Source organism: Pteronotus mesoamericanus, unplaced genomic scaffold (assembly GCF_021234165.1).
Source record: "Pteronotus mesoamericanus isolate MK-2021 breed Mesoamerican mustached bat unplaced genomic scaffold, CSHL_Meso_final contig_116, whole genome shotgun sequence".
Taxonomy (NCBI): Eukaryota; Metazoa; Chordata; class Mammalia; order Chiroptera; family Mormoopidae; genus Pteronotus; species Pteronotus mesoamericanus.
The window spans coordinates 28,354,105-28,498,283 of NW_026555027.1; positions in this window are offsets into that span (position 1 = coordinate 28,354,105).

Genomic DNA, 144,179 nt, shown 5'->3' on the forward strand with positions numbered 1-144,179 from the left:
TCTATGGAGTTAATAAAGAAAAAGATGTGGACTAAATACCCCAAACAAAGAGAGTGGCATGAGTAATTTAATTTGTACAATTAAAGGTAGGCCAGTTTAGTCTTAACTTGAGAGAGATGGTTAAGCTGTCTCCTAGCTCTCCTTCTCCCTTCCCTCTTCTTTACATTTCAATGTAAATCCTCTTCTTACCATTTTACTCTAAGCACTAATCCCAAAGTTACAATGACAGAGTTTCTGACTTGCATGGACAATTTTTATTTCTTATCACTTAGGTGACCACTATTAACTCTCATTACATTTACCATTTTTATTTGTGTCTTCTGTGACACGAACCTTCTGGAGTTTTCTATCTCCCTGGCTGCCTCTCTTCCGCCTCCTTCCCAGCTCTCTTTCTGTGTCCCACAAGAGCTGGTATTCTTTATGGGTGTTTCACAAACATATTTTTGTTGCCCTTTTATTCATTTTTCCAGGGCAAGTTCATCAATTCCTATATGTTAAACAACTGTTTATATGTTACTGTCTTTGAGATTTAGATTTACAGCCCTAATCATTATCAAGTTCCAAACACGCAATTAACTGCCTAGGAAAACTCTCCGACTGGATGCTTGACAGGCAGTTCCAATTCAACAAGTTCAAACTGAGCTTTTTCCTTCTACTCTTTGCCCTGTTGAATGGCTTCACCAGTGTGGATATTTCTGACTTTCTCTTATTTCTCTCCAGTCCCTACTACCATCTCTACCTGCACCTGTACTGACTCCACCATTAGGGCCTATGATTTTCCTTCTCTGCTTCTTCTCAAGTCTGTTTCTTGTTATTGTTGTTGTTTCCATCTCAGTGCAATTCTCTTTGTCGTGTCTGAAGTTCTCTCTCACTTGATTTATGGTGAGAATCTCATAACTGATAATCCTCCTTCAAGTATCTCTTTCCAAATTTATTGATAATACACTCACAGTATCTTTTCTTAAAATTATTTAATGGGCTCTCAAGACAAACTGCTATCTCGAACTTCTTTCTGTGACCTTTTCTTCTTCCTTACCTTTCTAGATTTAGCTTATAGTGTTTCCCTTTAACCTCTCACTTCATCATTATCTCAGGAATATTTTATATTACTGCATAAAATTTATATAAATGCATTTATCTTAATTTTCACATTTCTCTCATTTCTCTACCTCTTACCAACTACTCCTTCTGCATATGCCCTGCTTTCCCACCAAATATATCTTAAACTTGACACCTAATCATGACTCTGAAATAATTTTAAGTCTTACCTCTTTTCTGAAGCCTTATGTAATACCTTGAGTTTGAGAAGGGCTTTGCCAGGTGATAATACCTTGAACTTACCCATATTAATGCATTAGATATTACCAAAAAATTCATAACTTATTTCTATACCAAATACTAGACTCTACACTTTCTAATGTCAGTATCACACTATTTTTCTCTACCGCATGTAGATCATCAAAAATTCTGGGATTATTTGAATTTGCTGACTTGACTGAAACATAGAAAATAAGTTTGAAGATCAATATGGACATTACCTGTTAGAAGTTAAAAAAAAACTAATTATGTAAATACACAACATGGAATCTACTGTGAATGGCAAAGTAAAACCAAGAAAAATCTGTAACTTAAGGCACAAGTATAAAAAGATAATAATAAAGGAATCAAGAGTGGGGAAAAATGAGACCTAGATGATCTTCCTAGTCTAGGAATTCAGACAGAGACCTACTAAAAGAACCAGGAAATAAACACCAAAGAGTGAGTCAAACTAAAGTACACCATTGACCATCTTGTTATATACTCTGGAAATTAAACTTTCATACAGAAAGAGTTTTATTTATTTTTGAATTGTTATTTATGTTCTGAATTTGTTCCCTGTGGCATTAATATTACATTTTTCTTTCTTTCATTTTGTTTCCTTCATATATCTTTTGACCCTAAAGTTCTCTTAATATTTTATAACAAAGGAGTACATTGATTTTCCTTGGTTGCTCTTGATGGTTTCATTGGTTATTATGGACACTGGTATCTTTTTCAGGCATCTTCACTGAGGGTGATTACTACTTGGGAGATCCAGGCACTCAGATGACTCATTTAAAAAAGTAGGAAGTACATTCTAGCATCTAGGAGGTAAGGCAGCTAACAGACCGAAAGTCTCTTGCTTAAACATTAATTTTACTACAATGTATCCTATTATATATATATATAAACTTAAGAGACAAATGAATTGCTTTTAATTGATTCCTCTGCTTCACTGATTAAGGTGTGACTTAGAATAATTTTTTAAAAAACTTTTATTTTTCAGTTACAGTTTACTAACTATTTTTGTTAGTTTCAGGTGTATACATAGTAGTCAGACAATCACATATTTTACAAAGTGGACCTAGACATTCCTTTTATGATAGGTTCCTGTGTCAGCAAAGATTTTTCCATGATGTCAAGACACAAGAAATACTGTATATTTTGGAAGATATAATTTTGATGTAAAAGTTATTGTCAAAAACTGTTAATGTATACAATATTTATAAAGCAACTATATTCCAAGAAGTTTTCATACACTTGGGTTATATCGGTAAACAAAATATCTCTATAATGGGAATAGATATGAAAAAATGGCAAAGATAACATGGGGAGGCAGAAAATTGGGTAGAGTCTGTAAGAGTAGTGATATATTTTGTTCTCTGCTATGGGTAGTGAAAATGGAGCCAAAAATTGCCTAGAGTAGTTTAGCAGTTTTACATCTATAGCAATATGTCCAAAACTCCTTCAGAATAACTTCACAAGCCTGTTATGCTACAATGTTTTCTTTCCCCGGGTGCTTAGAAAATGTCCTTCCAAGAAAATTCAGCCTTTTTCATATTCCTTAGTTATTAATATAAGAGGAAGGTGTACATCAAGAGTTCTCTCATCTGCCAACTCAGCATGGATGCAGAATCATGGGGTAGCCGGCATAGGGCCAGGACAATAAAGTTGTAATACATGATTATTTGTGTGCCACTTGTACTGTGTACTTTCTTCCCTGATTATAGTCTAGCCACTTTTTACTTCCTGCCATTATACAAAGTAATCCAGGCCTTGATCTGTTCCTCCTCAAACAGACAAATTCTCTTTCTCAGTCCCTCTCCAAATCAGTGTTAGTAAAAGGAGTTCCCAAGTTATTTTTTTTTTTGCTAAATACTGTGTTAATGTCTCTTTCCTTTGGCTCCTCTCTATACACAAATCAAATCAAAATAATTTTTCATCTTATCTTGTGCAGCTCACTCTACCATGGCAGTGCTCCTGCACATAGACATCTTTTCCCTGATATTTTTACTTTTGTTCATGAAGTTTTATTCTTCCATACTGTAATGTTTATCTGTAGGAATACCACTATATCTGCAATGTTAAAACTCACACTGACTCGTACTAGAAAAGAGAATTTCCTATCTCAGGAAGCTCAACTTAAGTAGAATTTGGATTTTTATCACGAGAAAAGCAGCATAAGATGGAAGAACTGAATATGAGTTTTGTCTTGAAACAATCCTAGGAAAAGCAAAGAAAATTATTAAAGATTTAAGATAATAAAAAGGGATAAGATCAGGTATACCCAACATGTATTTGTAACTTAGTAAAAGCCCCAACAATTTGCAATTAGAGAAAATTAAATCATTTCATGAAGAATTATCGTGTTTCCATGGAGGATAGCCACCATGGAGACAGTCGTGTCTGGACCATTCTACAGGTTGCCAGCGAGAACCCACACTCCACTCATACACCCATGACTGGGAAAAAGAATGCTCTTATTGTATGTGATCTTTAGCTCACAAAAGAATGTCACCTTTGGCAAAAGAAGAAAGAAATGTGACATAAATATTAAAGAAGCATTCTAGATGTTGAGCATTTCTGTCGTTTTAAAAAATATTTTTTTTGTCAATTACAGTTGACATACAGTATTATATTAGTTTCAGGTGTATAACCCAGTGATTACACAACTTTCTAAGTGATCACCCCAATAAATCTAGTTCCCACCTGACACCATACATAATTATTACAATATTATTGACTACATTCCCTTTTTTGTGACTATTCTGTAACTATCAATTTGTACTTCTTAATCCCCTCACCTTTTTCACCCATTCCCCTCAACACTCCCCGCCAATCTTTTACCTATTTACCCAAAGCCCCTCCCCTCTGGCAACTATCAGTTCTTTATCTGTGTCTGAGTCTGACAAACTTTTGATTCTTTAAACACTGGATATCCTTCTACAAATCTTTGACTACATTTTTGGCTGAGACTTTTAAATACAATTTCATCACTTTCACAACTAAATCCTAAGAAAGGCGTATTCAAAACAAATTAGCCCTGACCAAGTGAATTTAGATGGTGGGGGTGTCATTCCGTACACCGAAGGGCTGTGGGATCTATTCCTGCTCAGGGCACATACCTAGGTTGTGGGTTTGATTCCCTGGTCAGGGAGTGTATGGGAGGCAATCAATTGATGTTTCTCTCTCTCTTTCATTCTCTTTCTCTTTCTCTCTCTATAAAATCAACAGATATGTCTTAGGGTGAGGATTTTTTTTTTAATTCAAATTATGATGACATATGGAACAGACCGATAGCTGTCAGAAGGGATGGGGGGATACTAGATGAAAGAAAATGAAGGGATTAGCTAAAAAATATATATGCATAACTCATATACACAGACAACGGTGTGGTGATGGCCAAAGAGAAGGGAGGGCAGGAGTGGTGGAGGTAGGCAAGGGGAAAGGAAATGGGGACATCTGTAATAGCATCAACAATAAATAAAGAAAAGAAAAAAATAATTTATGATGAAAACAATTTATAAATTTTATTTCAATTGTATTTTATTTCAAATTCTACTGTAAATGAGTTTTTTCAAAAAACAAACTTTTGTCTCCCAGGTATGCATCTTGGACTATTTTATGAAATGAACTTCAGGATATAATTATCCACCAAATAATATATTTTTAATTAACTTAATACTCAATTCAGTGATATGCCAGAGATTTGCCTGAAAAAAATAAAATATAGCATTCTTTAATTAAAACTTCAGCACAGAACCCTTGCTGGTGTGGCTCAGTGGATTGAGTGTTGGCCTGTGAACCAAAGGGTCTCTGGTTCGATTCCCAGGCAGGGCACATGCCTGAGTTGCAGGCCAGGTTTCCCCAGTAGGGGGTGCACGAGAGGCAATCACAAATGAATGTTTCCCTCTCTTTCTCCCTCCCTTCACCTCTTTCTAAAATTAAATAAGTAAAATTAAAAACAGAGACAAAAAAAAAAAACTTTACTATAGATACCAAAATGTTTTCAATCTGAAGTTATTGAAGATGGGAGAGTCTAAAATAGGAACATAATTAGGTACCTAAGTTGTCTCTGTATTTATTTAATCACACTCAATTTAATTGTTTTTACAATTGTAACATTACTTAAACTTGTTTTGGTACACTTATATTAAATACTTTATGCATTTTATATCTACATTTACTTAATTCCTTTTATATGAACTAATGGAGCCAGACAATGAACCTTCTGGGTTAGCAGCATAAGGCCATGGAGATAGAAATATGACTCATACAATGTTTCTGATGTTGGAACTCAAAGAGTAATGAGAAAAATTTATATGCTCTCGTTTGAAGATGTCAAATTAAAATCTAAATAGAAATATGTAGAATAAGTTATAACACATGCAAAAATACTTTCAACTAACTGATTTCAAGGGAGAGAGGAGTGGTAGAGTCAAGATAAATTTCATTGAATACTAATATTTGAGTTTGATCATGAAAGAAAAATTCATTAGAAAGCAGATAAAAGAGCTTTGTGTAGCGAAGTACTGTGAACATGAACATTCATCTTTTTTGTTTTTGAACATTATTTTTAGGTATAATGCCATGAAAATAGATTGCTGATCAGTCTAGGGTTCTTCTTTAAATTGGAAACCATTAATTTGTTATGCTACCAATTTTATTACATTGCAATTTTCTCTAGTAAGACTCAGCTACTGAAAGCAGGAGTCTAGGATGAAAATGTTTAAGTTTTTCAACATTATTTTCTGTAATGAACAGTATTTATACAGGTAAAACTTTTTAATGACTTAGAATTCAGACTCAAAATAATTGCACTCCCAAGTAGCTAAATGGTTGTTGGACTATCTCATAAACTAAAGGCCATGACATCTCACAGTACCATGTCCTTTAATGATCACAAGATCTGTACAGATTTCGTAACAGTGCAGAACCCACCCCACCATTCTTTTGACATTGTTTCTGTAGATTCTGGCTCTGGGTGATGTGTGACCACAGAGAAGCAGCCTGTTTGCTTGATAATTCTAGGAGCTGACTTTAGGGGAGACACTCTGATCTTTGGATATTTCAGCTCCAGATTTGCTGATCTTCAATCAGTCATCCGAATAGATGTGTTTACTTGCACATAGTCCCCTCAGTGGAGAGCTCTCAACCCTTTCTCCCACTACTCTTTGTTCTGCTTTCCTTCTCTCTCCTTATACAGGCCTCTGTCTGCACTAAAATGTAGGGATGGGCTTTGGGTCAAGAATCCCCCATTTCCTCAAGTAGCTAGCACTTGAATAAAAGTCTTTCTTGCTCACCAGCCTGTCTTACGAGTTTGGCTTTTGTTGCGGTAGGCAGTAGGATCTATGTTCAGTAACAGTTTCCCTAACAAGCCATAAGAAGCCAAAAGGTTCCTATGGAACCTTTCTTAAGCTAGACTGACTTAACGAGAAGAAGCAGTTAGCATTAATTTATATGGTAAAATTTTCTACTATTCCCAAGTCCCCAAAAAGCTACTGAATCTTATAAAATACACTTAATAACATTCAGTTTTACTAAACATACCCTCACAAGCTCTCTTGCGCTTTTCTGACAGAGAACACACCTGGATACCTGATGCACCAAACACATTGAGATAAAGCGCAGATGCTCACAGCCACAGTTCAAAGCTACCTCAGCTCAGTGCTGAGTGCAGCGTCCTGGGGAGGAGCTTGGCAGGGCCACGCCCACTGCTCGGGGTGTGCTGCTGCCTCCATAGCATCTCGTTGCCAAACAAATGCTGAAGCTATTTTTACTTTTTGGCTTTTATCACAAAAATGAAAACTCTTCTTCAGATTTCTTTCAGTTAGCAAAAACATGTACTGGTGTAAGTCTTCTGTAATAGCTAAATGGCCTCTCTGAACTTTCAAAAAGAGAAGGCGCCTGCATTTACCATCATGTTGCTAAAGTGTGCTTTTATTGCTCTCTAAAAAAATATAATTATGAAAGGAAAAATAAAGCTGTCTCTTATCTCTCTGAAACTGAAATAACTATAATTCTGATACAGTAAAAAGAAGAGGCATTGTAGTGGATAATTTCTCATTAATGTGGTTAGTATTGTGGCTCTTTTCCATGACAGGGAGACAGGGAGTCCATGCCTTTCAGATAATTTGTTTTTACCTTCCTCTGCCACCTCTGGCCAGTAATCCATCAATATCGTGTAATCTCTTTTCTACCGAGAATACCATCTTGCCATAAGTGGGAATATAGTCCCTTTTCCCAGTGCCAGCAAGATAACATTCTAAAGGAGCTTCAGTAACCATCTTTTTCCAAAACCAGTGCATATCATTTCTATTCTTTTGTGGGATAATTAGTGAGGAGTTTGGGTATTCAATTTTTCATTAACTAATAGTTATTTATAATGTGTTAGCTACATAGACATTTCCTAATTGGTCAGTTCTCAACAACTAGGAACAATTGCTCTTTTCTCAAGCATTGCCAACATAACAATCATCAGCGATACATCCTATTAAATGTGTTTGCTCCTCTCTACTTGACAGTCCTATGAAGTACGTTTATGGTGGTACACATATATCTGTATGTTATCAAGCACTGCAGGTGATCCTGATTCAGGTAATACAAGGACCACAATTTAAGAAATGCAGTTATAAAATATAATATGTTGCATATTATTTTGTTATTTAAATTTTTCTTTCAGGAATACTCATTGCTTAACAGAGTATAGGTTGTGGTGTATCAAATTGTTCTATAGTTAGTTTGGGGAGGTTTGCTGTGTAGAAAAGGATTCCAGCATTTCATATCTATTTCTCTCTTTGCTTGTAGCCAGAAAAACAAGCTTGGACCTCGACTTCTCTCCTCTGCCACTTATCACCATTATTTTAAAATGCAGTTCTAAGCAAGACAATAATATACCTATTCAAAGTTAGCTAAGTGGGAGACATCAGTGAAAATTTGTTGGAAAGAATGGTAAACATACAATGTCAGTGCCCTTATACAGTTTACAATCTTGTGTGGGAAATGGCTTAAACAGATAGTCATGCACTTGAGTTAAAATAATTATAAGAAGCATACATGGTACTTTGACATTATATAAAAGGTTATAATTTAGTAAGACAAGTAGTCCTTTCTAAGAAAACTAACTATTCTGAGGATGTAAAAGTAATACAATTGAAGGAAGAGTAATAAAGAGCATTCCAAATCTAGAAAACAATGTAATTGAAAGCCTGGGAGAAATTAGATAAAACTAATGTAGCTTAAATATAATGAGCACAAGTGAGATAGACAGAATGGAATCAAAGTCACTAAAGTGAAAATCACATAAGCTTACCTTTCTCCCTTTCTCCCTCCCCCGCTTCTTTCCTTCCTTGTTTCTGTCCTTCCTTCCTTTCTTTTTTTTTTTTTTATTTCTTTCATGTTTAGTTAAGGATTTGGACCTTAATATAAGAGCAATAGAAACTAAAAGAATAATAGGAATTTTAAGAATCTTCTTTTAATAATAATTAAAAGACCCTAGTATATATGTGGCACAATGAGTTTAGATTTTGAAAATACCAATATGAAAAAATAGATTGGGGATGTGATCATCTGGTGACAAAATACAAATTACAGGTAGATAATAGCAAGAAAGACTTGTACAGGCCACATGAAAATTATGGTTTTTAAAGGAGAGAACAAAGGAAATAGAGAAGGATCAAATAACAGAGATATATATTTAGATAAAATTGACAAAATTTAATGATTGATTGGTATTCATTTCTGGTCATTCCTTTTCCTCGTCCATCTGCAACATCTAGGCATTGGACTTTAAAAACAGTATGCACAGAGAAGTCATCTGCTGGAATGACAAGCAGGAGTAAAGGGGCAGATATGATGTTGGCTTTAGAGACCAGAGCTCAGTTTTGGGCAAATTAAATTTTGGGTTTTTATAAAACATGCAAATATGGAGATCATGTGTATGTGTCTGGATTTCTAATAGCCTGGCATTAAGAAATTATTTTTGGAAGTTATCAGTATATTTCATACGTCCAAATGCGTAGAAAAGAACATAGCGCTTACTGAGGCACTGTTTGAGGAATGGCCTTTGACTTTCAATATCAAATCCAAAACATGTTCTCTTCAGGATCCACTACTCACATCTCTAAACTGATGTCGTACAAGAACTGAGTGGTCAAATAGCAGACTACCTAGTAGGCACTGGGGTGGTGACCAAAAGAAAAGGAGTTCTTTAATGTCAAAGTAAGTATCTGCCTCTCCCTCAGCAGGACCACGAAACGAAGGGCTTTGGGCCCTATGGAACTGTCACTGTCACTACCACCACATCAGTTGAAACTGAGTCACAGAGTACTTTGGGTACGTAAAGATTTATAGTCTAAATGTATTTCCATGCCGTGGATTCAAATTTAGTCCCTGCTGTGAATTTTGAATAAGCCTCTTAGAAAAGGAATTGAGATCAGTGTGTGCTCTTTTGATATCTGTTTTGTTGATCTGCCAGAGAAATACAGATTAACTGGGAAAGTGTGATCTGCAGCCAAGGGTCAACTAAATAACACAGAGCAGGAAAGACCATCCTGCACCTGAGTAATCAAACCTGAGCTTCTACAGCCTGACCAGCTGGTGATAGCCTTCTGTCCGAACTAGGCCACACCTTTCTTCTTTGAACATAGATGACATCTCATGCGGTAGATAAATAAAAAGAACTTCTTGTCCACCTTAGTGCCAGAATAGAGTACGTGAGTGCGCGCGCACACACACACACACACACACACTGAGTTTTAAAATACTCAAGAACCAAGTTTTATTTGAATGTAATAGACATTTAGAACAAACTCAGAACCTTACATGTTCATACTTGTTTTCATATATCATTTACCATCTTAGTGTTACTTGATATTATAGTCACTTAAAAAATGAATAAAAAGGATAATGAATGTAAATCAAAGTTAACCATTCCTACCTTTAAGTTTATTTTTCTCTCCTACTCTTGATTTATCTATTCCTATTAAGTCTAATCATTCAGAGCAGAAATATTATTACATTCATGTGATCATTCATTTATTTAAGAAAATTTTACTGAGCATCAAATATGTCAAATGTTAAAGATTCAAAGGCAAATAATATGTACTCTACCTTATGAACCTTCAGAATTTTAAAGTTACTGAATTACATATCAGATATAAGGAATACAAATTTTATGAAAAGTAACATTCATACTACAATAATTTTTTTTTCTCTACTATCATAAATGTTTGTATTGCTGGATCCTATTAAAATAAGATACCACATATTATATATTAATATATGTATTTAGGCTGAAATGAATACATTAATGATTCTGTGGAAAACCTGAAGGTGTAAGATAAAATTTAGGATATTATAATGACAAAACTTAACAGAATACCTAAGTCCCAGGAGAGATAACTCATCATCAAGGAATTTTGTTTATATGCTTGGCCCTGAACAAGGAATTTGAAATATTACTAATTTAATCACAATGTAATTTTAATGGACAACATAGTTCTGTTTTACTGAGGGAACTGTGAGTCAATGAATTGACCATCTGACATTTTGAAAATATCTTTAGTGGTGGAAGGAATGTTTGAATTCAGATTGTTTACTAGAGACTCTATTTCTTTACTACCTTCCCATTCTTGTCCATGGAATAGGGCTGGGGAAGGTGTGCAGCACAGAAGTAATAATCACAGAACCTTGGACAAGTGACTTCATGTTTGCAGTCTCCGCTTTCAGTTTTACCCCTGCATGAAACAATCAACTCCACTTCCTTTCAGAGCCTCTATATGTTCCCTTCCCTACCACATACAACATTTTATTTCAAAATTTACAATCTTACATTACACATATCTTTGTATTATCACTAAACTTCAACATAAACCATTTGTTGATTTATAAAATAGACCATGGTTCCCCGATCTGATCATATTGATTGCTGTTTAAGTTTCTCCCATCACAGTATGCTTTTTGTTTGGTATATATCCCTCAACTATTCCATTTATGTTTCCAATTTGAGCCACTTTAGACATTTTTTAAGGTGAATACTCAATTTAATTTTTGTATATACTTCCTTAACTAATTTCATTCATTAGCAAGTGACAAATCAGAAAACAAAGATGGGAGGTCAGAAAGAAGTGTCCCAAGACAATCGCTGTGAGGGTCTTCAGGATCAGTGGCATTATATATTCTTAAAATGAACCAAAGTGTAGAAAAAAAATAAGTTTAATAGTTTTCACACAAGAAGATACATATATTAGTTATAAATTACTGAGTGTTCCTTGTTTTAAGGAGGGGGGCTCATGGTGTGCTCCTAGATGAGGTTGATCATAAGACAGATCAAGCTATGATCAGAAGCTTGGGATTTTCAACCCACCCCAAAATCTCTAGAGAAGAAAGGATTGGCTTGAAGTTGATGATCAATTATACCTATATGATGAAACCTCCATAAAAAGCCTAAAAAACAGAGTTCAGAAAGCTTCTGTGTTGCTGAACAGAGGAAGGTACTGGAAGAGCCCTATGCCAGGGAGAGCATGGAAGCCCTCCCCACATAACTTACCCTATGGATCTCTTTCATCTGGATGTTTATTTGTATTCTGTATAATATTATTTTCATGATGAATCCACAAACAGTAAGCAAACTGTTTTCCTGAGTTCCATTAGCTGTTCTAGCAAATTAATTGAACCTAAGGAAGAGGTCTTGGAAACTGTAGCCTCTCAGTTAGAAGTACAGGTCACAATCTGAACTTTCTTTTGACATCTGAATGGGAAGTGGGGCAATTGTGTGGGAATGAACACTTAACCTGTGGGATCTTATGCTATCTCCAGGCTGATGATGTCTGAATTAAGTTAAATTATAAGACACCCAGCTGGTATCACAGAATTGCTTGGTACAGGAAATCTCCCACACATTTGGTATCAGAAGTGCTGTGAGTATGGCTGTAGTGTCAAAGTAAGAGAGACATACAGGAGGAAGAGTGAGGCTTTTTCTCTATAACCTAAATGCTATTTTCTCTGTCTGTAGGCAGCTTACTATCTGGGGCAGTGGTTCTCAATTTTGAGTGTACATAAGGATTACTTGGATATTATTTATAATTTAGTTACTATACACATCATCTTTTGATTAGGTCAACTGGAGTGGGCCTTGTAAGTCTGTATTTTTAACATAAGTTTTCAGATGCGGTGGTATAGTGTCACATTTTCCAGATACTGTTGTAAATGAATAGAAAAATGCATGTGTAAAAAATTATAATATGATTAATGCTATCTATACAGAGAGAGTAAATAATTTTAGAGATAAGAAACAGAGAAAAACAATAAAAAAGTGAATTTTCAGCTTCATTTTTAAAAAAGTAAAAGCTTGACTTCTGGAAAAGAGGGAGAATCCATTCCATGAAGGGAGGATAACACAGAGAAAGAAGTAGAAGAATGAGAAGATATTGTTTTGGAGAACACTGAGAAGATGTACGGAAATGGGAAATAGGGTATGGACTCTTTGTAAAAATGGATTAAAAAATTAAGTAAAAAAATTAAATGATGCTAAGATACCTTTATCTCATACCAAGGGCAAGCTGGATTTAAACAAACAGAAATGTCTAATTTGATTTGCAGTTTTCCAAAAAAGGTAAATAAATCTTGCAAAAATGTAAAAAATTTAAAAAGGAAGAGATTTTTAGACTAAGCGTTTTTTATTATTTGATATTTGTGAAAAGTTCTGGAGGTAATATATCTTATTGTCACCAAACCAAAGTGGGGTTCAGCTGCCCACTGCCACCAATAGGTAAATTCCAGAGACAGAGGTTGGTGAGGAAGGAAAGAGACCTTTATTCAAATGCTGCATAATTTGGGAGGATGAGGTACTTCCCACACCCTGGCTCATCCTGCTCATCCCTTCCACAAAACATAGGCAAAACCCAGGCATTCCCAGCAAGACCAAAACCCAAGGCAGTAATCAGAATTTCAGAGACATCCTTATCTGTCCTGAGATGGCTAAGCCAGTGGCTGTTTGGCTTCAGGCCCCCTCCTAGAGCCTGAATGTGTTGCCAGTGCAACTAATGGTCAAATGGCTTCCAGGGCCATAAAATTCTGCAAATGCACTGGCCAGCACTTTCATTCACAAGGTGAGCCAAAAGCCCATCTCTTCCTTCCCCTGTGTTTACATAAGTGGCCTGTGTTGGGTGGGTCAGGTGCTTTTACTCAATCCAAGTTTCTATGCACTCCAGGAAGATCTGGCTCCCCAACAAATTCCTTCTTTTCTACAAGCTAGACTGACAGGTTTTTCCAGTATAATACCTCCCTCTGCTGCCATTTTGACATCTATGGCACATGTGCATGCCTTCCATTCATACCAACCCCAAATCATGGATCAGAAGGGGGTACAAGGTCTTTTCCCTTATCTAATTATTTTTGTTAACCTTGCACATGCTCGGTGTAATGCTTCTTCCTGTCATCATCTTGTTCGGGGACAGGGAATCTGCCACCAGGCTACTGGTATCATTATCTTTAAATTTTATATTAAAAAAAATAACAGTTTACCATTAAGCCAAAAATAATATGAGTTTGCAAGTATCTTTCAATCTAATTTAACCAAATGTGAAACTGAACTTTTAACTACTCAACAGATAGATTGGATTATTTATTGTATTTATTATTTCACCATAAGGCTCCTTAGTCCTTTAGGAATTTGAATATAATTTAATTAATAAAACAGAACAAATGTGTCTTGTAAATCAGCTCGTCTATAAAGCAGTGCTAAAGGAAACAGTACAAATTTCCCCACAGGCTTTTGGACCTACTCTTTAATTAAATACCAGCTTTGCTTCCAGAAAGGCCATGATCAAAAAGCCTTTGGTCATATGTATATGTGCTTCAGAGTTCAGGAATCATAAAAGCTGAGCAGTAAATTGTAGTTTTTCATTAATTTAAAATTAATCACCCTGAGACTGGGTGGAAACAGATAAAAACAAAGGGTTTTCCTGTTTAGAGAGTACCAAATATTTGATTCTATGAGTCTAAGTGATTTGTGATGTCTAAGTAATACGGGAAACGCATACATTCATACATGCATATATCCTAAACTAGCTAACCCCATTGAAGCCTCTATGGAAAAATTTAGGCTGTAAATACGATATGCCCGAGAATGACATGTAGCCATCTTCAATTAGGTCATTTATTATATTCTGACTTAACACTTTTTAGGTCAGCTCTTGCTCCTGTTTTAAAGAAATATTGTCTTCAAGTGATTTTATAAAGGAGATGAAAAACATCCTATGGCCTCCACATGAGTGCTACATGGAAGCAAGAGTGATTTCAGCTGAACCTGCAGAAATGGGGATCCCTGGGGCCTGCAAAATGAGCATAAGGGAGTATGGATGGGTGGAGGGTGGGAAAAGCAAACCAATACAGGATCTAGTGAAGCACATGGATGGCCTCAACTCTGTTAGGACAAGTCTAGGCTAGAAATTAACCGGTCCATGGAAAATATCAGCAGAAGGGTAATTAACCCAAGTACCTTGTTTAGATTATAATGTAAGGTTGAAAAGCAGTGGGCTCAGAGCTTGTCCAAATAAAATGTAGAACTTTTCTCTCATAGAACACTGAGTTAATGTGTGTCAGTGTCTGGGGCAAAGTATCATATAATTAGTTTTTCTTGTTTGCTTGTGTTCTTTAAGAATTTCTTCCTTGCTTGTGTTCTTTAAAGAAGAGGTTTAGGAGGAAAATGAAAATTAATGTCATTTCATTATATACCAAAGACCAATATTTAAACTTGGATCAAATAATTCTATTGTTCTAAATACAGATGATAGTGAGACACGAGTGGGGGTCACCTCAAAATAGGCCAAAATAGCATATTGATTTTGAATTAATGTTACTTGATAAACAGATAGTGAAAGAAGAACACTGGACTTCCTCTCTGTCCCCCTGAGAGCAGGAAGTACATCTCCCATATGAAAGGTACCCTTCCTGCTCCAGCAGGTGAATGTCCTTATCACCAGAAGTAGAAATTCAGGGCCTTAGGAAGCTATGTAAACAAACTCTGCTTAGTTCCTTCACTAATTGGTATCAAAGCCTAAGTTTCTTTTTGTCAGTTCTTCACAAACACAGATTTATGTTTTTGTTTTGTTTTGTTTTGCCTTTTTCTTTTTCTGGAAGGTATTTATAGTCTTCTTTGGTTAATTCTTAGGTGCCATATTTTTGGGACCTCTGTATATACAAAATTAAATTTGATTTTCTTATGTTAATCTGTTTCCTTTTAATTTAATTCTTAGATCAGCCAGAAGAACCTAGAAAGGTAAATTTTTTTTTCCTCCATCAGTGACATAGATGGCAGCCTCATGTTTATAGATATCTGTAGGATAACTTGTTCCTTAACTCTCTTTCTTTATTAGATGGCCTGAGGTTCTGAGGCCTTGACTGGAACTAGATTGTCAACTTGTGGTATGCTACATACTTAATCAGTCTAAATCCCAGTTTCCAATAAATTAGTAAATCAGTAAATCTGGAAAATGATTCATAACTCTAAGGGTGGTTATGAGATGTAAATTAGGTATGAAACTCTATAGGCCTTAAACAGTGACTAATAATACATGTCCTTAGTATATATTAAATATCAATAATTTATTAATTAAATATATTACTAAAAATATGGCATACCCACTAAACATTAATTATATAATTATGCAATTAATAATAAAGTTATACAATTTTGATTTGGATCCTAGAAAAGAAACCAATGGCTTCTTGTCATGATACATTGGTTTAATATCAACACACAGAAAATGTATAAATATATTTACACATACATACAGAGTTAAAAAATTTAAAGAGTTAGTCTTTTACTGAGATATAATCTCAATATAGATATATTTCCTCTTTTAAATAAAACTGACATTTTGTATAAATAAAGTGCTTCATTGAACTAAATTCTTAAAAGTATGTGATAAAAATTCCTTTCCAAATTCCTAAAAGTGTCATTTGTCATTATTTTATTTACATGAATATAACAAAGTTAAAAATATTTTTCTTTAAATGTTAAGTTTTACTCTCACCTTCTAAGTTCTTATACGTGATGATATTTTCATATAGAATGTATTAGCATAAGTATTCAACAGTTGTTTTTTAAAACTAGTACATTTACTTGCCTTGTATTATAGTTTTTATACATACTTACATTTTGCTTTCTATTTTCTGTACATATAAATTTTGTTATGGTCTAATGACAAGGAATATGTTTAGATAAGAAAACAGCAAAACAATTGTTGTTATTATAATTATATTACATTTTATGATGCAGAGGCATTTTATACTAAAAGCATAATGAGCCTCTCAGGCTAATTAAATCACAATTCTTGGTATAGGTGAGTTTCACGTTATCCACAGGCACAGAATAGACATACATTGAAGGAAAGCTAAAGCTGCCTACTTTACTATACACTTTAAAGTTTATATAAGAAACGTGGAGGGTTTTTAAGACTAATATCATCATAATTATGTGTATAGCTAACTGTAAAACTGAAACAAGTTTAAGGTAGTTTTGTAATGCTCTTGACATTTCAGTTTCCATCAAGCATTATGGTGTAAGAAAAGGAATAAGGAACAATAATTTTCCTTAAAAAGTATGATGACTTACTTTCCAAGCAAAAAATGGCCATTAGAAGTAAAAATTGGGTCCTATGTTCAAGACAAATACTCTTTCAAAATGTGATGAAATCACTCAACAGCATAAAACTTTATGGTTACCTTAGACTTCCAGGTATCATAAACGATTCTCTCACAGAAAAAGAAATTATGTTTAAAACACTTTCTTTTATTAAACAATGGCCATGAGTCCCTCAGGGATTCACCTGATATAAAATAGGTGCCCTGTGAATATTACTGGATGCTTTTTGTCTGTAAAGATGAGTGTTATTTTGATTATTTCAAATATTAGATTGCACTCTACTTCTATGTGCTCTATTTATAATGCCATGTATTTTAGCATGTACCATCAACATTATATAAGACTGGGTGCAGGGCAGATGAAACATTTACCTAAATATAAATCATTTTTTCTTAACTTTCCAAGAATACAATAAAAGGACATTCTAGTATAAGAACCAAAGTTCTTTTCTAGCAAATGACAAGAGTGACTAAGCAGCCCACATAGAAGCCTTGCTGGATTGAAGTTTATTAGGAGGAAAGCATAGAAAGTAGCAGAAGTAGGTGCAGTGCTTCAATATTTTAAGCAGTGCACAATGACCTGTCAGGACCAGACATCAGAATCTGGAAAGATATCCTGACCCTTCAGTTGCAGGGATTTTATGGGAGGAAGCATTTACTCCTCTACTGGTATTATCTACAGTGGCTAACTGCTATTCAAATGACCAACAGTTCATGAAAATGTGTTCAACATCAGCAAGTATTAGAGAAATGCAAATCAAAACGATAGTGAAATTTCTCGTAATGGTTATTGCCAAAAAGACTAGAAAACAAATGTTGGTGGGAATGTAGAGAAATAGAAACCATGTCCTTTGTTAGTGGGAATATAAATTGAGGCAGCCATTATGGAAAACAGTATGAAGGTTCCTCAAAAATTAAAAATAACCTACCATATGGGTCAGCAACTCTACTTCTGTGTGTATTTCTAAAGCAAATAAATTTTCCCAAGGAGATACCCACATCCCCATGTTTATTGCAGCATTATTTGCTATAGTCAAGACAGGAAAACAGCCTATATGTCTATCCATGGATGAATGGATATTGAAAATGTAGTGTATATATATGATGGAATCCTATTTAGCCATAACAAAGAAGGAAATCCTGCCATTTGTAAGAATGTAGACAGACATTGGCAGCATATGCTAAGTGAAATAAGTGAGAAAGAGAAAGGGAAATATTGTGTGATCTCACTTATATGTGGAATGTGAACAAACAAACAAATAAACAAACAAACCTGTAGAAACAGAGATTAGATTTGTGATTGCCAGAGGCAGGGAGAGAAGGTTGAATAATTGGGTGAAGTTGGTTAGAGGTACAAATATTGTAGTAATCATTTTACAATATATACATATATCAAACTATTATGTTGTACCATTTAAACTTATACAATGTTGTATGTCAATTATATCTTTATAAAACTGCAAAATTTTCCTAAAAATCTATTGTAGTTTTACATATAATCATGAAATAATTCAGAAATGAATTTAGAAAAAATACCATTCATTACAATGTAAAAATATAGTGTTCTTAGGATTAAATCCAGGAAAAGAAGTGTAAAATTTCTCCACAATAAATTCCAAAACAATGTCAAAGGAAATTAAAGAAGAACTTAATGAATGGATAGATTGAACATATACATTGTCTTATGTACCATGGACATGTCTAGGTAACCATGTCTACCATGTCTATGTAACCATGGACAGATATAGTCATAGATTCAGAATTAATATTGCTTAGATGTCAGTTTTCCATGAATTGATCAATATACTCCAAAAGAATTCCAATCAAAATCTCAACAGAACTTTTTTTTGGTAGAAATATTGAAGTTGACTAAAAATCTTTCATAGAAATCTCAAAGATCTATGCAAAACTTACACCAGTATTAAAAAAAAACCAAAAACCTAAAACCAAACAAATAACAAACCAAACAAACAAAAACAAGGAAAAATATGGAAGACTTATGTTATTGAATTTCTTTGTATAAAATTTTATTAATAAAGATTGCATTGTTTTAGCCTATGAAAAGGCAGTAAGATTAATGGAAGAGGTTAGACACTAAAGAAAAAAGAGCCATTTTTAGTTGGTCAATTAACTTAATAAGTTCTCATAGATAGACTCTGCAGAAAAGAAATTTTAAAACAAATTATTTAAGTATGTGTTAAAAAAGGAATTTTGTATACCTTTCTCAAACCATATACAAAAGTTAGTTAAAGAAGGGTAAAAGTCCTGAATATCAAAACTTTTATTTAAAACAGAAACTAAAAATTCCAGAAGAAGGCATAAAAAAAGCTTCTTGGGGTAGATAAGGGTGTTTCATATAAAGATATGTATATTTGTCAAAAGTATCCGAATTATACTTAGAATCTGTGTGTTTCATTGTACGTGAATTTCATTCAAACACAATTTAATGAGGCAAAGATGATGTGTATGGCTCTCACTTGATAAACCACGGACAAGCAGCTGGGTAGCTGGTGCCAAAGTCAGTTTCCATCTATTCTACTTTCCAGCACGAGATGCAGTCTAGGCTTCCCAGCTGCTTGAGGGATGTTCGTGTGTGTAAAAGAAGAGAAGAAAAGAGAAAATCAGTTGTACGAATCTTCGTCTATGCAATGTAGTTGTGTAACTCCTGATATTGCTCCTATTTTCTGATTCCTGGATACCTACAGACAGCTAAGACCGAAATGAGTCTTCCACTAGCTGGTGACATTAATGACACTGAGAGGATTAATGAAGTATTCTAGAGTATCCAAAACCAAGCAACAAAAGGGCTGGGCTATTGTGATCTGTCCCTGAATGAGCTGTTCTACCAATATTTTGCTCTTGAACTCCAAACATGAATGGTTAAGGAAAGGCTATAAATCCTATGTCTGGTAGTCCAGGATGTGGTTCTTAGGCCATAAGGGGCATTGCTGCAGTTATTTCCATGGTACTCCACAAAGGTTGTAAGAAAGCTTGCTAAGAGAGATGAAGCCAGGATTGATAGGAACTTGAAAGAGATTTAGCAGTAAATAATGCAAAGGAATTGAGGAAGGGGGTGCACAAGAAGTTATTCTAAGTTATTTTAAAATGTATAGAAAAATCTAGTTCTTCCAGAGAAGATATTTAAAAATAATAATAATAATTTCATCTATTTCAAAATAAAATTGTTCCCTATATCTATGTATGAGATTACAACAATTAGATGACCTGTATAACCTTAGCAGAAACTCCTAAATCTATATTTTCTAAATATCTGTTGCTCATCTATGTATGTCTCTAAAGCCTTTTGTTGAGATTTTTATTATATTAGTGACTATCATCCTTTTCTATTATACATAGTTGATAATTTATTTTCTATTTTCTTCAAGCTGTGAGTTCCTTTCCATAGGAATGTTTATTTATAGTATACCAAAAATCGAATGATGTTTAGATAAGTCTGTAGTTTATAAAAATGTTCTGCCTCTTTATTTCTCTGCTTTATTAATATTACCAACTTGATTATCTCCTTAAATATGAAATAATAATCAGCTTAATTCAATCCTAGTATCAGCCTTTTTTTCTCTGTGGAAACTCATATCACAGATAAACTAATTAACCAGTCTGGTCATAACTCACATTTAATATGATTACTATATATTTAATAGTTCTTTGGTTTATATCTGAAGCAACTATGGAAAATATATATTTTAATTATTTCAATCTGACACCTACAGTTTAAGGAGGTAGAGAAGTATATAATGATTAATGAATGAATTTGTTTTCTCAGTTAAAGATAATGATATAAGAAATTTACCTTCAGTAATTTATTTTAAGAAAATAAAGGACTCATTTTGACTTCCTGAAGATATTGCATTTGGGGTAAAATGCTATATTCTATGGCTGCTGTGGAAGATTACCACACAAACTTACTAGCATAAAACAATATGAATCCTGAGGTTAAAAATAAGAAATGTGTCTCATTGGCTAAAATAAAGATGTCCATGAGAGAATGGACAAGGTAGAGCAAAATTAGGTTTTCAAATAAATCAGACAATAATTAATAATACAAGAATAAATTGTGTTTTGTGTACTTACAACTGTAAACCCGATAAAGAGATATCTGATCACGTCACTGAGGAGGAGTAGGGAGAGGCTGTAGGAGGAGGTGGCCCGAGGCAATGGTAAACAGCCTAGGACAGGATTGGCTGAGAAGCTGAACTCCTGAGCACATGGAATTATGGGCGAGAAGATTTAAAATAAAAAGAGGGCAGAGCTTGGCTCTCTGACTGCCCCTTCCTTGAGAACATCTGGATGATCGTGCTGCAGCTGCAGTTCCCAAAGGACAGTAGAAGGAACTCCGGGCACAGCCTAGGATCAGATTGGCCTGGCAGGGGGTCTCAGGGTTATTCTTGTTTGATTGTTCTAGAGGGGATGGGCTCTGAGGCAGGGGCCTGCCGGTCTTCCAAAATTGTGTAGCTTTTTGTATCTTATGTTGTTTTAGTTTGTAAAATAATCCTATTGAAATAAGATAATTAAAAACTAACGGGGAATGCTAGAACTCAGGTGTTAAAGATTTTAGCTTTAATTGGCTTAAGTGATTAAAGCTGTAACTAAAGAGTTAAAGAGTTTAGCCTTAATTGATAGGCTTAAGTGACTAATGCCTGTGGAAATGTGTTATTCCAAAAGTGTGTAGGTTTTGAATAAAGACTCTGTTCCTTTATCAGCAAGCCTTTGCCTCTGGAATTTTGCCTAGAGGATGGCAGCAAGTGGCAGGACCTCACTTGCTGTTTGGTAACAAACCTACTTTTTCCCTGCACTATATTTCCCGATTTTTATCGGGATTCTTGGGTCAAAACAATTTCTCTCTCTTAATGTCAGCTGATCACTAATCTTAATTTCACATACAGCCTAGCTTTCCTCTGCCATGTAAAATAATATATCACAGATTCTGAGCAGTAGAGTGTGGACATTTTTGTGAGGGAATTATTCTGTCTACCACAGTTTGTCCTCTTTCCTCCAAAGAGGCAGATCTTTCCCACATGTAAAATACATTCACCTCATTCCAATATCCCTCAAATTTCATCCATGATAGTAGCAACTAGGAGTCCAAAATTGCCTAAATTTCATCATCTTAAAGATTCCAAATTTCATCATATAAATCAGAGACTATGGATATGTACCCTTTAGGGGCAAAATTTATCTCTGTCTGTGAATTGTAAAATTCAAGAAACATGATACTTACATCTAAAATAAAATGGTGGAACAATCATAAGAACAGATCATAAACATTTCTATCCCCAAAATGAGAATATGAAAAGCAAAAAGGTGTCAACTGTCCCATGCAATGTTAACATTCAGCTGGGGGAAACTCCATTCAGTTTCAAGGCCAGAGAATGACTGCTGGTGTCCTATGACTCCATCATCTAGGCTAAAGTCTACATTCTTTAAGTCATCCTACCTTTTTCATAAAAGATAGCATATGTTTGCAAATGGGTGATTTTATCAACATGTTCTTAACTATGGCATTTGGAGTTTGACAGCCTTCTTTCATTGTGTCCTCTCTATATTTTTCAGTCAAAATTGGCAGTATTTTTGTCTATATGACATTCTCAAGAACTTCATAAATCTCCTATGTTGTCATAAGAATTCACTCCTTTAGACATGATGCTCTTAGGTTATCTCACCTGTATTTTGGCCTCTGTGTAGGTGATAGAAAGGATCTGAGACATATGATTAATCTTTCCAAAGAACTTTTTATGTAACTGAATCCTCTGATCTTTAATCTTTCTTAGGTGTTAGCAAAAGATATTCCAGCCACATGCATAGTCATTTTTTTTTAATAAAAAATGATCTTCAGAGAGTGAATAGTCACCAACCACTTAAAAGCTGGGATACATTCTGAGAATTGCGTTAGGCAATTTTGTCATTGTGTGAACGTCATAGTATGTACTTATACAAACTTTGATGATATAGCTTATAATTTAATTATATGTGCTATACTTCTTTAGAACTGGCACAGTGCCACATTTCTTTACATCACCATCACCACAACACATGGGTTAATGTTGCACTACAACATTACAATGGCTGTGATGTCACTAAGTGATAGGAATTTTTCAACTCAATTATAATCCATGGGGCCACTAGGCTAGATGTGGTTCCTTGTTCACCAAAATGTCATTATGTGGTGCATGACTATATCTTAACATTAGTATTGTTTACAGTCTATATAAGATGAGAATTTTCAAGTCATCAATTCCTGTTTTATCTTCATTTCATTTTCCTTTCCTCAGTTTATGTCTTTCCACTGGATTTTATGATGAGGAGAAAGAAGTAACTAGGCCTATCTTCAACACTAAGTTTGGAAGCCTCCTTGGCTAAATGTCTAGTTTCATCATTTATGAGTTCTTTCCACATCACTGCAGGACACAATTCTGATGTGTTCTGCCACCATGTAACAAGGCTTTCCTGTCCTCTAATCTCCTCCTAATCTCTCACCAGCAGCCCCTTTAATTCACGTCTCTACCAACAGTATGCTTACAATGATTTAAGTATTTTCTAAGGCAATGTGTGTTTTCTCTGCCATGCTCCTAACTTTCTTCTGTGTCCTCACTAGAAAAGTCCTTGACATTTATATCTGTACAGCCTGTTTAAGGACACACTAGGCATTTTCTTTCACAAACTTTGAAATCTGTCCAACATCTGCCCATCACCCAATTCCAAAGCCATTTGACCATTTGTATGTATCTTTTATATCAGCATTCAAATAACAAGATATGTATCGGTTTTCTGTAGGTATTGTAACAAATTACCCAAAACTGTCTGGTAAAGTGAATGATAAACTTTATTAACTTACAGTTCTGGAGGCCAGGAATCTAAAATGTTTTCCTGAACAAAAGTCAGGGAATCAGTAGACTTTGTTCCCTCAAGAGGCTCTAAAGGAGAATCCATTCCTTGCAGTTTACAGTCCTAGAAGCTGTCTGCAATCTTTGGTCCATGGCCCCTTCCATTTTCAGAACCAGCAATGGTTGGCCAAGTTATTTACCACACTGCATTCCTCTGATTCTGACTCATTCTGCCTCCTTATCATTCTGCCTTCTGATTCTGCATGTAAGAACTCTTCTGACTATGTCAGGTACACTCAGGAAATCCAGGTTAATCTCACTATTTTAGTGTTACCTGATTAGCAACCTAAATTTTATCTGCAACATGAATTCATATTTGCCTTGTGACATAATATAATCACAGGTTTCAGGAAGAAAGGTGTAAACATCCTCTTGAAATGATATTAAGCCATACCTGAAAGCAGTTTAGCTCATATATTGCTGTCTAACTCTAATTTACTACTGTCCAAGAGAGATATTGTGAACATATTTTCCCCTTTCTTTCTCTTACTTCTTTCCTTCTTTCCTTCCCTCCTTCCTTCCTTCTTTCTCCTCATGTTTTTTACTTTGAATATATTTGCCTACTCTTTCCTCTTTTATTTTCAGAGTAAGCACAATGAGTGGCAAATAATAAGAACTAAGTTAATGTTTCCTGGAAGAAAAAATTAATGACTAAATGAGGGAGGGAAGCTGTATTAATTTGACCTAGTGTCACAATTTTGCTTATGTATACACTCCTAAAGAGCACGCAAAATATGCTTGATGAATCATAGCTGCCATTTGAAATAAAATATTTTGTTAGATTTCATTTGTTTTATTTCATTTGTTCAGAAGTTTTATTAACATTTTTAAAAATTAATTATTCAACAAATATGGTCGATATGTTTAGGTCTTTAGGAAAGTAGCCTTAGAAGTCATATATAAAGCTCTGTAAAATGTATACTTTGGCAATTAAATTATGGAATTTAAATCTCAAAATGAACTTGGATATTATGTGCCTTAATAAACTAAATTTACGGATTAGGGACATTAGGTCCAGAGAAGTCAGATAACTTAAGTCTATCAAATTCTTGTTAGCATAAGAAAAGAACTAGAATCTTAACTTCTTACCAACATTTTTTTTTTTTTTTACTTTTTACATACCATTTGCAACTAACAAAAAAATGTTAAACTAAATGAAGATGGAAACAAAATGTTTTAACCTAAATTTAGTTAGGTATTTTTGTAGCTAATAATACTATCTCATTACTATTGTGTCAGGTGTTTTTTCTCTTTTATTTAAGAAGTAGCAAGAGCTATTATTTCATTTATTAAGTCTCTTGGTATCTTAGAAATATTTTCTAAATTGAAAGACTATTCTATGGAATCTACTATGGGCCAAATGTCTTAAGTAAATCTTAAAATTTTTATATACTAAATTAATAAATATGATTGAAGGTCATCATTTTCTCTTATAAATACTTGTTTTAATCTACTTAAAGATTTTAGTGTCAATGTAAATGAATATATATCCCAGTTTCTTTATATAAAGTAATTCTTCTGCTTCTTAGCAGAAACTATTGTTTGGCAAACATTTTACCTTTAGATATATTTATATTATTAAACCAGCAAATAAATTACTTCAGGGGATCTATGCAAACTCATATTTTATTATTACTTTGCAATCTTATCCACATAATACTTGCCCAAATTATGGCTAATTATGAGTTTAGCAAATAAAATAAAGCCTCAATATGCAAATGATAAAAAATATGTAGGCCTTTGTTTATCAGTTTTCAGAATAATGTCAGGAATCCAGTTCTGACAGAATAAAAATATCTATTTTTTGGCACATAAATGCTGTTCTCCTTATGCTATAGGATCATTTTATGTATTTTCACATTCTATCTAAAATAGTATTTCTGAAGAGTTTATAACAGTTAATTTAATATTTTTATATAAATCTAGTTCATTAGTATAATACAAATAAAAAATAATAACTATATATTACATGGTCTCCTTTGTTTAAAATGTTAAATATAATTTGAAGTCTAAAAAACATATTAAGGTATATGTTGATAAAGTTAAATCAATTCCATTATATTTGATGCATTTTTTAGGCATAAAAAGCTGAGCTCAAATCATGATCTATACAAAAAAGATAATAAATACTTGTAGTCTTGTAATACTTGAAATTCTTAAATACAAAATAATTTAATCAATATTTGTTATATGAGGAAATAGAAAGCATATTGTTTAGAATTCATACCATTGATTGACTCCAAAGTAGAGGTTGTTTTCATCTTTGTCACATTTAAATAACAATCATATATGTTGTTAAGCAGTGACAAAAATGCTTTCTCAGTCTTTATAAATGGTTTAGCTGTTTATATTTCCTTCTTCATTATAATGTCTTATAAGGCAATTTACAAACTTGGTAAAAATTGTGCATGATAGTGTGAAATTACTTTAGTAACTGTTCCTAGAATCCTATCAAGATGATAGATTCTGTTGGGCAATTTATAAATTCAGATATCCCTTTCATGAAGTTTCATTATTATTAGTTTATGTCTTAGCCACTATAACATTTTAAACAATTTTAGAAGAATAATTTGGACAACTTATGTGTTGTGATTTTTTTCCATAAAATAAAAGAACATTTAATTGTAAATAAGATATCTTTAGTTTTTTTATTTGATGTATTTTACTTTAGATTAAATCTCTTACATAGAATGCAAAAAGATGAATCATGATATAAAACCTCTTCTGCTGGAAGACAAAAAATGAAACACTCTTAAAAAAGAATGTGACACATATTAAATATTTGAAAAATATCCATCTTTAAAAGAACTGATAATGCTGTTGAAAGTTTGCAATATGTGTGCATTGTTCTTCCTGGTGGTGATGAGGCCTGTTTCTAACTCAATGGTTTAAATGTAAATTTCCTTTCATCTCAACCCAAGAATCATTATTATTCTTACTGTTACCCAGTTAATAATTATTGTCTTATTCAAACATGAATGCACATAGAGTTGTTACCTTTTGGTTCTCTTTATTAACCTTGATATTATTTTTACTATTTTGGTCAAAAAAAATTTTTTTTCTGGATTATAGTTTTGCGGCATGCGGCATTTTTACGAGAAAAAGCAGTACGTATGTAACAAAGACAAGGTTAGAAGCTTTGCAATCTGAGAGATCATTTTGCTGTTTCTTCACCTGGACAACAATTACACTGACATAGTCTGTCCCTATTTTGCAGCTCTGAAGTTTATTGAAGGATTGCAACTTTCAGGCTTTCCTCGAACAGTAAATTGTGGTTAATTTCCATTAGTTCAGCTCTTAGCAGCTACCCAGCCCCCGTGACCCAGATCCTTAGCAGGTACCTTGCATACACTCCTAGTGCTTAAGTCTAGGATCTAGGCCTGGATTTAGTAAGTCCACTCTCAACTGACCAAGCTAAAGTTCATTTCACAGCAGGCTTACTGGATCCATGGACCTATCGATTGTGGAAACAACTGCATGTGTTCATGGATCCAGTAAATTTTTCATGTCTCTTCAAAACTGGCTCTCATACATCTCTCCAAAATTCCCTACTTTCTATTCCCAGGTCCAATTCACATCACTTCCTTTTTGATAAATTTTTCTAACATGCCTTCTAACACTTCTTATTTTCCTTAACTCTAAATTCAGCTCAGTTAGCACATGTCTTCCTATAGCTAACATTAAATGAACATTTATCATCTAGTATGTTAACTGGTTGTTTACATTTTCATTTCTTTCTCTAGATTATAATATCCCTTGAAGGCAGAAACAATGATTTAATCACTTTATATTCCCTGCATTTCTTGTGGTGCTTGTTACCTGAGAGAAACAATATTACTTATTAAATGAATGGATAATTTAATGAATCATAAATGATACCTTAACATTTTCTAACATTTCTGTTGAAATTCTCCCTCTAGCAGCAAATTTCTTTCACATTAGTCTCTTTTCAGAACCTTCGATTTCCCCCATCTTAACTGATATTGCACTCTAAATCAGCAATACAGTTCCTGGAGGTAAGAGTATGAAGAAACTGGAAGGATAAGAGATTAATAAGTGTTAAATATTAAAGAGACACTGATCTTTAATATTTAACATTTATTAATCTCTTATTCTTCCAGATCTTTCATATTCCTACCTTCAAGAACTGTGTTTCTTGATCTCGTTGTGTTGTTGACTCCTTGTCTTTTTTTTATTTGAACCTGGCTGATCAAAGTTACTCTTCAATTAATTTCTTCTGATAACAAGCTTGAATTCATTATGAATAACTGTATTAGTCAGAAGTCATTAAATATTAGACATGACAGATGAATTAAACTAAAAAAAAGGAATTTATTGAATTATCTATAGTTAGCACAATAAACTTCAGAGTTACAAAAGAGTTACAGATTGTGCCAGTGCAATTGTTTAGGTGGAGAGACAAATTGCTGGTGCTTCCTACACAGCCATCTTCTCAGAATCTTCTTGCTTGATCTACTCTTTGGCTTCTACAACACTATACCTTATTTAGCAGCTTCACAACTCACTGTGAATCAATCCCTCTTGACTGACTGTTCAACTGGTTGCAGTAATGATGATTTTTTTTTAAATTCTGATGGTTGAATTCTGATTCTAATTAGCTCCTACTAATTAATATGGAGCTTCACCAACCCCATCAATATGCATGACCTTACCTACCATGAGCTATGATACGCAGAGAAAAACCACCGACCTTCATAATAATCATATTGCCCTACTTTCTACCACAGTTCTGGTGGGCTTTGTGACTATTTTCTCTTGGTCTTCTTCTGGAACACAAATTTTAATGCATCACAACTCACTACCAAGTCAGAGTAGTATTTGTTGCTTTGGAAGAAGGCAGATACCATCCAAAAGAAAGCAGACAATTTAATATTGGGTTTCTTTTTAAGCTCATAACAGTTTATAAGTTAAAATCAAAAGTAATTTATTTTTAGATCCCTGCTGTCTTTCCTCCTTTTAAGAAACAAACCAAAGAGTTAATACAAACCTCTAGATAATTCTAAAATCATGATGGCAGAGGAGATTTGTACCTTATTATTGATTTGAGTTTCTGGCAAAAGTCAATTTCAGATTAGCCATCCCAAACAGGGCTGCCAGGATATTATCATAGGTAGAGAGAGAATCATATATTCAACCTTACCCCATGCCTACAAATGCTCCCTCAGCTCCTGCAGGGTAGGACGAAGATAAGCAATAAAAACACATGCCCAAATGGGGCATAAAAGACTGTTCAGAATTGAGAACTGGATGCTTCTCTGGGAGATGTAGCAGCAAAAGACAAAGAAACCCTAGGACTAATTGTAAAATTGTAAAATAGATGGGCTTAGTGGAACCAACTAATTATAAGCCTGTCAGAGGGACAAAAGACCAGTCGTGATCCCGTAAGTTGGGCCTGGATGCTCAGTCATCAGGGTGGAACTCTAAACTCCCCAGATTTATTACCAAGTATTGCCTATGCTAAAAATAGAGATGTCATCCTCACTAGCATGTTATACCCATGTAGTGAACACCATGCTAGGTTATATCTACAGTACAAATGAATGCTGAGCGAACACAAAGAGTATACTTAATGGGGGGAAAAAAACCCTGAATTTGACTAAGCTTTGAGTCATTCCTAAATTCAAGTCTTTTAATTGAAATGACTGATTGACAATGGCTTGGCAAGATCACATTTTTATAATCATCAAAAATGGTGTTTATTAGCTGAGTTAAGTTTTATCAGGTTTTATATTTATACTATTTAAGTCTATAAAATATTGAATTTGCTCTACATGTTTAAGAAATAAGCATTATGTAGTGGAAAACAGTCTGTTAATATTAAATTCTGCCAATACTCTTGACAGCAAATTAGCTCTTCAGAAGCACATTGACTAAGGTATCTCAGATACGCATTTCATATGGTCTTTAGATACAACATATATAAGATGTACCAATGCTATATTACTGGCAAACTGTCTGGGCTAGAGTGTTTTGTGGTAGAACAACACTCCTGGTGGTATAACTGAGTGCAGGTTTGGCTACTTGTAGTCCTAAAGTCAACACCCAAACACAGATGCTGATGTAAAGGAAAGCGGCTTTATTTCAGGTGACAGCAACCTGGAAAATGGGGTCTCATGTTTCAAAGCCCAAGTCCTGGAAAGATAGGGGACTCATGTCTCAAAGCCCATCTCCCCAGTTCAGTGCAGACAGAGGTTTTTATAAGGAGGGAGAGGGAAAGCAGAACAAAGACATCAAGAAGAGGGGTTGAAAAGTTCTCTATATGTAGATAAGCACAGTCCATTCTGATAAGGCAAGTCATGGTCTGGTCTACATATTCTGGTCTAGTCATCCTGGCTTTACATCTTTTTGGCTCCACGGTTGAAGGTTAACAAATCTCCTAGAGCTAGGACGTCTGAAGGTTGAAGTCTGTATCTTTTGGAGTTAGTTTCTAGGATTCTTATACAAACATGTTATTCATCTACAAGCTACATATTAGTCAGTCAGTAGTCAATGTTAACATAATGGTGGGGTGGGCTACGCATTGCTACAGTGGAACTGTTACTGGACAGCAGCCAGGCCTGAAGCTAGTCTGCCATGGGCTGGCCTATAGAATGTGGGTTTTTTGACTTGGTGCCAGATTTTATAAGATAAATCCATGTGATTTTGAGAGTATGTTTATTAAAACTGAGGACAGTGAAACAATGAAAGAGCTTAATACAGAAGAAGCAATAGGAGAGGGATTAGGTAGGGTTGTTTTGGCTCTCTATAGATGTTATAGGAAACAAGTGAACCAAGGCAGGGCTGCTATTGTCTCACTGGGATACAAAAGTCATAGTTACAATAGTGAGCCAAGGCAGGGCTCTGTTCGCTTACCGAGAAGCCAGAGAAAAGGGGGCCATAGAGAAAGGTTCAAGAGGTTAGCCTGGGACAAGTTGCCACTGCGCATTATCCCCCTGGTTGCAAGTCTCCTGGAGACCCTTAGGGTTTAGGGGGAAAAAATAATTACTCAAAAAGGAGATTTGAGTAGGTGTGTTCCATGGAGGGCATGGGCTGGCTTCTTTGTTTTGAGGGCTTTTATCTGCTTTCCAAAGGTAAGGATTTAAAGTGAGATCTTAGGGGAAGAGCTCAATAGAATAGAATATCAACTTTACGCTGATGCACCAACTTGAGATTTGAGATTTATTCCTTTAACTTCATCTGTCCTTGGGTGTGGTTGGCACAAATGACACTAATTGGATTTTTGTTCTGTAGCTCCCCAAGTAAGGTGATTTAAGCTATTTACTGTCTCAGTTTGGGAAGAGGAATATAAACTAGTTACTCCTAAGTGTCTTTTGTTATGGAAAATAGGATTTTGTGATTTGCTAGGTGGCTATGAACTGGTTGTTTGTTTTAACTCTCTGTCTCAGTTTCCTTATTCTGCTTGTCCTGGCTTACTGGCATATCTCAAAACGAGAAAAGCAATAAGATAGAGAGGAATAATAAAAGGATGTGTGGAAGAAGAGAGAAAAAAAGAAGAAAAATTTTAAAAAACATAAAAAAACTTGCTTAGAAGGTACCTCATAGTTACAGAAGACATGAGCCTAGAGCTTGGAGAGAACAAAGCACACAGATGTGAACCAACATTCTGTGAGTGGCTTTTTTTCTCAGAGATAGTGCTTCATTTTGTGAGAAGTACTGAAACCAGAAAAGTCAGCAATCATGCTACCTGTCACTACGTGAACCAGTAAGTAGAGACCTTATGGGCAATTTATCCAGATGCTGGTGATCTGAGAAGATGGTGGGTTATGTATCCTCAACAACTGTCTTAACATTTCATTTCAAGCCCACATTTTTATAAAGAGAAGAAAGGGTGGTTAAGGGTTTGGAAAAAGGTTAATGGGGTTAGAGTTGCAGTCCTGTGGGGCGATTTTCTAAGTTATTTGTTGATGAATAATTCTTTATCTGCATTCCCTCCCTGGAACAAAGGCTCAGATACCATCCCCTTCCTTGGTAGACCCCCTGGGGCACAAAGATTGAATTGCTTGTCGACCTCCTGCAGGCATACATCCCCGTTCCTGGAATAACAATTTTCCACATGCATTAATCACATAAGCCTATCAACTACAGCAAAGGCTAAACTCTTTAACACTTGAGTTCCTCTATGAGTACAAGTCGGAGAACCCAGACAGAAGATTACATTTAAAAGATAAAGAAGCCAAGAGAGCTTAGAGAAAGTTTATAGTGATGGAATAAAAATTAGATTTCAGAGATTTTCATGTAACAGGACTTGAGGGGACAAAACCCAGAGAGAACAGAGGAACTCTTCCTCAGCAGGATTTTCCCCTCAAAACATTAGCTGACTTCTTAAGATGCTCAGGGCCAGAGGTTAAGAAGCTAATCAGAAAGTCAATGAAAAGCAGGACAAAATTTTCTGCAGCCTCACATCTTTAAGAAGATTAAAAGTAAAGTTCAGGAGGTGGGGCTGTACTACAATTGCCAAGTTCCCACTTGGGACCTATGAAGACTAATCTGAAGAATGTCAAGGAAAGTAAGGGGTCTGAAATTTTACCTCATACGTTAGCCTGCTCCAGTTTCACAGATGCTGGCAGAACACATGAGACTCCTGAGTCAGAGGCGAAGGTCTTTATTACTAAAAGCACAGCGGGCAGCACATTTGCACTGGTTCTCATTGCCCCTCGAGTACCATAGGGGAGATGGGAAATCAGGTCAGGGGATGCTGTACACATGGTGAGTTCGGGTCAGGATGGAGAGACTTTGAGTAGAGAACCCTACCAGTCTTATAGTGGGCCTGTTACCGATTCTGGGAAACTTCTGTCCTTGGTGGAAACATTATCAATATTATCTTGGACAGCAAAAAGCTCTGCTTTTTACTGGTGGAGAAATAGTATCTTTATCTGCTACGGCTGTTAGTTATACAAACATCCTTAAGGAGGTAGTTTGGATAGTAAGTAAACAAGATGTTATCATAATTAAAATGCCAATGGTTAAAGATAAAGAGAGAATCTTAAATGTGATAGGAGGAAAAAAGTTAGTTACCTACAGGGGAATTCCCATTAGACTGTCAGCTGATTTCTCAAAACACTTTGCAGGCTAGAAGGGATTGACCAAAAATATTCAAAGTCATGAAAAGCAGGGACATATGGTTAAGATCGCTCTACCCAGCAAAGCTATCACTTAGACTTGAAGGTCAGACAAGGAAAAACTAAAGGAGTTCATCATCACCAGACCATTATTATATGAAATGTTAAAGGGACTTATTTAAGAAAAAGATCAAAACTATGAACAATGAAATGACAAAAAATACATATCTATCAATTAAATGTAAAAAAAACAAATAAGCAAACAAAAACAGAGACAGAATCATGGATATGGAGAACGTTTTGATGGTTGCCAGATGGGAAGGGGGTGTGGGAGAATGGGTGAAAGGGGGAGGGGATTAAAAAGTACAAATAGGCAGTTACAGAAGAGTCATGGGGATATAAAGTACAGTATAGGAATGGAGTAGCCAAAGAAATTATACATATAACCCATGGACGTGAACAACGGTGGGGGGAATTGCCTGAAGGAGTGGAGTTGGGAGTGCTGGGTAGAAATGGGCAAAGAGGGAAAAATCAGGACAACTGTAATAGCATAATCAATAAAATATAATTAAAAGAATAATTGGTGGTACAATGTTGAATTTGTAAAAATATAAAAAAGGCAGTAAATAAACTGAGTACACTTGCCCTTGGAAAACATTAAGCATAAATAACAACATGGAAGTTTCATTTTAAAGGTAGCTGACATTTCCTATAGCCCAAAATTATTTCTAGTTTGTTTAACAGAGACCTGCTGAATGAGTGACAGCTGATGATAATAGGGATCAATGATGAAAAGCAACATGATAGTAAAAACATGTTAGTAATCTGATGGTAAATTATGTTAGAAATCTGGAATTTTGTATACTTTATATTGAATTATGACTAAAGTCTCCATGAAGAACACAAAAATATTAGTGGAAATACATTTTAAATGCCAGTAGAGTGTATTAAGAAGTGGAAGACACATGCAAGCAGAATTCATAGGGCATAGCATAACAGAGATGTGTTAAGACAGTAGGAAAGCATATTAGTTCAGAGAGATAAACAGATTCATTGAAAGCAATATTTGTGATGTCGTATCGATACTGAATAGTCAGCCCATGAATTCCAATAGTCTGGTTTCCAAGAAAAATTCTTGTTGTCCAGGTAATACTAACAATAAGCCAGTGTCAGCCAAGGTTACCTATAATACCTTTTGTTTATTATAAACTGAAGGTTCCTCATATATAAGCACAATATGAACCCATGGACTGCGGAAATGTATTACATTTTGAAAAACATATTAAATTTTTTGACATATCCCCTTTTATTAAATAATTTTCATCCAAAAAGTTTTATTTGTTTTGGGTCAAATTACTGATTACCAGTAAGTACATTTTTCTTTTCATATTACAGGCTTACAGTGGTGGTATATTAATCACTGTGGATGAATTGTTATTTTGGAAAACTTTAAACATAATATCTGTTACCTTAGGAATATTAGCTTCTCAGAAATATTTAAACATTTAATATTTTAAAATTAATTACTATATAACTAAAGAGTTATTGTTACTTAGTGACTAATGATGTCAATTTCTATTTTGATATTATGGGTTTGGAAGTATTTTTTACCCTAAAACTCACAGGTAACTAATAGATAACATGCTAACAATTTGAGTTTTATGAGTGTTTCATATATATGCATACATGCATGTAATTTAATAAATATAAAAACCACTAAAATGTAGTTTAGATTTGAAAATCGAAATGACCAATTCCCTGTTATCCCAAGAGTAAAAATACTACCCTCAGTCTTCTTAATATGTAACAGAAATTAAAATTAGATCTTTCTTTATTATTGAATTCTGTTCCATCAATTTACCAATGCCCTTTGTTAACATTTGTGACATTTAGGCTATGGCAATCTGATTTATTTGTGTGAAACTTGAGAAATCTTGGCAAGAAATTTATCATAGGAAAACTAGGGCATACAAAAATATAAAAATTACTATTTTTATTTATTACCTATAAAACCATAGTTGCCCCCTTAAAATATTAGAACAATGGTACTGACTGGATTATTCCTCCTGTCTTGACAATATGGAACCTAACATTGCTGGTTAAGTTTATTAGAATGTTATTTAGTTAGTTAGTTAGTTTTTAAATTAATTTTATTGGGGTGATATTATTTAATAAGATTACATAGGTTTTGATTGTACAATTTGATGTGATACATTATCTGTATACTGCATTGTATACCCACCACCCATAGTCAAATCTTCTTCCATCACCATATAATGAGGTCTGTCCAGAAAAAGTTCAACCATTGTTAATATAACGAGAATGGTTTGCATGAAATCGATGTAACCTGGCAGCCAAGGGAGTGGACTGGAATGTGCATATGTGAACAATGACCACTTCAGTGAGGTATGAATGCCTTTGAGTGAGCATGTGTACTGTGTGGCCATTGCATTCAAAATCAGTGATTGAGTAGAGCAATGAATCTGCATCAAATTTTGTGTTAAGCTTGAACATTCCTCTGCAGAAACTATTCAGATGATTTAGAAGGACACAGCTATTGCCAACTGGTGATCGGCAGTTTCATCCTGACCACGGGCCCTCTTGTGCATAACTTTTGCGCAGTTTTTTGGGGAAACACCAAGTCACCCAGGTGACTCAGCCCCCCTACAGAACAGATTTGGCACCCTGAGACTTCTGGCTTTTCCAAAACTTAAATTACCTTTGAAAGGAAAGAACTTTGATGAGATTCAGGAAAATATGATGGGGTAGCTGATGGTGATTGATAGAACTGTGTGAGGTCCCAAGTTGTCTACTTCGAAGAGGACTGAGGCATCATTGACCTATGTACAATGTTTCTTGTATCTTCTTCAATAAATGTCTCTATATTTTGTATTGTGTGGATGGATACTTCCTGAACAGACCTCGTATGTGACCCTTTTTACCCTTTACTACCTCCTACTCTCTTTTCCTCAGGTACCTACCATACTATTATCTGTGTCTATGAATGTTTTTTTTGCTTTTCTTATTTGTTGCTTTAGTTTTATATCTCACATAGCATGATATTCTCAAGGTTTGCCCATGTCACAAATGGCAGTATTTCATCTTTTCTTATGGTTTAGTAGTATTCTATCATATATATGTACCATATCTTCTTTATTTAATCTAGCAAAGGACACTTTGGTTGTTTATGTGTCTTGGTCACTATGAATAATGCTGTAATAAACATATAAGGGTGTATATGTCATTGCAAATAAATGTTTGCAAATTTTGGGAGTAGATACCTAGAAGAGGGGTTTTAGGGTCATATGGTAACTCAAATCTTAATGTTTTGAGAAGATTCCATACTATTTTTTTTATAGTGGCTCTTTCAGTTTACTCAAGTCATTATCTTCCTTGACTAAACATGTTAAATATTTCCTTATGTACTGAAGGAAAAAAAACACAAGTTTCTTCACATGGACCTTTATGCTCAAAAACGATTTACTTTTCTTGTTTCTTATCTTGCCATTTTTCCAAGAAACCCTTTGTTTCACACCATACACAAATGATTGCAATTTCCAGGAAAGATCCATCCTTTATTACTTTTTTAAACTTTTGCATGTAAAATCTTTGCATGTAAACTTTTGCTTTGCTCTTTTTTATGTACCTTATCTATCAAATGTAAGAGGCTAACTTCTCCTCGGCCTTAATATGTTACACACACACACACACACACACACACACACACACACACACTTTCCTCTTTAGAAAGTCAGCCAGGCCACTGTTGGACAGTTAGAAGTGTTCTCTAATGGTCTCATGAATAACCCATGTTCAAAGGTTATTTTTAAAAATTCTCCTAATTGCCTTACATAGTACTTGATATTTTGTTGTAATGTTTCTAATAAATTTTGTGGAAAACAAAAAAGGTATAGATGGAAAAGTTTTGGTTGCTATGTTAATCTCTACTTTTCTATTGCATTTAAACTGGAGAAAAAGCATAAAAGCTAAAACTATAGTCAAATGTAAAATTGGTAAGTTTGGGAAACACAGAAGGAAAATTTTGGAAGTTGATTATTAAAAATATCTTTTAAATAACACATAGAATGAACAAATTAAAAATAAATATGAAGAAAGAAAAAGCATTGTACATATATTTATAAATATTGGTTCCATTTATATAATAACTCAAAGTTATAATGTTATATACTCATGCCAAATCATAATGTAAACTAACTTTATTGTAAGGTCAATCTGTAAAATATAGATTAACATTTAGAAATTTTCTTGTGAGAGCGATGATCAAATAACTTAAAGCTAGTATTTTTCTAGACATTTGAAGAAAAAATACAAATGTACTTGACAAAATTTACAGTCTGTTTGCGATAGTGTTTAGTATTTGGTGGTGTTTGAGGCAGGTTTCCTTATCTGTCAGTGCAGCACCATAACCCTAAGTCATTTTTTAATTGCAAATTTCTGAGCTGTACCTCAAAAGAACTACCACAAAATTTAGAACCTCTGGTAAAAAAGTAATATGGCGCATATATATAAATATATATATATATATATATATATATATATATATATATATATAACGTTTATTAGGGTAACATTGGTTAAAAAAATATTTATGTTTCAAGTGTACAACCCTATGACCCCTCATCTGTTCACCATATCATTTACGCACCACCCCAAATCAGGTACCCTTTCCTTACCGTTTATTACCCCTTCACCCTCTTCAGCCTCCCAACACTCCCCTTTCCATCTGGTAGTCACCATACTGTTGTCTGTATATGAGTTGCTTTTGCTTTATCCCTTCACCTTTTTTTAACCAGTCTCTCCACCCCCAAACCCTTCCCCTTTGACAGTTGTTACTCTGTTCTCTGTATCTATGAGTCAGTCTCTATTTTTGTTAAGTTTATTTTGTTCATTAGATTTCACAAGTAAGTGAAATCATATGGTATTTGTATTTCTTTGAATGACTTATTTCACTTAGCATGATTATCTCCAGATCCATCCCTGCTGTTGCAAAAGTTAAGATTTCCTTCTTTCTTATAACCAAGTAGTACTTCAGTGTGTAAATGTACCACATCTTTTTTACCTACTTATCTACTGATGGGTATTTGGGCTGCTTCCAAATCTTAGCATCTATAAATAATGCTGCAATGAACATAGAGTGTATATATTCTTTCAAATTTGTGTTTCGGGTTTCTTCTGGGATACACCCAGAAGTGAAATTGCTTGGTCATAAAAAAGTTCCATTTTCAATGTTTGAAGTAACTCCACAGTGCTTTCCACAGTGGCTGCACCAGTCAGTATTCCCGCCAACAATGCACGAGGGTTCCCTTTTCTTTACATCCTTTCCAACACTTGCTGTTTGCTGATTTATTGATGATAGCCATTCTGAGAGGTATGAGATAATATCTCATTGTGGTTTTAATTTGTATTTCTCAGGGGATTAGTGATGTGGAGCATCCTTTTATTTATATGTCCATTGACTATCTGTGTGTCCTCTTTGGAATGGTGTCTATTTAGGTCCTTTGCCCATTTTTAAATTAGATTGTTTGTTTTCTTGGTATTAAGTTGTATAGGTTCTTTATAAATTTTGGCTATTAACCCCTTATCAAATGTATCATTGGCAAATATGTTCTCCCATTCAGTGAGTGTCCTCATGGTTTCCTTTACTGTGCAAAAACTATTTTGATGTAGTCTCATCTGTTTATTTTTTCCTCTGTTTTACATGCTTGAGGAAAAATATCAGAAAAAAATATTGCTATTACATATTGATATATTTAGATATACGACATGCAATTGTAGGTTTGGGCTTTATTTTGCAAATGCATCTCTAAAGGACAGTTTCTGTCTCATTCAACATCACTCCTGTTATATTAATTCGCAATCTCAACAGTAATGTAAATAATTATTTTTATTCTTTGTCATTTTAGGTCTTTAATAATCTGCCTTCAGATGGCCCTATCCTTGTTCCCACCTTAGCCACCTGATCATATCACCATATCTTTTGTACTAAATTTTTGCTTACAAAGCTTCCCTCATCTCAATTTCAAGCATCCCAACCCTGATTATAACTTTCATTGTTCCGGTGCTCTCCCTTTTATATCCCCAAGCCAACAAACCTGGCTCCAGAAGACTAAACACTTTAGTTGATTTTCGCACACTACCTTTAATTGTAACTTATCCCACTCAGCCTTCGTTTCCCTTCTAACACAATTTAAAGTCCATTAACTTACTTCTCCTTCCAACACTACCTACACTTGGCACTATATGAAGTCTTTTCTTCTTCATCTCTGGTCATTCCCACTGCAGTTTAAATTTCTCTTTTGATTCTTCCTGTCTTCCAGAATGTAAGCATGACACAGGATACATATTTGATGTTTTTTCCATTTTCACTCAATGTTTAGGTGAGTTTCTCAAGTCCATATCTTTCATTCCCATTTATATGCTAATGACTTCCAGATTTGTTTCCTAAACCCCAAGAACTCTTTTGAACTCCAGAAGGTTAACCCAACTCCTTACTTAGATATCTCTTCTGGGATCTTTAATAGGCATCTCAAATTTAACACATCAAAAACAAGAACCTGATGTTCCCCTTTGTCTGTATCATGCTGCCTTCTTTATCTTCTTTTTCTAGTAGAGTAGAAACTCTATTCTCCTTCTTCATAAGTCCAACATCTAGATTTGTTCTTGATTCTTTTTTTCTCTTACACACCGCTTTTAATCTGTGAACAAGTCTTAACATTTAAAATACCTGAAATTTTACAATTCTATAACTTCTGTTTGGTCTGTTTGTTTTTTTTTTATACTAGATTTGTGCCTTGCTTCTAGTTTATTCTTAGTCTATAGCAACTATAGTCATTCTGTTAAAAATTCTTATATAATCATTTTATTCTTTTAAAAAAGCTGTCCCATTTCTGTCCATCTCACTCATAGTAAAAGCCAATGTCCTTATTATGTTTTAAGTGCCCTAAATTAGAGAGAACTTCTCAAACTATTAATTGTGAGAGTTATTTTATTTGTTTATTTTTGCCTATTGGTACTATACAGTGGGGTAATAATTTTGTAAAATAAATAAAAATGAATTATTAGAAAGATAAAAAATAGGATGTATTAAGCCTCAACATTTTAATATTAATAGATACAGAGTTTCTATATTACTCTAATAATTTATTATAGAAGTTTTGTAATATTCATTCTTAATTTCTTGCATCTGCTTCCTTGTGACAGTTACAAATTGTTCATGGACTATTATAGGCTGGAGATCTACATACCAAGTAGCACTGCTCTAGAAGTTTGGCATTCCCCTTTCCTTGTAGGTCTCTTCTTCTGCCACTTATTCTCCTTTTCTCCATTTTAGCCACAGGGTATATGATCAGTTCCCTGGACATTTCAGGAACATTCTGCCTCAGGAAGTTTGAACTCCTTTCCCTCTTTGTGACTTATGCCTTAGTGGGGTTTTTTTAGGATTTTATTCAAATGTTTACCTCTAATAAGGTCTCTCTTGACCATTTTATCTAGAGGTTATACTCATTTCCAATATTTCTAATTTTATTTTTCAATGTTTCCTCTTAGTGTTTATTATTCTCTAACACAGTAGTTCTGTATCCTTTACTTGAATGTAAGCTCTATGTGCAAGAATTTCTACCTGTCAATTTACTGCTGTATTTTCTGAACCTATAGTAGTGCCTGGCATATAATAGGAGCTTAAAAACAATATTTTTAAGTTAATATTTTTGAGTAGCAGCTATTGAGCTGCACAAGGCCTTATGAGTAGAATGAAGCATTAAGCATTAATAAAGAAGTTTAAATAGTTTTACCAACATATGAAATATAATAAACTATTTGTTTTAAATTTAAATAAAAAGAAAAACTGGTATCAACATTATAGTACTTTACAGAACGTTATAGAGAATTTGCAAACATTGATTTTAGACTGATGGAAAAAAATATAGCTTACTTGTTTATGTGATGTTACTTTCAATGTATGTAATTCTTATGGTGGGGTCATAAAATCTAATATCACCTAGAATTGTTAATAAATTGACAGAATACTTGTTTTGTGTATTGTCTTACATATTGGCTATTAAAACCATAATCCTTTATTCAAATGTTAACATCTAATCCTAGGGTACTTGTGTTTCTTTAAATTTCAAATAGGTCTTCATATTTGCAAATACTATTTATTACAGAAACAGATGAATGTTTGAAATTAATTATAGCAAAATGTAGAGAAAGTTGTTAACATTTATTTTGCTTCCATCTTTTAAAGATATATATTGGTCATGATTATGGTCACTGGTTTTGGGTCTTAACTTTGATCTTTAAAAATTCAGTAATATTTCTCTAGTTTATCTAAATATGAATTTCAAGTTTTACAGAAAGTTTCATTTTTTTAAAATAATTTGAGATGCTGTTTTCTTTGAGGCACCAAATATTCCCACTTAAAAATTCCTGGAAGTAGTCAGATTAGCAAGAAAATACTCTTTTGCTATATTCTCTGCTACTTATCCCCTGATTATTAGTTATTACACTAAGTGCTATTATCATTTATTGATATTAAGTTTATAGACATTATTTTCCCTGGCTGGTGTGGCTCACTGGATTGAGCACTGGCCTGTGAACCAGAAGGTCGAAGATTTGATTCCCTATCAGGGCACGTGCCTGGGTTGTGGGCTAAGTCCCCAGTTGGGGGCGTGTGAGAAGCAACCAGTCAACGTATCTCTCACAGACAAATATATCTCTCCTTTTTTCTCTCCCCTCCCCTCTCTCTAAAAGTGATTAAATAAAATCCTTTAAAAACTAAATAAATTTTACATATTATTTAATTAAGACTATGGAAAAACAATAGTGTTTCTTTACTTTTATCTATTTTTTAATATTTGATTTTAAAAGAAATCCAAATCATTTTTATTTCAAATTTTGAATACTGTCTTCATTTTCTGAAAATAGAAAAGAAAGAAGGAAAATAGCTTATTATTTCTTATTTATATATTTACACAATATTCATTCAGTCACCTGTTTTAATTATTTCAGATAACTGAAGGGGATGAAAAACTCTTAAAAAAGGAATTTGACAGGAAGTTATGTACTTAATAAATATTCAAATGTGACTTCCAGTATTAGTTTCAACTTGAAATTGTCACTTTTGTCTTTACAACAACAAAAAATGCTGAATAAACTGAAAAGCAATGACTATTTTTTTGGACTCATCAGAGAACTGAGAGTAAACAGCAAGCCATCAACTGAAAATATGAAGAAACAAGGAAATATACATGGTTACAGCCAGGACAGAAACTTCTGCAGCCATAAACTGATAGGAAAATTAAAGGGTAAATTTAATGACTTGGGGGAGGCTGAGTATGTACTCATATGAAAGTCAAAAACTGCTGGGTTCACAGTCTTAAAGGACTCCTACAATTCCATGTGTTTAATTGACAAGAACCCACCATGTTCTCATAGTGAAGAGCCAAAGAGAGATCTGGTGTCTCTGCAGGGGGAGGGGTAAGCGAACCTTTATTAAATACCTCCACAGAGGTTTCTATAACAAAAGCTTGCTTTCCAGAGTAAAAGACTCTCTTAGAACTTATTCCACCTGGGTAAAAAAAAAAAAAAATTCTTACATTTCAAACTGCTAGATTTCCTATTTTACCTAAGGAGCATGGGGAGCCAGAGAGTTAAGGAATACTTGGGAAGGTCAAAGCTCAGGGACATTGACTCAAAAGAAGAGTAAATGCCTCCCCTCCCCAACATACTTTACTGCCACATCAATAGGGCTGCACTTGAAAAAGTTATAAAATAGAGATTCTCACAGTAGCAGTACTTAGCCCAAAATCAACAGAGAAAGAATTTAAAATATCCCTACACATGAGAGGAATTTGAAGACTGGTACCTGTAGCTAGAACAAATATTAAACATAGCCCAACTACTAGACAGATTTACATAAATCTCATACAAAACCCTTATTTACTTCAGTTTCTATTACCTGATGCATCACACAAAGATTTCAACATCAAAAAAAAAAAATGCAAAACATGCCAAAAGCATTCAAAAACATAGTCGAAAGAAAAAGTAAGAATCAGACTCAGACGTGATACAAATTTTGAAAATAATAGAAAGAGAATTTAAAAGTACTATATAAATATGTAAGATATAAGTGGAAAAAATAGACAACATGCAAAAACAGATATAGTGTATGTGAAGAGATGGATTTCCTGAGAAAGAGAAGAAAATGCTTGAAATAAAAATCAGTGTTACAGAAATAATTTTACCTTTTTCTTTTAAATGTGGCATTGTTGTTGGCAGAAATCAGGCTCTTCCACGGGAATCACAAGAAAAGGATTTCAAGGAAGGACCCATGCATGGGAGTTTGTGGTGTGGCAAACTTATTCATGTGGAAGTAAGCTTCCAGGTTTCCAATGTCCCATCTCCCTCCATCCCGCTATGGAAAAAGTCTGACTGTGTGTTCAGCAAGGCCAAAACAAAAGCCAAGGTCCAGAGTTTCTGCCTCATATTTAAGCTTAGACATATGGGAACACAAGCACCAGTATTTGCTAAACTTGCATGGCTGCATGCTGTAGAGCAAGAGACAATGTCCAAATGCATGAGGTGAGCACCAGTCACCAAGTGAGAGAGAGAAAGAGAGCGAAATTCTATATTCCCCTGGGATTAATAACTTGGGTTTAGGATGGACCAGGTGCTTTTCCAAAATAACCAATTAACTTCCCAAGATTTTGCAGGCTTTTTGATGAGTTCCCCGCACCCCTCTGGCCAATACATTGACAGGTCTTTATGGCACAGCACCAACCCCTGTACCTCCTCAAAACCTGGTACTGGAGGGAGTAAGGGTGAAGTGTTAATCCTCTTGGTGGAGAAAGCTTTAGTCTCTTGGGGTGTGAGGCTGTAGCTTCCTGGTGAAGCAAACAGGCTTATGCTCCCCAGTTTGTTAAACAACGTCCAAATTCCTTTGTTCCCCTCTCTTATTAATAATTAGCTAACTATCAATGATAACAGTATTAAGGTGAAAAGAGTGAGATATCTCATTATGAAGATACTAATGCATCTCAGTAAAAATGTGTTACATAGGACTTATAAGATTTGGGCATATGTTAGGTGAATTTGAAGAAGGTGTAAGTGGATTGTGTCTTTACTCTGGATTGTGTGCTGTAAAGAAGAAGGAATAATACTATGATTGGGTATTATACCAGATTTTATCTATAAGATATTAAGAATAAAGTGAAGCTGAAGCTATAGTAGGAAAGCAAAACAATACAAAATAAAATATAGTCGTCACTTATTTTAACAAGGGAAGGAATTAGATCAGCAATTTTATGGTTTCCACACTGTCCACATATGGTTATAATACAATCTTCCTTTTGTCTTAACCCACCATAGTCACAGACTGGCCTGTTTGACATTGGTAGTCTGTTAAATTGTTTATTTTCAAGAAAACACCATCATCAAGCTCTGAGTGAAAAGCTAATTCCTAAAAACATCAAGACTAGGCTTCTGGGTATCAGGGGCTGCTGTTTTCTTTTTCATGCAGGTATATTTTATTTTATATAGTGAATTACTTTTTTCAACAGTGCACAGTTTGTTTCATTGTTATCTTTATTGTATATTAACTTATCATATACACATGTGTGGTAGAGGAAGAGACTTTCATTTACCCTCAAGTTTTGTTTTGACCTTTCTAATATCAAATAAACACTAGACAGATCAACAAGAGAAAAGTACCAGATTATGAGAACCTCACACACATGCGAGAATCCTCATATTCATGAAAGATTCAGAGACAGAAAGGAAAGTTGAGGTATATTAGACATTCTGAGCTGGGTATGAGTAATGCACTTTGGGGATTAAAAAAAAAATAGTAGGCATAGCACATGTTTAACAATTATTGGTTTGCTCTTCCATATAGATAGGTAACATGTCATTTCTGGTTTTTAACTCTTACCATGGGCCAGTTTCCTAATTTAAGTTCCTCTAGACACATCTTGAGGTGGCTCATTCTGAACAATTACCTATGGAATTAATGATATCTCTGTGATATAATATCTTTTAAATTAGGAGAGAAAATCAGAGCAACGTTATTCAAAATCCTTTTGTTAAAGAGAAAACTGCAGGTCCAGAACAGCATTGATTGTACTAAAGCCCATATTTCCAAACCTGGATTTAATATCTGAACTAATTGCTATTTCAACCTCTTCCAGAAATAACCTTAATGAAACAGCCAGGGACTTTCGGGTCAACTTTGGCCACTTGGGCCTTCTATGCCACCCATAGAAAGAAGAGGCAGTCTAAATGATAAAAAGACTTTCCCATCACACCGACGCCCAACCTAAAGAAGAGATTCTAGTCTAAAAACAAAACTTTGTCTCTGTTGTTTGTTGTTGTTGTTAATAGCTCTCTTGTTGCACCCTTCTTCCTATAAAAACCTTATATTTCCTCCAACCTCTTAGCACTTAGAGTTTTGAAATGTGATACTCCCTGATTCATAAATCTTAATAAAGTCAATTAGATCATCAAATTTACACAGTTGAATTTTTTAATACTGTTACTGTCAGTGGCAGGCCAACATATTACTCAGTTTTAAGAATTTAAGTTAAGTGTCTATAGTGAAACTTACAGCATAAAATTGAAGGAAAAAAACCTCAAACCAGAAAAAAATGATCTGATGCAAAAAAGAAGTTAAACAGACAAGTAAATAACTACAGTTGGTACAGTGCTGAAGAAAAGAGGGGGGAGAAATCAACATTGATGGGTTAGTTCTTGAGGTAGACATGAAGTTGAAGGGGAAAGTACAGTGGGAAGTCAGAAACAAACTCTGAGTCAATGCATGAGATGCTGTAAGGAAATGAGGAAGTTAAAATGGCACCAGCGATATGTGTATGAGCCAGCTACCACTGTGGAACTCAAAATTATTTTCCCAAAGCTGGAGCAGAAGCTAAACATAGGAAGAGTTGGGGAGAATTTATAGAATAATCTGGCTTTATCCACAAACAACTGAAAAACAAGCAAACATTTTGAGCAGGAAAGTAACTGAATAGATTTATGAATGCCATGTGGTACATGGACATGGGCAGAAGAGTCTATAAAAGACGAGGCATTAAGAAAAAACTGGAGACTCTCTCAAACAGATCTAACTTGACTTCAAGGCATTGAAAAAACTCAGGGAATTTTCACTCCCAGATCTTTTTCTGAAATGTATTTCTGTAGTGGCACATATATAGACTATATCTGTACATTGTCAAATTATGTGATATGTCTTTATATTCCCAAACCAATTTTTAAAATCCACTCTTTACTAAGGAACGTATCTCTTGTAGGTTTAGTCTTGTAGGACTGAGCCTTTAACCTCTGATATCTGATGCTATTTCAGGTAGTGTCAGAATTAATTGTTTGGCAGTGTGGAAAAAACATAAACATTGGAATTGGTGTCAGAATTAGACCTGGGTTTACTTATTTTTCATGAAATTTTATGATCACAGGTTGATAAGAATTCACTCCTGGCAATGACTAAAATTAAGATATTAAACAGAGAAATTTAGCAGATAATTAAAAAGCTGTATAAAGACATTTGGTCCCAAGATGGCCTGAGTTGAAGAGAATTATATCAGCCCAGCAATAATATGATTCAGGGTCACTTGAAAAAATAATTTAAATAATAATTTGAAGATAAAATTAGGTTTAACATGTAATAGTTAAAGGAGAATGAGAGAGGTGAAAATCTATTAGTACTTGTAATTTTATTATGGTTATTTTGAAATAGTTCCACACATTTTAATATATATTAATTATAAATAATTGTATTAATAGCAATAAATCAAAGATAAAACTCACTCTGCATTTAAGATTATATGATCTAGTCATCTATTTCTCTTTTATCAGTCAAAATGCCAATATATTTATACCTTCTTATGCTGTAGATCAAAATTTATGAAGGAATAATAAAGGTTGCATGAAGTATCTCTAGCTACAGTTAGTTTCCACAATTAGACCAAAAACCCACAGGTGATATTTTCTAAACTAGAGATTTAGTTTCTGAGTGGTACTCGTGATTAGTGAACTGTGTATGATAATTTTAAAAAAATGTTCTTTAAGAGTAATGCAGCTGTGTGTATAAATATACACATATATTTACATATATAAACACTGTGTAAGTACTAAATATATAAATATATGCATATATAGTGTTTAGTAGAATAGTAGACTCTGAGTTAAGAAAAACAGAGTATTGGTTTTGACTCTATAAATCATAAAATAAATATTCTACGAAACAGGAATTAAGATATATTCTATATACAGCAGTAAAAATTGAATTTTGTCTTTTCACTGGCCATGACAGTATCAATTTCACAAGGAAAGGTGGGAACCATTATTATGCAAACCTGTTTTCATACCCCAAAGCATATATTTTTAGAAAGAAAAAAAAACATTTTATTATAGGTCCATTAAATGGTACATTGTGTTCTTCAAGTACAAAATAAAATTGGGAATATTCCATCCCATCTTGCAGAGGATGAGATGATTCATTCTGAATATGCTTCCTGTCGAGGCTGAGCAGTTTAATGAAAGAAGGAAATCAATGAGTAGCCATTGGAATATAATGGATCTATAATGCTATATTTTAATGAGGAAGCAATGAAAGGCCATTAGATGAAATGGATTACCATCAACAGCACATAAAATAATTTATTAAACAAGCTGATGTTCAGATAATAGGGTCACCAAAATTATGTTGTAGGGGTTAAAAAGAAAAGTATTAGGGTATAGTTTCTTGATAAATTTCTAAACTAATGATTATTATCATTGTTATCAAAGAGAAAATAATTTGCTAATTAGTGATGTACATCAGGACCTTCTTACTACTTTTACACCCCATGTTTTGTGTAATTTATAATAAAGTGACAATCCCTAGTACTTTGAACAAAATCTGTAAACAATGTACAGTCTTTGAAATATAGTTAATATTAACCAAGAAAAAATAATTAATAGGATGTATATATAGGTTATTTGTTATTTCTTGTCATGTAATCTATTTTCAGTCTCTCACTATTAACTTAATGCATATCTTATGTAGTCATTATCTAATCAATATAATTTTATAAGATCAGAAATATTTTAGCAACCTCAGAAATATAATTCATTTTGAGAAATGAGAAATTTCTCATAGCTTTCTTAAGAAAGCTATATATCCTGTTTGTAGAGCTAGTCATATTCAAGATATTAAGCAAGAACTCCATTTATGACAGAGAAACAGAATAAAACAGCGTTGTTCTTTCAATTTTTCCAGATAGTCTTCATACTCCAGAATCTAGGTTAAGATATTCAACCTACCAAAGGCAACAACTCTCTTAATAAGATGAATTAAATTATGATTAAAATTAATTCAAACTATAACTAAAATTGCTTTGAAATTAATTATTAAAGCTTTATAGTGATATATTAAAAGCTTATTGCTGTCAGTCTTTAATGAATTAATTTTAATTATTATGCTAGGTACTTATCATCAAGTGGAATTGGAGACATTAATTTTTAGTCTTCTTGGTTACAAATGTTATTTTCATTTCTTTTGTTCACTCATCTCTATCTTGGCACAAGTTGTGCAAAAGTTAAATACTCTTCATTTGTATAAAATCCTATTTGCATTTTCCTCTTTCTTACACTATAATAACACCAGCAGGTTGCACATTCCTCTTAAGTCTTTGTTTTTGACTTGACATTTTTTGCCTTTTGGAGTTAAGATGAATATACTTACTGTATACCTCCACACATGTTCTTTCCTTAAGTAAAGATAAATTGCAAACAAGGGCTTATGTTTCTTAAATAATAAAGAAGCCACCAACTATTAAAACTTGCTTCCAAGAAAGCTTAATTAAAAATATAGTTCATATTTCTTTTATATGTAACCCTTTCATGGAGAGAAAAAAAGAATTTTAATTAAAATTTCCAACAAAGCCAACATAAATCTATATTATACATATATTTTTAAATAACCTTAAAGGTTTTAAAAATATTTGTATTTTCAATGATTAAACCCTAATTCAATAGTCTCTTAAAAACTAATAGACTGACGGGTGATGAGGCTTCGAAGACAGTGCTAAAATATATTGTGGAAGAAAGTTATTTAATATATACAAAATGAGATATATGAACGGAGACCCAAGAAACCTGGAATTTATTTATAAAACAGTATGTATTTATTCTTACATGTTTAAACTTCAGTCACCTTCAATGTACTCTTCATTTGATACAATACACATATCCAGACATTTTTCCCACTGCTCAGAACAGTTTTTGAACCCATCGATTTTGATGCCTTTTAGTGCTTCTGCCACTTTTTGTTACACATCAGCAAAATGTTTCCCTTTGAGGACTTTTCTCCTCTAGGAAAACAAAACAAAAAGTTTCTTGAGCTGAAATTGGGTGAATTGGAAGGGTGGAGCAAGGGGATCATAATGTTTTGGGTCAAAAACTGCTGAACACTCAGTGTGGTGTGGGCAAGTGCACTCGTAAATCACCCATTTGAAATGGGCAAATGCATTGAATGAGTCTTCAAAAAAAATTCACTGAAGCCAAATGCACTGTCTCACAGCAATAGCAGCTGGTACACTGACACAGACTCACCGAGCAGGGATGCCTGTACTACAAATGGCTCACGCTCCAGAAGGTAATTCTCTTTTTTGGGGGGGTTCCCATATATGTATTTCAATGCAGTATAATAACCACTCCACCACAGAAGAATATGTAGGACCTCTTGAAACGCAGAGAGACACCTGACAGAGAATAAGAGAAGGAACTTCAGTAAACCTGAAGATGAACAAAACATAATTCATATAACTTATAACTGAAAAGTAAAAGCACTTTTATTTTTATGTGTATTTACAACAATAAACGATGTTTTTAGTAACGTCATCTGGTTTGTTTCAACCCAGAGTTAAATCTAGCAAGCATGCTTTTAATTATGTAGGTAATGAACTGAATAAAAAAAAATTCCATTTAAGACACTGAAAAATAAGGATTGATTCAAATTATTATTTAAATATATATAATAGATAACTATATTACATGGCCTTACCTGTGAGTAATCAAAAAGTGTGATATCCTACATAAAACTAAAACCCTAATGCAAATTAAGAGGTGGGTACTAACACAGGGGGACAAAATATCATCTTTCCAGGTGTATTAGTTTTCAGGAAATTAACTCAGTTAGTGGCATTTTATCAAATCTAGGATTGCAAGGAATTTAACTTTTATTTTAGTTGTCATTTTACCTCGTATTTTTTATATATTTTTCCTAAAATGGAGATACATTACATACACAATTAAAAAGTAATACATATACTAAGAAAAAATAGCAGAATTATTATAAAAAGTATATTTTAGTTATAAATATTAAAATGTTTCTAAGAATAATGACTTTCTTCCAGGCAAGTATTTCTACTTCTTGGCTTATAATATGACTTTTTCAAAGACAGTGAAAACAGAAAGTCTTGTTTATGACATTTATAAAATAAAAAGTTTATGATTATTTTAGTTACAAAATATAATCTCCATCCTGTAATTAGTTTTATAGGTTCTATATAATAGAAACAGCTTCTAAATTCATTTTAAGTTCACATTTATTTCCTCTTAATATATACTTTTTATTACCTTTTAAAGTCTAGTTAAAATTATTTAAATTATTTAAATAAAATTTAATTTTCATTCACATTTTATTGTATATATTTTTATTATCTTAAAAAACATGGAACTTATACTAATGAAAGAATCTATTCATGAATGAGGAAATAATAATAATCTACGGCAGTTGTCCACTCATAAAAAGATAAACTCTAATTTTTTCTGTGCAGACACACATACAGCGAAAAACAAGTTGCAAAAGAAAATGCACTATGTAGTGCAAAGTTGGTTAAATCAGGGGTTGGAAATAGAGATGGAGGGATATAGGGAAACAATGAGGAGCTTTGTTTTACACATCTTTCTTATGCTTTAGTTCGCATCCTAAACATGCATGTTTTACTGTATTTAATTGAAAACCAACGTATATGATGAAAATATATTGTTAAAATTCATTAACAATTGAATATTTGGGATTTTTGGATGTTTTTATTCTAATGATATGAAAGGTTATATAAAAATTTTATTTTAGCCCACTTTTAATAGCCTTCTATTTTTATAGTTCTTTATATAAAAATTTAACTGGTAACAAAATTAATAAGCCATATAACTCATTCTGTTTTCATATTTAGAATTATAATAAAATTATAATTTTTCTTATTTATTTACATCAACCAATGCACTTAAGTCTCAACATCTGCCAGAAATCATATGCACTGAAGGAGAAAAGGTACTCAGATATTCAAATCAATCCCAGTGAAATGAATCATAAAATCTCTTTACTAATGCCAAATTTTCCATTACATCCCAAATCAGATGTATGACTTCTATTTTTGACACCTCTCTAACATTTTAACTCCTTACTTTTTGTATTATAAGAATTGTTTGAATATGCTGCATAGAATTTAGTAGTTATTCCAGAACATGATTGAAGGTAAGGAACATGACAGGTTGAATTACTGTGAATCAACATAAATTTTATTCCCTTAGGCCATACAGAAAGGCAAGGTAAAATTCTGTGCATTCTCACCATTTGACAAACCTGTTATCAGATCATTAGGTAAACATAGAACTTCTCCAAATGACCATTGAGCTACACAAGATGTTGTTCCAGAGACATTACTGTAGGTTATTGATATCTCTAAATTTGAGCAAGTCATATGGCTTATTGACACAGGGAAATCTAAATTTGACTGAAATCTACATTTGACTGTTTTTAAGATTGTATTACTTGTTCATTTTGTTATTAGCTACTTTTCTGTTATGAAAGTTTTGGTTCCTCTGCTATAATGCTGAATAAAGCTGTTTCCTTCAGACTAATGATCATTTTGGCGAAGTCTTGTCTGTTGCACAACAGTTGATATATAAAAACAAACAATTTTTGGCCCTAGCTGGGTGGCTCATTTAGTTTGAGTATTATCCTGATATGCCAAGGCTGTGGGTTTGATCCTCAGTCAGCACGTATAACAAGAATCAACCAATGAATGTATAAAAAAGTGAAACAACAAATAGATGTCTCTCTTTCTCTCCTTTGTTTCTTCCATCCCTTCTTTTCTCTTTGAAATCAATAAATACATTTTAAAAAGAAGCTTTTGAAAGGAAAAATAGAGCACTGGAGAAATTAAAAAGTCACATTTTAGCTGGTAGTATCAATGTAAAAGTTGCCATCTCCATTGCTTGTTGAAAATTATAAGTGACTTCGATTTCAAAAGGCATAAAAATCAGGTTTTAAATACATAAACCAAAACCTCAATTCTTTTAGCAATATACTTACTATGGAATAAGTATATTTACTTCTTACAACATTATACTTGAATAATGAGCATCTGTTTAAGAGTCAAATGAGGAAGGATTAAACTATGATTACTTTCAGGGCTTAAGCTTTGTCTTCAATAATAGCTAAAGTGTTCACTGCTCAGGCTTAGGCTAGAATAAAATTCTTCAACAATACAAATGACCACCAACTGATTTTCTGTACTCTAAAATTTGTTTATAAGTAAAATATTATATGTGGAAACCTTTATTTTCCATTAATACATATTTAAAAATTAGCGATGCATTACCATTGATTCAGGGACATAATTTAATTGCTGTCTTCATCTAAGGGGTGGACAGAATGCGATCAGGACAACTATAATTCCAAATCAATTCCTCCATCCAAAGCATTAGATTTCAAGTTATTAAAGTCCTTGAGCCTGTTTCACAATTTTTGAAATATTAACATTTAGCCTAAGTGTTCTATAATGTCTTGAACTCTTAAATTCTCTAAAATTCTTCAAATCAAAATTATGGTCTGTGGCATTTTAGGGAATTGCAGTGTATGGTGACACTGCAATGAGCGAGATGCATGTCTAATTCCACCCCTTCGAAGGAATTTGAAATCTATGACCTGTTTTAACCAGTAGGAAATGGCAAGATGATAGGATAACACTTCCATGATTGTATTACATTGTATGACTTCATATTAGCAGGTTGGAGTGTGAGCCTTGCAGAACCAAACAGCCATGTTGTGAAATTGCTAAGAAAAGGGTCATTTCGCTGGAAATGGCAGGGGACCTATAGGACCTGACAGCCATTCAGAGGCTGGGCCCTCAGTTGCAGAGCTACAAGGAAATGCATTTTGCCAACAGCCTCAATGAGCTTTGAAGACCATTCTTCATTAATGAAGCTCAAAGTGAGAATGGAGCCTGGTTGACATCTTAATTAGAGCCTTGTCAGACTCCGAGCAGAGAACCCTACTAAACCATGCTCAGAGTCCTGACTCACAAAGTGATAATGTGTGTTGTTTTAAGTCACTAAATTTGAGGCAATTTGTTACCTAGTGATAGAAAATGAATACAGGTGGATAATCTGAGATTTCATGTCTCTTTGGACAGTTGTTGACTGTTAAAACAATCCTCCCCCCACCACAAAAGAACCCATAAAAAAGAAAGCAAACAAAAACTCACCAGAGTGTAGGGGAGTCGTATGTTTAACATATTTCAAAGTGGTATTTTTACACCTTCTCTCATTTTTTGTCTAATAGTTCACTACAGGGACAAGTAATAAGGAAACATGGGGAAATGTTATTCCTTTCTAATAACAGTTAAGTATTTTCTTTTTATAAGCATAATCTGTGGTATGTCTATTTTTTACTTTTATTTTGGTTTGGTAAAATTAAGAATGATAGAAATGCATAACTTTCTTTGCATAGCCAACCACTCCATGACCAAGTGTTGGAGTCATGGTACCTGAAATTATAACTCCATTACTTTCCAATAATTTCTTACAAATGGTCAAAAATGCTCACTGAGTAAATTCCCAATAAGTTAGAGTAATTATCTGAAGAGATCAATCTCATTTACTAACACTCATGTTAATACTTCAATTATTTGCTTTAATTTACATTTTCATTTTTGTGCTCTAGCAAGATCCTAAACTTGGAGCTCAGATCTAGAGGAGACAAGAAAGCACCAATCTAACCACTGCATTTTACAGGTGAAGAAAAGTTTCCCCTGAAAGTTGAAATTACTGCTTAAAATTACTGTGTGTGTACATATATTGTCAATCACAGAATTAGGACAAGAACACAAGTCTTGGCGTTAACAAGCTGTATTTGAGCATTTATATAATCACACAAAATTTTGCAATTACATATTTTAAATAATACTGAAAAGTATGAAATAAAATAGTAGTCATCTGTGTTCCTTCCACCTAAAATTAAGCATTGTTAATACCTTGACATTTTGATACCATTTTTACAGAAAAGTACTATATTGTTTTGCACAAATATTAACTATCAAATGGAAGCATAGAGCAGTTATCACAAACACACCATCAAGAAATTATCATCAAATGCAGTTTAAAAAATAATTGACTTGTTAATTATCACATAGCTTTTGAGGTGGCATAGAAGAGATATGAATAGAACTCAGCCATGTTATCTTAAAGCTTATTCCTTATTCTGTATTTCCTTATGAAGTTTGCTTGCAAATGTAAATGAATCTAGTCCTCGTTAAAGAGGTGGCCTTTGAAAGAATTGCAGAGATAATAGAATCATCTCCTTGGGAAGAGCACTGTAAAACGTGGGAAACTTGTTTAAAGACTCCAAGATGGAAGAAATAGCTCATGCATTTTAAAATCAGAAAGGAGACAACATTGAGCAAAAGTTCTTGTAGTTTACAATACATTTACAGTTTAACCTTCTATTATATTTCTCACCTCACCTTCTACTGTTCTCTTCTGTGCTCATGCTATTCCACCTTCTTTTGCATCTAAGTGAAAGCAATTTGATGTTTTAAAGCAGATGAGTACTCAATCCAGCTTACTATGTTGCTTTATGTGTCGTTTTGTTAATAGACAGTATGATTTTGTGCTTACTGTAAGTGCAATGTAACTAGATAGTTAGATTTAACTAGTGTGTTTTTTACTGAGGGTAAGAAAATGAAGTGAAAGAGGAGAGTTCAGGGTATATGCAATGGGTTGGTTATAATGATTGACTATTGAGTTTAAGTATAGTGGGGAGAAAACATGTTAATGGTCACACTTGAAATGGCTAACATAAGTAGAAAAAGTAGTAGAATCAAAAAATTAGTATCTTAGCATTGGGAAAAAGAGTGTAGGAAGTCAATGTAATAAATGACTTGTAGAAAGCAGAACACGATGAAGTCAGATGTCACAGATCTTGTTACTAATGCGAAATGTGTTAACAACAAGGAATGAGAGCCTGGGCTGTCGTGGAGATCATTGGACTAAGGTGCTTCTCTGGGACAAAAACAACTAGCACTTTAAAGAGCTACAAAGGATTTGGTGCTCTCAGGAGGGAGTGGATTTCCATGAAAGTAAGAACATTCAAGAAGGTAACTTCCTGATAAGAGACTGTATATGTAGAGCATTTTGCTAATGATGGTTTGGAAATTTCAAAGAGGACAGTGAAAATATTTTAAAAAGTGAAAAGGTGTGTGAGATGGGAACAGGTAAGGTATATAGAGAAACTTATGACATTAGAATGCAAGGCATAAAGTACATGACTTTGGAGTCCTGCAGCTTTCATATGGTGACTAGATCTATAGGGTTAAAAAAAGTGTAATTCACATTTGATGACTCAAGGAAGATAGTGCTAACAACGTTTCAAGTAATATTAAGAAATAGGAGAAATGAGTAGCTGAAGTTTTCTCTTTATCCCTGGAAATTAAAGCAAAGAGATTGTCTTTTGGGAAAGTGAGTGTTGCTTTGGGGGTGTGAGCCCCCTTTGACTAGATGAAGTGGAATCAATTTTGAATAAAAGAACTAGGTAGCTATCATAAACATGTATATAGGATTTGATTTTTTTTAATTTAGTTTTTGTTCATGCAATTATGGTCGTTCCCATTTTTTCTCTTTCCCTACCTCTAACTCAGCCACACCCTCTCTCCTCCTTAACCATTCTCCACATTTTTGGCTCTGCCCATGGGTTGTGCATAAATGTTCTTTGGTTATTCCCTTCCCCACCTTTCATCCTGTCTCACCCCTCTTTATAGCAGCTGCCAGTCTGTCTCATGTATTTAAGCTTCTGTTACTATTTTGTTCATTAATTTATTGTGTTTATTAGATCCCACACATATAAGTGAGATCATGTGGAGTTTGTGGAATTTGACTTTGAACCTTGTTGGAGGACTGGCAAAGTTGTTTACAGTTCTACAAGTCTAACGGAGTTGACAATAACCAGGGAAATATGGTATAATTTGGGAACATAAGACCCAACTGATTCTTACAGAACACTATTTAAAGCATCATGTAAAGCAGTATACAGATAAAATACTTTTATAAACAATGTAAAGATGAAATTGCAAGTGTATTTTTGCAAAACCTAGCACACAGAATGAGTCAAAAGGGCTAATTAATGAGGTTTTAATGCTTTATTTTATTCTAGCATATTATCTTTTAACAAACAGTCTCTTCCATTATAGTAAATATCAATAATTTTAGATCTTAAACTATGTTCTCTACTAAAAATCTTCAGTCTCTACATACTGGTTAAAAGTTATACTTATAAAATTTAAAGACTTTAGCTTAAATGAAGTCTCCACCCTAGCATTAGCTTTGTCACACTAAACAAATCACATAACTTTTATTGATCGAGATTTTTTTCATCTATTAAATAAAGATCATGGTGCCTTTTAGAAAGCTTCTCTTGATCCAGTTTGGTTTTACTGTTATTCTTTATAATTTTGAAGCACCTGGGATACCTTTGCTTTAGTGAAGGTAACCATAAAGTTTACCTTCTGAATTGTACTTGGAAGAGTGAAAGCAGATGCTAGTTATGAATACCGAGAATAAAGTTTTTTTTTTTAATTAACTACATTTAATTGATGATAATATCAAGTTAATCTCTATTTTTGAAAAATGATAATACTTCATTTACTTTAAAAAAAATTAATGAACATCACTATAGGGTAGCCAAGTCTTGGGTACTCAGGGTTCTACTCTAACTTTAGGAAGCCAGAAGTTTAGTACTGAATACTAGTAAACCCTTGGGTAAAGAAAACTTACAAGGGTTTTCAGAGAGGTAATTTAATAAAAGCTATATTTTAACATAAATGATTTTTTATTAATGATTTAGTTGTTTGAAATAATTATTTAAAATTTCCGTAAAACACTAGGCAGTCAGATATTATAGGAAAAAAAGCTTTGAAATCATGAAATCATGTCTTGATATTCCCGTATGATCTTGGGAAATCTTCCCATTTTCATTCTAGATTTCCTTACTATACAATTTGTACTTAAATCCCATTGCACTGAGTTATGGAAGGGATTGTGAAAATTCTTAGCACAGTGTCTTACACAGAGTGAGCTTTCAGTTACCAACAATTAATGTTGGTAACCCTTTTCTTTCTTGTTGTCCTAATACCACATAAAACTTGAGAAAATGTTTAAAGGTTACTTTTTTGTTTTCTGGACAAACAGAAAACAAATAAATCTTTCCTGTATTTTGGCAACTCTAAATTAGGGATAGATGCAAGGAGTTAGCTATAAATGAACCTTTATAGAAAAGAGCAATGGTTGCAATTAACAAGGGGTGATAACCAACATTACTTTTATCGCTTGAGGAGATGGCCATTCTTTAATATGTGTCTTAAAAAACAAAGGAAAGAAAAGCCTTTAAACTTTATCTATATCATTAAATTGTAGGACCATTTTGGGAAGCACATTAGAAACTATTTTCTGTCCTCATTACTTAACCAACATAATACAAATGACTTCCACATTAACTGCTTTTTGTTTGTTTGTGGGGCTTGTGCGTGTGTGTGTGTGTGTGTGTGTGTGTGTGTGTGTGTTAAGAAGGGAAGGGAGGGAAAAAGTGAGGGAAAGAAAAAATTGATGTGTGAGAGAAACATAGATCAGTTGCCTCTCATGCCCCCAACCGCAGGCCTGGTCAGCAAACCAGGCATGTGCCCTAACAGGGAATCAAACTGGTGACCTTTCCATTTGCAGGACAACACCCTGCCCACTGAGCCACAATAGTCAGGGCTGCAATCAAAGATATTAAGATTAGAAACTTTGTGCCATGCATTTTATGGCATAATATATCTAACTATGAATAAATAAATAAAATATACACAATTATGAATAAAGTAAAGGTGACTGTAATATTTCTGAGGGAAGAGAATGAGGAAGCTGAAGGTTTTTGATAAACCAAACATCAGTGACTTGCTATAAACATGGTGAAGATATAGTACAAATTTTCTAGGACAAGTTCTATTGATATTTTATGTAATATAACATTTTTAAGCGTTAAAAATATGTAATTCAGTGACATTTCAATTTCTGCATTTATAAAACTTTTAGGTAAATAGATTTTGTTCACACATTTATATAACTTTTTGGTTTGCATAGTACCATTATTAAAAACGTAGTTTTCCCTATGCTACTGGTTTTCTTTCTAATACAAGTTAAATCTTTTCCACTTGAATGTATAGTTTATGCTGAGCTAATTGTTTTTTGTATTTTTTTAATGATGCTTGGGGAAAAAAATCTGAAAAGAAGTTAATTAATGACCTTTTCATTAAAACTTGAAGAGAACTTATGTACTGGGTCCTATGGAATGTTGACTTTACTCTCTTTTGAAGAAAATATTTTAATTTAGTAGGTATAAATTAAAAAGTCAGCTTGCAACAACCAGTGACTCAAATGGTACACGCACTTGAATATATTCTATATGGCCTATTATATCTGCATATGTTTGGATAAACCTATAATGTTCTACACACACTTGTGTAAGTATGCATATGTTGTTACAAGATGACTTAGATTTCACCCAAGTTATGTAAGTGTGTATATATTTTTCTTTTAAATTTTAAATAGGAAAATTAAGATTTAAAACTGTATTCACTGGTAAGACTTTATTTATGAGTAATTATGTTCCTTGGTTAGAGTCTGAAATGGATCCAATATTTATAAAATAAGTTTGTTTAGTGCATACGATAGATACACACACGTGCGTGCACACACACACACACATAAACATTCGTGGGCCAATAGACACACACAAAGAGTATAATGAAAAATTAGAAATCACTGCAGATCTGATTACTATAAATTCAGTATCAGTGGTATATAATGGTTAATAGCATAGATTTTAGAATTAAATTGATCAGAAAGATAATCTTGTCCCTACAATTTAGATGACATTAGACAAATTACCTAACCTTTCTAAGCCTTCTTTTTGGAATTAAATTATATTAAGAAACTCACTATTTGTTGTGTGTGTTTGTTTGTTTTTTGTTAGTCTCAGATATATTCACTTTATATCAAATTTTTCATTATGAATACTTAGTATTCTACTAATGTACTAATCACATGGTTTATGCAATTGTATATACTATAATTATATAGTACATTGTCTGTGGGGTAGGTGGATAGATTGATGTATAGGTAGTAGAAAGACAGGCAAACATATAGTATCATATATTCAGGATATGGGAGTAAGAAGATAAGTTAATTACAATACATTTAGTACAAGAACCTCAATTCAGGGATCTAAAAATGTTATAGATAAAATAACATTTAAGTCATAAGCAAATTTAGAAACAGATATAGGTATGAAGCAAAAGTTTCATGAATCCCATTATATTGTTTAAAACTCAATATAAAACGTTTAAATAAATAATATACCCCAAAATATTATAAGCATTCTCTTAAGAGATCCCATCTTTTCTCATACATAATTTCTTTGAAATCTAATAAAAATGTTAGGAATGCATTTGCTAGTAAATTAGGAATAATTCATAAACGTGGTAGTCACTACACAATTTATGTTTAAGGGAAAATATTTAACTATTTATTTGAAATCTGTTTGGAATGAGTTGTTTAACAACACCTAGCTTTAGCAATTGAAATGCACCCTCTACTCCATCCCAGGGTGTTTCCCATCTCAGTGAATGAGGTGAATGATACTGTTATCCATGTAGATTGTCCATGGTAGAAATGTTGGAATCACCTTGTCTTTCTTTCTTTACCCTATTCTCTTTTGCTAATTCATAAATAAGTACCACTTACTCTATCTCCACTGCTAACATCCTGGTCTAGGCCACTATCATTTTTTAGTTGGACTAGTGAAACGGTATTCTAACTTCTCTTTTCTGTCTCCCTTCACTGCATTATCTATCGGCAAGGAAACCTTCAAATATAAAACAGATTAGGTCATTTTCTTACTTGAAGCCCTTCACTGGCATACCATGGCTCTTGAAGTAAAATCTAGAAATCTTTCTATAATATACAAGTCCCAGAACATGTCCTTCCTAGTCCTTCAATTTTGTGTCTTTAATCCTTTTTGGCACATTAAACCACAACTCACTGACACTTTCAGTTCCTTAAAGATGTCAAATTCTAAATTTTTTTTCAAAGCTTCTTCATGTGGTATTCTTTTTGCCTGCAATGCTCTTTTTCCCATTCTTTGCATCATTAGCTCTTCTCCATTTCAAACACAGTTTCTGACTATGAATTTCTATGAAGCCTATCTAACCATAATATGGCACATTCTTTTATTTCCACAGTTTGTGTTCTCTCTGCTTCATTTCATAGCTCATCACAACTTGAGTGTAACTTATTTATTTTTCATTTTTTCACTTGTCTTTAATATGTTCATCCTACTTAAAGATCCATGAAGCACAACAAAATGTATCTTTCTTCTTAATCACATTTTTTCACCTAACATGGTACCTGATACTTGATAGGTTTTTAATAAATATCTAATAAATTTGTGCATGGATTATGTTTCAATCAGATTAGGCATTTGATTTTTTTTCAACAAAATATCACTTAAAACAAAATAGAGAATATTCAGGCTTTATACAAAATATATTACAATTCTAGAAGTTTTGCAGAAATTAACTTAATTCTCCAAATGTCAAAGGTTTCATAATCTATGCTTTATAAATTTTCAAGCAAGGAGTAGAACACAGAGCTGACTGATGGAAGAAGCTTCTGTTGAGACTTCACAGTCTCTCCATGTTTGATGGTTCATTTAAATCTACTGCAACTCATTTTCACTGTAATGTGGATGTTACTATCCATATTTGGAGATAGAGAAAGTAAAATTAAGTAGTTTATAAAAATTCCCCAAATCATTATTACTCATGAGCTTGGAAAAAATAGAATTTGACAATAAGTCTACCTGACATTGTGGTTCATCAATTTTCCTGATATAATATATTTTCCTGATATAATATATATATATATATTATTTCCCAGAGCCACAAGAATTAGTAAGGGAATTGACAGAATTTAGGCCCAAGCCCTGTAGCTTCAGACCATGTACTCTTTCCATTACAATGCAACTGCCTTATTTACACCGAATCTATAATTTGAATAAGTAACAGTAATGATTCATATATAAATATATCACATATTTATATTTGATTTAGATGGAAAAATTAGGTAGTTACAAAATCATTACCATTTTAAAAGATGTAATAGTTTTAAAGGTTCAGGACTGAGGGATGACAAATGATAAAAAGAGTAATTAAAATAAGTATAAAATAAATGTTCTCACTAAATATTTATTCTATGGATGTGGTTTTACTAGAGATGAAAGTAAAAAGGACATGGTCCCTTCCCATAGGTTTATTAAATAAAGATTTCATCGAATAAGCTAAAACTAAAGGATGTGGATTTAATTCCTAGCATGCTTATGTTCACTCTTTTCTACAATATATAAAGGTTTCATCAAGATAAGTTACATTTATGAATCTTAGAGAAGAAATTTTTCTCCAAATGGAAGTACAATAATAGTCTGTAAAGGAAATACTTAAACTAATTTTAGAGTATTAAAATCCCTGTACTGGTACCATTAAGGAAAATAATTTGTACACATTTGCCAAAAGCACATTAGCAATTGAAGAAATACCACATGTAAAAGTAAAAGCTGATAAAGCAACAACAAAATATTTGATTCAGGCACTTTTAAAAAACTCTATGGTCATTGCTATTCTGAGAATCTCAAATGGCCTAATAAAGTTTGCAAATGTTACCTTTTTAAATGTCTGCACTTTTGATAATTATAAATATAAGAATGTTAATTATTTATTAAAATAAAAGAAATTATGCTCTTTTAAAGAAATATTTTACTATCTCTGAAAAAGTACAAGTCCTTGAACTTTATGATATTGGTATTTTTCTGAAATATCAATTATTAAAATTTTATTTCTATTTTGTTTCTGTATGAAACAGTCACATAAAACATTTTATCCCTGACCTTGTTTGATAATATTCTGCATTGAAATAACTATGTGTATGTCCGTTGATGAAATTATTTTATTGTAAGCTATTTTTAAGAGGTGTATAATGTATATTATGGTCAGAGAATTTTTATTGATAGAAATTAAAGAAAATGTAGTGCTTTATTGACATTATGCATATCCATTATTTGTTGAATCAGTCCCTGGTCTAAAAACTAAAATGCAAAAATAGAAAACATGATAAAGGTTCTTACACTTTCATTTTATTTTTAACATTGACATTAATAGAACACGTAAGGCCCAGACGTTCTGATGTGGAAGAATTCTTACTAAAATAAGCAGAAAAAAAAATCACCTGATGCTTATATCAAAACTCCATCAGCAGTAAAAGTACATCATCAACACATGACTTATCTTTGAACTATTACAAATTAAAAATAATCTTTCATTTGTCACCAACATAAAAGCATTGAACAGGATGGTCTTAAAAATTGCTTTCTATATTGCCAAGTAAAAGAAAACATTAATTGACTTAACTTGAAGTAAAGAAATTTTGGATATCATGGATATGTTTTGTAAAAAAAATAGAAATCATAGCATCAACGACTCTATTGATGCCATTGTTAACCACAATATAGATAACATTTATTTTAATATTTTGGAGTTGTTCCTGGCAGCTACTATTTGCAATGGCAGATTTGCAATTAATGTACAACTAGATGAAAGAATTTATATCTGACATTGCAGCTACACTTGGGTTTTGGCATGTCATTGGTCCACTGAATCATGTGAAGTAAGAAATCCGACTGTGTACAGCTATTTATAAAAATGTTGAAAAAATATCTGTCTTCAAAACTGCAAAATATGCCTTTGCCTGGAAAAATGCCAGTTGGAGTTGTCTACATAGTTTGAGTGTCTCTATTATTGGAAATAACCTGAATTCTGCTTTTTGGATTAGAAAGAATCTTTGCACCTACCTGTGACTTATTGTTTTCTATGTAGGAACTTATTTCAGTCGAACACTGTTCCAAAAATCTGAACAGATTCTTCTCTGATTCTTCTTAACTAATCCTTTGAACCAGTCACTCTATCAAGATGCTTTGTTAAGCAATGTGAGCAGAACAGGTAGTTACCGGGTTTCAATGTTTTAGGTAGAGCTCTCTTGCTTCAACTTTTGCAGATATTTTATCTTTTGTGAAGGAAGGAAATTTCAGCTCAGGAAATTTAACATTCAGTACTAGAATGTCAAATGGATATTTGACATTCAAAATTAATTGGAAGGCTTTTTATTGGTAGAATGAGATTCTTTCAGTTCAAGGCCTTGGAGTCACCATTGTGAGTGCCACCATTTGGGAAGAAGGGTCTGACACTCTTCAAATAGTTTCCAATGTTGAGGGAAATACTTCTGCTAGCTGTATTTGGAAAAGATAAATACTTGCCCATTTCTGTGAAAGCAGAAATTAGAAGACATGTGGAAACACTGTAGACTCCTTGTGTAGTACCTATCTGACAAACTTAAAAAAATATATATGGTTCTGTAATTTTTAAGATATTGTTGGTAGATACAGAGAAAAAAATTCAATCCTTGCTAGGGATAACTTTATTAATTTTACAAAATGAGCAAATAATAAAATTGAGGGCTTTATATATTAATATATATACATTTTACTAATGTTGATATGTATTCATTTGCATACATTTTATTTTTGGAAATGGAGATCATAAGTTTCATTTGTTTTTGAAAGCATCCTTGCAAAACTACTGCATGCCTCATGTATTATAAAATAAACATTATTTAGTGTGAGAAGGCTAGGTACCTTATAGAAAACTCCAGGAATAATTATTCTTTAGAAATTATATAACCAAAATATCCTGAGAAGTGATGTATTATATAAAAGAGAATAAGCTATTTTAGAGACTATCTATATTTTAGCAATGTAAAAAGTGTACTATACTGAATATGGTCATTATTTAATAATACCTAACATCTGTTTGTGCTTCATGGTTTGTGAAGAACTCTAAGACATGTTATAATTTTTAATTTTCAGAACTATGTAAATGTTACACTGCGAAAATTACTTCCAATATAAAAAAATGTCAGACTCAAGTAATGGATATCAAAATTGTCTTTCTTTGTAAAACCTGGTGGGTTTCTATTGAATTTTAATCTCTTTTTGATCGTGGGAACACAATTAGATGTCATCTCACAAGTTTTCTTATAACGTAACTTGACTGAGTTCTAAGCAAAAGAATATGAGTGTAAATGATGTGTGAAAATTTCAAAACTTCCCATACTTGCTTCTCCCTATTTTTATTCAGTCACCCTTCTGGCTGAAATTGTTACCAAACACCAACTGAGATCCTACTGCCCACTGCCACCTTCTAGGCAGAATTCCGGGGACAGAGGTTTGGTGAAAAAAAAGTAGTCTTGATTTAAAAGCTATCCAATTTTGGAATATCAGTTTTCCACAGGCTTTGGTCACTTAAGCCTATCAACTAAAGCTGAAATCTTTTTAACTTTTGAGTTTCAGCTTTAATCACTTAAGCTTATCAAGTAAGGCTAAAATCTTTAATCTTGAGTTTCCCTATCATTTCCCATGCTAGTTTTTAATTACCTTACTTCTGTAAGATTAGTTTACAAACTAAAATAATGGAAGATACAAAAGCTACACAATTTTGAAAGAATGGCAGGCCTCTGCCTCAGAGCCCATCTCCTCTACAACACCCAAAGAAAAATACCCCTGCCGCTGTTGGCCAGGCCAAACCAGTCCTAGGCTGTGCCCAGAGTTCCTTCTTCCATTTAAAATGCCTTTGGGAAATGCAGGCAGCTACAGCATGATCATCCAGGCATCCTTGAAGAAGTACAAGAGAGCCAGTCTCTGCCTCCTTCTGTTTAAATCTTCTGGCCCATAATTACATGTGCATTGGAGACTTTCAGCTTCTCAGTCAGTCCCATCCTAGACTGTTTTCCACTGCTTCCGGCAACCTCCTTTTGTAGGGCTCTCCCTACTCCTCCCCAGTGATCTGATTGGATCTCTCTGTATCAGAATTGCAATGCTCAAGTGGCTTTCCTCAACCAACAGTCCTTATGATTTTGATTAATTTTAACTTTAAATCCTGGATCTAGAAATTTTCTCTGTCTTTCTTTACCCTCCTTGCAGATGTAGCACTTCCTCCAGATAATCAGGAACCCCAGAGGAAGTAGAAGACAATAGGCTGGACCTGACTATTGTCACAAGGTCTCCACCTTTGCTATTGACCTAAGTTATTTTTAGTACCTGAGCCCTAAGTTAGAACAACCCCTTGGCTAGTGTCCCATAAAGACATACAGAGGATGCCAGAAAAGACCTCAGAGATGTCCCCGAGACCTGAGGAAATAACTTATTACCCATACTTCACCTCTGACCAATCAAGTCTTGTGATTTTGGCCTATATAATCTGTAATCTACATGCCAACAGGAAGTCAAATCTTTACAATATTAGTTCCCTCCACCACGAGTTAGCCAATTCAATATTAATTTGTTTTAATACAGCAAACTCTTGTTTGTGCATTTCTTTCTGCCTATGCATGCAGGTAGATAAACTCAAATATGGGGCCCACTAACATAGTGGAGATAATATAGTTTCTATTATTTTGGATCACTGTGGTGCCAAGTCTCCTACTCCAACCTTCACCTTGTACTCCGCCCAACCAATATGACACCTCCTTGTCCACTTTTGTGAGCAAAGGATAAACATATTATATCAAGCCATCTCTTGAGCTAATTATTAAGAATAATTCAGTGTGTTCTATTATTGGGTTGGCCAAAAACTTCATTTTTTACCCCTGTAGGACGGCTCTAGTAGTGCTTAGTTGTCTTTAACGTCATTTGAAACAAGTTTGTGAGATTGTATTGTGACAGCTGTCATATCAGCATGCATTTAAAAAAAGTCAAAATTGGTGAATTTTTGTGTAGACATTTTAATATTGAAGACGAAATAAAATATATGACATTTTTGTCATATTATGCTTTGTTATTTCAAGAAAAGTAAAAACACAGCAGAAATGTAAAACCGGTTTTGTGCAGTGAATGGAGAAGGTACTGGACTGATCTAATGTGTCAAAAGTGGTTTGTGACATTTCACCCTGGAGATTTTTTACTGGATGATGTTCCAAGGTCAAGTAGATCAGTTGAAGTTGATAGTGATCAAATTGAGACATTAATTGCGAGCAATGTTTTACCACACAGGAGATAGACAGGATACTCAAAATATCCAAATCAGTAACATTATTGGTAAAAATGAAAAATATGCCTTTTATTTTATGGAAAAAACGAAATGGACTTTTTGACCAACACATCTAGTTGTACCTTTTAGTGGAGTAATGCTCTAACAAGAAACTAAAATATCTAATGAACAAACTGAACCAACCAGCAGAATAGAAACAGACTCATAGTAGATAGAGAGCAGGATAAAAGCTAAGGGGGGTAAAGGAAGGACGTGGATGGATTGAGCAAAAAGAAAAAGGATCCATGGCCATGGACAACAGTGTAATGATCATGGGGGTAAAGGGACATAATGGAACTAAATGGTAATGAAAAAATACAATAAAAATAAATTAATGAATAAAAAGAAACTAAATATATATATGGCATTGTAATAACAGTTTTGCAGTAGGAATCAGGAAGAATATTGCCAAATTAAAAATTTGAGAGTTATGTTATGCTGTGGCAAAACATTTGGTAAAATTGTCTCCTGTTTTAATTTGGAGAACAGATTGTGAATTTACTACTCCTTTATCTGTAGGATAAGGATTTGGAAAATGCTAGAGTATCAATTTGTGTTTATAGGTACTTTCTGCTTTTAGCAAGTTATTACAGAAAAATAAATGAGCTCAGAAAAAAATGCTTTATTTCTAAACAGACATTAACAGATTCAGTGTATTGGAGAAGTCAAGTGCTTCTGGATCATAAACAGTAGGAAGTAGGATTAAAATGTGTTTAGAAAGACACGGGAGCAAGACCTCTTAATGAATAAAACTCAATCTTGTTGCATAAACAAATAATGAGAATAAGCATGTTGCTTTTCAACAAAACTGTTTTTTTCAGATGACTTTGGCATAGACACCATTAAATTGGGAAGGTGGGGAAAAAAAGCAGAAAGCAGATTTAAGAATTATGTAGTGGAAGACTTGGGTTGTGGTTATTGACACAAGAAATATCCTGGAATCATATACCATATTTCTTAATTCTAAGATTTCTTTTTTTTATCTTATTTTAACATCTCTGAAATCGAAATTTATCATGAAATTAAGGGAGTTTTACGATTACTAAAGTAATCTGGAAATGAAGGGTAGAATACTCTTTTAGACTGCAGGAATTTTTTTTTTAATTTTTATTTTGTTTGACTGTAAAGGGAGGATAAGATGGTGAACATACGCTCTTGAAGTGGGAGAAGTATACTAACTGTGCTTAAATGCAAAATCAGTTGAAGAATCTAGTACCAATGGCTTCAAATTGTTTTATAGATTTCTGCTTCAGTGTCCTGAAGATGGCATAGAGGATGTCATCAAGTTGAAAAATTTTACCACCTATGACTCTGAATTGTGAAGTAGTTATACAGGTTGGTCTCTTGTATGTGAAAGCAGAAAAAGGAATATTTCAACCTATTTGTTTAATTACATTTTAATTTTCCACATATGCACAGAAATGGCAATGATAATGTTTTTCAAAGTGTGGCTCCTGTAGTAGATGCATATGTATCACTGCCTTTCTTAATTTAATTAGTATGAATTATAGCTCTTTATATATTTCTATAGACATTTATCTACTTCCTTTTACATTTTGGCAAGAAGTTGTATTAATAATATGTTGCACTTATTTTCCCTATCCAGTTTAGTTCCTTGAGGATCCTGAGAAGTTCAGCAAAGGCTACATTGACAGATCTTATCAAGTTATGCATCCAATACCTTTCTCTTAATGTATCTATGCTGGACTCCATTCAAATGGAAATTTTACTCTTAAGAGAGTTCTTTCATATATTCTTGCTCAGCAATCTTGAGAACTGTGGACAAAAAAAGGGCCACAGATTAAATCTGACAAGCTCAGGCGTGGCCAGCATGGTAGCCTCACAAACTCGGAGACCTAAAGTAACCACATGGGAAGGCCTGAAATTAAAATTCCTAACTAAAAACAGGTTATGGCAGATAGTCATGTCTTGGGCGGGCATCTTCCTAGCGAAGGTCAATCTTTACCTTAACTGAGCCTGTTCATTGTCTTTTTGCATCTAAAATAACATACCTTTGGAATGTCAGGGTAATTTCCTTTTCTCAGACCCTTTGTGGCACAATCTCATGCCAGAGCAGGAAACAACAGAGCCCCTCATTGTTATTGTTATATTGTTAATTGCTGTTAAGTATCCTATACCGACCTATGTAAAAGAAGTAAGTGCCTATTCTTTCATTTTACTTTTTATCCAGTCCCAGAGGTTCCCCTGATTTCCCATTTGCTTCTTCTGGCCTACTTAATCTATTACCAAATAATTTCATGTAATGCACTTAAGCCTCCTCCTCTGATTGCAATATATAAACTTGGGTGCAAAACTGTTATTCACTGGAGCAAAATCCAGGCAATTTTGTCAGTTTGGCTCAAATAAATTCATAAAAATTCTTAACGTTTAGATGTATCTTATGTTGACAGAACAATGATGTTTTGTGCCGATCCAGTAGAGATTATGTGGAAAGTGGATTTAAATCAATCGCTCAGATTTTCAGTTCATGTGGCATTCAAAGGACTGATATATAAGGATCAGTATTTTGAGTAAGGAGGATACATTGGATTGGAAACTAGTTTAGAATCCAAGGTGTAACAGAGCACAGCCAGGGCCTCCCAAAAGGGTATTTGTAACAGGGTTCAGAAAATGGAGTGTCCAAGAAAAAATATATTCTCCCCACCTCAGGGCGGGCAGCCATGGGGGATGGGAGCCTTGAGCTGGGCCATTGAGAGTCATTTTGCATGTCAATAACAGGATAGCTTCATTCTTCATATGCAAGGAGGATTATTTTGCATATTACCAAGGCTAATCAGGAAGGTTTAAAAGACTTAATGCAGAATGTAACAGGGAGAGGAAGGAGGAGAGATAGGGGCCTTTGGCAGAGACAATGGGACACAGACTTGGGAACAGTGTGAAGACTACACAGGAAGAAAGAGGGGAGAATGAACTCTTGCTAGTGTGCCAGGAGAAGGTGCCACATGGTTATGGATTGAGAGCTGGAGATCGCGGCAACGCTGCAGATGGCGCTGAGAACCGCGAGAGGCCTGCCTAGCAGAGCCCCGAACTTCTGTTCTTTCTCTTCTGTAGGATGATACCTCTGACTGGCCTGGCAGGCCTAACTGGGCAAAGGGAGGGAAGGCAGGACTGTGTGTGAGCTGGTTGTTTTAAGGGGATTTTGAGGTTTAAGGGCGATATTTAGCCATTAATCAAACCTGTATAACTTTTGAATAAATAGTTCCTTTCCTTTTCACCAAACTCTGCCATTCAGAGCCCTAATTCCTAGGGCGGCAGGCAAAGGGACCCTGGGGAAGGGGAGAGGGCCAATAGCATCTGGGCACCGCCTCCCCTCCACGGGTCCATTTGTTCGGTAACAAAGGGAAATCGTTTGGCTTTTGATTTTTTCTTTTTTCCTAAGAGATTCACTGAACTGTAGTGTTTCTTAATCACATCAATTACACTTGTCATTTTCATCCACAATGGAGTGGCTAACACCAGGAAAGGAAATTTTATTTACACAAATAAACTATATTATAAATTTTAATGTGGAACATACTTATATTTTAGTAATTTGATAATTATTTAATAGAACGTTTATTCAATTGAATTTCTTTGTACTATATTGGAGCCTATTGTACTGTACTATTCCTTTTTCATTTAGTAAAATTATATATATGCCAAAAGCAACTAAAACGTATTTGGTGAATATTATCATGTATAAAGTATTCTGAGAATGAACATGTACTATTTTAAATCTATATATATTAACCTTTTCTTGATTAATTAACCATTGTTTACTCAAAAAATAGGGAAAAGCTTTAGAGGTTATTGGAGAGAAATCAAAAGCAGTCTCTACACTTTAAGGACCCTATGTTCTAGCCAAATAGTATCATAGTATGTAGTTTAAGGAAATAAATAGAGGAATGTGACTACCTGGGTAACAAGAATTTATATAAGGAAGTTACATTAGCTTGTTCAAAGTATATAGGAGATACGACAGGTAACTTTGTTACTTTAGTAGATCATTAAAAAGAAATTCAGTGGTATACCAATAGGGAGTTTAGTACTATAAGCAGGAATAGCAGCAGGATAATAGTGAAATATTCTAGATTCAATCCTTTTCTGCTGGAAATGCTGGTCCTGTTTCTACAAGCTTTGTTGTATAGCTTCCAAGCAGTGTGAAATGCTCCTGTTTAAATCATGGACATTCCTGATAACTGATAAGAAGGTAAACCAAACAGGAATAAAAGATGGTTCATAACATGTATAGAATAAAAGTAGAGTTTAGGTTTCAAATACCTGGGGCTTGAGATGAACACCTAGGTAATAAAGACAGATAAGAAAAAATGGTTTTGATGAATACAAAGCAATGAAAAGATACCCATATTTAATGATTGTTTAATTTACTATATGATGATACTTTTAAAAAAGTGACAATGCTAGGATAAGGATATAGATCTAGATTTATTTTTCAGAGTATACCATAGAAAAATATTTTCTAAAAATATATTAATATTTGAAATTGTAGATGATTACCTTTCACAGTAAGTCATTCTAAGTGGTCAATGCAAGGGGAAGAGAAATGTAATAGGGCCTAAATTAATTTTAATTGAAATTTTAGTCTCTCCCCTTACTAATAGTAGATTGTTATATATCTGTAAATTTAGATTTAGAGTAACAATAACCAATATATTTTTGTGTCATTTTATTTTAAGTGACATATTTTTAACACTACTTTTATAATGTTTGTAATTGCTCAAAAAAGTCACAATTTGCCCCTCCTGAATATTGGTGTCTGGAAAGACCTGTAGATTCTCATCCTTTTGTCTCCCTCCCTTGACTCCATTTCAAGATGAGAGCTGATATGTATTGTGGGTTCAAAGTGCTGGGTGTTGGTACTTTTTACGCAATAAACAAAACTACCTCAACTTTGATCCAGCGGTATCATGAGAGGCCTGAAACAAATGAAATCCATTAAATTTGGTTTACTATAGTGTTTCCTGTTTTGCCGGTCGAAGTTGATGGGAATAGGCCAGCTTAAAACTTTATCCTCCTTGGAAGGCAGGTCTTCTGAGGTTCCACTGAGGTTCCTCTGAGTTTGTTTTTCTGTTCTATGTCTGCCATTTTGAGAAGCATCCTCTATATAAATACATTATGTGAGAGATGTTGTTTTGTTACCATCAGTATTTAGCTTGGTATCAAAAAGGGGTTACCAAAGGGATCTTAGACATTGAGTTTAACAAAATGGGAATCATGAGCCTGCTTGCTTTACCAGGAAGCCATAGCTTATCACTCCACGAGACCAGAGCATTGTGTTTCACCAAAAGGATTAACACTCCTCCTTCCCCACCTCTGTTACTAAAGAGTTGTGTGGCTCAGGGGAAGTGATGGGCCATACAGTCCTCTCAGTCTAACTAACGAGCGTACACTCACTCAAAACCTGTGAAAGTTTCAGAAGCGGATTGGTCATTTTGAAAAAGCACCAGGTCTGTCCCAAATATAAGCTCCTGGTGAGATCCCCAGAGGAACAAAGAAGCGTGCGCACGCTCTCTCGTGCTCTCTCTCTCTTTCTCTCTCTCTCTCATGACCGGCTCTCTCATATGCACTCCTCTGTTCTCTCCATGACCGCGTGGCCCTGGCAGCCTTGTGGCCACGGTCATGCAACCTCATGTACTAGATCCAGGAGAAAGCCTGAAATGGACTACGTCTGGAAACACATGCTAAGTTAGCTGGATACTGGACTGGATTGTACTTTAATATGGAGCATAAACTCTGGGCAGTGGCCTCCATCCTGGCCCTACGGAAGTCAAAATTGGATTTTTTCTATACTAAGACAGACGGAGGTGGAACAATGGAAAGTCAGGAGGGGAACCCCCTTATTTGCATATCATTAACAAATGGTACCACAGAGCCACATCCTCCTGTGTGGGTCTCAGGAAATTATTTTCCTTTAGATATTGTGAGAACCCTGCTTCAACTGATAACAGATTGACCTATCCCCTCAGTGTCTGTAGCAGTAAATAGTAGCTACCCTATTTTGCTATGGGTAATGCACTCCCCCATGTGTTTGGCCCAAACTTTCAGGAAAAAAATATTTTGCTTATTTATTTTTATTTATTTATATTTAGATACTTGTTTTTTTTGTATTATATAGGAATTTTAGCATGTATTTTTTAACATATTATGGTACAAGGAATTTTATGTAACAAATAACTATAATACACAAGAACAGATACAAAGTATTTCAGATGCTACCCATGTATAATGCACATCCTTATTTTTCCCTCAAAAATTTGGACATAACAGTGATACACAGTACTTTATAAATTGGTTGAATTCATGATAAGCAATTATAGATTTGATGCTACATTGTGATTTCAAGAAGGGAGAGGTGGGCTATTGATTTGGGTTTTAAACTAGGTCAAAGTTGTCTTAATTAAAAAAAAAAAAAGACCTTTGAATCATGGTAGAATATGTCACCCCAAAATATGCCATTTTGACATAAGGATTATTTTTTCTAAAGGCATTTAAAAAATAGCAGGTGTGAGAGGAACATTCTAATCTCCCCTTTTTCTGAAAACAGGAGATAAAAACTCTCATAAAGAAAATGCCCTTCCTGTATCAGGGGAAAAGAAACTTCTTCAATGGTGAATAAAAACCAAGAGAATTCTGTACAAACAGACCTTGTTCAAATGATTCTTATCTTCCTTTAGCCTCTTGACATATTTAACTTTTCCACATTTGCCTCTCTTTGTTCAACCTAATATAAAAATAAGTAGATTTCATTATTGCTTTGGGCCTTCATTTCTTTATAAGGGTTCACAGGTCATGTAAAGCTTATGTAAATTTCTACACTTTTTTCCTGTTAATCTTTTTTTATGGTAGTTTAATTCTCAGGCTCAGCCAAAGAACCTTGAGAGGATAGAGGTAATTTTTTTTTCTCCCCTGTACTTTATATCTCAAATTTTCTCTAGCCTAGATAACTTAAAGAATACATTGAGTTTAAGACAAAAGCTGTCTTAAACTAACAATGCATTAATAGTTCTCCCAATCCATTGGGCTCCTCTCACATATGAAGCCCTAAGTGATACCAAGCCTTTTGTGGCAATTTGAGAGTGCCAGGCTAGTTATATCTTTCTGCATGCTTCCATCAGATGTAGCAATGTTCTTGATCACAATATTGAATATTTGATATTTAACAACTGATCAACTGGCAGTGCAATGCAATTATATTCTCTTTAAGAGAAACAACTTAGATTCAAGGAACTACATTAGCTAGTGCTTGTGAATGTAAGTTTTACAAATAAAGATTCTAATTAGAGTGTGACATTTTTAGAAAAGAAACAAAGATGAAATTAAGTGATTTCTATGTCTTCATTCTGTGTCATATACTTTCTCTCTGTAGTATTTGTATTTTCAGATACCACATTTTGTGTTGCAATGAAAGTTAATGAGACTCAAGTGTAACTTAAAAACTCATGAAAATCATTTTAAAGAGTAATGCAAAGTTTATATTTGTAATTTATTTAGTATATAACTTTCTTTTAAGAAGAAAGTTCATACTTCCTTATGTATCTCATATTACCGTCCAGGGTATATAACACATCATTCTGTTTATAATAAGTAATAGCATTTATTTTTGTCTATTTCTAGGGCCTCACCTATATCTAACACAGAAAATATTTAATGATTATGTGGTAAATAAATAAATGCATAAAAGAATATTTGAAAGAAAGGATGAATGATTGTGTAAATGATAGAAAAATATGTAACAGTCTTTGAAGTTCTGGTTCATATCTCAAAAAAAATCCGATTATTCTATGTCCCTTAATATTATCAACCAAAACAACCTAATTGCGTAAATGTGTGAATACATGTATGTATGTATTACATTTGGAGGTAACTAATGTTATAAAATTATTGTGGCTCTAATATTTGATTTCTTCAGTAAAATTATTGAGAATTTAATAAATGTTTATTCTTAATATCTTACGTAACTCAATTTACTGGTATAGTTTAAGTACTTAAACTCTCTAAAAAGATTTATTTTCAAGTTTGGCTTTGGAAATTGATAATATTTGAAGTTCTACTCCAGCCTGCTAAACATTTATCCATATAAAATTAAGCTACTATTGATGCTAATTTTAAGCCATGTATAAAATGAAATGCGGGACATGGTATATGATATCTTTGGTATTTGTTTTTTATGATAAGCTATCTTCAGGTTTTTATTTCTATTTTTATTTATTTTTAAATTTTTTCAATTGCAGTTTACATTCAATATTATTTTGTATTAGTTTCAGGTATACAACACAGTGGTCAGGCAATCATGTACTTCACAAAGTGGTCCCCCTGATATTTCCAGTACCCAAATGGCACCATACATAATTATTACAATATTATTGGCTAGATTTCTTATGCTGTACTTTACAACCCCATCACTATTTTGTTCATGTTTTTAAATTGTTATATTAAGTATGGTTTATATCTATACCTCGTCTTAGTTTGTAATATACTTCAATAATAAAAAAAGCCTTTCAGAGCAATGTGGATCCATGGTAGTCCTAAACTCATGTGACAAATTTGTGTATTTCAATAAATAGCACTAATTTTTATATTTCATGACTTGAGGAACCATAATAAAGTTCCTTTGCAGTATTATTTCTTCTGACTTTGCCAAGTTCAAAGTGTTATGCTGATTCAGCATTAATATACTTATGTGCCTTAGGGCTTTTTCCATGACAAATGAATACCTTTGGCCCTTTTTTTTCTTGATTCTCCAAAATCTCTGTTCTGATTTTGAGGGTCATGTGGTGAGGCCTATCTGTTTAATCAAGTTTCTGTTTGATGGTACAGGTAGACCAGAAAGTTGAAACTTAACCATACATTTCTTTAAGTATTGTAATTAGCCTCCTATAACTTCCCAGAAGCTAAATAATGAGCACTTTTTAAAATGCAGATAATAGCAGAATGTAACTTTTGCTTGCTTAAGCTACTTCAAAATCCCCATGGTTGAGTGTCTTCCTTCAGCCAAATTGGATCAGGTTAGTTTAAGAGTGCCTTAATATATCACTAAAGGATGTAAGCCAAATTCTTGGCTTCGATGCCTGGAGCTATACTTGAGTAGAATTAGAGTCATTGTTCAAAGTCAGTCTAAAAAAATATATTTTTTAACTTAATTGTTTAGAGTGAATTAGAGTGGATATACTCTCCCTTTCAAGAAAAGACTCAGGTAGCTTTGTTCATTAATTTTTTTTTTCTTCTCATGAATATATGTGGCATAGGGGTACAGCTACTTTTTTTTTTTTTAACCATAGACATGCCTTTGAGACAATAATTGGGTAATATAAATACAAAAAAAAATCAGAGGTTTGTATTTGGGCTTATGGAAGGAAGAAATAAGAAAGATACTTATACAACAATCCTTTTGTGGTAACAGTAAAGATTTCTAAAGTATTTTGGAGTAGGACATCAAGTCAGGTCCAAGGCTAATTTCAAAATCTGGGTGGTTGAAATGGGTTGATTAAAGGAGGAATTTATGTATTCCTCCACACCTGTCTTTTTTCAAGTTTAATATTCAAGTTGCTAAGTACAAGTAGCTATTTAAATTAAACTGAATTAAAATACAGTTTCTCATTCACCCTCGCTAATATTTCAAGTGCTCAATAATCATATGTACCTAGTGGCTAAAATTCTGGGCAGCCCAGATATAGAAAAAAATTATCAATACAGAAAGTTCTATTGGAATAAGCTTCTCTAGAGTAATGACACTAAAGGAAATTATTCCTCAGTGTTTGGTCCCAGTGGGTCACAAATCCAAGATTTAGCTACCATCATTAAGCTAAAAATTCCTGCCCAGTTGGCTTAAAGCTTCACTTAAAAGAAGTGCTATTTTTAAATCACCTTGATTCATTTTCAGTACTCTTCAATATTGGCTAATTTTTTCCTATATATTCTCTATATCAGCATCTAGTTTTATTTGTTTTACCTGTCTCCTGTAATAAATATTGTTTTTAAGAATAAAGTTAACTGCAAGTCTACTTTTAAGTGATCTTCCTATGGAAAACCTTGGAATAAATTACATGTATGTGACAAATTTTATTTTTACATTTGTATTTTCAGGATTATCAATTAAACTTATTTAATGTATTTTACTTGCTTTCCATACATATTGAATTTTATAAACATGTCATTAATTTTCATCTGCTTTTAAAAATAACTACTTGAAGTTAATCATTATGCCCTTTATTATTTCTGTCATACCTATTTAATTTCTCTGATTATTTCCTATCTGACTTCTGACACTTGAAATTATTTTTTTCTCTAATGTATTTCCTAGATCTGATAGCATATTTCTTTCTTTCTTCTGTTCTGAATACCCATGGCTTTAAACATTTTTATCCCACTTTTGATAGCTTTTATTTTTTAATTATTATTAAGGTAAATATCAAAAGTATTTCAAAACACAGAATGTAGTATAACGAATCCTTGTGCATATTGTACCCAGCTTGGACAATGACCAACCCACAGTAAAAATTTTCATTTATCCTTCCATCCACTTCCACCTACTTTCAAGATTTTTTCTAAGTAATTAAAAGACATGGTTTTATATAGGATTCCATTTCTTCCTCAAAAGGACAAAACTGCAGCAATGCAAATGAGATTAAAGGCTGTCATGTGACAGGGATAACAGTACCTTTGTTGTCATAAAATAGTTGATATTTGTGGTAGTTGCACAAATCATTACATGGAATAAAAGTGCCTAGAATATATGTGTTGCACACAAATGCAGATTAAAAATGGTGAAAACTGAGTAAGGTCTATAGTCTAGTTAACAGTGATATACCAACATCATTTTCTAGGTTTTGATATATTGCACTACAGCTATAGAATATGTCACCATTAGAGGAAGCTGGATACTTTGTACTATTTATGAAATTTCCTGTGAGTGTATAATTATTTCAAAATAGAAAATATTAACAAAAATAATTTTAGCTCTGGCTGGTGTGGCTCAGTGGATTGAGCACTGGCTTGCAAACTAAAAGGTAGCTGGTTTGATTCCCAGTCAGGGCCACATGCCTGGGTCTTGGAGCAGGTCCCCTGTTGGGGATGCTAGAGAGGCGACCACACGTTGATTTTTCTCTCTCTCTTTCTCTCTCCCTTTCTGTAAAAATAAAGACATACATAAATAAAATCTTTAAATAATAATAATGATTTTCATAAGATTAAACAACTAAAAAATTTATGGATACATTGAATAAAGTGAATGATCTCTACATGCAAAACTGTAAAATTTTTCTGAAAAAGAAAGATCTAAAGAATTAGAGATATATCATGCTTAAAGATTTGAAGAGCCCATATGATGAAAATATAAATTCTCCCCAAATTAATCTACAGTTCCAAAGTAATCACAATCTAATTCCAGCATAATTTCTTCTAAAAGTTAAATCTCAAGGAAATTTACATGACACTACAAAGACCTAAAAAAGAAAAATCAATAAGAAAACAAACAAACAAACAAACAAAAAATCTACTTCACTTTAAGAACTATTATAAAACTATAATAATAATAAAATAGCCATATTGGCATGCTAATAGAAAAAAAAAATCAAAATGAGAGAATAGACAGTCTAGGAATAGACCTGCACCAATTTGGTTAATTATTTTTGACAAAGTTGCTCTGACAATTCAATAAACATTTTTCAACATATTAAAATAGTATATATCCATAAATGAAAAAATATTAATCCCTACCTTATATCATACATAAAAGTTAATTTGGGATAGATCACATACTGTACCTATGCAAAATGCAGAAGTATAAATCTTATAAAACACAGCATAGGCAAATATTTCTTAGACAAGATGCAAACAGTACTTCAAAAATTTAAAGGAGTAAGTTAAACACCAGAAATCATTAAGTTTTTTAAAATGCTGCTCTTTAGATAATACTGTTAAAAAATTAATACCCAAGCCACAACCTGGAAGAAATTATTAACAAAACATATATCTTACAAAAAATATCAGAAATATGACTCATGTGGCAATAAAATGACAAATAAGTCAATACATAAAAGGAGGAAAAGACTCGGACACTTTACAAAGAAAGAAATAAAAATTGGCAAAAAATAAAAAAAGTGAACATTTGTCATCAAGGAAATTTAAGTTAAAACCAAAATAAAATACTACCTCAAAATTAGAAGTTTGGCTGAAATTTTAAAGTCTAAAAACACCAATTACTGTCAACTAGGGCAAGTGACTGGAACTCTTGTACAGCTGTGGTGTGTAAGATGATACAAGCAAAATGGAAAATGCTTGGGCAATGTATTATAAAGGTAAACATATAATTATCCCAGGACATAAGGGTTACACTCTTAGATATTTATCCATGAGAAATAAAAATATATGCTCACAAAAATGCCCATAAGCATGTTTATAACACCTCTATTCACACTAGCTAAACACCAGGTTCAACCCAAATATGCATCGATAAGGGAATTGATTAACAGCAATATATGTATCCTTAACAATAAAAAGAGAAAAAAAACAAAAAACCTGAAGCATTCAACAACATACATGAATATAACAAACATACTGAAAGAAAGAATCCAGATTTAAAAAAACTACATACTGAAAACTGTCATTTGTCTGAAGTTTTAGAAGAGGCAAAACTAATATATGGTAATTTTTTAATTAAAAAAATGGTTGCCTTAGGTATATGAATGCTGATTGGGGTAAAATGAGGGAACTTTCTGGGATTATGGTTATATTCTATATCTTAATAGGATCTGGTTACATAGGTATACACATTTGTCAAAACTCATCAAATTATACACATAAGATTTTTACTGTTCACAGGTGTTTATAAACTAGAATCATAAAAATATTAAATTCCACTTAGTTGGCTTTTATTCAACTGTTTGTCTGTTAGTAATTCTGTAATTACTTTATATATTCTATATATGCATACACACACAGTTTCCATATATGTATGTACGAGAGAGAGTGAGAATGAGTTATAGTTAAATTACTCACCAGCAATGACCCACCAGATAAAACAAGTCTAATTTTGTATGGAGCATTCTGGAAAGTCTTTTCCATATATGCCATTTGTATAAAGACCTGGCAGAGGTTTAGGGATGGGTCTAGAAAATCCAGAGGAAGGATGTTCTACATATAAAGGAAAAAACACTGAAATAGGTGGTGGAAAATGTGGTGTGATAAAAGATGAGGAAGGTCAGTGTGGACGGATATAGTCAGTGATAATTTTAGAATATTAGCAGAGTGAAAAATACTGTAAGGCCTTTTCAGTCTTTGTAAAGATTATTTGTTTTACTCTGAGAGGAACAGGGAGCTATTACATAGTTTAAAGCAAAGAAGCAACATGTCTTGTGGATGGACTGCAAAAAGTCCATAGTGGAATTGATAATCCATGTCAGAGATGATAACTTGGTACAGGATAATAACTAGACAGAGGTGGTGAAAGTAGCAGATTTTAGATTTCAGAAACTTAGAGTCATAGATTTCAAATATATACACTACATAAATAATTTAGTTCAGATATTTAGTTTTAGGGAGATCTCTCACAGGATTTGCTCATTTAAGAGATGTCAAATAAACAGTTGGAAATGTGTCTGGATTTCAGGAGAGTGATCCAAACTGGAGAAATATATTTAGAAGGTATGAATACGAGTTTATATGTAAAGCTATGAGTTTGAATGCAGCCATCAGGAAAGTTGGAGGAGACCAAGATAATGAAGAGACAAAGTCTGAGAACTAGGGGCACTCCATGGCAGAGTTTGTGAAATAGGAGGAATTTAAAAAGGAGAATGAAGAACACCAGAGAGAGAGATACGGTAGTAGAAATGAGTAAAGCGATGTCTTAAAGCAAAAAGATAGCATTTAAAGCCAGAGGGAGTGGTCATTCTGTCAAATATTGCTAGTAGCAAAGAAATGTGAAGACTACAGTTTTGTCATTGGTGATTAATGCTGACATTAACAAAGCAAGTTTGTTTAGTGGTGCTGTCAAAAGACTAATTAGAGTGTTTACCAAAAATGACACACTAGGAGAAGGATGTCTATTTTTGAAAGGTGAAAATTCATTCAAAAGATAGAAAAAGGGATCATTGTTGGAGGAGCTGTAAGGTCAAGGAGAAAGAAATCATAGCTAATGACAAAAATCAATTAAGTAACAAAATATTTTAAAAAGCATGAAAGAGAGGGAAGACTTTCTGGCCTAATATCTTTAAATTAGATGAAGTCACCTTCAAACAATACCATTAAAAACAAAATCTTCAGCTAACCCAGAAAAAGTATCTAAAAATGTGTAAGGGAAAGAAAACACTTTTACTATTGAATAAGTTAAACCAGACAGAAATCTTACCCTTTTATATAGCCAAACAGGCACAACCTGTCAGTCAATTTTGATCAAGAACTGCAAGGCAAACCAAAGCTTTATTTAGAGGGTTTTTGTTTGTTAGTTTTCTGTTTTGAATTGCAACCCAGGAGACACACACTTGGGTAGAAGCCCCAGCTGTGTCCTGAGGGAGAAAGAATGGGACTGAGTTTAAAAAGACAGAAAAGGGACTACATAAGTTGCTTTGAAAGAGCTGCAGTTTGTGTTGGCAGTGGACTTATTCTATGTTATATATGATTAATTGCTTTTGTTTATCATTAAGTGAAAATTTCATTGTTTAACAGAGAGCTCAGTAATGTAGAGCCAGTTCCAGGAACTGTTATCAGGATGTAGTCATTTGGTTTAGCCCAGTTCAAAAGTTCAGTTTCACATGGAGGGGGTTGAGTTATGCCAATTTCCCAAAGGCCTTTCAGTTCCATATTAGATTGCTCCCTTGACAATATAAACTCCATTTTGCTACTTTCTTTCACGAACCCATTGACATAGGTGTTCTCAAAATAAACGATAACTAGTCCTCAAGTAAGAGGACTTGACAGCACCATTTGTCACACACAGTTCATCCTAGATTCACCTGAAAATTGTGGTGGCCATCTATGCTTGCTAATTGGCTTTTTCCAAAGGAAAGACAAACTTTTCCCATCTTTATGACAGGAGGAACTCAGGCAACTTAGAGTGAAATGCCCACTGCAGTTAGGCTCCTACCCCCAAAACATATCTTCCTTAATGATTACAGTTCAAAAACATGGCTTCCAGGTCCTTGAGAAAGACATTACTGGGTCTTAAAAGCTGGCAGCAGATTTATTTCACTTTTAAAAGATATACACACACATTGTAAAAGATATACACATACATTTTAAAAGATATGCATACTCCTTGTAAAGAGACAGAGAGAAAAGTTACATGTGTACCAAAGTAAATCCCCTAAAAATAAAAAAGGGATAAGTGTTTTTTCCTTAATTTCAAAAGGGAGAATTAAACCTCTTAATTTTAATTTGTATTGTCCCTTAGAGTTCAAGGACAAGGTACAGATATTATATAGGAACATGATATCTTTCATAGAGATAGAATGTAATATGGAAGGAAATATGCATCCACAATTTCTTATCAAAGACCTTTGTAGGCAGATATGTTATAAAATATGAACTTTTTTTGGATTATGGACAAGTAATGCTGTGATACTTTGTGTATTAGGAAAGACTCTAGTTAAGTCTTAAATAACACCCTGTAATCAAAATTTTAAGAGGTCTGCAGGGCAATATATGAATATTCACACTAATTAGAATAAGACTCTAAGTAGGTATGCAATCATTTAAGTTTTGCTGGCTGAATATAGGTCGTCAGGTCAAGTTTTGTAACCACATGAGATATAAAAATCTTTTAGTTTTCACAGCTTTTGAATTTTCGTGTGGGTAAAAGATTTGGGAGTTCCATGGGAAGTGAGATAGTGAGTGAAAAAAGAATATACAGTAAGATTCTTAAAAGGTATTAAGAGGTCTCCTAGGAAGCCCTTTAAATTTCAAGTGACAGTAGTCACCGTGACTATTCTTCTCTCTCCAACCACATATCTGTGCATTGACATCTCAAAAAGGGCAGAAAGACTGAAGCAGGCCTAGTTATTTCTAGAAAAATTGTGAAAAAGGGCATAAAAGTTGATCTATCAACTGTAAAGGAAATGATTATAATGATGGGATCTGGACTCTAAGGTAAGAAGGGAAATGAATTTCTGAGGGACGGTATACCATTTGAGTAGGTGGGAGGACTTGGTCTGAAATTCTTCAACAGGCATAACACTAGGTGTAGTACAGGCAATGAGATGCAAAAATAAGAGATGGTGTACACAGAGGGATTCAAAACTGACAAAAGTTGTTGGTAGCAATGACATGGTTATTAGAATAATCACGGGATTTAGTGGCCCAGTCAAGATGGAAGATTAGTTCATTGCAGGAGAGAAGCCTCAGGTTTTTTGGAAAGAAGATCTGCAAGGACATTGGCCTTACAAGAATTATAATAGAAGTAGGGCTGCAGAGAGGAACAATAACTCAGGAGCCAAAATATTCAGGGAATGAGGGGAAGGACCCTCAAAAAACAAGTACAACCAACAACTTTCTATTATTCATGTTTAAGTTGAATACTTTTCCCCTCCATTTCTATTTGGAAAGTTGATATTTCTGTATTTTTAATTGGTAGATTAGTTATTTCATTTTTATTGAAAATGCTTCCATTTTCCTGGTAAGTTATTGCTTCATTAATATTACTAAACTAGGATGAAATGTTTTGAAAGTACTAAAATTCATAAATCAAAGAAAATATTTAAGGAATTTTAGAATTTAAATTTATTTTCATACATAAATTTAAATTTAATTTTTCATAATATTCAAAGTGATGTTAGTTATGCACTGTCATAATTTAGCAGGGCACCATATGCCAAGCTCTTTAAAAATGGATACCAAATGTACATGTTCCTCTCAAAGTTTTAAACCAGCAACATGGAGACTGACCAAAGTAAATTCAGTCGTATTTTGATTTAGAAATCTGTATAAATTGTCAAGATAGGTGGTAAACTTTCCGTCATGGATATTGGTATAGAAAGAAATGGTCATTGTTAATTTCTCGTCTGAATGGGCTTGATGAATGTAAACAAATCAGATAATAAATTATTAGATTTGCGATCTTTTTGTCAAATGCTTGAGAAACTACTCTTATTTCTTAAGGCAAAGGTTCTCTACATGCAATATTTCATGCATTCTATTTTCTGAAATTGTGGAATTACGAGGTTGCATTTTCGATCACAATACCAATATCATCACGTGTGTGTTTGCATAAATGATGGCACCAACCAATTTTATGACTCTTTAATAATGCATTCTTAAATTTGGTTTAAAGTTTAGAATGCATTTGCTTATTGATCATGATGTATTATCCACACCATGGAAAGAACTTAAGCAGTTTGCATCATCTCATTAATTCTGAATAATTTGGGAATTTATGAGTTGTTTATTTCATTAATTTTTTCCATATATACCTGACAGATAATGATGTATAATTAGCTACATACCTCATTATGAGCATGGTACTGTTTATAAATTTACAAAGTTATAATGGCTTTCAGGTACACCTAAAATATATATGTACATATTCATAAATACATATATACATGTTTATATAATATATATATTTTAATACATGTTTAGAATTCTCCTATGGTATTGATATTTATAGTGTACTTTTTATTATGTTTACTATAAAACTTTTATGGGAATCTTTTTATTTTTTTTATATAATGTAAAAATGTACTGTTATAAAAATGTACTATTTGGTATAAACGCTTTATGAAATAATTTGTTACAATTGGAAAAAGATACATTTCTTTAGACATCTTAATCTTCCCCCAATATATCTTGTTGTTGTTATTGATATTTTTAAATTATTTAATAAGATTTGAAAAATTATTTTGGCTGGGCTTTCAATAAAAAATAGTTTCAAAATAAACCAAACTGGGAAGTATTTAAGCATAATTTTATGAAAATAGTAAAGAAATGGTATTGTGCTTTTTAAAGTAACACACCAAGCCTCAGGTTATTGCCTTGGAATTAAGTAGGTAAGTGAGGCCAACAGCCCCAAAGGAAAGCACTGCTGATTGACATATACAGTCAGTAGATTCATACACAGGGTAAGAGAGGTGATTTAATTCTGTGACAGTTGAGTAGTTCTTAATTTCTAAAATTAAATGAGCATTTCATTCAAGGTGCCAAAAATACAGGTTATGTAATTTGTACAAGGTGAAATTTAGTCCTCTCCAGATAATTATTATCATATTGGAACCAATAAAAATTATTTTGATGAATTAAAAAATAAAAATAAAAATTTAAAAAACACACTTTTAGCCATGGTTTAAAATAAGTATATCTATATGTAAACATAAAATACAGCATTAGGACTGAATTTAAGTTGTAAACTTATAAAAGGGAACTTTAATTAAGAGCTATATTTTTTTCAACTTGTATGTCTTTTTTATTTTTGGAACTCCTTGCAAATATAAAAACAAAAGTGCTGAAAAATGTTGGAAATAAATTTGCATTTGCATTATGATAATAATTCATAGTTTCCTTTTTTACTTATAGAGTTACCTTGAAAGATATTTTACTCACTGCTAAATTGCATAAAGTTGGGACTCTTTTTTTATTTCTATTCAGCTAAAAGATCAATGACCATGTTATATTATTATAGTGCACTCTAATCATTGCTCTCTTTCATGAAGGGTTTCAAGTTATTTTAGTTAAAATCAATTTGTTTTGAATATATTCTATGAAAAACATAGCAAAGCAAACAAGAGTAACATCTTTGATAAAATAAAATTGCTATAAGTTAGAATAATTCTTAAATTTCTGCAAAAGAGAAAATACACCTATATCTGTGGACCTTTCCTATCACTGTTTCTTATCTATTTATTAACCTCTCACTATAGTATAGTGTTTGTCCAAAGTAATGTAAGAACAAATATTGAAATAAATGATCTTTTTTATTAAAGACCTTGAAACTAATACCTTTCACATTTTGTCTGCTGACATATTAGACTTATTGCCTATGATTCCTAACAGACCTAGCTGGTTTGTACTTGCTTACTTTTTCTGGATTAGTATAGCCTGAAACCCTTGAAACAAAATGTGAAGAAAATTTAAAACAATGCAAATGCATTAAAATGAACTGATTATTAGTCTTAATATAAAGATATCAGATGATACACCTTTTAGTTTTAGACATGTTATTTAAATAACTTTTAAGAAACATACCTATTCATCTTTTAAAGGAGACCCATTACAAAGTAAAAATAAAGATCAACCAAATTATCTCATCACTATTAAAAACACTGCTTTTTTGCTCAGCTTTATTTGCATTCATAATTTGACCATAAAAATAGAGGTTTTGTTTCTGCTTTTAATTTTGGAAACTGACATATGGGTAACGTTATTTTCTCAATACATTATTAAGAACAATGGGAAAAACAGCAAGAAATAAAATTTCAATTAATGACATAAATCTTGAGGGCTTCAAATTTGAGCCTTAAGCATGATCAGGTTCAATCAGACAAAAACATGGAGAAATATAGTGATATGCCTTAGCTAAAAAATTGCTTGAAGGTGGTTAAATCAAGCTGAAATTGTTGACCTCAGTTTTCTAGTGCTTTTTAAAATTATAATTTTAATTTAACAATGGATGTGTTTTGGTTTTAGTGATGCTATAGAGTTATATATTTTTTAATGGTGTTTTTTTCTGTTGCCATTTAGTCTTTTTATACCCCTCCTCCCAGCAATCACCATGCTGTTGTCCGTGTCCAGTGAGTCATTTTTCCTTTTTGCTCAATTCCTCCAACCCCTAACCATGCCCCCCTCCCTTTAGCTATCATCCTGCTTTCTATCCATGAGTCTGTCTCTGTTTTCCTTGTTAATTCAGTTTGTTCATTAGACTCCACATATGAGAGAAATCATATAATATTTGTCTTTCTCTGACTGGCTTATTTCACTTAACATAATTTGACAAATGTAGTAAGTGTCTAGCTATATAACTTCTAAATGTTGATAAAAATTTAACTTGCAAATTATTTTCTGAATGATAATTAGAAATATTTCCAGCTAATAAGAAAAAGTTTGCAGAAAATATGAGAAGGCTTTGATCACATATATAAAAAGGTATATGTATACATATATATTCATTTATAAAGATTTAAGTAAAAATATAATAGTAGGAAGATAAAAGAGTCTCTTAAGTTATACATGTGCATTGTCATCAAATCAATGTTGATTATATTATTAAAATTAACCAAAAATTTCTTGTTATATAACACTAACAAATCCTGTAAAATCTTGTTCCTATCTGGCTGTTCATTATGTCATTTATGATATAAGGAGTATTTCATAAGAAGATTTCAAAGTTAGTGATGGCATTAATATGTATATATTTATATGTCTTGTTTAGGCTATGAGTAATATGTATAACCAGCATATGGAAGAAATAAAAAGTAATGATTATTTCTTGTCTTTTCTTGTGGAAGTATATTATTGTTGTTATATTACCACATAGCCATTTACCACATGTGTTGAAATATCACAATATACAATTATTAATTTTACCCCCTCAACTATCCAAGTTGAGTGTCTTAGCATGCTGATTTAAAATATATTGGGTATTTTAAAACAATTTAAATTTTTGAAAATAAAAGAAATATCTCAAAGTGGTGCCTACTAAGGTATTATTTCAAGCAAACTTTACAAAATATAATAGGGTAGTCATTTGGAAGTTCAGCATGGAACTTACTTCCTATTGAGGGACCTAATTAGCAAACATTTTTGCTCACATTCTTTGAAGGTTATGATTAGAACACATTAAAAAATGCAGCAGATTCAGATCTAAGCAAACAACAAGGAACATAAGGTGACTAAAGGTCTCCCATGAAAGCACAAGGCCATAGCCATTAAGTATCTTCTTTGAGAATAAAATAATTTAAAAATCAATGCAAAATCTTTTAGAGAGTCTGTGTTCAGTAAAACACAAATAAAACTGCCCAGAAGAGTGAGAGCTGATTTTGTTTGAAGTAAAATAGAAATTACATGGAAAATTATATGCTTGAGTATCTCAAAACAAATACTGTACAGTCATTTCAATGCTTTAAAAGTTGTTCTTACTAAGCAGTGCTACAAACACTATTATTTTTAATATTAAATTTTCAATTTTGTTTTAATAATGCTAATGGACACATATTGTTAAAGTGGTAGGAGTTATATAATGACTATTTACATATTTAAGATAGCATATTTTAATATTCTAGGTGACACAGATAGACATATCTAGATGAACAGACCAATGGAACAAAGTCCAGAAATAAATTCACAATATAAAGACAAATGATTTTGATAAAGTTGTGAAGACAATTTAGTAGAAAAAATACAGTCTTTCCAACAAAGAGTATTGTAATATTTGGACATCCATACATGAATAAACTTTGATACATTTCTATCACTACATGTAAGTATTAATTTTAAGTGGATCATAGTCCCAAATGGAAAGTGTAAAGCTATACAGCTTCCAGAAGAAAGCAGAGAAGACAACATTTTTAGCTTTGTCTTGGCCAAAACCTTCTTAGCTATGTCATCAATAGCATGATCCATAAAGAAAATTGGTAACTTGACTTCAAGGTAGTTAAAAATATTGGCTTTCAAAATAAAAATTGGGAAACAATTTTATAAATCATATATCTTGTCAGAACTTGTATATAGACAAAAAATGTACTCCTAAAATTCAATAAGAAAACTCAAATAAAAGTGGGCAAAATATTTGAACAATTGATGAAAAGAATTTACAGATGGTGACTAATAAAATATATTCAACATCACTAGTCATAAAGAAAATATAAATTAAATCACAATTAGTTTTTGTTTTCCTTTGACTGACTTATTTCACTTAGCATAATAATCTCCAGGTCCATCAATGATGTTGCAAAAGGGAGGAAGTTTCTTCTTTTCTACAGCTGCGTAGTAAACCATTGTGTAAATGTATCACAGATTTTTCTTTTTTTTTATCCATTCATCTACTTTGGGCACTTGGGCTGTTTCCAGATCTTAGCTATCGTAAATAACACTGATATGAATATAGGAGTGCTGAACAAAATAAACTGATGAACAAAATAAGAACAGAGGCATGGAACAAACTGACCGCTGTCAGAAGAGAGGCGGTGGGGGGCGATACTGGACAAAAGAAGGGGAAGGGATTAGCCACAGAACATATATGCATAACTCATAGACACAGACAGTGTGGTGATGGCCAGGCCAAAGGGGAGCAAGGGCTTGGTGAAGGTGGGCAAATGGGGAATACGGGAACATCTGTAATAGTTTCAACAATAAAAGTGTTTAAAAAATCACAATGCATTAATACTAAACATGCGTTAGATTGTCTTAAGCTGAAAAGAGTGATTATCATAGATGGTACCAAGCCTGTGGAACAACAGTGGTTCTCATATGTTGGAGTGAAAGTGTAAAATGATACAACCATTTGAAAAATTGGAAGTTTCTTAAAAATTTAAACATATATGTATCACATAATCCATATAATATCACACTTAGGTATTTCTCCAAGAAAAATCACAACATATATTCACACGGATTTACACATGAATTTTTCATTGCAATTTTATTTGTAATAGCCTCAAAGTGAAATCAACCAAATGTCCACCTAAAGGTGAATGGGTAAGCAAAATATAGTATGTATATACAATAGTATAGTGCACAGAAGAAAAAAAAGATTTTATTTGTATGTAAAACAACATGGATAAATCTCAATATAATTACAACCAGAACAACAACAAACAAAAAACAAATGTAAGAAACCAGAACAACAACAACAAAAAAGGTAGAAGTGTATGCCATGTGATTTTATATGTATGAAATTCTAGAAAAATCAAACTAATGTTTAGTGACAGAAAGCAGATAGTCACCTAGTGCTGGCAAGTGGGGAAGACAATGGGGCAGCGTGAGAAGGATGGCAAAGGGACCTGAGGACACTTTTTGGGTTAATGGGAGTGTTTATTATCTTGAATGTAGTGATGGTTTCATGGTACATACATATTTCAAAACTTGTTAAATGTTTTAATTAAAATATGTGCAGGGAATTGTATATTAAATACAGCCCAGTAAGGCTGTTAAACATAAAGTTACGATCCATGTTGGCTTTTTGAAAAAAAATAATAAAAAAATTTAAAAATATTAAAAATATAATAACAACAATAAATTAATGAAGAAGGAAGGGAGGGCCTACTACAACTACCTTTAGACTGTTTCCAACAAACAAAACAAACAAATCACCAATGTCTTGGCATAAAAAGGTTTTCCCATTCATAAAATGATTTTCTTGTATTTTCTTTCTCTCTTCCACCAGAAATTGTTATTTTGGCCTGTGGGATCAAAAACTGTTGGTAAAGGTGGCACATGGGACAATCTGAAGGAGCAAGTCATTCCCAAGAGTTATTTGAGGATGGCTTTTAACTACATAAAATGTCTAAAAATACCACCCCAGAAGCCAGTGAAATAAACTGCTTTTGCAGACCCAACTTCCTAGTTTCTCATGCTCTGTGACCCCTGGGCAAGTAAACCTTGATTGAACAAAATAGAAATAGGTAAACATGCTCTGGCTGGTGTGGCTCAGTGGATTGAGTGCCAGCCTGTGAACCAAAAGTTCCCCCTTTGATTCCAGGTCAGGGCATGTGCCTAGTTTGTGGGCCAGGTTCTCAGTAGGGGGCGTGTGAGAGGCAACCACACATTGATGCTTCTCTCCTCTTTATCCTTCCCATCCCCTCTGTCTAAAAAATAAATAAAATAAAAATATTTAAAATAAAGTTTAAAAGAATAGATTAACTGTGGTTGCACTTTTGTTTTGGAAGATCAGTATTTTGAATAAAATCATATAGAATTCAATTAATACCCTAATAATGTACAAACTTAGACCACTTTCTTTAAAGGTTAGAAAATATAAAAATATCAGTAGAGATGTGAAAAAAAGTTCAAGAGAAGTGCACTATGCTAATAAAACAAAGCAAGACATTCTCACATGAAACAGATGGAAACGTAAAGAAACAGATAATATTAACTGCAAGATTTGTGATACATTTTTCCTGTGTCTTGGATCAGAAATGATCAGTTTATGATGAATGACATATTGTATAAAAAGCAATTGGTGGTAAGTGACACACTGGATGTTATTTGACAAACAAGTCTGTTAAATATTCATTTAACATTTAGAGGAAAACCAGAAAAATAATATACTTAGCAAAAATAAAGCAGAGATGGAGCATATGATTCCATATTCATGAAGCAGCAATCCTGAGTGAGATGAGAATAGCTGGAAATCAAAAATCAAAGCAACAGAACAAAAGATTTCTATACAGAGTAAGACAAGACTTTAAATAAAGGGACTCAGTAATACCACTTATGTTAACTAAAATAACCACACTTAACATTATGTTGTTAAAATTTTTACTTTCTAAATCTTAGGTAAATGGCAAGCATTCAGATGGGGGAAAAATGCAATATACCAATGAACAGAAAATAAATGTATTTAAAAATCAGGTTAGAATTACAATAGACAAAAGGATTCTGATTTGCATAGGAAGATGTGAAATTGAGTGAATGCCAAGGGAAAGATTCTAGGATGTTCCTCTTATTCTGTGATGAACTAGTACAATTTCACTGAGATAGGGGTATAGCCAGGGGGGCAAATTGGTGGGTATGGTTATATTAAGTGTTCCATGTTGATTTTGTGAGGCTCCTAGACTGAGATTTTTAGGTGTCAGATTATGAATTGAACAATATGTATGACATCATAAAATTATCCAAAGAGTATCTGTAAAGTAAAAACATTTAAAATTAAAATGTAAGTTTTAATTTTATTGAATTCCATAATTCATATTAATTTCTTCCATTTATTCAGCACCTATTCTATACCAGACAAATTTGAATTCTTTAAAAATATTATCTCATGTAATGATTATAACAAAAGTTTATGGTAGATGTTATTATCCTTATTTTAGATGAGGACACTGAGACTCCAATGTGTTAATTTGTGTAATAAGACATTTATAATGCTAAACCCTGAGTTCTGATGGCTTTCAAACTGGTCATCCTGCCATTTCTCAAAGCCAATAGCCATTGCTCCTTAATGCCACTTTCACATTGAAACCTAAGTGTTGTCCTCATTGCCTTTCAGATAAACTACAATCTCCATCGTCTGGCATGCTATACCTTTCATAAGTGGACCTTCCTCATGCTTACAGCTTCCTTTTCACAGTGTTCTATACCTTTCTCTCCCACAGGAGTCCCAATATCAGATTTGACAGATTGTGTGGCTTTGGCTGCACCTGCTCGTGGTTCCATCTTCCTTGAATGACTACCTTTTCTCCTCTCCCAGGCTAATTTCTACTTAGAATTCAGGATTTGCAAGATCATTTCTTGTAACAAGTGCTCTCTTACTTTCCCCAATTTCAACTAGAAATCCTGTGTGTTTTATATCCACTCTTTCACACATGCCATTATACTTTTCACACTATTTCTACCACTACTACAATAATTTTCACTATGATTCTATAGTTTTCTCTTTGATAATAGGTCACAAAAGCCTTAAAGTTATGTACTACTTCCAGTGTCTACCACATTGTATAATAAATTCTCAAATAGCATTTCTCTGAATAAACAGATAAATACATAAATGAAAATATAAAGAGAAAATTTAGATATATTAATTATGCTAGAAAGAAAATTCTAAAAGAGATCGGAAATTGTACAACTTAGCAAATGTACATCTAAAAATATTAAGTTAAACAGGAAATATAAAAACATTTTCACAGATGGATAAATTAAAAAAAATTTGTTATTAGAAAGTCATGTGAATTGAAATTCTAAGATAAAAAATAGCAATTTATATGAAAATAACCTTTCACAATTAGGTAAATTAAATGTTTAATAAACAATATGTAAAACAGTGTCCCCCAACCGTGTTAGCACTAGGGACTGGTTTCGTGGAAGGCTATTCTTCCACCGAACCAGGCTAGGGTTGTGACAAGGGAGGGCAGGGAAAGACAGGAGGTGGAGCTCGAGCAGTAAATGCAAGCTGTGTCCAAGGACGGGGAGGAGGGAGGTTGGGGACCCATGATATAAAGTATTCAGTACCATTGGGAATCAAAGATTTAATTTCCATCATTTTAGCAACTATTAAAGCAAATTTTACTTGTTAGAATGGTGCAGAATGGCACAATGGCAAGCAAGGCTTTCCATGAAGTTACAGAGGGACTACCAATAGGAATGGACTTGGTACAAATAGTATTATTTTATAAGACCATTACAATGCCAATTAAAACAATCTTGAGCCGTCAGTTTTATATTAGCAATGAATTGTTTGTTTGTTTTAAGATTTCACTTGTTTATTTTTAGAAAGAAGGAAGGGAGAAAAACATCCTAGTGTGAGGGTATACCAATCAGTTGCCTCTCGCGTACCCCCAGCTGGGATCCTGGCCAGCAAACCAGACATGTGCCCTGACTGGGAATTGAAATGGTTCACAGGTCGGTGCTCAGTCCACTGAGCCACACCAGCCAGGGCAGTAATGAATTGTTTTTTAAAAGGCAAACATGCATACCAAGATATATAGACAAAGATGATCATCACATGGTAACTTATAATAAGAAAGTTAGAAACAACTTACATGTTCAATAGTAGCAGAGTTGCTAGTAATTTATGTGAAGAAATACTATAATTAATAATGTTATATATGAAAAATTTTAATGACTTAAAAAATTCTTATGTGTAAAAATTGCATATGATATAAATTAAACAAAAATACAAATGAAAATCAAAGAAAATTGTATCTACAAGATAGTAAAAGGGAGTATGAATTTTAATTTTTTATTTCAGTTTTCAGGTTTTTCTCCATTAAGCATATTTAGTGAATCACAAAGCAGTAAGTGCAACACCTAATTAATAAAAGAAGAATACAGTTACAGAAATATGTAAAAGTTAAATAGCATGGCTATGAAACGTCTCCACATTTTAAATCCTAACTCAAATTCTGTGCTTGTAAATCAGAGAAATATTGCAATTTTAAAATAAAACTATTCAGAGCCCCTAGTGTCCATACTTTTAAAGCATTTAGTTAATTATACATGTTTAAGAAGGAGGCATTATAAGACATTGAAATCATTTAACCTTATAATTCTTTCAAATGGGCTAATGGGTCCATGTCTGTTTTGAAAAATAATAACTATAGTTATATCATTTAAATCACAAACATACATACAGGAAGCTTTACTAATGATCATATGATCATTAAGAAAACAAGGATGCCCTGTCTGTGTAACTCAGTTGGTTAAAGCATCGTCTCAATACACCAAGGTTGTGGGTTTGACCCCCAGTCAGGGCATATATGGGAAGCAATCAATGAATGCATCAATAAGTGGAATAACAAATCAATCTCTCTCACTGTTTCCCCCCTCCGTCTCTCTCTCTCTCTCTCTCCCTCCCTCTCTCTCTCTCCTTTCTGTCTCTAAAATCAGTAAATAAAAATTTTAATGAAAGAAACAAAACAAGGAAATTATAGGTATGCTCTGCCAATAAGGACAAAAAATGTTCTTCTAGGTTATGTAAGGGTATCCTACTGTTTGCTCCCACAGAAAAGTATTTTGCATGGAATACGGTATTATTCTGACAACTGATCAGCATTTTGATGTGTTCAAAACTTGTTCATATGGAAATTAAATATTAAGGCAGACAGCAATTCAAAGTTATAGACTATGACCCAAAAATATTTTTCTAAATATACATAATCGGTTGCCAAGGAATGTACTCAAGATTATTTCTATCTTCTCTAATTACCACAGAGGTAAGTATATAACAAGAAATAGATTAATCTATTGGGCTAAAAATGTTCCTTCTTTTGAAATAGTCTGTGAAAAATTAGTGTAAAACCAGGAGCTATCTGCCTTTTTAGTAAATGATGATAAAATATTATGTCTTGAGATTACTGGAGAGTGTTGAGATTCAATTTTCTCTTTTATATGGTGGAGATGAAAAACTGAAAATATCATTAAATATATTTTCAAAGAGAACTTATTCATTAGTATTCATTATTCAAAGAGAGCTTATTCTAAAATTTATAAATTAGACTTCTACAAAACTTTTCTCACTTGTAACATTTCATACTCTGTTGTTAGATTATTACTTTAAATCTATATTATATGAAAACGATTATTTTCTATTAAGCTTAAAATGTAATTGTTCTTCTTTTTTTAAACATACCTACTGAAATAAATAAATGTTACATGAAGGTGATGAAGACAAATGTTCTTAAAGAAAAAAAGAAACATAACGTTAAAAGTAAATTACAAGTAGTTGATATATGTTTAAACTGTGCTTGATCCTAATTGTGAGAAGGGAATACCAGCTTATGTTTAGGATGTGTATTTGCTCTTTCAGTTCACAGTCTATTTAGCAAATGACCTCTTTCAGCATAGGAAACGCTACCACCGTGGCTCATAAGTACTAATGTACAGCCCCAAATTGCAAGCCCCCACTCCTAATGTCATTTTGCTTCTATTGTATCATGGCTAGAACACCACTATTCATTCACTTTTCAGAATGTAAAAGTAACTAAATATATCCTCAGCATCTTTTAATGTAAACGCAAAAGAGTTTGGTTTTCCCTTCATCATGCAAAAGGATATATTTGGGGATCTCTTGGTTGGCAAATAGTAAAAAATTTGTAGGCATAGAATTTTTTATTATTTTATAATATTCTATGTAACAAACATCTTTGGCTCTTAAATATACATTACAAAATGAATTAGAATAGGTTAGTGTTATTGGCTTCCCTTTTCTTTTGACCTTCTTTATTTGATCTATTGACATTTCTTCATTTTTCAGAATATCTCACAGCGTCTAAAATATAGCAGACTGATGTCATCCCTATATTTTCCGAGCCTCTGGCTATCCACAATTTGGAAAGGAAACCACAAGAACATAGTGCAATCTATTCTCTTTTTAAAAATGTATATTTTATGAGCTTGTAAGATATTCTGTTGATGAAGGTAAAGTGAATAATGCTTACTAAGACCAACAATATAAAAACTCACATAGATAGCTGTCTGATGGAAATACTGCCAAAAATAAGGAAGCCTAATTTGCTGTGTAATGAACTCTCAAACAACGGCCCACCACATACACTTATTTCGTTTATTAAAACAAGTGCTTTATTTCACTAAATTGAGTTTTACATTCTAATTAATTAATTATAGCTTGCTTGGTCTTCTGAAAGAGAATTTTAGTGTCTTCAAACTATAAGGTCTTTGAAATTATCTTCAGCAAATCACAGATTTAAAAAAGGGAAATTGAAAAACAAAAACAGACACTGGTATGTTTTATGCCTTAGTCAAAATTGACTGGCTTGGGGTTTTAAAGTTTTTAAGCTGAAGCAGAGCAAAGCCTGACAAACACCTAAGTAAAATAAAATGTTGCCAAAAAATTTTAAAAAATAGCCTTTAGCTGCCAGAAAAATGCAGTCTTATAAAGTAAATGCAACCCAAATAAAGCCTCAATTTTAAAGATTGTGTTTCATAATACTTAAATAATATGTCTTCTATAATTTCTAAAGGACTGATGATCACAAAGCATTCAAAATACACCCTATAATAAAATGCAATGCATTCATTGTTTTAGAAATTCACTTTAAATAAAATGGACAACTTTTCAAATATGACCTAGTTTGAAATTCATACCATGACTTTTTCAGAAATATTCATGGTGGTTTCTTATATTTAATTAAAAATTGCCATATTTGTGGCTTTACATTTTACATATCTTTATTTTTATTTATTTATTTATTTAGGTTCTGTTGAACATTTATTTATTTATTTTTTAAAGTAATATATTTACTTTTTCAAATACATTTGTCTCTGCCTACCCCCCACCACTTTCCCTTGCCCCCTCCCTCCCTCCCTCCCTCAAGTCTTCCCCTTTGGTTTTGTCCATGAGTCCTTGCTATATGTTCCTTGACTTTCCCCTTCCTTTTCCCCCCGTCCCCACTCCCTCCTTCCCTCTTGTCTCTTTTGGTTTCTTTTCCTTTCAGTGTTGCTGGTCTTATTTTCCTTGCATCTTTGTATTGTTGGTTAGGTTCCACTTATAGGTGAGATCATATGGTATTTGCCTTTCGCCCCCTGGCTTATTTCGCTTAGCATAATGTTCTCTAGGTCCATCCATGCTGTCGCGAAGTTTAGTACTTCTTTTATTCTTTTTGCTGCGTAGAATTCCATTGTGTAAATGTGCCATAATTTTTTGATCCAATCACCTACTGATGGGCATTTAGGTTGCTTCCAACACTTGGCTATTGTAAATTGTGCTGCTATGAATATTGGGGTGCATAGGTTCTTTTGAATTGGCGTTTTGGGATTCTTAGGGTATAGTCCCAGCAGAGGAATCACTGGATCAAAAAGAATTTCCATTTTCAGCTTTTTGAGGAAATTCCAAACTGCTTTCCACATTGGCAGGAAACTCTCAGATATCCCACGCAGCAATTTTTTCACTGATATGTCTCCTAAAGCAAGGGACATAAAGGAAAGAATAAACAAGTGGGGCCTCATCAAAATAAGAAGCTTCTGCACGGCTAAAGAAAACATCAGCAAAATGAAAAGGGAGCCAACCATATGGGAAAATATATTTGGTAATGATACATCAGATAGAGGTTTGATCTCCAAGATATATAAAGAACTCACTCGACTCCATTCCAAGAACACAAATGATCCAATCAAAAAATGGGCAAAGGATCTGGGCAGACACTTTTCCAAAAAGGAGATGCAGAGGGCGCAGAGACATTTGAAAGGATGCTCAGCATCACTAGCCATCAGAGAAATGCAGATCAAAACCACCATGGTACCACCTCATACCGGTCAGAATGGCCATCATAAACAGATCAACAAACAGCATTTTACATATTTTTAAACCACTTAGCAATATTGTTGGTGTTCCAAAAAGGAGAATGTGGTATATGGGGAAACCACAAATTTATATATTATTTGACATTTGAGGTAGACTACTTAAAATACTACTAAGTTGATTAAAAATACTGGTTTTTAAGACCTGCATGCAATTGCATTGAATGTATACATCATATATACTCACTTGGCACAATTATGATGATCTAGGCATGATTTATCATAAGGAAAACAGTTTATGGTTTGATTATAAATGATTTCCCAGCCATTAATATGATTTTACATATATTATTAAAACATTTAATATTATGGTCAACAATGGCTAATAAAATTTAAAAATATTTTATCAAATAACATGTTGTTTTACAGATTTATTTAGTATAGATTTATAAATTTAAATAAGGGATCTAGCAATCAAGGTAACTGTCTTTGTGAAAATATAGTATACTTCAGTATATCTGAGTAAATTTATTTTTAATTTATTTGTATTTTTGCCCTTTTAGAATACATATTATTAAAGTAGATCATGTAATATAGATAACATGTTGATATCCATCTACTTATGTAAATAAATCACAACGACGTGTGTTACCACGCTAGTTTGCATATACTACTAATAAACTCTTTTTAAAGTTAATTTTATTTCACAAATTTAATTTGTACCCTTCCTCCCTCTCCCATGAAAACAAATAAACAAAGGACTAATTTTGGGGACAGACAGTATATTTTTAAAAAGCACAATTATTGTTATCATTTGTTTTTGTAAAAAACTCATGCTGATTCTACGGATGAAATTATCATTTATATATAAACACTTGTTTTACTTAAATGCGTGAATTTTGAAAACAGATTTAGCTATTATATGTTTCTTGTGATTCAATCAATCATGAGCTGACATTCTCCATACAATATCATTAAAATACGTATACTTATTAATGATCTCAATTAAGTCTCAAAGATGATATGTATTTTTTTCTTTTCTTGAATTTTTATAAATATTTAGAGTGTCCACTTAAAAAAATAAACCTTAAACGTTCGTTGTCTGGCATTCAAACAATGAGATTTACTTGTTTGTAATCAACAGGTAGCGCAACAAGGACGCAGACTACCTGTGACTGAGAAAACATGGACATGGGCAACAGTGTGGGGATTGCTGGGGAAGGAGGTATAAGCAGTGTAAATGGTAAGGGAGAAAAATACAATAAAAATGAATTAAAAGAGAAAGAGAAAACATGTCAGATAGTAATGTATTGTATCTTAGGTTATATGCTACTTACAAGGCAAGATTTTCCTTAATTACATGGGAAACTTCTCACTTGATGACTTGTATAATTTATACAATGCACTGATATGAATGAAAATTCCTGTTCTTTTTAGTAATATAGGGAAATTTGTTTTTTTATTGAGTATAGTGAACAACAATTAAGAAGTTGAACTTGCTGACCTTAAAGGGTAGGAAAGGTAACAACCATTTTCCTGTGAGCATTTAGGTGGGGATCTAGAGAACTGTGTTTACTGAAATGCTAGTAGGATGTTCTCACACACAGCAAAGGCTTTTTATAGGCATGAAACCCAAAATCGGAAATTGGAAATTTAAAAAAAAACAACAGAGGACATACAAAGAGTTCTATGGACTTCTTAAAATAAACTTTTATGAATAATAACTGAGATTAATAAAGAGTATGGGAAATTATAAGATAATTATAAATCTTGTATTATTAAAATATTATTACTCATAGAAAATGCTTACGTAAGAAATAAATAGATAACATTAAAGACAAATGTTAGAGTAAAATGTAATCACAGAATTTTGAAAAAGAGAAAACCATCGAGTGTTGTTTTATAAACTGAAAAGTGGACGTGTTTTAAGTTTCTTGAGGTTCATGTCCTGATTTCTTCAGCTACTATTTGTTGACTTAGAGGAGGTTTTTAACTCTACAAAGATTTGTTATTGAAATGCCAATTAAGGTAATAATGCCTATAACTTATGGGCTTTTTATCAGGGTTAAATGAATATATATTTCTTACTTTTAAACACTTTGAAATATGTTATTGAGAGATTTTTTTGAAAACTATTGGAATGTGAAAAGGTTGATTTACATAGATTAGAATTCTAGTACTAAAAAAAGAAATATTTATATAGTTAAATTTTATCTTACACAAACAAAAAACATTTAAATGTACAGTGACAAAATATGTTAAGAATTCAGGTTTCCTTTACTAACAATGAGTAGATGCAATAACATTCTCTTAAGACAACAAAATAAGAGACGATACATGTTGATTGGATTTGAAACAAATTGAGTTACTTAATAAAAAATAAAGTAATTCAGCGCTGGCTGGTGTGGCTCATGGATTGAGTGCTGGCCTGCAAAACAAAAAGGTCACTGGTTCAATATCCAGTCAGGGGACATGCCTGGATTGCAAACCCAGGTCCCCAGTTGGGGGTATGTGAAAGACAACTGATCGATGGATCTCTGACACATTGATGTTTCTACCCTTTTCTTTCTCCCTCTCTTCCTCTCTCTAAAAATAAATAAATAAAATCTTTTAAAAAATAAATAAAGTAATTTATCATGCCATGAAAAGAGAACAGTTTGGTTTAAAAGTTTACACTACTTCATATGCAATATTTAAGTACAAGTTTATATATAGAATTATGTGAAAGCTGAATTATACATATAAAAAGAATGAAGCCATTATTTAATCTATTCATTTCCTTTTGAAATTGAACTGAAAATTCTATTTTGAAGATTGTTTTCTAAAATGCTAATACATATTTTTATATGGTAATATGTCTTGATATAGCTATAATACTGATTGATAAACAATTGCTTTCTTATGATGATCTCAAATTCTCTGTGCTATAAATTAATTTTTTCTACCACTTAGTGGAAAATGGAACACAGTTACTTACCATTATCTTCCTGATATTGATTTCTTTATGTGATGGCTTTGATTAATTTCTTCTGTTGGAGCCTTTTCTAAGGCTTCTCTACCACAGACTGGAAGTAAAAGAGTACTTCTTTGATTAAACACTAATTTATTGGGTCCACACTAAGCTATCTGCTCTAAACTCTCTCAATGTTTCCATTAGATAGTTGGAACTAAAAGTAAATAAAACAAATATTACTGTAAACAAAGTCAAGATTTTTCCCAGGAAGTATTTCTAGACTGCCTAAGACTAAGTTTGATAAAGTTACTCATTTTCTATTCCTAAAAGTAAACCAAACAAAGAGTAACAACACCATGACAACAGAAAGAATCTGAATAATGAGTTCATGAAATGTATTATTTTGACTAAAGCAACTTTACAATGAACTTTGCAAAATATTTTGGTGCAAATTATATACATATTGTTTTATCTAAAATGAATCTATCTTAATGTAATAATGACTATAGCTTTAAGATATTTTGGAGGGCACTTGATAAGATAATAAGTTAAAAACAAAACCACTACTATTCAATTTTTTGGTAATGGTTTAAAAAGCTCTTAGTATTAAGATATTTTTGATTAGTGAAAATAAGAAAATATTCGTTGATCTCTTTGTTCAAACACAAAAATAATTGCTTTTATTCTCTGCTAAGTACAATTTTAGGTAATAGGGACACCAAATTAAATAATATATGATAAATACATAGTTTTTTAAAAAAATAACATTACTTTGTGTATAATCTAATGAACAAACTGAACTAACGAGGGAAATACAGAGACTCAGATAGGGAACAAGATGACAGCTAAGGGTGAGGGAGGTTAGCGGGTGGAAGGATTGAGCAAAGAGGAAAAAAGACTCTGGATGTGGACGACAGTGTGGTGATGGTGAGGGGGCAGGGGTGTAAAGGGACTAAATAGTAATGGGAAAAACACAATAAAAATTTGAAAAACAATTTAAAAATTTAAAAAATGAAGTTACTTTTGGAGAAGTACTTTTGTGCCATTATTTTTTCTTTGCTCTACTTTAAAAGCACCACTGAGCTCTCAAATTTATTTTTTTTAATGAAATAATACAATGGACCAATACGTGAGGTTTCTCCAGTAAAAGGCCAGTGACTGTTAATATAGCAAGAACGATGCAACTGGGCAGCCAAGGAGATTAGGCTGGAATGCACATGCATGAACAGTGACAATCACTGTGCTAGTCAGAGGGGGCAGTGTAGGCTATTGAGTGAACATGTGTACTCTGTGGCCATTGCTTTCAAAATAAGCAAGTAGAGCAATGACTCTGCATAATATTTTGTAATTAAGCTTGAACATTCTTCTGTGGAAACTATTCAGATGATTCAGAAAGCTTTCGAGGATGATGTAATGAGTGCAGCACAATTAAAAGTGTAACACAAATGCTTCAAAGATAGTTGAGAAACTGTTGAAAGTGATCCACAGTCTGGAAGGCCTGAAACAAAGATTGGCAACGGAGAGTGAGAGAACGGGAAGCTGATCCACGGGTTCCTAAAACTATTGTGTCTGAGATTTTCACACAAAATCTCGGTATGAAATGGTCATGGCAAAATTTGTTCCATGGCTTTTGCTGCCAGAGCAGAAGGAAAATCGTTCTGCAGTTGCTAATGATGCTGGGAGAACTGTGTGAGGTCCCGAGGTGCCTACTTTGAAGGGGACTGAGGCGTCATTGTCCTGTGTACAATGTTTCTTGTATCTTATATCTTTTTCAATAAATGTCTTTATTTTTCATGCTGTATGGCTGGATATTTTTTGGATAGACCTTGGTATATTATGTATTATAATTTTCATTTGTGTGCATTTTTTTTTTCAGGAAGGTAGACCTATCTATTATCTAACACTCATTCAATCAATCGATCTATCTACTTTATATATACAGGGTGGGACAAAAGTAAGTTCACCATTATTTGTATGGAAAATAATAAAATAATAAATAATAACAAGAATAAACAATGTTTTGCAAACTCACACTGTAAACTCGCCCCATACAGTATGTATACACTTCAATGACTACAGAATAAAGATGTTTGTTTGATTTACTTTGAACCTGCCTGTGAAAATATTAATCACAGAATTACTTAGATAATAGGTTCTCCTTTGTTTTCTCAAAACACTGATAGAAAATATGATTTCTGTCATGTAATGCAGTGGACTTGCAGTTCTGTGGGCTTGTAACATATGCAAAGCAATTGAAAAAAATTAGAGATTTGGAAAAATGTAAATGATATATTTTCTTCATCATTTAGAAGAGATGTTGATTGCAAATACAGAATTTTTAACATTCTTATATAGCTGAGTTTCTATAATCTATTCCAGAACCTTAATTCTAGCTAAGTGTGTACAGGTACTTATCAAGTTAGGCAACCCATTTAATTGCAGGAATTATTATTGTTTCTCCTGCAATCAGTGTGCACTTGAGATCATCCTGGAGAGCTAAATAAAACTCTACTGCCCTTGGTCTTTTAAGTTCCTCATTTCGAGTTTTCTTAGGTATGATACAGAATCAGAAAATAATACCTTTTCTAACAAGACAAATTTACATTGACAATTTTTAAATGCTGATATTTTAAATACTGATATTCTTTAGCATTTTGAAACACAAATCCATCATTTCTTGATCTATGTTTTCACATAATTACTTATACAAAGAACTTGTTTTATTTTAATCATATAGACAAAAGTACTTTAATCAAAAGCAAAATAATACTTACCTTTTGAGTGCCTATAATGAAGAGGCTTTGCATTTATTATCTCATTCACACACCAGCCATGAAAGCTGGTGCAATTATTCTAACTCTGTGGGTGACCAGCGATACAAAAAATGCTAATGATGTCCAAGGTTGCATAAATGGCATGAGTTATTCTAGATTTAAATGTCAGGTTTATCTAGATCTGAAGCTATAGTTAAAAAGCAAAATGCATTTGTCATATATGATTCTTTAATGTAGCTGGAATATAATAAGCTGTAATTGTGGAGAATATTGGTGAAACAGTTTCTTATATGCAATAAATATATTTAAGAACTTTAGAAATGGGTCAACAAAAATTTGGACTTTTAAAAGGCAAAAAATGTATACGATCTGAAGAGAAACCAGAGTATTAAAATTAGCACTTAAAAAATGACCTTTCTGCATTTGTGCTCACAGATCATAGTAGGGTGGCTACATATAGGTAACTAGCTGGTTGAATGTCCCAATATTAGGGGCTCTGGAAGATAAAAACACAAGGGAGCACAGTATTAGAAGGTAAAAGCACAAAGGAGTGCATCCTCTTTCTGGCATGTTTTTGTGACAAAGCCTTCTTGTACTCTCTAATAGAAATAAAATGAAACCTTGAACTAATTCTGGCACATGGTGGTGTTATTGAAATCATCCAACCACTCAAATAAAGTAATAGTTTAACTAAGAAATAATCATAGTAAAATGGGAATTAAAGTCAAAGAGTAATTTTATTTTATTTTTAAATATATAATCTTTATTATATTTTTCCATTACCATTTAGCCCCCTCATACACCCTCCCCGCCAGCCATCAACACCCTGTTGCCCATGTCCATGAGTCCTTTTTCATTTTTGCTCAATCTCTCCATCCCCCCATCTAGCTGTCATCTGTTCTCCATCTATAAGTCTGTCGTTGTTGTGTTTGTTAGTCCAGTTTGATTCTGCATATGAATGAAATCATATGGTATTTGTCTTTCTCTGACTGGCTTATTTCACTTAGCATAATCCTCTCCAGATTCATCCATACTGTTGCAAAGGGTAAAATTTTCTTCTTTTTTATGGCCAAGTAGAATTCCATTGTGTAAATGTCCCGCAGTTGTTTTATGTACAGATAGACACTTGGGCTGCTTCCATATTTTAGCAATTGCAAATAGCACTGCAATGAACATAAGAGTGCTTATGTTTTTTCAAATTAGGGTTTTGGGTTCCTTCAGATATATTCCCAGAAGTGTGAAGGAGGGTAGTTTTAAATGAACAAGATTCCTCAAATGTAAACAGACCATTATAATGCAAAAGAAATAACTCAGAGGATGGAGCCACAATACCAGTGGTGTGAACATGAAAGGCATGTAGAATCACTTGCAGGGAACAGAAATGGAGCCTTAGTCCAGATATTGGAGATATATGCCAGGCTATAGTCAAGAACTTGAATGGACTAGTGACCAATATGTCAACCAATTTTTATCCTTTTTAAATGGATATTTCTAGTCCTTGCCTAAAAATTGCAGGTTGGATGTAAGAAAATACAGAGCAGATAACTTGTGTCTTTAATTCACAAGACTTTTAATAAAGAAGAACTGTAACTGAGGATCCTCATCTGTACCTGGTTATGCATGATTCAGATGGCAAGACCCAGCTGGTTAAGTCTGAATCTTATGTCGTATTGTCCTGAGGACTTTGGGGATCTTGGAAAGGGTAACTATATTTTGCATATGGAAAGAGTGTAAATAATCTGTTACCAGTGGTTGAACTGTGTTTGAATGAAAAAAGAAAAGAAAAAAAAAGACCACACTATCTTTATCATGTCCTTCACATAGACATAATATTTATTTGTTCATACTCCTGATTCTACTGTGGCTTTAAGAATGGCTTTGACTACCCAGCCATAAATATTTATGAAATCTCAGGAAATCAAAGGAACATTTATTTCTATTATTGATAATTTAAAATTTTATTCATGTTGACAAAGTACATTTAAAATAAACACAAAAATTAAAAAAAACTGAATGAAAATATTCATAAAATGTAAAATCCTACATAAAATAATTTGTTTTCAGAATAGTTTGCATTAATTTATTTGAAAATAAAGAATCTTGTGAGAATAAACTATGTCAGTTTAAATAATTTATTTTTAGAAAGGTATTTTATGGAAAGGAAAAATATTCAGTTTGTTACCAGCTTGTCTAATTGTATAGGATGGGCAAAAGTAATTTTACAGTTGCTCATATGGAAAATAATACAATAATTAATAAACATACAAGAATAACCCATGTTTCGTGTACTCACAACTGTAAGCCTAGATTTGCCACACCCTGTATATGCTATTTATTTTGCATAATTAATATTTATTGAACACCAGACAAGAAAAAGATGAGCTTCTGTGGGAGAATATAGAGTACTTCAATATTTTATATGGTAGTAGATGTATTAGGACATGTTGAAAATGAGTGCAATAATCAATAAGTATGTAACATAATAGGGCTTTGTAATGTGGGTTTAAAGAGATAAGAAATTGAGAAACAGTTTACAAAAGAAGACATAGAATAATTAGAATTTTAATGCTGAAAATAGGACAATGGAGTTCATTTTTACAGTACAAAATGAACAATAAATTTTTTTGTGTTGAAGAATTTTTGTGTTCTAATGTGTGTTGAATATTTATAGCTGCAATAAAATATGTAAACCTAAAGACAAGGAGGTCAAAAACTTAGGTAAAACAATAAATATGATCATTTGGGGACAGAGAAAGAAGATATTGTCTCTTACACAATTTCACTTGTCATCATTATCATTCTTCCAATTAGAAAACTGATTCTTAGAAAGTTTCATTACCTTACCTAAGGGCCATTGCTTGTAAATATTAGGTCCCATGTTTGAAATCAGGCATTTTAACAATAAAGGCCAAGCTTTTATTTATTTATTTACTTACTTTATTTAAAATAATTTAGACTATATTAATATATATTTTTGTAATATATTTTGAAATAAAGAATAAGACGCTTTTGTTCTTCCTTCTCGATATTGTACTGGCTATTCATGGATCTTTGTGATTACATATGAATTTTAGACTTGTCCAAGCTTTTAATCATTAAGTTACATTTTCTTTAAGTTCAAGACATGAATCTGTGTGGTTGCACTAAGTGTAGTATGATTGAGCTAAGTCTCCGATGTTATAGTTTTCTGTTAAACTTGCTCAAGAATATCTAGTTTGGAAATACAATATAAAGTTTGGTGCTCATTTTACAGTGATGTATATTTTGCTAATTTTACCTTAATGTTTTTTGCTTGTTTTCTTCTGTGACTATACTCCTATCTTTATACAGTACTTTTTCCTGATGAATGTATATGACATTTTATAGAAGTTTAACATTTTCTTTTATATTTGACAAATGTAACATATAATTATATCTATATGTCAATGATTTAAAAAATATTAGAAGTAACAGAATATGCAGATTGAGATTTCATATCTATTCATATTATTCTTACTAGTCTCTCTCCCTTCTTCCTCCTCTTCCACACCCTCCTCCTCCTTCTCTCTTCAAATGGATTGATTTAAAGAAAGCATTCAGTAGTGCTGATCTATTCTGAAACATTCATTTTCTAAGTGTGTGCATCTAAAGATGTCTCTATTTTATTTTTAGAACCTGCATATCAAATGCCTTCTTGAAAAATTAAAGTTCTTTAAGTAAAGCAATTATTTTCCTTCATCATAGAGAAAACAAAGAGGCCTACAAATATCTTCTCTTTCTTTCTTTTTAAAAAATTTTCTGGTAGCCTGCTACAGATGAAGTTTACACTAATTAGAAATTGTCTGGAGGCATGAGAGCAGATTGAGCCTTCGGCTGGAAGTACTTCCTGACAGGTGGTTCACCACAAAGTAACATTACAATTACCTAACACACTGTTTGATTTGTGTAAATCTCATTACTACTCACATTATTTAATGAACTATGAGCATTCCTTCACTTCCCTACAGATTTCAGTGCCCCATTTCCATTTCAATTCAGGAGTGAAGATTGCATGGTTTACACCCATTTGCTTTTTAAGGCAAATATTACCTTGAACTTAAAATTCAGAATTTGAATAGCTGTTTTAAAACATCTATCTAAAACTAAACAGTGAAACAAGCAGATTAAAGTTTGTTTATAATGTTAAAATATTATTAAGATTTAGCATTTTTGGTTATATTTACCCCATGAATAAAAGAGAAAAACAGATTTTTCCAATATGTAAGAATGTGCATGGTTAGTGTGTGTTCCCATGGGTAGTGAGGTGGAAAATTGAAATACTTATTCAGATAATTCGTCTCAAATCACAAAGCTGCCTTAGTTCTTAAGTTTTTCTTGTGTGTATGTGTTCACATACTCTAGAAGTCCATTTGAATGAAACCAAAATATTGTGTTTTCTTTAAAAGAGTTTAAATTTTTAAATATTTATCTTAGCCTCACAGTTCATATTTTAAATATATTATAAATTTTCTGTTCGGAACACAGAACAAAATGATATTTAGTTTCCCAGAGAAGTGATTCTGATTAAAAGAACCAGATAAAAATAAATATAGGTTTGGATAATTTATTCTTTTAAAATTGTTTTCTAAGTTGCTTATATGTGCCTAGCATTATGTTACATCTTTATAATAAACAAACTCATGTTTCTTTATTGCCTGGGGTTAAATTAAATCATTTTTCAAGTTGAACATAGTTTGACCTCCACCTACTTTTCAGCTCTTTATCACTATTTATCCACTTCCCGAAGCTTCCATTCTTGGTGAATGGTTTATTTAAGAGTATCCACTATACACTCCTCTGTTCTAACAACACCCTTTTAAAGGCATCCTCTATTTTTTTCTCCCAATACTCACTAATCAGCAAGGAAGCAACTGAGTTCAGTTCTGTCTGACTTCAAAGCCTGACACTTCCTTTCGTACTGTCTCTCTATTTATGTATTTCCATTACCATAAGAATGGGATAAATGATCAATTTTGCAATACTTCTGTGTCAGATTAAAAATAAATAAGATTTTTTTTGTTTCTACACCTTTTATGAAGTGATAGAATGTAATTCCTGTCTTTTGAATCTGTTCTGGCTTTAGCAACTAGCTTGGTACATAGAATTTGGCAAAAATGACATTGTTAGTTTTCCAAGGCTAGGTTACAAGATGCCCCAAAGCCTGATGTTTTAGGAAGTTCTGAAATATCACCTAACAGTTCCTGCTAGACTACTTGGACATTGCTATGTTGTTGAGACAATAAGTAAGTGCGCTGGGCAGCAGCACCAGCAGGTTTGAGCATTTCAGCCATACCTACCATGGAGCCAGGCATGAAAATGAAGCCATTTTGTACCACTCAGATCAGATCTACTGCCAACTGAAAACTACTAACTGATTTCAGTCAATTCTACATTGAGCAGTAGAATCAACCAGCTGATCCCTGTTTGAATGCTTGACCTACAAACTGGGAGTTATAATAAAGTATATGGTATTACATTTTGTGCAGGGCAAACTCTTAAAGATTTTACTCAGTGACACATATTTATTTCCTCTCGTGATTAACTGGCCAGAAAAATGCCGGATGGGCAGAAGATTACCAAATATAAATATCATGCTCATGATTATAACAAATGCCATCTTTTTTAATATAAAATAACTTTTCCTTCTTCTAAATATTGAGAAGTTATTTACTTGACAATTACTTGTGTGCTTCTGTTGGTATATTTTCTATTGTTTTGAATTGTTATTTCAATATTTTTTATATATTTTCTTTTAATAATGTGTTGCAGAATTTGTTCTAATTCTTGAAACATAAAGATACCAGAAAAACATGAAAAAGAAGAGACAACTCAAATAACATAGCAGTATGAACCAAGGCGATAAAGCAGTAATGACTACTGTAGGTAAATGTAAAAATGAGTAGATTTAGAATAGAAATTAAAAGTTAGAAACAATAGAGGGAAAATATGACTGAAAGAGAGAGAGAGAGAGAAAGAGAGAGAAACACTATAGTAATAAATTTGGAAAACCAGACAGGGATTTTTGTGTATATTTAATGAACTATTAATTTTGGTAAATATTAAAAGGTCAGAATGAATATTGCTTTGGGTGTAGCTTTCTCTACCAAAGAAGCATAGTTTCATTAAATCTAAAGAGGCTAGAACTACAGAGACCTACCAGAATGTTTTACAAATCACATGTTGTAGATGAAAGAAGCCAGAATGTCATCCCAAAATATGCCTCTTTGACATAAAATTTATCTTGAGCTGAAGGCAATTAAGAAGCACTGGGGGTCTAAGAGGCAACAAAATACAAGTCTGCAGGGTTATTTTCATTTGTGTAAAGACATGCTTAGTCTCTGGATTATCCCTGGACAGTTCGAGACAAAATGTCCGGTGGTGTCTTCTTTTTCCCTCTAGTCATGGAGCCAAGCAGTCAGGCTGACTAATTTTACTTCCTTAAATAAAATTTTTCCACATTATTAAGTTTTGGACTGGCCTAAAAGTTCATTTTTTTTTCCCATAAAATGGCTCTTATAGTGCTTGTCTTTAACTTCATTTAAAACAATTTTCTGAGACTGTTTTGTGACAGCTGTCATATCAGTGTGTGTTTTAAAAAAAACCCAAAACATCAAAATTGGTGAATTTTTGTGCAGCCATTTTAACATTGAAGATGGAAGAAAATATACATTTTCATTGTATTATGTTGTAATATTTCAAGAAAGGTAAAAACACAACTGAAACGCAAAAATGGATTTGTGCAGTGTAGGGAAAAGGTGCTGTGACTGATCGAAGGTGTCAAAAGTAGTTTGCGAAGTTTCTTACTATTAACATTTTAGCCAAATTGTTTGCTGAGGGCCTGTCTTATGTTTTGGAAGATGTTTAGCAGCACCCCTGGACTCTACCCACTAGAAGTCAATAGCAGGAGATAGTTGACATACTCAAAATATCCAAATCAATAAAGTTAGTGGTGAAAATGAAAAATAGGTCCTTTATTTTATGGAAAAAAGTAAATGGGTCTTTTGGCCAAACCAATATTTTTCAAGGGCATGATTTTTAAAAATAGATATGTAATATTTCATTACAAGGAATATACCCACATTTACCATTTGTTTAAAATGTAGTTTCTGATTTCTCTACTTTTTTGATAATTTTCAATAATTTAGTAGTGATTCTGTAATATGTCACAATTATAAATAATCCTGCAGTTTAAAAAAATGCCAGGTGAAGGCCATCAATAAACAAACTGGCCCTGGGTGCTGCTAGAGGGGTTTGGTTGGATACTTAGAACTTCCCCCTTCCTCCCTTCTCTTAACAAGATTCAAAGCCAGACTTCCAGGATTCCTCAGTTAAAAGCATGGAGCTTGTCTTCATCCATTGTAAAAGAACCATGTTCTACATAGTAAAATAGTACGAAAAAATATTAAGTGGCTTATCTGATTTTTTTCAATGAGTTTTGAAATCAACTAATTGAACCAATGCTTTGTATGATGACATTCTGAAAATATTGCTACTTATGGAGATTTAATAGATAAAACTGAACTGACATGAACCACACTGAAAATATTCCATAAAACCCATAAGCTGTCTCATTTTTATACAAAATTTTCATTTTCTCTCATGTGCAAAATAAAGTTTTCGTTTTCAATTGTGTTTTAGGATGCAATACTGAAAACTTACATAAAATAAATGAGAATTCCAGAAAACTGTGGTAATATATTCTTTAAATTTCCTAATATGGTCAAATGATTTTAATAGATATATATTTTGCAGGCAGAATTTGGGAAAAATTGTGTATTCTATATTTGCCCAGGGTGGTTTCACACTTCCATTTATCTTCTTGTTTTCCTTTCTGTACAAACCCTTTTTAGTATTGTCTCCCCTAAATTTCAGTCGTAACAATTGGTGTGAAAATACTAAAAGCAGCTTGTCAGCTAACCTTTTATCATCTGATTACTAGAGGGATAATCCCAAGGGAAGAAAAGAAAGCAGGTGACTGATGGAACAACTAGTCAACATGGTTTTTTGAGAAAATAGATAATGAATATCCTCTATAAGGAAGATCCTTTCCTATGGAATGTTCTCAACAGATGCCTCTGGTAAAGGATTGTTTACAATAAACAACCCAAAATCCATGGATTTATGAGGTATGGCTCCCTGAAGAATGTTAGAGCCCAGTACAACCCTTTGGGTTTAAAATGGATGGTCTACATTAGATCAAAGAGTACTAATGTGTTTCAGACCTTTCTCTGCTTTGTCTGAATGCCTTGATTTCCTAGGTTCTTGATATCTCTGATACATGAGTCTGATTTAGCAACATACTCCACTGTAATAAACCAGCAAATCGTAATATTATGCACTTTCCTGTTGCTAGTATAATTATCCTATGCATACACATTTGGATAGATGACAAATGCTTTAAATACATAAATTATTTCTAATATTGGAATGTAATTCCTTTGCAACAATGGCATATGGATTAAGTAAAAATGAAAAGCTTGTTTTTGTTTGTTTATCTATTTTATTTTAATAGGAATTTTTGAGTTACTGACTTTTCTGAATATTGATTTTGCTTACTGTACCTTCTGACTTATCCCACATTGTTTTCCTTTGCAGTTTCCCTAACTTCAACATCACTATGGGACCTTTTTGTTATTTAATAGAACTTGTATATGTTGTGTCCAATTTTTTTGTTATGAACACTATCAAAATTCCCTTTAGGATGTGGTCATATATTTATGTTTATACTAAACACAATGCTAGGACAATAATATATTTATATTAGAAATTTGAAAAAATAAGTTAGTTTTAAGAGTATAGTTCTAAGGATGCTTAACATTTTTAAGAGTAACATTGACACACAGTCTAGCTATATACCAGTAAGGCCATTGTTTCTGCATGAAATGAGTGTGAATAACCTAGCACCAGAATAAATATATAGAAAATGTAATTTTTTTCACGAATACTTAAATAGATTTTACAATTAATTGTTTGAAAAATATGCACAACATAATCAATAAAGCAGTCCTTAGTGAGTTGATTATAAATGATTTGAACTGAAAGTTATTTTTCAAAGACACAAATCCTGTAGGGGAGGCATAACTGAAGTTAAAATTTTAAATGCTACTATCTTTTGTTGTTAGGAATAAACCTATTTAAATGTTACATTAATTATTCAGGAGAAGAAAGAATACAAGAAGGTAAGCAGTTTGAGGAGTTTTTCTGAATGAGGTGTATTAATATGAATACAATTTATAGTAAATACCTAAGGGTTCTTCATTATATTGGAAGAAAAAATAATGCAGGTATAGGAGGGATTACTCCAATATATAACTATATTACAATGTAGATGCTAAATTTTGAAAAATATTGTGAGTCAGAAGCAATGAAAGATGTAGAAAAATAAATATGATGAACACACAAGGAAAGATTAAATTTATTTGAATTTCTCCTACAGTTTAAGGATTAAAAAGTATATGAAAATGTAGTGAAAAGAAGTGATTTTCCAAACATGCTGTTGGTAATTACAGTCGGTCCACTGTTTTATACCTACAGGTATATAATCTTAATGAGATTTTTCTTGAGGTAATTTATTAAGCTTAATCAAAAATAAAAAGAGACTGAAGTACCTTTCCTATCATGGTCAGAATTTTAACTTATACCATATAGAAATATTTTCAGGAATTTTTTAAATAAAATGAGTTTATATAGGCCAAAATATTTTCATTAACTTTATAGTTTCAAAGATTTGAACCTAAAGGGGAAAACTCAGTATAACTTAAAATAATATGAAACATAAAGTAAGAATGTAGAAATTACTAACTAGTATATTTAAACTAAATTCTAAAATATGAATTCTTATTAATTTTAAACTCCTTAAATTATAATGCTTTATAATACTAAAATCTGAGGTACAACCAGTGGCACTATACGTGGGGAACTTCACTGCCTTTCAGAGTATGAAGGCTTTGTAACATGCTCAGAAAATCTTAGGCCCTCTCTTCAAAAGGTGAAACCAATTCTTCTCCTTTTGAATGTGGTTCAGATATAGTGACTAGCATCTAATGAGTAAAATATGGCAAAACAAACATATGTGACTTTTAAGGTTATTTCATAACATTTTGAACCTTCCACCTGACTCTAGTTCTCTGATGGATGACTGCCACGTGATAAGGATACCCAAGCATTCTGTGTTGAGATTCATGTTGCAAGGAAATGAAGCCTCCCGCCAATGACCAGCACTGCCAGGTCATTGCTAACCTTAGGCATATGAGTGAGCCACCTTGGTAGAAAACCCTCTGTCCCATTCAAGCTTTCAGATAACTCTAGCTCTTGTCTAAACGTTGACTACAATCTCATGTGAAGCTCTGGACCAGAACCATTCAGTTATGCCCTTCAAAATTTCTGACCCATGGTGATGGTAAGGATTGCATATACCTAAATCTATCTAAATCTATATATCTATATCCATATGTATATATCTATCTAATCTATATGTGTATCTATACCTATCTATATCTATATCACCTAATATCATCTACATCTATACCTAGCTACCTATCCATCTATATACTTTTCTATTTACTCTTGTTTAATCAGTGGTAAATGTTTTATAATAGACTCCCAACTATTCCAGAAGAAAAAATCTGAATTTTAACATTTGTTGATTCCTGTGGTGTAAATATTCTATGATATTAGATGATTGATTACAGTTTGTGAGGGTTAAATGACTGCATCCACCAGCTTTTGATTTGTAATCCAATTATACCACATTATAACTATGCTATCAGTAGGCACCTAGTGAGTATTTTTGATGAGTTATTTTATACTGTGGATTTATAATTAACATTAAGCATTATTGTTACTTCAAATTTCAAGCACACATAATTAAATTCATCAATTAATATTTATAGAGCATATGTTTTTAAATACAATCTTGATATATTTCAAGAAAAAAAAAGGCTTCCTTGCCTTTGCAACAATTAATATGAGTTACATTAATCTTAATAGGATTCTAACTCTAAGAATAACAAGTGAACAAAAATAAGGGTTTTTTTTGGTATAGCATTATAAAACATTTTTGGATAATTTATGTCTAGTTTTCATTATTAATGCAATGACTGCTATATTTCATTTTCTTTCATAGCTTTAATCAGAAAAATTTGGCAATTATCTATGTGTTCTTAATAATTCATGTAAATCAGTAACTCTGTTGTTATCATACAAAGAAATAGCAATATACAACATTAAAATTGAGAGGTTTTTTTTTTTCAAAGTTGGAAAGCAGGAAATTACATGTATTTTCTTTCCCTGTTCTAGTCATTGAAGATTATTATATGTCTTGACATAATCTTCCAAGTACTTAAACTCTTTTCTTTGGAAGAAAGTCAGCCTGGACTTAAAAATGATAGAGAACAACCTATCATAGCTCCTTCCTATTATACATGGGGAAACTGAGACAGGTGTTCACCTGTGGTAGGCTAAAAAATGTCCCCCTGATTTGCCCCCCCTAATTCCCAGAACCTATACATATGACAAAACATGACAAAGGGACTTTCAGATACAATTAAATTAAGGATCTTGAAATGATGGGATTATTCTGGATTATTTGGGTTAATCACAAAGGTCTTTTTAAGAAGGAGACAGGAGAGTTAGGGAGCCAAGGCAACTAGGGAAGTAGAGAAAGAAAAGCAGACCAGTACAAAAGCAGAAGTCAGATCTGAATGTGTTACTAATGGCCTTGAAGATAGAGGAAGAAAAAAAAAAAACCAAGAAATGCAGATGGGCATTTCTTGAATTAAAGAAATTGGATTTACCCCCAAAGCATCCTGAAACAATGCTGGCTTGATGACACTTTTGTTTTTGGACTCCAGACACCTAGGGAAATAAGATAATAAATTTATGTTGTTTTAAGTCGCTAAAGTTGTGAGTATAATAAATAGCAGCATCAGGAATTTAGTACATTATCTATATAACTTTTCAACTATTTCATGCACATACATACTCCAACCTGGGATTCTGCCCAAAGAATGTTTTTATTCTACAATACTATTCCTTTGCAATTCAAAAATTTACCCTAATTCTAAAACAGATCTTAATACACACTGAAAGGTCACTATGTCTAGAAATCAAATGATTAGCTATATCAATAGGAAAAAAAACAATAGATCCTAATAAAGAGGGGGAAGTATGACAGATTTAAAGTCTTTATTTGGGATGAATATATTTTGAAAGAAGGTAGACCAATTTATCTGAAATACAGACACAAGATATATAGGAACTAATGAGTAAGAATCTTAGTAACTAGGTTAAGAAAGTCAAGTCATTCAAACTTAACTACACATCAGATTTATGAATGGAAATTCTTATCTTGCCTGTTAATTGCTGTGTGTCTCATACTTAGCACATGATTTACCTATTGCACTTGGCTCATGATTATTTGTCAAATAAATTCCATCTAAAAATTGAAATATAAAAGAACAATTCAATTAAAAGATGTGCTCTAGGTAACATAAACCTTATTTTTATGTAGAAAATATTGTTGAAACTTCAAATAATTTTTCTTTAATGCAAAAATTTTCATGTTTAACACTATGAATATGCTAAGTGTTTCCTGATATTGATTGTTATTATCATCAATGGACCATTAAGTTCATTTTATGATCTATTAAGTTGGCCAGTGTCCCAAATATAGTAGAATTTTAGCTTTGTGAAATTCTCAAAAGAGAATTGGTAATTTTAAAAAGATGTGATCATCGAGAAACAGAAAGCCTGGATAACACCTAAGTTTAGCCAAAAAAGCCAGAGATGAGTCAAAGAATGATCTGAGTTAGATTATAATTTAACATAGCAGGGAACATTAAATCTGGAAAGGCCTAGCTACAGAAGTGAAAATCATAAAGCCAATTTTAAGTCCAAATTCAAGTGATTATAAAATAGGATATAGTTGATTTAATTCAAAAGGATCTTTGATTTCAGATGGACTGCAGGGACTCATAGAACATTATGTAACATTTTCTGTGTATTTTGTTGGTATACAATATTTGCAAGATAATCAGTGATTCTAAAATAACTTGTAAGTAATAGGTCTAGAGTAACTGTTATGGAGGAAAATTTTTTCCAAAGAGATCATTTTTGATATTACAATGACCTGTTTTTACAATCATGAAAGTATAGACCTCTCAAACATAATTTCAACAAAAGTGCCAAAAATAAATGTGTTGTACAGCTGGTAGGTTGATAAATTACATTTTAAGAAATATATCCTATGTTTGTATCTTCCATCCTTATTTTAGGCATCATAATCTAGACTCCCTATTATTTTATACAATTATTATTTTGAAAATATGGAGAAATATTTGAAAGTATGTATCAAGGTCATGTACTATAGCAATGATATTTTTTGAAGTGTCATAATATATGTTAAAGATTAGTAGCTATTTTGCCTTGTATACACATATATATTTATATTTACATATACATATATTATTTTAAGTATGGAAAATTGAAGAATAGAGAATAGTATAATGAACATGCACCCATTTTCAACAATTATCACTTAGTGGCAAATCATGTTTTATTTACACCCTTTTGCCTACAACTCCCCTCTGGACTATTTGAAGCAATCGTAGGCACAATATATTTCTTCTGTAAATATTTTCTTGGCTTGTTTCTAAAAGATGCTTTTTGTTGCTATTTATCTCATCTCTTTTATATCTATAATTTGTATTATTCTGTGTTTTTCTTTTATTAATGTTAGTTGTATACTTTTTATTATTTTAATATTTCCTGTATGTACAATTGACTTTCTACATTCTAATTTAAAAAATCCTAGTTTTACCAATTCTTAAACAGTTGTAGAATTTTAGATCATTTAAAATATGTTTTCTCTTAGTCATGTTTTCTTAATTTTGGCATGCACTGTTTTTTTCTAATATTATTTGAACTCTACAGCACTTTGCAATTACTGTTTTATTCAACTGGTATTTATTTTATTGGCCTACATATTTGATGGTCTTTATTTCTCCAAGGATATTCATGTTTCTGTATGAAAATATTTTCCTTCTATCAGAAGAACTGACTTTTTAAAGTGTAGGCCTGCTGGTGTTAAATTTCCTTGTTCATGGTTTCCTTAAGAAAAAATATTTCCTTCATTTTATCCTTCAAGTGATATTTTCACTGCGTAAGTATATCTAAATTTGTTTTTACTTCTTTTTATCATTTTATAGATGTCTTTCATAGTCTTCTGGCTTTCAATGTTTCTGTTGAGTGGTCAGCTCTCTTTTTGTCGGCCCTTTGACAGTAATGTGCTTTTTTTGTTCTGATTACTTTTGATCTATTTTCTAAGATTACTAACAAGTTTACTTTATGTGCTTAAGTGTGACTTGTTTTGGTTTTGAGGTTTGTTAATTGAATCTGAAAGTTGATATATCTTATTAGTTCTGAAAATTCTCAGCTATTGTCACTTCAAGTATCATTTCTGCTATATTATCTTCTTTGTCTCTTTTAGAGACTCCATTAATACACAAGTTAGATCTTTTTAAAAACCCATATGTCCCTTCTACTGACTTATTAATTTTTTTATGTGTGTTTTACTTAGAGTATTTTTTGTGGACCTGTTTTCAAGTTTACTGATCCTATAGTTACAGTTAAGCCATCCAGTGAGTTTTTAATTTTTTTCAATTCCAGAATATTCATTTTATTAATTTTCATAGGTTCCAATTATTTTTTGAAAACACTTATTTTGTATCTTCTACATTTTCTTTAATAATTTTTCATAGTTTATAAACCCAGCAAGTTGATCATCCTTGTAATCTACATATATTGGCCTCTGTTTCTCTTGATCATCAGGCATTTTTTCTTCTCTTCACATGCCTCATCTTTTGTTGTTGTTGTTGTAATATAAACACAAGTGTAGGTGAATCAGGCTACACTTCAGGGGTTTTAGAAAAGTTTTTTTAGTTATATAGTGTTTATATATTTTTTAAGTATGCTTAAAGATTTTACTTATTTATAGAGAGAGGGTAAAGGAGGGATAAAGAGAGGGAGAGAAACATCTCTTTGGTCTCCTCTCACAGGCCCGGAACAGGGGACCTGGCCCACAACCCCAGCATGTGTCCTGACTGGAAATCAAAGCAGTGATCTTTTGGTTCACAGGCTGGCACTCAGTCCACTGAGCCATACCAGCCAGGGCTAGACTGTAGTTTTAGTAAAATTCAATCTCTTAATTTTACCCTTGTTACTAAGGCATACCCCTTCAAGTATAATGGGTCTCTCTCATTTTCCCTGAAATATTGTTGAAGATCAAGCTCTGTCCTTCAGGGATTCCAAATTAAACTCTCTTTCTTTTTGTTTCAAGAAGCTTAAAACTGGGCAATAGCTATCCTTCCAACAATTTTTTTTTTGTTGTTTTCCTAAGCACTGTACGATATGTTAAGATCAACTCCACCTTTTGTAAATTTTCAGTCCACTTCATCAGTCCCCCATACAGCAGCAATGCTTAACAAATATCTAATGGGAAAAAAAAACGGACTATGAGATTTTTTTTCTCTCAAATTTCCAATTGTGCCCATCAGCCTACATAATCATTAACTATTTCTCCTCGGAGATATATTCAGTCTTGAAAAATCTCAAACTTTAGTCCATTCCAAGAATTCATGAACCTCCAGGGGTGATCATTAGCTTCTCCTGGGCAAGTTCGCTTTTGTTTAGAATATTTGCTTTTCTAATCCTGAAGGCATCACACCTCTGTGATACCATCACAATATTATCGTGTAATTAAGGGACTTTGTGAGATTGAATTATATGAAATGTCCAATGTTTTTTAGGTTTAGAAACAAATTGCCACAAAAACCTTAGCCAGCTATGGCCTATTTTATTTTACTCATGAGCAGAGTCTTGACGTAAAAGTATTTTTTATAATATATACTTAGTAAACTTGCAGCCTGCGAAACAATTTTGTGTTTTAAATCCAATAAAATTATTAATGTTTTTATAAAACAAATTGTTAATACGTGTACTTTGTTATTCTCAGAATTAGTGCTATATTTTGAATGTACAGTAATAACCAAAACAGACTTGGTTCCTACCTTGATGAGCTTAAACCTTTAATAAGAGAAACAGTTTTGTCCACAGATTCATACAATGCATAGTTAAAAAATGTAGTTTGAGAAAAAATTCTGTTGCGCTATGAAGATGTTTATAAAATGACCCTGATATTCTGAGGAGTTTAGATCAATCTTCTATGAGGAAGTGGCTTTTAATTTCAGAGCCCAGGTATGCTTTAAGTAGGATAAAGCTAGGATTAAACATGTAGAGAAATGTGGTACAAAAACGGAAGTATATTCACCAAATAACGAGGGTACCTTAGTAGACTAATGATTAGTAATCCTGTAATAAAATAAGGCACACAAGGTTATGGGAACACCTTGAGGGCCATTTCCTTGGACTTTGGTGTGTCAGTGTATGTTCCATAAAATTGTTCATTTAAGCTCACACAGGAAATGTGAGTTGGTGTTAACCATGAAAAGGTGGGGAAGCCTAGTATTTTAGAAAGAGGGACTTACAGAGAAAAACACGACATTCTTTAGGAGGTCTGGAAATAAGTTAGACAAAGGCAACACCTACTCAAGGATTTTTATCATGTAGCTGACACAATCAATTTAAGATTTTATAGAGGTGACTGTGAACTGAATGTGGTGAAAGATTTGGAGAGGAAATGCTTACCATCAGGATGAGGTGACTTCCAGGAATGGAAGCGGGCGATCAAAATTCCAGAGGGTGTTGTGAATAACGGTGATTTTGAGGAATTTTAGAGACTGGTGAGTCAGAAGTTTTCATTTGATTTGGTCTGGGGTTTAAGAGAGAATATAAGAAGTAAGATAGAATGCTACAGCTCGTCATCCGAGGGAGTCAGATTGAAATATGATATTGATAAAATCAATTTTTAATGAGAGTGAAATTTAAAACATAGCCTATGTAGGCATTTGGTTACAGTTGTGCTGAAATAAAGGCCATTAGCATTTAGAAAGATAAAACAACTAAGATGTTAAGATATATAGACTTAATCAAAGTGGATGTTGAAGTCACTCAAATGGATAGAAATTGGAAAAGTGTACTAGGTAGAATGACATCGAGAAAGTTTTAAAAAATTTTAAAAATTGAAGAAAGGTTAGAGGGTGAAAAAAGTCCAATATCAGAGGAGAGTGTTGTAGACGGGAGGCACGCATCAATTATCCTTCAGTGAGATGCCATCAGACATCATTTTTACCATGTTAATTCTATTTATAGTTATTTATGTTTTATTTGTATTTTACTTGTATATGCTGTCACTTTTGTTTAGATATTATCATAAATATAAAAAAAAATGTGCTGGCCATGAAAGTAAATCGCAAGAGCAAAGGAGTATAATCTATTTGGGAAACAGAATTAGCTGTAGTAGCAACATGCTGTTAACCTAAAAAGTAAATTCTAACACATAAACATAGGAAATTGCTTTTGTGAAACAGAGTTCAGTACAATCATGAAATAAAAGAATAAGCCTTTTTCATTATCTAGGGGAAGTAAATGGATGGATACCAGCTCTAACAAAAATGTTCCTTCCTGTGCTTATGAGTTGCTTTTCACTAAAGAAGTAAGAAAAGTCACTGATTTAGTTTAATGATGCTATATTCAAGAAACTTGGAGTTTAAAAATGGCACAGAAGATCAAAAGAGGGTATATAGGACCTCTTGACAATATTTACAATGCATACTAACCCCTAAGTACATATTAGGGAAAGATAAATTATTGTTTTTTCATCTATGTTCAAAGTAAAAGTAAAAAATATTTGCATTTTTCTAGGAAAAAATTCTTCCCTAAAAGAGTATTTCTGAAAATAATGTAAAGATGGGGTATTTTTGGCTTACCTGATTTTATAAAAATGATATTCAGATACACAACCCAGGAAAAAAAAATATCCCTAAGTGTATAAGAGGCTAAGGAAACAGTGGCATCTACAGCAGCAGTAGTTAACAGTTATGTGATATCCATCATAAACCAAATACATGCATTTCATCTTCAGCCTGCAGAGCAGGAGCCCAGCTGTCACTTATGTGCATATATACTTTCTAAAGAATGAGAAGTGAATCATTCAAAATCCTCTTTACTGTAATGAGACCGGGGGAAAAAAAAAACTGCTGTAGCTGGCTCAGGGAAAAAAATGGTTTTCTCATACTCAAGTGATACATAAATGCGGAGTGGGCGAAGTGGTTTCTTTTGTGAGGACAAATCAGAACCAGAGGGCCAAATATATTTCTTCTTAGCTTCATATGTTTCTAGACTCATTTTTTACCTGTGGGCATAGAATATAAATCAGAAAAAGAAAAGATAGAAATGTTATCTGATGTCTTGTTTCCCCCTGCAAGTAAATCTATGTGATTTTCTACATATGACTTACTAAGTCTACCTCTGACTTGCACATGTCACTACCTTCTGTCTATCTATAAAGTATCTACCTCTTTCCCCAAATCTGATTATTCCCCAATTATCTTCAAAATCTAAATTCACAGTCATCTTTTCAAAAAAGTAGTTCTGCTTTATGTTCTGGGTCCAGAGAGAATCCAGTTAACATAAGCAACTTGTACATATTAGTAGTTATTGAAGTTATGGTAAACACCAGTTAAGAAAGAGAAGTTGTAGGCTGTAATTCAGGTCAAGATAGACGTGGAACACTTCAAGAACCAGAGGTATTCAAAATTAAAAATAAGCTAAATTCAAAGGCAGAAAATATAATAATAGTTACACAGTTTCTGATCTCCTGGGCAAGGCCTTGCAAAATTCTTTATTTCTCAGGCCAGCTCTGTGAAAGGTACATGAAATTGACAAGCTATCAGTTTACATTAAAGAATTACATTTTCTGCTTTCAAACAATGCTTCACAAACTTTGTCCACTGGCCTGTAGTTAAGCTTTCACTGGTTTGCAAAAGAAAAAAATTATGAAAATATAAGTATTAATATGATTAGTTTTCTTATGTTAACATTTATTTAAAGACTATCATGTGTTTAGAGATTATGTCCTACCTACATTAGTGATGATAACAATGATAATTTGAACTCATTTGTTTTGCTTGTTTTCATTTATTCAGTCTGTGAATTAAATACTAGAAATTATATGTTAGTTTACTGATCTTTTTCCCCAGGTCTATAAAAGTTAAAGGGCTCCATTGCCAGTTTATTTTATTTTTACAGTTACAATGTAGATACAATTATCTTATTAATAAGAGAATATCAACGAGTTTAATAGCTATAAAAAAATCCCTAAATTTCTCAGGATATTTTTAATCATTGTTCTTTCATTTATTCCCTTAGAAACATTATTAAGTCTTACCATATACCTTACATTATCCTAAACATATATGTAAAAAACAAACAAAAAACAAAGAAGTTTCCTTCTCTAATGGAGCTTAAATCTCACCTCAGGGAAAATAAACAAATAAATTGATAAATCAACTTATCCATATACATATCTCATACATAAAAAAGTATATGGTAGGCATAAAATTAAAATAAAATATGATAGTCTCTTAGTAGGTCTTTATATTAGAATGATCGTGGATAGCCTTTCTGATTGGCCACATTTAAGCTACAACTTGATTGAAAGTCAGTGCCAGATTTTACAAAAGCATCTTTCAGAAAGATGGAAGAGCAGCTGGTAAAAAAGCATGCAAGCGTATTCTAAGTAAGAAGACTGAAGCCGCCTGGAGTTGCACAGTGCAGCAGGGCTGATTCCAAAGCAAGAAGAGGGCTGGCTTGCTATTTAAAAAAAAGAAAAAGTAGGCAAGACTGAAGAACAGGAGTAGGTCATGGTCAGAGAGAGAGAGAGAGTGAGGATTGTAGAATCAGTTCCAAAACACAGACTCTTCAGATTTAATCTTTCATTCAAAAATAGCTTATATGTATGCATTAACTCATTTGATTCTCATAATAAGATTTTAATATATTTATTTTTTAAATCTCCATTTCATAGAAGCTGGATTGAGGCACAGTAATTTGTGTTCCATCACACAGATTAAATAAATAAACAGCAGTACTTCAGTGCATGTGGTCTAACTCTAATTTCTTCGGTGGGAAGTTCCATTCATTGATATGTTGTTAGCATTTGATGACCATAAAAAGGTGGCTGTCTTAAGTTACGAAATTTAAATCCTATCTGAAGATAATATATTTGTCAAAAATACTATACAATTGACTTTAGGACTAAAATGTGTTTTCCAAAGTAGTGCTAAGAACTAGAATTTAATGCTATAGTCTTTACATTGTTATGATGAAAATTTGCATTAGCGTTACTTTATAGCGGTAGTTCTCAACTGGTACAAATCTGTTCTCCCAAAGGATATTTGTCAATGAATGGAGACACTTTGGTTGTCCCAACTAGGGGGGTGAAGTGAAGCTACTGGAATCGGACAGGCAGACTCCAGACATTCTGTTCAGTGTTCTAAAATGAACAGGACAGATCCCATAACAAAGAATTGTCTCGCCTGAAAAGTCAGTAGAGCAGAGGTTGAGAAACTTTGCTTTATAGATATTAATGTGGAAAAAGAATATATTCTATGACCATTAATTCCTTCTTGAAAACCTAGATAGTGACTGACATGAACAAAGCTTGTGGTAAATCAATCTCAATTTCCCTCCCCCGCCACCGCAGTTGCCAAGTGTTTGACCATCTTTACTGTATTTGAGAAAATCCCCACATATAATTCTTAGTGAGAACTGAATAAGCTTCCAATAAGCTTAAAAATGTCAGCTATTTTATTTTCCTTGTCACTAGTACATAGTCATGTGGCATGGGCTCAAAAACAACAATAAAATGACCCGCATAGACTCTGAATTAGTAATTGGCAATGCAAGCAAGAGGGGATGGCCATAATCTATCTTTGGCAACAGCTACAGGAAGGCCAGCTTCTTGGAGCAATGGAGCAGCAGTGATAAGGGCTGGTTGTGCTGGCAGTTCAAACTGCTATTTGGTGCTTGGCAGCTGCAAGACTTTCATCACCAAACCTGCTGTGCAGTGTGATTTAGTAGGTGGTTTTGCATGCACAGCTTGATGCTGTGGCCCATCGAGCAATTATGAAAATTGCTCAGCATCCTCTAATAAAGTTTTGCTCCATTTTCTTGAGCCAGAATGGGAATCAGTTTATTTCAAACAAATAACTCTGATAAAAAGCTGCTTTTTGCTCTTGCTTTATGGGTATCTACATCGATCTATTTATCATCTATTTATATATATATTATTTACTATATCTTTAGAAGATACATATCAATGTATATAGTTAATTTGATTTCCCTTTAACTTTTCACTTATTATAATTAAACAGGAAAACATAAAATATGGATTTTTTTTTTAAGTAGCAAACCTAAACCATGTACCATCATTTAGCTTATGAAACTAAAAATAATTTATCAGGTAATCAAGAGTTCTTTGTGTGCTCCCTTGACATTTGCCCCATCTCTCTCCATACAGAGTAAACAACTCCACTGAATGTATATAATATAGCCACATATGTATATGTATAAAAATATTCTGGTATATATGCCCTGATATATATTTATATATATTACACATATTTAATAAATATATTCTGATGTATATATACTGACTCTGAGCATATCTGAAAAATGCATGAATGACTTTTGAAAGTTAACAGAAGGATAAAGCTTCCTAATTGCCATTAATAATAAAAATGGATTTTTATGTCACAATTTTTTTCAGTTTTGAAAACTAAAATCTATTATAGCGTTAAAATATTCTTCTATTATAATCTAAACATGTGCAATTCTTTATGTGCAGTTTAGAAATTTTGAATCAGAATCTTTATTACTGGGAACTGGCATTTAAAGTAAGTTATCTATCTTTTCCAGGGTAGCATTTTCAAAATGCATCTCTCTCCCCATTTCATTTTCTTTTCTCTCTCCTTTAACCAGCTTCCTCTCAGGTTTCTTTAGAAATTCTGAAGTTTCTCCTAAATTATAAAAGACCCTATTAATTTTTTTTTTAAATATCAAGAAAATCAAAAACAAATTTATCTAAATTTTTTTCTTCATCATTGCCTCACATTATTTACTCATCATATAAGAATCTGCCCTCATTTTCACAAGTCCTATACTATATTTCAGCAATGTTTATAGTATTCAGCCTACAAATCTTTTACCTCCTTGGTTAAATTTATTCCTAGGTATTTTATTTTTTTGATACTATTGTAAATGGAATTGATCTTTTTAATTCTTTTGCTTATAGTACAATTGTATATAAACACAACTGATTTTTGCTTATTGATTTTTGTATCCATGAGCTTTACTGATTTACTTAGTTATAATTTTTTTTTGTGAAGTCTTTAGGGCTTTTTATATATAAGTTCACATCTTATATACACATGTATCTGCAAACAAATGCAATCTTCCTTCCTTCCTTCCTTCCTCCCTCCCTCCCTCCCTTCCTCTCTCCCTCTCTTTCTTTCTCTTTCCTTCCTTCTTTCTTTTTCTTTCTTCCTCTTTCTTTCTTTCTTTCTTTCTTTCTTTCTTTCTTTCTTTCTTTCTTTCTTTCTTTCTTTCTTTCTTTCTTTCTTTCTTTCTTTCTTCCTTCCTTCCTTCCTTCCTTCCTTTCTTCCTTCCTTCCTTCCTTCCTTCCTTCCTTCCTTCCTTCCTTTCTTCCTTTCTTTCTTCTCTCTTCCTTTCGATTTTCATGTCTTTATTTATTCTTGCCTAATTTATTTGTGAATTATAATCTCAATAAAGTGCACCCTTCTCCTTCTTTCTGGGATATTCCTAGTTTTCAAAACTATCCCTTACTTTTTATTACTACCTCTGAAGAGTTTCTTAATTGCTTTTCTATTTATTTGCAAACATCACCTATGTGCTAATAACTTCCTTGTTTATATTCAATGTTATCTTAGTGACTTTCTTCCTGAGACTCAGTTGGTTAATAACTCCATGCTAAGTCAAACTTTAAAGCTCAGCATGTCTGAAACTGAAATCATTTTCTCCCTAAGCCAGTGCTTCATTTTGTTTTTTTTTATTCTTGTCTGAATGCATGAACTTCTACCTATTTACCCTAATAATAATGCTAGAAATAATCTTCAAATCCAATCTTCTCCATCTTTTAATTTTTAGAATTCATTTTCCTAACCTGACCTAATTTACACCTGCCCTCTCTATTTTAATGGCACACACTCCAGTTCAGCGCATTATCATCCCTTTTGTGAATTACTGAATGAGTGTAACCTTCAAACAGATCTCCCTCTTGGAAACCTTGCAACCATGACCATGACATTTCAAAAAAAAAATGAGATTTCTATTTTTTTTCCTTGTACTTCATCTTTGGTCACTGCACAAATTGCCATCTTGTATATATACAACATACCTTAATGTAGTTCACTTCAGTGTATAGCACTTGACCTAACTTTATTCTATATAGTAAGTACACTCTTCTGCTTACTTCTGGAATACTGCTAATTTTCAAAAACAGTCCTTACTCTTTATTACTATCTAAATAAAATGTGAACTAGTTCCTTTAAATACCTTAATATCAGCATCTTCATCATCTTCTTTGCTGTCCTTAACACATGCATTCATAACAACCTGTTAAGCGCTCTATACATCACATTATTGTGCTAATGTTAGAGTGGACAAAATAGAGAGTTAAAAGATTAAATAACTTCCCTAATATTACAAAATTCAGATGTAACAAAAACAGCATACAATTCCAACTTTTTCTGATTTCACAATCTATCAAACTACCTTGATTTTTAGTACTTAATTTTCGTACTTTTCATCTGTTATTACATATATCACATAATATTGTATTTATTTGTTTACATGACTATCATTTATATACTGTCCATCGAGGATTGAATATTTCCTTATGATATAGATTTAACATATTTGTGAATGTATCTATGAATATATCTCTATATGTAAAACCTGCTGAATTTTTTGACTCTCTACACTTATATTATTTATAAGTATAAAATATAAAAAAATAGAAACAAAAATTTCAGATGTATGGAAAGTATATATACATGTGAAAAACATTATAAAAAATGAATATACTCAAAATTAATTTAGGTTCCAAGTAAATTTAATAATATAATTTGGGAATTTTCATTTAACTTAACAAATATTTTAAAATTTAAATAGAATAAAAATCTGAGTACTCTCAAAAATATTAATAAAAGTAGCTATTATTTGTAAAAGTGAGACTTGCTATTATAAACTAGAACAAAAAAAGAGATAATACTAACAAAAATAGATCATAGAAATAGGAAAATAACTACACATAATCATTATTATCTACTTTGTACTTTCTATCTGAAACTCATGAAGAAGTGATTTTTAAAAATAATCTTAGGAATACTGTTTGTAAATTTAAAACAACATTAATATTTTATGCCATATGCACTATAATTACAACTTAATAAAACACACAAGACTTAAAAGAGAGACAATTTAAACATTGAAGCAAATCAATATAACAAAAATATAAAAATTTTTGCTAAATAAAGTTAAAAGCCTTTTGTATATTAAAAATAATATAATATAATGCCAAATAAGCATTCAGAGAAATTATCGACAATGTAATAATGAAGGTGTTGATGTTTTTATTTTATATAAGATTTATAAATGATATGAAAATACTCTAGATCTTATGAAAATTATTTAACTAGACATATCTGAGTATCAAAATAAATTAGTCGATAAACAATTTTCAACATTTCTCAGAGTAAAAAAAATAATGTTAACATAAGAAGCCATTTACCACTTTAAACATTGGAAAAAATTAATTTGAAACATTTCAGTATTTGTTAGTGCCCAAGTACATGGTGAAAAAGATGTAATTTGGTAAAGTTTTCCGAAGGGCGAATTGATATCATATGTCTAAAGCCTTAATTTGTTTGTTTTGATCTTTATTACTCCTTAAATTTATTGCTATCAAATAATTAGAATTGTAGGCAAAAGTTTATATGAACAAATGAGCAAATGTTAGTCTTAGCATTATTCATGATAAAAAAAGTAGAAAAACATTAAATTTTCAACAATGTTGGTATATAAAAATATTATTGTACCTCTTAATAAATACTATATGATCATTAAAAATGGCTTTAAATGATAATTGAACATCATGGTATAGAATTGACAATTAGACATATTACAAAATAATATTATTTGATGTTCATTAAATTTTATTATTTCTATCCATATGACAAATTTAATAGTTACTGCACCTAAATTTAGAGTTAGTAATTTTGTTTTCATATTTACATTCCTCTAATTTTTATAATCTTACAACTCTTTTCATTAATAGAATGTCCTTATAGAAATTCTTTTTTCAAAGAATATGTATCTCTTTAAAAATGCTTAGAGTCCAATAAGCAGAACAAAAAGAACTGCATAAAATTTTATAACTATTCTAATGAAACTTGTATAACAAAAATAAAGGCTTAAAAATGAAAACTTTAAATACTCAACAAATGCTACAATCGCTCTTAGTTTGATGCAGTTTTTATATATTGGTCTACTTGCCAAATGCTTTATATGTTGCTACAAATTAAATAAAAAATGTCAGTAGCATATCCTTATGTTAAACTTAATAAAATTTTTCAAAGATGATGGGTGTCCTAGTTTAGGTTGCTATAACAAATTCTTGTAGAATGTGTGGTTTAAACAGCAAACATTTCTATTTCCCAGATCTCGAGACTGGGAATTTCAAGATCAAGGTGCCAGAAAACTGGGTATCTGTTTAAGGCCTTCTTCCTTGTTTGCAGATGACCACCTTTTCATCTTGCATGGCAGGCAGCTAGGAGATTTTTCTGGGGTCCATACAAGATATTGATTTCTCTAATCATTTTTAAGTGGCTAATTTAAAAATATTGTAAACTTTTTCCTATGTGGAAAATAATTCTGAAGTATAAGATAATAGTAATATTTCAGAGTTAATAAAAACAATAATTTTCCCAGGTATGCATAATAGCTGGCTACGACAAATACAGTTTACCTGAAACAGGATGTTATTTGAGAACCCCCGATGTTACTATTCTGCTCATCTATTTCAATGTTCAACTTAAACGTACCTTTGAACTTAACTGAAATTTTAAAATAATGTAAATGTATAGTTCAAATTACTAATTTTCAAAGATAATTATAATCTAAAGTGTCTAAATGTCTAAGTTATTTCTTCTACCAGTACCATGACTGTTTTCATTGAAGTCAGAACAGAAAAAAAAAGTCAATACCTGATTCCATTATTAGAAACTGAAGAAATTACAAACTGGAATATAAAACAAATTAGCTACATAAACATTAGAATAACTATAGTTACCAGAAATATTAAAAAAAAATCAACTTCTGCATATCAACTGTATTTGGAACTCACTTCTTTTTCATTTGGGAATAATATATTTTAATATTGGATATGTTCACAACCTAACATACTGAAGCTACGAATACCATTCAAATTTTGCACTGATTATACTTGCTAATTACAGCTGGGGTATAAAACAGATTTCATATTAAGCTACATTGAAATGGAAAAAATTAAAACAGAGCTGTTTCCGGAGTAGTATATTCTTTTGGAGACTGCAGACTTTAGGGTAGCCTTAGCCAATTAAAAACACCAGGCTAGTTCTTGAATAAAGCTTTAAAGAAGAAGGTTACTTTCACGCTTGAGTGGTATATATCAAAACAAGCATTTTGCTTAATGGCCACCCTTGTGGCAAATGAAAAAGGTAGACTATACAATAAAAGGTGATGATTTGTACATTTCATGCAATTTTAGAAGGCTTTTCTGTTTCCTTGGTAAGCTGCCTAATTTCAGCTTCTTGTTGTTTTTTTTTTTTTTTCCGGCCATGCATATTTCACTTATTTATCCTTGTATATTTATCAGGCATTTACGCTTTTAGTGTAAGAGTTCTCCTCATGACTGACTTTATCCTTTCAGGAATGAGTCTTCTGGAGTGTGACATATACAATACCATGTAATTTAAAAATCTAATATATTCCTGTATAAAGTGTGCATCCAATATTCCTTCCTCAGGACACAGTATTGTTTACAAATGAAAGAAAACAACCACCCTTGAATTGGGTTCTGAAAGTATATGCTGGGTAAAAGTAATTTGTCTGCTCCAAAAGTAATTCCGAATCTGAAAGACCAATTGGATAAAGGTTTAGCATAGAATTTGAGATGAGCAAATGGAGGGTAGAATAATTCGATAAGGTTTTTGCACTTGCTTTTTACTGTTTCAGTAACATGCTGGGTTATTATCTCCAGCCTTTTGCTTATATTGTTTTGTACCTGGAATGTATATCTTTCTAATTTCCACTACGTAGATCACATTTGCTTTTGAAAGCCTAACTCAAGGCACATGTCTTTGTTGAAATCTTCTCTGACACATCAGTAAATAAATAAGCTTACTTTCATCTGAGTGTCCTATACTATTTTTCCTTCTACACAGTTAATTGTGATATTTAGGAAAGAGCACACACAATGTTGCTGGATGACAGCCTGAATTGTATCTTTTCCATTTACTAGCTGATGTCATAATCTCATCTTAAAAAGAAATAATAATGATACATTAGGAGATAATGAATATCAAATATTTTAAAGCAAAAGGAAGAATGTGGTAAAGCAAAAAAAAAGGTTTTATATTTGAAAATATAATTCTATTTCATCAGGTGTTTTGCTTTTTTGTGTAATTGCTTTATGACTATATGGTTTCCAATATTGTGTAGATTATAAATCCCTGGAGTGCAGGGGATGGGTTGTACATATGCACAAATGTTTATTTGCATTTGGAGATGTTTGATATATTACTGTTTCTTTCTATCTATCTATCTATCTATCTATCTATCTATCTATCTATCTATCATCTATCATGCTCAGGTGAGAATAGATTAAAGGCTCAAGACATTTTAGAAACCAGTGCAAAGGGAAAATAATTGAATAATTGAACTAATTTCGATAGGTTAAAATATTTAATAAACTAAGAGGATAGAGCTTAAAAGTTTGCAATACAAGAGAAAAATTTGTAACAATAAGTGAAAATAAATACTAATGAACCTTATTGTGATGATCATTTTATAATATATGCATATGTCAAATCATTATTATATGCCTAAAATTAATACTATGTTATATATCAATTATATCTCCATAAAAATATGTATCATTCTATTGTGAGAGGAAAAAATCCAATACAGCAGTGAATTTTATTTGTTTAAGGAAGAAAAGAGGCTTCCAGTCAAGATGGAGACATGGTAAACATGGCTCACCTCCTTATACAACCACAGCAAAAATTACAACTAATTACAAAACAACTGTCACCCAGAATCAGCAGAAAATCGAGCTGTATATAAGTCTGACACCAAATAATTAAAGAAGTCACATTCATTCAGAAAGGTATGAGAGGAGTAGATGCAGAGACAGAGGACAGGCGGGGCTGTACCCACATGTGGTAAATAAAAACTGGTAGTGATAACTCAGGAGTGAAGGGTCCCAGTACCACACCAGACCACCCACCTCAGGGTTCCAGTACTAGGAAGATAAGTCCCCATAACTTCTGGTTGTAAAAACCACTAGGGGATGGAGCAGCAGAAGAAACTATGGGATTCTCAGATGTCTCCCCTTCAAGTGCCTCCAACAGACTTACGCCTTACACAGGCTAACTCCCTCTGGGCTCCAGCACCAGGACAGCAGCTGGAAGGGCATCAGTGACATAAAAGGAGTAACTGAAGTGTCTGGCATCATGGCGAGTGCCAAGTTACAGCTTCCTCCCAGATAAAAATCCAGAGACCAGGCAGTGGCCATTGTCCCTTTTCTGAGCCCTCTCTTACATAGAGCCACAGAGAAGCAACACCATATCTGAAACTCCACCAAGTGGGTTCACACATGTTGCCCTGCCAACACCTAAGGCTCTGACCCATCCAAATCATGGATGTGTTTTTCTATAATAGGTCATGCTACTAAGAGAGGGAGTCAAAGCAGCTCTACTTAACACATAAAACCAAACACAGGGAGGCTGTCAAAATAAGGAGATAAAGAAATATGGTCCAAAAGAAAGAAAAGAGCAAAACTCCAGAGAAAGAACTAAACGAGATGGAGGTAAACAATCTCCCAGATGAAGAGTTCAAAATCTGGTTATCAGGATGCTCAAGGAATTCACTGGGTATTTCAACAGCATAAGGAAGACCCAAGAAGAAATTAAGTTTACATTGAGTGAAATAAAAAAGTAAATTTACAGGGAATCAACAGTGGAGTGGATGAAGCCAAGAATCAAATTAATGATTTGGAACATAAGGAAGTAAAATGACATTCAATCAGAACAATAAGAAGAAAAACAACCCCCCCAAACTGAGGATAGGGTAAGGAGCCTCTGTGACAACTTCAGATGTACCAACATTTGAATCATAGAGGTGCTGGAAGGAGAAGAGAAAGAGCAAGAAATTGAAAACTTATTTGAAAAAATATTGAAAGAAAATTTTTTCTAATGTGGTAAAAGAAACATACATACAAGTCTGAGAAGCACAGAGAGTCCCAAACAAGCTGGACTCAAAGAGGACCACACAAAGACATATCATAATTAAGATGCCAAAGATTAAAGAAAAAGAGAAAATCTTAAAAGCAGTATGAGAAAAGCAGATAGTTACTTACAAAAGAGCTCCCTTCCATAATACTGTCAGCTGATTTCTCAAAAGAAACTTTGCAGATTAGAAAGGACTGGCAAGAAGTGTTTGAAGTGATGAAAAACAAGGACCTGCAACCTAGATTACTCTATCCAGGAAAGCTATCATTTAGAATAGAAGGGCAGATAAAATGTTTCCTAGACAAGGTAAAGCTAAAAGAGTTCATCATCACCAATCCATTATTACATGAAATGACAAAGGGACTTATTTAAGAAAAAGGTCAAAACTATGAGCAGTAAAATGACAATAAATTCATCAAGAATTGAATCTAAAAAACAAACAATAGAACAGAAACAGAATCACAAATATGGAGATCATTTGAAGGATTATCAGTTGGGAGGAGCATGGAAGAGAATGGGGTAAAAGATGCAGGAATTAATAAATACAAGTTGGTAGGTACAGAATAGAGACTGGGATCTTAGGAACAGTAAAGGAAATGGAGTAGCCAAAAAACATATATGCATGACCCATGGACATGAACACTGGGGCATTGCTGGAGGGAATAGGGAGTACTCAGTGGAGGGGGGCAAAAGGTGGAAAAACTAGGATAACTGTAATAGCGTAATTAATAAAATATATTAAAAATGTAAAAAAGACTAAAGTTGAATTGATAAGCAAATATATATTATGTATATAGAGGCAATAAGGGTAAACTGCTTCCAAGTTAGAACAACTAGTAGTGGACTAGAAGATAGCAGATAGTAAATATATGGTTTCTTATATGTGAAGAATTTAGTTAACAGAGAATAAACATCTGGAATAGCTGAAATAAGAAGAAATGACCTAACACTTTGAATTACCAAATGATGAAAATTCTTTTTATAATCAAATAATGTCTTTACAAGCCCTAGCTTCTCTTTTCTGTCCTAAAATTTAATATTTACAGATCATCAATTATCTTCAGAAACTCATAAAAGTAAGGCTAGTATATATTTAGTAACTAATATGGCAAAAACCAGATAAACAGAAATTTCCCAAAATAGACAGCCTAAAAGAGTTCATATGAAACACCTATTTTATATAAATAAATATTCTGCCCTGGCTGGTGTGGCTCAGTAGGTTGAGCGCCAGCCTGCCAATCAAAGGGTTGCCAGTTTGATTCCCACTCAGGGCACATGCCTGGGTTGCAGGCCAGGTCCCCAGTAGGGGGAGCACAAGAGGCAACCACACACTGATGTTTCTCTCCCTCTCTTTCTCCCTCCTTTCCCCTCTCTCTAAAAGAATAAATTTTTTAAAAAACCTTAAAAATATAAATAAACGTTCTAGGCACTGTAAGAGAAAATTAAGGTGAAAAAAGAACTAGTTACTGCTCTGAGAGTTATATTCTGTAAACCAAATAAATAAAACAATAGTTGTCAGAGGGGCGAAGCATTGGGAGAATGTGTAAAAAAAAAAATGAAGGAATTAAGAAGTACAAATTGGTAGCTGCAGAATAATTCTGGGAGTGTAAAGTACAGCATAGGAAATATAGTCAATAATAGCATAATAACTATGCATAAGGCCAGGTGAGTATTTGAAACATCAGGGGGGCCACTCTGTAAAGTTCATGATTTTCTAACCACCAAGCTTTATATGTGAAACTAATGCATAATAATATTGTATGTAAACTATACTTGAAAATATATACATATGCAAAATAATAATATAAAGTATACTCTGTTCAACTGAAATTATTATTTAGGATACTAATTACTGCTTCTGCTTCTCATTTCAAATATTATCAATCCACCACTCAGGCTGCTCAAATCAACTGCAATTTATCTTCTAACTCTCAAATGTATTTGCATTAAACAGGATGAATTTAACTTGCATCCAGCACTCAGGATGCAGCAATGAGTGTATGCTGCTAGAACTGTCTTGACTTAGAGTCTCTCTTTTATTATTTGAGTTTTTACTTTTTCTCTTTTCCCAAATTTTGCTCTCACTTCTAGAAAATAAAAGGTCCTATACTACAGCTCTTATTTTGATTCCCAGTCTATAACCAAGTTCTTCTGGAACTTGCTACTTCCTCTACATAATTTGGCCAACTATAGACCAGACTATGGTCCACAGACCCTACAGAGAGCAAGTAGACATCTTTGATGCAACTGCTTGTTTGTCCTGTTCGACTCTCTTAATGTTTTTGGTCTTGGCTTCTGAATTCCATGCTATGATTTTTGTAGAGACACCTAGTTACTCTCTGTTGAATCTCCTTACATTTCCTTTTGCAGTGGACACACAAGCAACCATTTGTCATATGGTGTCATATTTTCTCTATAATTTTCTAACTCATGCCTGACCTTAGTGTGTGGCTATATCTTCAACTATTGTTTCTCTCCAAGGCATGCCGATCCATCACCTAGAAATGCCTTAGTGGTGTGTACTAACATGTATCAAAAACAGTTTAATGAAATGGATAATTATTATTATGTCCCAAATCTCACCAGGTTATGGATGTGTTTTTATAAGAAAGCATATGTGGATCAAAGACCTGCCAGGGAAAAGAATAAGGTTAGCCTTTCACAGGAAACAGAGTCCCCAGCAGGGGCAGCTGAAACACTCAGTTGCGTTATCAACTTGGTAATGTTATGCCTGAAAGCAGAATAAACAAAATACCTACTGAAAAAGTATTTAATTTACAAGTGTGTTAGTCAAAATAATAACTTTGGAATATATCTCTATTTTTACCTCAGAAAAATCTTTGTAGATGCTCTGTTACCTGACAAGGGAAAATTAAGGTTGCTGATGGAATTAGTTTGCTAATCAGATAAACTTACAATGAGGAGAGTTTCCTGGACTATCATAGTGGCAAAATGTAATTTCAAGGGTCCTCCAAATGTGGAAGGGGGAAACAGAGTCTTAGTCATAGCAATGTGATGTGAGAACATCTCAATTGGCTATTGGTGGCTTTAAAGTTGGAGGAAGTATCCATGTGCCAAGAAATGCAGGTAGCCTCTAGAATCTGGGAAAGGCAATGCTATAGATTCTCCTCTAGAGAGAGGAGCAGAAAAAAGGAGAAGGATGAGAAGAAAAGCATGCAGAAGGACCAGTGAGACTTATGTCAGAATTCTGAGCTCCAGAACTACAAGGTAATACATTTGGGTTGCTTTAAACTGCTAAATTTATGATAATTTGTTACAGCAGCATTAAAACACTGATACAACAACAATTGAACATTTCTGACAAACTTCCTCAAATTAAGGGCTCATAATTCTGTAGCACAGAATGATGCTTCCTTTAATAATCATAGGAGCTTGAGTAATGACTGAGACTTATTAGAGCAGGGTGAATTTCTAGGGTTAGAATAGAAATCCCAAAATTAAAAGAGTCAATATCAATTCTCAAATTGTCTCAGCCAAACTAGTTGAAACTAATAAACATACTAAAAAAAAGGATTCCACTTATTTCTTTTACATTTAAGTCTCTTCCCTCTTCTTTACAATTTACACTCATAATCTATTCTATAGAACTTAAATGCTGTTCATGAATTTTTTCATGTATTTGCAAAGATAGTTGTGGAGCATAATAATCTAAAACAGACTGAATCTAACACAACTAGAGAACTGGAGGAAGTCAATACTCACTGCTAATCTTGCAATGAAATGGTCCACATTTTTACATTTTTTCCCTGACCACAAAACATTTCAAATAAAGGGAAAATTAATTTCACTTTCTTTTCTCAGCCTTGTTTGTTTTATTATCTCTAAAACAACCTCTGGTTACATTTCTAAAGACTCACTCTTTTTTAGTAACTTGGACAAAAGTACATGGAAGAAAGAAAACTAAAATTCTTCTGCAGAACTCCTGACACGCAAACGGCACATTCCCACTTATGTTCTGATTGATGGCACGCCTATAATACCGGTCAGTGAGGCTGTTAGCAAGTTTCACCTTGAAAGATTTATGAGCTGACAGATGCATGTGAAGTACTAGGGACCTTCTCCCAAATTAGGCTGCACTTCATTCGTGTCTTGGTCAGGACCTTTGCTGACTCCTGAAAAACAGAACATTGATTCATTCTTTATATTTTGGAAAGACTCATAACAGCAATGTTAATGCAATGCGTTTAAAAATAAAACAAAAACAACTGTCCAATATCTATCTGTTAAGGTTATTATTTGAATCTTCTTCAGAAACATAACGATTATACTGAACTTATGAAGCAGAAGAATGGTAGGTGGCATGGATCCTAGTTACTATAGAGATCAGAATATTCTAGAATATTCTAATGTTTTTTAGAGAAATGTTAACTTTAAAACAACAGCTCAGAACAAGTAGAATTAGACCATTAAAATGTTTAAACATCATTTTATATAAAGACATTTCAAAATATTTTCATTACTATCTAAAGTTTTTATTAGCTGGTGGAGAGCTTTATTTCTTAACTGGATATATGTTAATGTTTTCACAAATCTAAAAAACATTTTTGTAAAGAAACATATAAAGTATCATGCTAAAGCTAAAATTTTATGGGTTTGGGTTCAAGAAAGCTTTGTTGTATTGCTCTGATCTTGATCACCAATTTATGTTCCTTGAATTATATTCTTCCATGGCTTAATTTCTATTTAAGTAAGTAATTGGAAGTTAAGAGTAACCTTTTATATTTATTAGAAAAATATTCAATATATAATATCACTAGGAGGTAATTTCTCATAGATAGTGTGTATATCTGTGAGTGAGGAAAAAAAAGAGAGGAAAAGAGAAAATTTTACAACTACTGGTTTACATATAAAATTAATATTATAGTCAATTAGAAATTTACAGATCTCCTAGTCCTCGGTGTTCCAACTGATTTTTCAGTCAATGAAAATTTGGCATGATTTTTCTTAGTAGTAATTAAATTACAACAACTAGCAGATATAATTTGTTTACTCTGTGCTAATTCCTGAATAAGTACTCTTCAGGCACTATATCATTTACTGCTCACAACGATATCATGTAATAGTTACAATGGTGATCTATATTTAGCTAAAGTAAGTGAAACTTAAAGAAATTAAACAAATCCTATGGTTAGCATATCATTCAAGCCAGCACATTTGAGAGAGAAAGGGAAGCCATTGATAATTACTTATCTAACTATATCAGCGTGCATCAGAATGTCCCAGTTAACCCAAGATATATGGTAACCTAACACAGAGAGTAAGTAGCAGAAATAAGACTTACCCTGAAGGAACCCAGGTTATTTTCAAATGCATGATTTAACTGCTTTGAGAATGTGCACAATTCAGAGTAGAATTTTAAATGTCTAACAACTGGCTTAGCATTCTGAGACAAAGTCAAAATTAAACATTTCTCCTTACCACCCAAATATCTCCTTTCACTTTTATTTACCCAACATCAAAGCCAATCCTCATAGCTCTGAATAAGTGATAAGTCATTTCACTTAGGTATTTCTGCAATGTTCTCTCTCCATCTTAAAATGCCATACTTCTACCAATATATATACCATTCTTAATTTGATACTCAAATAAAATTTCCCTCCTCCAAGATGCCTTTCTAGATTCATCTCTTGAAATTTCAAAACATGTTTTTTGTATTATTATGATAATTACTAAAATATTTATCATCTTTTCATGTACATTTTGCCTCCCCTAAATAAAATCTCAACTCTTACATATGTTGAAAGTTGTAGTATGATTAATAATATACATATGCTTGACTCATTTTTATTTTTAAAACTGTGTTTCTTTTCACAGGTACTCTGAACATAATGGAAACCATGTACATGTGCAGTATTTACTGTTCATAATTTAAGTAGACCAGTAGAACAATTAATCTGCGCTAGGAGTCAAAGGTATTTTGTAAAATATTTGATGTAAATATATATACACATTTCAATATGATTTTAAATATTTACTTCACTTTGAGAGTTTCTCATTCTAAAACTCTATCAAGTTATTTAATTGTTTAGTAAGGGCCAATACTTTTTTAAAAAAAAAATGTATTAAGCTCTGCAAGCCATGCTTTTTCTATCAGAAACTTTTTGTCATGTATATTTTTATCTCATTAATATTTTGTGAATATCATACAGGGAAATCACTGCAACATGATTTTGCTTAAAAACATGTACGCATTTACATTTACTCTGACTGGCATTTGAAACTGAAAGGTAAAAATGGAAGTTATTTGTATGTCACTATATTTTGAATGTAAGAGTTTCTTCTCAACGCCACTGAAAGAAACTATTTAATTTGTTCCACATGGATGGTGTTTAGAAAGTATATAAAGTAGATGATAGCTGCCCATGTGCTACATTTTCAGAAACTTTAAAAAAACAACCATCTTAAATCATCTGTCTCACTGTATTTCCACAGTACCTAAATTTACATCAGTTAATATCACTCATTAAGAGTGTCTCCAAGAAAAATGGACTTTTAATATATTACCTTAGAGGGTAAGATTATTGGTACAGATTTATCTTTATTTTAACAGTGCTGAGGTAAATAGCAGGATCTGGCAGTAATAAGACAGTGAATGAGTACATTTTGAGTTAAAAATAAGGAGGAAAATATTCTAAACTGAAGAGTCTTCACCAAGGGTATCGACTCCCAATGACCTATGTTTTCATAAACACAGATGCCCCAGTCTTACCAGCAAATGTTTTTAAAATTCAGTGAATTTAAGGCAAATTATTGTGCTGTTCTGTACCTCAGGGAGAATCTGTAGACCCAGAAAAAGCTCATTAGCTCCAGAAGGCACAGAGGCAATAAAGTAAGTAGCAAGAAAAAAGACAATTTTGACTCATTCCCATGTTCAATTACATTTGAGTATCCTGGATAAAACATTTTCCCTGTTGACTTTCATATGTCATTCCGAGTACCTCTGTTGAATTCTAGGAACAATTTTTCAGAGTTACCTAGAACAGGGCATCCAGGCTGCTTGAAATTATATAAAAATAAGTCATCAGACTTTATGCTTTATGAGAACTTGGTCTGATTTTTGACACTACATGTCCAGTGGGGTAATAAAGAACCATGCCAAGCTGTATTCATTACCTCTGTAGAGGAGATGTATCTCACCAGCAATGGGTTTCAGTAGGAATTTCCTATAAAGTGACCACATGTGGATGTAATGACTAATGCTGCTGTACTTTGATAAGAAAAAGATTGCTGTGTTCTCACTGTGGGCCTTGATGCAAAGAAACATGCTGGTCAAGATCTAAAAAGAAAAGTACCAGAGTTAGATGATATTGCAAATTACCAGAGAAAAAAATAAACTCCTTTCCAGTCTGGTGGCATTTTCATCTCTTCTTACCAAACAAAAGTGTCTAGGTCTTTCAAAATAGTATAATTGAAATTTAGTTATACATTATAATCTTTACATATGTTTTATTACAGGCAAATTTTCTTTTCTATGGAAGGGGCTATTTATCCATTATATTCCTTTCCAAAATTATTTAAGTGTCTTATATGCATATAGATATACATCCTTTGAACTCATATTAAACATTTTTTCACAAGACATTCCTCATATAAGAAATCTTTTTAAATGCACCTGAACACAACTAATCTCTCCTACACATCTATAGTGTAAGACATTTACTTTATGAAGTAACTGTTTAGTCTCTAGTTGTGCTCCTGTTTGAGACCGCACTTATGATTGTTCCCATTATGTGTTGCATATGCAATATTTCCAGTGGGATTTTGTTGAAAGCAATCATTTTGGCTTTACATTTTGTTTTTGAAACATAGAGGTGTGATCTCAAATTACTAATCACTTAAAGAAAACATTTAAAATGAGACAGATTCTGAAAGAATATACACTCTTCTGTATTAAAAATTAGGCTAAAAAGTTAACTTGCTTTTTAAGCTACCAGAGATATACAGTATCTTGCACACTCATCGCAATATAAATTCTAGCACTCCACTAACAACCTTTCCCCCCACTCCAATCATCTCAAATTTCTCTCCTAGGTCTTCAATCTTTCTCTCTCTCTCTCTTTTTTTTTTCTCTCTCCATGGCACACACACACTTAACAGACATGCAAATATTCTTTCTTTTTTTTCTGTGTTTTCTTTCTTGTTTTTAATTATGAATCCCTTTCCTCCACAGCTTTATTCTTCTTTGATCATCTTGTTACATACAGAAGTGAAAGATAAACTTTGCTGGAGAAGGAAAATGATTTCTGAAGACAGATCCTCTTTTCCTGGAGGCATTGAAGTTGGGTGATAAGGAGAAGATTTTTAAGTCTTTGTTAGGATGTACCATATTTTATCCAATTGTATGCCCTGGGGTCTAGCAAAATCATTGGTAGACTTAGCAGTTAGTGGCTTTCTTGAATGAATTTAAATGTGAAGAGAGCATTGCTGCAGTATTAAAATACCCTTCTAGTAATTCTCTTTCTGGGGAAAGTTTTATGTTAAATCTTCATGGGAAAATAATTGAATAAAATTCACAAAATTTACATGTAAAATTAGTGTTAACAAACCTACAACCACCACCACCATACTCATGATATAGAACATTTTCATCATTCCAAAAAGTTCTTACATGCTATTTTGCAGCCAATCTCATGCCCTCATCACTGTCCTAGTCAGCACTGTTCTGCTTCCTGTCACTATAGCTCTGTGATAATGTAGTATGTGGTTCTGCCTAGCTCTTGAAGCAGTAGTAATGTTCCCAGCAGCAGTGCAGCATTAAATATATGATGTGTATAGTTTACATGTATTTTGTAAACTGATATAAAATTGATAACAAAAAAATCCTTCCACATGAAAATTTAAAACAATCCTAAAAAATCATTCTTGAGTAAACGGATAAATACAAATAGACATTGAAGAATTTCAGTGATTCCACTTCTAGGAATTTATCTGAAAAAAGCCGAAACACTAATTGGAAAAAATACAAGCACACCTTTATTTGTTGCAGCATTATTTATAGTAGCCAAGATTTGGAAGCAGCCCAAGTGTCCATCAGTAGATGAATAGATAAAACAATTGTGATATATTACCTAATGGCAAACTATTCAACCATTAAAAAAGAAATAGATAATTTTAACTTTTGTGATAGCATGGATAGACCTGGAGAACATTATGCTACGTGAAATAAGCAGCCTGAGAAGGAAAAATACCGTATGATTTCACTCGTATGAGGAACCTAATGAACAAACTGAACTAACAAGCAAAATAGAGACAGACTCATAGGTAGCGAGCAGGATGACAGCTCTGGGAGTGGGGTTAAAGGTAGAAGAATCAAGTATAAAAAGAAAAAGGACTTTTGAATGTGAACCAGTCTTGTACTTGCTGGGAGAAGTGGGTGGGGATGGAAGAGGGTATAAAGGGGATAAATGGTAATGGAAAAAATAAAATAAAATTAATTAATTTTTAAAGAAGCATTAAAAAAAAGGGCTAATGTAAACACTACATATTAGCCTTTATGACATGCATTTAAACAGTGACCAAGAAGAAAAGTATAGCTTAAAAGAGAAACAACGCCAATAAGATATGTGCACACACACACACACACATAGTATGCATGTATATATAATACATATTATATATATATTTTATATATATAATGTATATATATATATGGAGGAGAAGGAGCAAAAATATTTTAAGGATTTGACTTATGCAGTAGTGGAGATTACCACACTTAAAATCTGCAAGGTAGATTAGCAAACTGAAGACCAAGACAAGAGTTGGTATTGCGGATGAATACTAAGAGAGCCAGCTGACAATCCTTTCTTCCTCCAGAGAAGTTATTATTATAATTATTACAATTATTATTATTATTATTATTATTTTCTATTAATGCCTTCAACTGATAGGATAAGGTCTAACCACATTATGTAAGAGAATCTGCTTTACTCAAAATCTAGTTGAAATGTTAACGCCTCCACAGAAATGTCTAGAAAATACTTAGCCTGTATTTGGATACCATAGCATAGTCAAGTTGACACATAAAATTAGCCATCTCAGTTTCTATCAATTTTAACAAAGAAATAAACAATTTAATTCTCAACAACACAAAGAGTAAGCTAAGAAAATCTCTAGGAAGAAATGATAAAGATAAAAGAAATTAAAGAAATTGATATGACAAAGATAAAAGCAGAAATTAAAGAAATAGAGAAAAAAATCAATAGCTATGATTAGTAAATATGAATAAATTAGAAAACAATTTTTTTAGTAAATCAACAAATTAGAAAAAATGTAGGCCCGTTTTTCAAAGCATCACAATATCTGAAAACAATTTATACTGCTGTGATCTATGTTATATTTCAGGTATGCACCTGATGATTTTACATATGTATCCATTATGAAATCCCTATATTGAAGCTACTTGGCATATCCATCATTTCATATAGTTACCATGGTTTGCCTTTCTTCCTTCCTTTCTTTTCTTTCTTCCTTCCTTCCTCCCTCCCTCCCTTCCTTCCTTCCTTCCTTCCTTCCTGCCTTCCTTCCTTCCTTCCTTCCTTCCTTCCTTCCTTCCTTCCTTCCTTCCTTCTTTCCTTCCTTCTTTCCTTTGTCCTTTCTTTCTTTCACGTACTTGTAGGGGGGAAATACTTAAGATTTACTTTCCCAGAAAGTAAACAATACAGAATTGTTAACTAGAATCACATTGTTATACATTAGATCTCCAGAACTTATTTATCTTATGTAACAGACTGTGTAACCCATGATCAACATCTCCCCAATTTTCCCCTCTTCCCCAGCCCCTGATAAGCACCATTCTACTTTCTAATTCTATGACTCTTTTATATTCTACATATACATGAGATCATTCTGTATTTGTCTTCCCAAGTCTGGCTTCTCCTACTTAACATAATGATTTCCAGATTTATCGATGTTGTCACGAATGGCAGTATTTTCTTCTTTCTTAGTGCTGAATAACATTTTTTTTTTGCATATATATAAACCACATTTTCTTTACCCACTCACCCATCAATGGACATTTCGTTTGATTCCATATACTGGTGATTGTGAATAATGCAAAAGTGAACATGGGAGTACACATATCTCTTTGAGATCCTTATTTCCTTTGGATACACACCCAGAAGAGGGTTCACTGGATCATAAAGTAGTTTTATTTTTTATTTTTTTGTGGAATCTTTGTACCATTTTTAATATGACTATACCAAATAATTTGATTTAAAATGAATGAAGGACATAAATAGAAATTTCTTAACTAGCAAATGAAAAGGTGGTCAAGGTCACTAGTTACCTAGGAAATGCAGATTGAAACCTCCATGAGATATCACCTCATGCCTATTAGAATGCTTATTATTAGAAAGACAAAAGATAACAAGTGCTAATGAGGATGTACAGAAAAGGGATACACTTGTCCACTGTTGGTGAGAATGTAAATTGCTATGGTATTAAAAATTTTTTTAAAGTAAAAATAACATCATGCACAAATTATTTTATTGCACCAGTAACTAGAATTCCTTTCACACTTTAAGGTATGGG